The 121,896-nt window shown below is 40.6% G+C and overlaps 3 protein-coding genes across 6 annotated transcripts; 2 read left to right on the top strand and 1 right to left on the bottom strand.

Moving 5' to 3' along the window:
- The first annotated feature begins 23,973 nt into the window (after positions 1 to 23,973).
- LOC115597313 (uncharacterized) lies at positions 23,974 to 46,647 on the top strand. Of its 2 annotated transcripts, none has more exons than XM_030443130.1 (5): positions 23,974 to 24,575; positions 34,032 to 34,113; positions 34,249 to 34,763; positions 39,882 to 39,935; positions 42,683 to 42,920. In XM_030443130.1, the coding sequence occupies exons 1-5, from the start codon at positions 24,507 to 24,509 to the stop codon at positions 42,686 to 42,688; spliced, it is 726 nt and encodes a 241-aa protein (XP_030298990.1). In that variant the 5' UTR covers positions 23,974 to 24,506; the 3' UTR covers positions 42,689 to 42,920. The 2 variants fall into 2 exon arrangements, with proteins under 2 accessions (XP_030298990.1, XP_030298989.1); XM_030443129.1 differs by lacking the exon at positions 42,683 to 42,920 and adding an exon at positions 45,374 to 46,647 and having other exon boundaries at positions 23,975 to 24,575.
- A 957-nt stretch (positions 46,648 to 47,604) lies between these two features.
- slc4a1ap (solute carrier family 4 member 1 adaptor protein) lies at positions 47,605 to 58,244 on the bottom strand. The gene is made up of 14 exons (XM_030443124.1): positions 57,416 to 58,244; positions 55,401 to 55,626; positions 55,088 to 55,216; positions 54,920 to 54,980; positions 54,693 to 54,832; positions 54,439 to 54,599; positions 53,003 to 53,072; positions 52,720 to 52,909; positions 52,402 to 52,492; positions 52,011 to 52,266; positions 51,095 to 51,196; positions 50,911 to 50,996; positions 50,749 to 50,818; positions 47,605 to 48,581 (listed from the first exon to the last, which is right to left on the bottom strand). The coding sequence occupies exons 1-14, from the start codon at positions 58,220 to 58,222 to the stop codon at positions 48,532 to 48,534; spliced, it is 2,439 nt and encodes an 812-aa protein (XP_030298984.1). The 5' UTR covers positions 58,223 to 58,244; the 3' UTR covers positions 47,605 to 48,531.
- Positions 57,518 to 64,263, top strand: supt7l (SPT7 like, STAGA complex subunit gamma). 3 transcript variants are annotated; one of them, XM_030443128.1, is made up of 5 exons: positions 57,518 to 57,657; positions 59,216 to 59,674; positions 59,852 to 60,176; positions 62,109 to 62,346; positions 63,709 to 64,263. In XM_030443128.1, the coding sequence occupies exons 2-5, from the start codon at positions 59,238 to 59,240 to the stop codon at positions 64,017 to 64,019; spliced, it is 1,311 nt and encodes a 436-aa protein (XP_030298988.1). In that variant the 5' UTR covers positions 57,518 to 57,657; positions 59,216 to 59,237; the 3' UTR covers positions 64,020 to 64,263. The 3 variants fall into 3 exon arrangements, with proteins under 3 accessions (XP_030298988.1, XP_030298986.1, XP_030298987.1); XM_030443126.1 differs by lacking the exon at positions 57,518 to 57,657 and adding an exon at positions 58,435 to 58,534; XM_030443127.1 differs by lacking the exon at positions 57,518 to 57,657 and adding an exon at positions 58,453 to 58,564.
- Positions 64,264 to 121,896: the final 57,633 nt, after the last annotated feature.

Raw genomic sequence — 121,896 nt, 5'->3', positions numbered from 1 at the left:
CCAACAGGAAGTCAGAGACACGGAAACGGTTTAAAGTATCCAGCCAGTTTTCAAAATAAAACACTCTTGTGCAGACTCCCGACCGTATAAAAACGAAAAATTACCAGATCAGAAAAGTCTGGCAGGCAAAAGACTCCACTTCTGAAAAATTCCCGTTATGATGCCGTGCGGAGGGCGGAATAAAACCTGTAGCAGACGCACATATTTTCAGTAATGTTTAATTTTTTTCAGATTTGAGTTTTTTCTGACAGTTTAATATTAAGAGTAAGTTTGTTATTTATGTTCTAAAACTAAATGTTACTTTTCTGAGTGTTTTTAGTGTGTCTGTTAAGAACATGGTGGCTTATGTTATGTTGGTTATCATTTTTGTGCTGGTGTATAGTTTAGCCATTAGTGAGGTAGCTGTTTCCGAGCTGTTTTACCACCCGTCGAAACGCACCCTGCAGGAGTGACTTTCTCCATTCTGTATTTGTAGTTTTTAAATAACAATATATTCGCTGATACTGATATATCTGTGATAATATTGGATAAATAGATATAATAAATAGATAAAATCGGCCAACAAATAAGTTGGTCAGGCTCTACTATTATGCACAATGTTCAGTGAGTGTCCTTCAAGAAATTTAGATGGTAAAAAATTCCAAGTTTGAGAAACATGAGAAAACCCTGCCTGAATAAACTCAGTCCACTGCATACAATTTCAAGGTGTATTTACTCAATACTTTAATTCAGTTATAAAAAGACCATTGTAGTAGGTAGAGAAGGAAGATAACTGGATAAAATGGAATTGTTGAATTAGAAATGTCATAGTTATGGTTAAGAGTGTGTACATAGGTGTGTCGGGCAGGGTGATGCTCGCATTGGGCCATCCACCTTGTTAAAAATTAACAAATCACCCATTGGTAGCACCCCACTCACATCTCCACAGTGGCCTGCAAGTGATCCCAACAAGCTAATTATGAGCGGGAACACAAAATAACTGGTGAAGAGCTAACATGATGCAAAACTCTACTAATAAAACTACTTTGTCATTTGCTTTTGTAAATCCAAAGTGGCTTGGGAGAGTGGTCGCTTCGTCACTCAGCGTCACACACCAGTGGTTAGGGTTATGGTGCTCCCAAACTGTAGCCTACAGAGTGGGAAATGAGTCATAGCCCGAGTCAAGAGATAGGTGAAGTGATAAATGTAGTCAACCAAAGAAACCTCTAAATATTTTGTGTCAAGATGCAGTGAAAATATCACTTATCACTCCACATTAGGTTAGATAATGCTATAGAATTGTCCAATCTATAGTAACATTTTTAAGATAATTGAAGGTGTGGTGCGATTATACAATCATAAATCAATGGCGTAGCCTCATAGTGACCTCTGTCTATTTTCCGATCCCTCCCTCTCCTCCTGCCTTCTGGTCCTTATCTTTAGCAACTCGATACCCCTCATGATCCATCGGTGGCTATTTTACAATTTGGCTAAATCCAGCTCTGAGGTAACAAGTGACACCTTCTGTTTCCATGCTTCCGGTCGCTAGGCAACCTCAGCAATTATGCCACTGCCAAGAGAGGGATGGGAGGAAGTAGCACCCCGAGGCCCCCTGCCTCTGGCAATCTTGGTTGCGGCCGGTCAGGCTTCATGCTTTGTCTAAGTGTAGTGCCTCCATACCAAGGCAGTGACGAGGGCCGCTGAAGCACGCTGTGTTTCCTACTGCTCTCATTAAATCAGCTCTCTTTTCTGTGTTACACAGATACAGTTGTCTGCTAAGGATGTCTATGAGGGAGTCACTGCTTGTACAAAAACACTCTGCTGCCCTCTGTTGTTCGCTACTGATTAATAATGAATGACTGAATTGTTGAACAACAAAAGCCCAAAAATCCAGGCTCAAAGTACCAGCAATTTAAGACTTTTACAACTGAAGTAAAATCAGAAATGTTTAAATTATGTATAACAAATAAATGTAATAGTTGACACCGACTCAACTAGCCATATTTGTATCTGTAAAGGTTCTGGCCCCTCTAGTTGTAGGCTGGGACTCTGGAGCAAAAGACTTTACGGAGAGACTCTCCGGCCTGACAGCGCCTTGCTGGTTAGCTTTTCATTGCAATCTCATGCTGTTCATCCACACTTTGTACACACCCGCATTACTTCCCAAATATACAAAATATGGCTGAATATAGCTGAATATGGGGCAATAAGAACGTTTTTTTCAACAACAAAAAAAACATTTGATTTGGTCTTGTGATTTTATGTAAGTAAATATATAGCCGTAAAAAGTTATCCATTCAAAATTGTACTTAAGTTTACTGCAAGTGCTAAAATGTGATAAGCAAAATAAACTTAAAGTGTCAAAGTAAATGTATGTATTATGCAAAATTACACCTTAAGACTTTATTATTATTATTATCATTATTATTATTATTATTATTGTTATTATTATTATCATTATATACTGAGCTATTCCAGGGCTAATGACATTGACAAAAGTACTCATATCTTCACTTTCAACAGTCATCTGGAATCGATTTTTTATGTAAACTGGTCTTGTTTCCTATTTTATAGTGCAAAAAAAATTACGGCCTTTCTTATCACTCCTGTTCCTAAGATGTTATACTCATAGCAGTTGTTCGCGTGAATGGCTTATGCTATCTGTAAATAAATACTAGTCTTGGAAAGACAACCTTCAGATACTTTGCCACGTTACAATTTTTATTGATTGCTTTGACCTGCTTAAACAAACTGGGATCCACTTGGTTTTCATCATCACTGTCTCTGCAGAGCACACCTCTTGCAAATGTGTTAACCCTTTCTCATTGGATTGACACATTTTCCCCACCCTTTTGCAGACTAGTTAACACGGATGTCATTCAAGCAGTCCAAACTCCATGGTTTTAGCGATGGTAACCAAACAGAAACCATCTGTTCCTAACTATTACAAACAACCTACATCAGTATGAAATCACTAAAGCACCTGATTGCCACTCCTAAACACAAATCTTCAATGAGCAATCAGTCTACAGGCCTTAAAAAGTGCAGCGGCTGTGTTGTTCTTTGCCAACATGGATTGAAGAAGTCTAAGGCGGATGAGAGTGAGAAATAGGTGCAGAGGAATGTCAAGGTTGGATGGCATGCAAGAAGATTTTTCCCTTGGTTCATTGCAAGAGAGGATAATGAATGTGATATGGATGAGGCCATGTGGCCCCATCGTCAAGACAGAAGAACCTGAGTATCAATAGTGGCTATTTCTTATACTCTACAGTAATAGATTATACTTTACTGTGATATTTTATATCTTTAACTTCTTTTCTATGTTTTAAAACAGGTCAGTTGTTCAGGAAAATGCTTGCTGTGAAGCTGCAGAAATGTTTTGTGGACTATGAGACTACCAGCTTTCTTATTCTCTTATACTCTAATAGATTCTATTTTGGTTTCCATGTATTTTGTGTAATATTTACAGTATTTCAGTTTTCAGCCACAGTTCGAAAAAAAGAATCAATGGAATAAAAAAATGCATCAAAGCATTTCTGATTCTGGATTCAATTCTTTGCAAGACAGCAAATTTGACAACAAATGGCACTGGCATGAAAGCTACGTAGAGTAATAGGCCACAATGACAAGCAATGGTGCACCGATTCGCACTGAGTGCTGTATTTTGTATTTTGTTGTCCACTGTGTAATGGTTGATTGGAAGAGCTCATACACTTGTTTGGAAGTTGTGTTGTTTGAAGGCAAAATTAGCTTTTGTTGCATATTTTAAATGTTTTGGCACGGTTAGAGCCTTTTGCAAACAAAATGAGTCATTTTGACCATGAGTGCCACTGTTTCGGCCTGTGTGTTAACTGTTTTGAAAATGTGGAGTTTGAGTTGACTGCTGCATCAAAGCAATCAATAAAAACTGTAATCCGGAATAATCTACAGAGAATTTGAAACTTTACAAGCTGATATGTATAAGGCAATTCAAACATTTGGTCAGAGGTTTTTATAGATGTTAGGTTTGACAGTTTCATATAACATGGTTGTATTTTTAGTTCTTTTTATACCTACTCCAAGGATTTTTCCGAATGCATTTATCTCTACTGCATTCTTTTTTATAATATCAGGCTGCTGTCTATATGAATATATATGCATATTTGCATATCTACATATATTTTTACAGAATATGCTTGTATTTTCATTCCATTTTACCTACACCAAGGATACTTTGGAATATATTTTGTCATGCTGTTGCCTAAATCAATGTATATTTATGTCTTTTCCTCATTTATCATTATATTTCTATGCCATTGTCTTTACCATTAAATCTATGTTTTTTTTTACAGTTTTTCTCGATTGTTTACACACATTTTCTGAAAGCATGCCTCATGCTCTCAGAACTCTACACACAAATCAAAAATCACACACACACAATGGGCAAAACCCCTCAATTCTCCTGCAAAATTAAACTTTACATTCAAAACAATATTATTTCTTCTCAAGATGGTATTTTGTTTTCAAATGACACACACAAACCATCATATGAATAGACATTTATAAGAACCAGTTGAACACTGATGTGCTCAGTGTAAAACACTATGATGAATGGAAAACACCTCTTCTTCATTCATCATAATGACTTAGGCCTTTTTTGTTCAGTTACACTTACTACAGTCAGTACTTACATAAGTGTGATGTAAAATATTTGTGAATATTGTTTTTATACTCAGAACACACAAATACACGGTAACAGATATATTTTATTTTTCCCACAAAAACAATGTACACAGTGTACATATCAACCAACACAAAGTGCATATACAACAATTTACGGTCTACCTACAAAACAACAGAAGAATTTACTGTACACAGTTACAGTAAAAAAAAACTAAAAAAAAAACTGTGCAGCATGCTCTCCTCTGTTTCGGTCTGGCCACAGCACCTCATCCACATCACAAGCAATGTTTTCCCTGGCCAAGCAGCAAGAGAAATATCACCTAGCATGGTGAATCCAGCCATGAAAAGCACCAACTGCTATATATCCACATGCATCTTCCATAGCTTGGAGAAGGGGTATACACATTTGTGGATTTGTGGATTTTGGTCATACACTTTACAAAAAATTCTCAATAGGATTGAGGAATGGAGAATATGGAGGGAGATAAAGCGTGGTTGGGCAGTGAACCAGTTACGAACCAGAGCAGCCCAGTGGAAACTTATGTTGTCCCAAATGACAACATACCTGAGCTGCTCTGGTGGAATGAGTGTGTTGTGTAGGGTGTCTAGGTGTTTGCCCATTTGATGAGTCAGTGTGCATAGTAGGGCAATTCACTTTAGAATTTTGAATGACAGAGTGTTCTTTGTGAAAGCAAGAGATTTTCTTCATGAAAATTGTGCCAAATGCAGAGAATTGTGTGTAGTGTTTTGAAAAGTGTGTTTTAGAACTGCAATTTGAGTGTAAAGCAGGAATTGTGCTTGTAGTTTAGCAGAATTGGTTCAGGGGGTTGGTGCATGACTTACATGTTGTGGTCATTGTGTCTCAAGTACCAGTTTTTGTGTGTAAACAATTGAGAAAAACTGTAAACTACACAGTCAGGACATGCATAGGAATGCCCTCAAGATATCTGAAAGGTGAAGACACAATGACATTTCTAACATGAAATGCAAGTGTACTGTTAAAAGGTTAATCTATGTAAAAAATACTGTATTCTAAACTGAGCACAGTAAAGAATTGCTTTACAGTGAATAGCATACCAACTGCAATGTTTTTTTCTTGTTTAAGTGGAATCTTAATTAAAAAAATTCCTGAGAGGAATAATGTTTGCAGCGAAATACTTAAATCAAAATGTGTCTGACTCCCCCTAATACCACACATCTTCATTCATATTACTGTTTATGTACAGATGAAATAAGATGGATACAATATGTTAATGTGTGCCCTTTTGAAATGCTTGTGACTATATTTCTTAACACTGTGCAGACCCAAGCTAGCTGCTCCTCCTGCTTTTATTTTCTGAGAATGGTCTTATTAACACCAAGAAAGCATATTTTCAAATATGTCCCACTACTCCTTGAAATACATCTTTGTTTCTGGCAATTATGTCTATGTCTTATGTATTCAAAATAATATATATTATATGTATCATATTTTAAACAATATATGAGTAAAACACCGCATTTGTTGTCATGGGCATATTAAGAAGCACCACAGTGTGTGTTGACCAAAGACAGACTCACAAATGTCAGTGATCATGCAAAGGCAACACATGCATTTTCCAGAGTAAATATCCATTCTACTGTAACACAGTGGGTTGCAGGGACAACATAATTGCATTAAGGTATCATATGATGATAAGAAATAACTATTTAAGACTTTGAATAGCTGAAGACTTCTGATGACTGTTGAGGAAAAAGGAGAAATGATGTATGTTGCAGGTTGAACAGCTGACACTGTTGCTAAAGATAACTTCTCTGACCACAAACTGGTCTTGTGATCTAGCCCATGTTATCTTTAACGTATGACATCACCAAGGAACAACAGATTATTGTTTCTCAGTTTTGAAACAGCAAAACCACAGCTATTCTTACTCTACAGCCCTCCATGTTTAAACTGAAACGTGTATGTTTATCCCCAGTGACACCTTGTCAGAAATCTCTCTCCAGGGTGGAGATTTAAATATACATGTGCAACATTTTCCACAAGATGTTGTATTGTTTTAGAATGTATGTACTTAGTATTTTTTTTTCTTACCTTGAGATGCTTGCTTTTGAATATATCTTTCAAGTTTCGTTTCTACTTTATGAAAAATTTAAATCAAAATTAAAAATTACAGTTTTCCTCAATTGTTTACACACAAAAACTGGTACTTGAGACACAATGACCACAACATGTAAGTCATGCACCAACCCCCTGAACCAATTCTGCTAAACTACAAGCACAATTCCTGCTTTACACTCAAATTGCAGTTCTGAAACACACTTTTTTCAAAACACTACACACAATTCTCTGCATTTGGCACAATTTTCATGAAGAAAATCTCTTGCTTTCACAAAGAACACTCTGTCATTCAAAATTCTAAAGTGAATTGCCCTACTATGCACACTGACTCATCAAATGGGCAAACACCTGGACACCCTACACAACACACTCATTCCACCAGAGCAGCTCAGGTACGTTGTCATTTGGGACAACGTAAGTTTCCACTGGGCTGCTCTGGTTCGTAACTGGTTCACTGCCCAACCACGCTTTATCTCCCTCCATATTCTCCATTCCTCAATCCTATTGAGAATTTTTTGTAAAGTGCATGACCGAAATCCACAAATCCACAAATGTGTATACCCCTTCTCCAAGCTATGGAAGATGCATGTGGATATATAGCAGTTGGTGCTTTTCATGGCTGGATTCACCATGCTAGGTGATATTTCTCTTGCTGCTTGGCCAGGGAAAACATTGCTTGTGATGTGGATGAGGTGCTGTGGCCAGACTGAAACAGAGGAGAGCATGCTGCACAGTTTTTTTATTTTTTTATTTTATTTTTTTACTGTAACTGTGTACAGTAAATTCTTCTGTTGTTTTGTAGGTAGACCGTATATTGTTGTATATGCACTTTGTGTTGGTTGGAATATACACTGTGTACATTGTTTTTGTGGGAAAAATAAAATATATCTGTTACGGTGTATTTGTGAGTATAAAAACAATATTCTCAAATATTTTACATCACACTTATGTATGTACTGACTGTAGTAAGTGTAACTGAACAAAAAAGGCCTAAGTCATTATGATGAATGAAGAAGAGGTGTTTTCCATTCATCATAGTGTTTTACACTGAGCACATCAGTGTTCAACTGGTTCTAATAAATGTCTATTCATATGATGGTTTGTGTGTGTCATTTGAAAACAAAATACCATTTTGAGAAGAAATAATATTGTTTTGAATGTAAAGTTTAATTTTGCAGGAGAATTGAGGGGTTTTGCCCATTGTGTGTGTGATTTTTGATTTGTGTGTAGAGTTCTGAGAGCATGAGGCATGCTTTCAGAAAATGTGTGTAAACAATCGAGAAAAACTGTAAGTGTGTCACAGATTATACAGTATGTTGTATCATTTACAATCTGTCGATGGAAAAACGTGCTGAATTACAAAAATGTAACTGATTAAAATCAACTAACCAACTATAATCAATATATTTTATTGGCCATGCAAGAGGCATGTCTCTGGAAAATATTTCAGCAAATCCAAGATGGATTGATGTAAAATTTGGTCATGGCATTTTTGGTCCCTTGAGGATGAGTTACTGTCTCGTGCCACCATAAGTCTCAACAATTATTCAAAGGATTAAAGCTGGCACAGATAACCACTGTGTCAGGAAGTCTTATGACTGTGGCCAGCTCCTGACCTATCATTTAGCACCACCAGTAGGTCATAGTTTTGACTTATTTACATTTAGCAGACGCTTTTGTCCAAAGCGACTTACAGAAACTCTTACATCGCATGGCCGTGGCAACCAGCACATCAGGAGCAGTTTTTTGGGGTTCAGTAGTTTGCCTGAGGACACTCCGACATGCAGACCAGGGGAATCGACCCACCGACCTGAGAAGCTGGCTCTACCCTTAACAGTGAGGTCTACTGGGAGCAGTGCTTATTGTAGGGTCTGACAGCAGCAGAAAGGTGGAACCTGTGATACCTCTCCTTCACACAATGTATCAGTCTATTGCTGAAGGAGCATTCAGTCATGGTTCTCATGCAATGTGACTTGTGACCCCCTGACATTCAGTGTAGTGCCTCACTTTTACTTTTGGTTTCGTTCGAATTAGCAAATGTTAGCTTGCTAACGTGTTAAAATAAGATGGTAAACATTATACCTGCTAAACATCAGCATGTTAGCATTATCAGTGTGAGCGTATTAGTGCACTGAAACTAGCCTTTAGCTCAAGTACAGTTTCAGAGCTGTGGAAGACTGTTAGTCTTGTTCTAATATTTTGAGGGTGTTTTGTATGCAGAAAAACCCTAACCCTTAATTGAATGAAAGTATCAATCAATCAATCAATCAACTTTATTTATAGAGCACTTTTCATACACGAGTATGTAGCACAAAGTGCTTTACACAGGAAACATAAAACAATAATAAAGAAAGCCCCTCCCTCCCACCCTCCGTACTACATACATGCACACATACGTACACACACATACATGCACACATACGTACACACACACACACACACACACACACACACACACACACACACACACATATACACACACACACACACACACACCTGCACACTCTTACTACTGGCAATAGGGAGACATGGCAAGGCACTGAGGATTGAGGAAACGGCACCTTTGGGGCCGTCCACACTGGGAGGAGTCACAGGCTGTGCCAGGGGGGGCACCAGTGCCCAGGCCCCCCGACCCTGACAGTCAACAGCTGGCCGGGCTGAAGGGACCCAAGGACAGCACCCCCAGCAGCATCCCAGACACAGCTCCCAGTGTGGAGGACCCCCCTGAGGAAACTCTGGAGTTAACCCTTAAAAACTAAAAACATAAGATAGGATAAAAACCCTGACAAAAGATAATTAAATGGAGTGAACAGTTAAAAGGATAAAATACATAAGATAATAATAAATAAAATAAAATAGTATCGAAAATAAATAAAAATCTTCTTGGTTTTGGTATGGATAAAAGGCCAGAGCCGGAGGACCTCAGGGTCCGCGAGGGTTGATATGGTAAAAGCAGGTCAGATAAGTAGGAGGGCGCAAGGCCGTTAAGACATTTAAAAACCAGTAAAAGAACCTTAAAATAGATCCTGAAGCGCACAGGGAGCCAATGCAGTGACTCTAAAACTGGTGTAATGTGCTCCCGCCCTCTGGTCCTCGTCAGCACTCGTGCGGCTGAGTTTTGTAATAATTGGAGATTTAGAGTACAATTTTTGGGAAGACCAGAGAGCAGGGCATTACAATAATCTAAGCGACAGGAAATAAAGCATGCATTAGCACCTCCGTACTGGCCTGGGAGAGAAACGGGCGGACTCTGGCTATGTTCTTAAGATGATAAAAACCTATTTTTGTCATATTTCTGATATGTGGAATAAAATTCAGCTCAGAATCAAAAATCACGCCCAGATTTTTTACTGATTGTGTTGGTTTAAGATCTTGTAGTTTTGTAAAAAGTTTCTCTGTCTGGCCTTCAGGACCTATAACTAAAACCTCAGTTTTGTCCTGGTTGAGCTGTAGGAAATTCACTGCCATCCATGACTTGATGTCTACAATGCAGTTAAGAAGGGCATCAATTTGCTCTGTGTCATCAGGAGACACGGCAATGTACAGTTGTGTATCATCAGCGTAGCTATGGAAGCTGATGCCGTGTCTCCTTATGACATCCCCAAGAGGAAGCATGTAAAGATTAAAAAGAAGTGGACCTAAAATTGACCCTTGGGGAACCCCACATCCAATTTAATGGTTCAGTGGCAATTGTGTGTCAGGCATTTTATTTCCTCAAAACTCTGCACACACGTCATTCTACACAGTGATGCTTAAACATCCAATTGCAGGAATAAGAAGGAAACCAAATTTGTTTTACTGGAGGTGGGCTTATTAGTCCAGTTGGTTAGCGCACAAATTACATATTACCGATACCGAGGTGATAAAAGCACCAAATTTTACATGAAGCTTCTTTAGGATCTCCTGAATGATTTCAGCCTAGGAGCCCGGCTGCAATATTGAAATTTAGTGTCAAATCACTCACAAAACAATATCCAAGAAAAACGTTTTTTTGTTTTTTCCTCTTGAGTAAAACTTTCATGGTAATGGCCATTTAAGACCACTAAAAAAGCTTCCTTTTGTTAATTTGTGCTCTGGCCAGTAGATCTTCCAAATTATAAGTGTAAAATAGAGTACCAAGACATCTTAGACCCCAAAAAACCTCAAAAGCCCTGTATAATATAGGCGAAGTTATAGAAAAAAGGCTGCAAAAATTGCTTAAATGTTAAGAGCTCTTGGGTTTTCTCTTTTATTTTTTAATTCAACTTTAGGTTATTCATTTAGCCATCTACTGAGTTCATAGTTTGGCCATTAGTTCTGCATCACATCACATTAAATCCTATTTGTGTGTGACAGTACATAGCTAGACGTACTGCTGTTGAATCTGGAGGGGGAAAGCCAATGAAATGATGAAATGCAACGACTGGATATTCACAAGTGCTTCTTCTGTGAGGGTGGCATAGATCAAGGTGCTCTCCATGAAGTATCAACATTTGATGCCGACAGGAATATCCAACATTTTCATTATTCAAAATGGCAGTTTAAACCATATTTCAACTCCCAGTTTTGATTAATTTTGAGTCAATTTAGATGTTTTAGAGGACACTGAATCTATAAAAATAAATTGCAGGATATTTATGAACACAATTATCCAAATGATGCAGAATATGTACATTTTAATTCACATAACATTACACTCTGAGGTGACATTGGAGGTAACAAAGGCAAGTACCATATCAAACTATGACTATGGCTAAATAATATAGAGAAAGGAGTATAATACAAGTTACAGGTAGAACACATAAGTCCTGGAACAGATTTTAAAACAGAAGTATACCCAAAATTATCACTGCAGAAAACTAGAAAACTTTCATCAAGCAATAGCACCTTGTACTTCTGCTACTCTGCACTATTTAACCATATATTCATCATCAACATCTTCTTCTTCGACTACATTTTTGTCGTCTTGCTCTTCTTGCTGTGAGTGTGTGAGCTGAGTGCAACATGTACTGTCATAGCCATTGCAGAAGCAGTAGCTGGTACAGGGGGCTTGCATCCAGGACAGGCATGATGATTTCCTTCCTTCTCACCTTCCTTCTTGTTCCATCCAAACTTGGTGATGTCCACAGCTGGTGGATCAGGGCGGTCTGCTGGTTTCCAAAGCAGCATCTGTAGATGGGCACGCCGTCCATGGAGGTGCACGTTGCGCTCTGTAGGCAGTGTCTTCAGTGCTGGGGGGGTTTTGCACTTTCGGTATAAGTCATATCTGGCGACATTCAGAGATGCAGACTTCCTGCGGCTGTACAGAGCCAGGAAAAAAAAAGCTCACTGTCTCTGTGATTTGCAAATCAGTGGCTCCCTCCTGTCCAATGAAGTGACGCAGGTCACCAGGTACTACTCTCATGGCCTTGAGCGCAGACACCTGCCCTTTGCCAACAGGATAGGAGTTGGTGTCACACCCTAGGGAGCATGCATAGCCACCTCTCCATCTGCAGGTGACATGTGATACCCACCCTCCAGCACCAACAGACCATGAGCACAAACACATCAGTGTTGTTGCTGAGAATGTAGACAGTTTTAGCACCACGCCTGGCTGCTTCGTCATGAGTGACAATACTGTCTGACCATCTTGATGTGATCTCCTATGTTGTGTGCAAAGGAGCTTGCCTAGCCTCCACTTAATTGTCTTGTCCTTCATCACTTTATTGCGGCTAGGTAGGGGGGTTTTCAGTGACAGTTGTACTCTATTGAGCTCCCCCCAGCTTTGCCTCTCGTGGTCTTTGGCAGAGACTTGCTCATACCGGTCTAAGATAACAAATGTTTGGGTGATGTTGTGATCAAGCCGGTGCCCCATTCTGGCTGCGAAATCAGCCACAGTGCCTTACAATGGCCACACCACGCGATAGATTAGCTGCGATGCATCAGCGAGTACAACGTCTGGTGGGTGGGGATTGAGAACAAGGATTTCAAGACGCTGAACAATCACAGACTTGTTACTGTTTCTGAGGCATCCATACTTACCGATGATGGATGCAGGGACCAGGCCAAGCTCGTAGATAAAGAGGGTAGAGAGCTCCATTCTTCTCTTGTTCCCCACCACCACATGCCTTTCACTCCCTTCCCTTGCTTGATGCATGTCTGCTCCCCAAACATATCTCCACTCACTGCAGCTGCACTATCTGAGTGGCAGCACACATGGCTTCCGGCGAGGAGGTCATCCTTGGCAGTAGCAGGAAGGTGCTGCATGTTGCGCAGATGCCATGTGATCCATCTTGAGTAGTTGTGATGACCAGCGGCAAAGAAATAGGGCAGCATCTCTTCAAGGCATGTTCTTTTTGCAGCAACCAGTCACCCTCTCTTTTTGCTCGCCAGAACTTGTGCGCTATTAGGTTTGGGGTGATGAAGCAAAGTAGTCTAACTTCTTTTGGTAGCTGTGGTAACATTAAAGTCCGTGTAAAGCAGAAATAAATTGGTGTTATGAGTTTGTCATACCACAGAAACATGTGTTATTGACCACTGAGCCAAATTTGAAAGATTAAAACAATTGCCAAGTATATAAAATTAGGTCTCAAAATCATGGAAAAACAAGCACTTCTCTCTGCTGTGAAACGCTGGGGGCGTGTCAGTTAGAGGCGCTGGAACCACGCCAACGCGCGGGAGGGGATCATCCTCCGTGTACTGTACAAGGACCTAACCTACAGTAACAATGGAAGCTAACAGCATCATCAGACGGACCCAGCCCGACCTGTTTGAGCCATCCGAGCCAGAAACTGACTCTGAGTCAGACACTGATAGTGCTCAGCCTTGTTCCTCACAGTCCATGTTTTACATTACACACCAACATAAAACCCTATATTGGTGCACATAAAATATTACCTGTAGATTATCACTGTGCTGTCAGATGGACTCTGCTCAGAGAATGAGGCCAAATCATGTCATGACTCAATGCAATAACATTTGCTAACATTACATGGGCATGACAGGATGCCTGATGTAACATCACTTTCAGGATTTGCACCTACAGCAAAATGCTTTTAGTTGCCCAAATGTACAATATTTATAACATACATAAGCACACACTTACACTTAGAGCTTAGATCTGGCCTAATAATCAAGCCCGACCCTACCTGACCTGAGCCCGTGCACGTTATGTCCGCGCTGGCCCGGGTTGTCAGCCTGACTGGTTGACTGGTTAGCTAGCTGCAAACTATTCTAAGAGATGCTATGACTCGAGAGTGAGCGGAAAAACCTCCGAAACTAATGCGCTGAATGTATTTATATGGCTTCCGCAGCAGGGCCAGGTTTGTGCAAATCATGTCCGTGTTACGTAATGCGGCCATGATTTCTGACCCGCCCATTAAATCCTGAACACAGAAATGTTGAAACACAGTTTGTGAGCCTAGCTCCAAAATTAAATTCTAAATGATTGAATGGCTTTTTACATGTTTTAAGGAAATACATTTATGACCTGTTTAATGTGTTCTGAAGAAAATGGCTAAATTTGCTTTACACAGACTTTATGTATGCACTACATACATACTGTAATCACTGTTATTTGCTTCTATTTGATCAACTTACTTGCACTGAGATGATATGATCCAAATATAAAAAGCTCTGTTTTGTCCATCTTTCCATCCAGCCAGTATTCTGCCTGATGCAGTTACCACAGTGACAATCACACAAAATTGAGCAGCCAAAAAACGCAAGCAGAACTGAAGCAATTTGAAGAAATATTAGGTCTCAACATTCACACCAGTGACATTGTGCTCTATTGATTCTGAAATGCAGGTCCAATGTATTAAGAATATAAACAACCTCAAAATCAACTCAAAATTAATAAAAATCGGTCCACCGGGAGTTGAAATATGGCCACTTTTGGTTTAAATTGTCATTTTGAATTTTGAAAATGTCAGAAATGGATTCAGCATCCTTAACAACCCCCAAAACCACTCCAATATTGTCCAAATCGGCCAAGCAGTTGTTGAAATATTGCCCATATAGGCTAATGCTAATTAATGCTAATAATGCTAATTATGCAAATTGCCCAACATATACAAGTTAGCAACCAGCAGTTTCTTAATACTGGGGACCCACACTGTACATTTCTAATATAAAACCTTGGTGTACTCAACATTTCCGGGTTCACAATGGGGCTCTATGGGCTGGCAAGACTGCTCACCTCTTTGCAAATGCACCTGTAACGACTCATAATTATTAATTACAGGGCCAATAAAGATGATACTTTTTCAATACTTGTCATGTATTGAAGCTTTAGTAATGTAAAAGTTCATACACATAAATAAAACTATAAAATGTTAACTTTGGGATTCATTTGAACACTTTATCTTGTGCAGGAACTTGAAAATCACTGTGTTTTAAGCATATTTCATTGATATTGATATACTGCTAATATGAAGTTTTTTTTCTGAGGGCTCCTAGGCCAAATTTACACTATAGACCCTAAGGAAACACCATGCAAAATTTGGTGCTAGTATCACCTCCGTAATGGTATTTTCATTATGCCACCGGACTATATATATATATGTCGCAAATGGATCAAATGGGCTGATTTGATTGTTTTCCTCAAAAGTGAATATATAAATATACACCCTCAGTGGAGAGACTGCAATCTTAAACCATTTATTCCTTCATTCAGCTGAGAAGAAAAAAAATCACCTCATGTCTGAATTTGACAGTCATTCTTCCTGTAAGGGTGTGTTGCCATGGGCCAAGTGCACTGTTGTGTAAACAAGACCTGTGAAGCAATGGGAGAGAGAACCAGAGAGTGAGACGAGTATTGCATAAGGCAGCCTGTGCTTTGTGATTTTAAAAAACACAGTGAGGAGAAAATAGCAGCCTGGGAGACTAAAAGTAACCTCTCCAGCACAGATGGTCCCCACGCTTTCCGCCAGTGGGTCAGTGGGTGAGGGAAGAATGGAAGGGAGGGGAGTGGAGGCGAGAGGAGAGGCTGTGGCTGTACGCCGCTATCCAGGGGAGAGCGTGGGCGACGCGGGCAGCAGGAAAGAGAAAGACAAGGACTTCCAAGGCCAAGTGGGCCGAGGTTTGCGGGATGCACTGCTAAAAACAGACATGATGACGCTCAGAGGTCAGCCGGCTGATTTGTCATCATCTATTTCAGCAATGTTAAACAACTGACGAGGGAGAGGGAAAAATGTTGACATCACTAGTGCATGCTCACATCACTTCGTGCCCCCACATTCTTCCGATTGTGCAATCATCAAGGCGGAGAGATCACGCACTGTTTCCTGGATTTAAGACTGTGCCATATTTGGTTAGGACCATGCGGCTCAGGACGGCTCAGGACTTGTGTCATAGCATCACCTTTAGGTCGTCTCTGGTCCTGCCTCTGATCAGTGTATCACCCAAGATCTCTTCTCTTCTCTTCTCTTCTCTTCTCTTCTCTTCTCTTCTCTTCTCTTCTCTTCTCTTCTCTTCTCTTCTCTTCTCTTCTCTTCTCCTCTCCTCTCTTCTCTTCTCTTCTCTTCTTCTCCTCTCCTCTCCTCTCCTCTCTTCTCTTCTCACCACTCATATATCGTAACATCTCCTACTACATTCAGTGCAAGTACTGATACAAAAATGTACAGTAAGAGACAAAACTTAAATTGTGGAAGAAAGAAACATGTCTGAATTCTGACCTTTAAAAACAAGAATGATTGCATCACCCTGTGATACTTATACTTAAGTAGTTTATGTACTTTTGTCTTAAAGTGTCACAGAAGAATGAACAAACACCTTCACACCCTTACACTCTGCAAACACTGTAACATGCAGAACTTGCTACACTCGAATACTGTGTGCAGTATTAGCGAGCTGCCAGCAGAGAGCAAACAAGACTGCTGCTGACTCTGGAGCTGTGTTTGCTGTGGTAGGAACAGTAGGCATAATGGAAATTCCAGTGAAAAATCTACAGAATAATCGCTGGATCAAAATGAACTTGTCACACTTATGATGAGTCAGTCACTCAACAAAGCCCAACTCCTCCAGTAGACCATTGCTATTTACGGTGCTGTGTAGGATGTGGATGAACTTGACTTAGATTTAATGCTGATGCCTCTATATGACCTACATAGCAAACAAGATCATCAGTGTCTATTTCTATATAGTTATTATTAATGCCTGTCATCAGATTTGACAAGTCATAGAAAGTAAAACTATTTTTATGGCATGCGCAAAGGATGAATGGACAAAGAAATTTCTTTTTGGGCAACTGAAACAAAGTTTGCTTTGCTTCAGCGTGGTCATATTGCAGTTTTTCTCAATTGCTAAAACACAATTTCTGAAACACCATTAAGCACTATTTTCTGAAAACATTAAACACAAATCCTCAGCTTCAAGCACTGTTTACAAAACCTCTGACTCCTCGTGCCAAATGAAACTTTCGCCTCAAAACAGATTTATCTGTGCTCGAAACCAAACACTGCTCTCAAATCATAAACAAAGCGATCAGAATGATATGCACTATCAAGCAGTCAGTAAACAATACACCAAAAAACAGAAAACACGTTGTTCAAAACATATAGTTCTCAGGGAGAAATACATTTTTAATCTCTAAAACAAATTTCATAATTTTCCGTCATTGTCTTTTGATGAATAAAAATGTTCTATCGTAGTAGCTCAAAATTGATCAGAAATTATACTCTGCTTTGCTCTTTGCAACTTTTTTTGTTCTTCCTCCTCCTTGTACCCCTATTTTTACAGTACTGTACCCTGCATCTCACAAACTTGTCCTTTGTTCCTGTGATACTGTAATTCTTGTTCTTTGTAGATATGAACCTGCAACTAGTCAAAATCTATTGAGCAGTCAGTACTGTAAACAAATGGAAAGCACAATGTTCAGGGCCAGACAATTTGTTTGTTGAACAGTATACAAAAAAAACTGCCCAAAAAATCATCAGCTGTCCCCTGCCCTCCCTGGAAGACATCGCCAGCGCACGGTGTCTCAGCAGGGCGAGGAAAATCGCCGCTGACCCCTCACACCCTGGACGACACCTGTTCAACATCCTGCCCTCTGGCAGGAGGTACAGGTGCCTAAAATGCAGGACAAATAGACTCAAGAACAGTTTCTATCCCTGGGCCCTCAGATCCCTCAACTCTAACTCCTAACACATAGCACTATCACCCGACACGTGTGACTGGATGACTGAATGTATGCCTGTATAGTGTCTTATTTATTTGCTATTTATTTATATCTCTTTTGTTTTTACCCTTTTATCGATGCACTGATAGGAGAAGCACTCCTAAATTTCGTTGTATACTCGATGTACAATGTCAATAAAGGCTTTCTATTCTATTCTATTCTATTCGATACAGCCTACAATGCACTGTACTACAGTATACAATACAAAAATCAAAGGAGTAAACATGTGATCAATGTGCTTCTTCTTGTCTTTGGGCTGGGTCAGGCCAGAGCACTTCGTCGACATCACAAGCAATATTTTCCCTTCTGAGGCAACCGGGGGAAGAAGCCTCTTGTGTGCCGTATCCAGCCCTGACATGGTTCCTCACCTATATTACCACAGGCTAAATCCATGGCTTGCAGAAGATTTACCTGTTTGCTCTCTGAACTGGCTTATATTGGTTGTGTCACATGATTTGAAACAAGTGAAATCAATTTTGAGTGGTTGTGTTTAATCAATGACATTGTGTTCATGTTCATGTGACATGTGCATTAGAGTGCAGAATGTGTTTTGAGAATGAGAATGTGTTTAGAGTTCTGCTGAAAAGTCTAAGTGAGATCTGCAAATTGTGTTTTACTATGTGAAGTATTTAAGGCAGTGGTCCCCAACCTTTTTTGCACCACGGACCGGTTTCATGTACGAGAAATTTTGCCGGACCGGGGCGGGCGCGTGTGATTCCGCGATAATACAATTATAGCAGTCACCGTAGCTGCAGTTCAGCCACTTTAACAGCCAACTTCAATACATTTGTCCATCTCCCTCTTCTTCCGTCTCATCTTTGGGCCGTTTCCTTTTTTCTTTGCAAAGTAGCTCTCCAAAGATGTTTGTTTTCCACTATTCTCAGCTAGCTTGATTTTTTAGGGTATAACGGTCAGTGACTGAAACACAGTGCCGGCCCTGAGTACTTTGGTGCCCTAGGCAAGATCTTAGGCGGCACCCTCTTGCATCGCAGTCAATTTCACAATCAGTGTTCATACACTCACACAGAAACTGCATGTATGTATTCAAGATTTTATCAAGTCAAAAATATCACACCAAATAAAAACTGAAGAAAGAAACAAGTGATGAAATACAATATAAATAAGGCATTGTGCAAACATATTATTTCTCAGCCTCAGAGTGCCGTCTCTCACTTATCTATTGTCAGCCGCTTTGCAAAACGACCTACAACTCCTTCCATGTTGCCATGTGGGTATTGTGCTCGCGGCTATCCTCGTGAACCTTAAGCAAGTGGCTTGCACCTTTAGTCCTTCCTTATTAAGTCTCTATTCTTTTGGAGAAAACATTTAGCAGCAGAAGCAGTGCAAGCTATCATTCTTGCTTGAGTACATCAGCCAGCTTCTTTAAATTGTTTCCCCATTGATTGAGTCTATGTTACAAAAGTCATGTTGACACTCTCCCATCTTTGTTTTTGGAAAATGTGTAACTGCTTTTTTATTTGAACTGGTCCTCTATGAACTAACTCGCATCTCACTTTGTCAGTTAGAAGATATGTCCAGTCAGCAGGTCTGTTGGTGCAGCCTTTAGTCTTGATGCTGTGTCACTCTGCTGTGCTGAGGTAGAGGGACAGGAGCACCTGATGCTGTGTTACTGGGCTGGTGGTGGTGAAATATGTTAAAAGTGCATCTGAAGAGAGAAGAGAAGTATATGTGACCATTGGACGTTACATTTTAATTAAAAAAGAACAACAGATGCTTGATGTGTGCTATACATAAGACTAATGTAGACTAATAATGAAAATGTGATGAGATTCATTCAACTTTATTGTCATTGAAAAGTAATATAGTCTAACCAGAGTACAAGTACAGTGTATATATTTCGCCTATGAATGATATGGGAAAGCTGAGGTGTGGAATATTAACAGTAATACACTTTTACTGCACTTTAACACTGATGTAAACTTTAACAAACATAAACTGTGACACAATAAACCAAAGGCTTACAACTACCCTGTTACAAAGGGGATGGAAAACTACTAGCATTTTAACTGACATACAAGCAGGAAAGACACCTGTAAAATAACACCTGAACAGGCCTAACGTTAACTTTCCCAACGTCCCTGATGAATTTAAGGTGGAGGACGACAGCGCCTCTAGCATTTGCCTGAAACAGGTACCTGTCAAGTGCGCCAAGAGGAAGAGACGGATGTTGTTAAAAGATAAATCGTTTTTCAAAATAAAACTTTCCGAGTATGATCGTCAAAATAACGTAAATAAAATAACGTATTTATTCTTTCTCTGCGGCCCGGTACCAAACTACCCACGGACCGGTACCGGTCCGTGGCCCGGTGGTTGGGGACCACTGGTTTAAGGTATTGACAAAAGACTGCACAATTAGCTAAATGAGTTCAGGCAACTGCGAACTTTGTTCAGCCAATGGATTTTAGTGTTTTAGCAAGTGAGAAAAACTGTAAAGTTAACACCTTACACAGTCACAAATAGATACATTACCTCATCACTTTGCATCCCCCAAACAGCTATATTTGAAAAAGAAAAAATTGTATTACAAATATCAAAAATATGCCTTTCTTTCCCTGGCTTCCAAAACAAATGTCAAAACAAATGCCAGATCAAGATCTCGGTGACATGAGGTGACGGTGCTAAACGTTTTTGTCCGCAGGTGGTGCCAGAATCAACAAAAAATAAAACTCCTTACAGCTGCACGAAAAGCACAATCTAACCTGGAATAAAAAAGGGCCCTAGGGTGACCCCTACCTAAACTAGAGGCTTTATGTCAATATCTAGTTTTACTATGTCATGTGATATTATGCTTGCATGCTGCATTATTTTTTCCAACTGCAAAACAAACCAAAAGCTGGTTGTTCACAAGGAGTAACACTGTTTTGTCTTTGGGGCGTCTAATGGGGCTCAACAGGGGCCCACAGCTCACTTTTGACCTTCAGAACCAGTGGGTCAATATATCGTCATAATAAATCACATAATACGTCACATAAATTTGGCATTTTTTGATATAGTTTAAAGGTTCACTGTGTAGTTTTAGAAAAATTGGAAAGGTAAAGCTACCACAATAATAAGATATTGTACAAACTACAATATCTATTTTATAAAATCATTTATTTGATATTTACTACTGCTGAATAAACAAGAGGGGAAACATTTCCCCAATGGAAACTTTTCGAAGCTAGGAATGTTGCTACTTAGTTAAACAGTATGAAACTGAGTTGTCCTTTGACGGTTTGTATATTCAGTTTATGAAGTCATAAAAATCAGTGAATGAAATACATTTCTCCTCCTTTAACTGACACATAATCCATTCATCAGTCAGACTTGTGATCTCTTTCTATACTGGAAGAATTATGCACTTTGGGTAGAGGTGAGGTTCTTGTTAGTTTGTAGTTGTTGAAAACACAAAAAACATGGGGGCTTTTGCAGATGAGGACATTTTATCACATTACACATATGAAATGAATTAAATAAATGTATCTTATTTTCTCATTAAATTATGAGATATTTTTTAAAGCATAAGCTAATGCCTAACAGTGTGTACTTCAGTGTGACTAACATCAAATTGGTCATCATTAGTACATGGTAATTTTATAGTTCATCAAACTTGTGACATTCTTTATAAGGTTACAGCTGATGGTAATGATAACTTGTAAATGGTTAACAAATGAATCTATAAACATTCAGATTGCCATTGTAAATGTGTTTATAAACCATTACTATTGTTTATAAAGCTGTGCATTGTTTGTTACCAGCTAAATGACGATTAACTGAAGTTGAATTAACTTTGATAATTACCATTTGTTAAAAATTGGTAATATAAAGTGTTCCTGTTAGAGGTAATGGCAGTCCCTTCACCTAAACCCCCCACCTCCACCACACATACCATGCAGTTCAAAGGATTTGTGAGTCTCTGTTCAATCTAGGATCTTTCCCTTGATCTAATCCATTTATTCCTTTCCTCTAAAAGAATAAAAGTGCTGCCCTCGTGTGGCCAAAAATGTCACGACAAGAAGACACAAAATAAGTCAAGCAACCTTTGAGGCACTACACATCATCATATGCACGTTTTCTTTTTTATCATGATTTTGGACAGCTTGTAATCGTCAGAAAAAAAACTCTTGTAACATTGAGTAACACAGGTTACACAGGACATGGGTATTGTTGGTATTGGCTTGTTGGCTATATTCAGTGGCAAATTGGATTTGCATTGAGCTTGACCTGGAGCCAAGCCACAGGTTCCTTGGAAAGTTTACCAGGTCATTGACCGGAGGTGTTAAGTGAGAAAGCCTCTCACACAGAAAACAAGAAACCCAGCAGCCTTTAAAGGCATAGCAGGCTGTTTGCATGTCCAACAGCAGCAGGGAGGCAGGTACTGGGTACTGGGAAAACCGTTTAAAACTAAAGTCACTATAATGAATCTAATACATTGATTACACACTTAGAACTCCAGGTTTTGGAATTAACAGTGCTGGATATGGTAGCATTAGGAGTGATAGGCACCATGGATGGAAAAGCATTGAATGTGCAGTAACTCAATGAACAATTATTGAACACGGTCATCTAAAAAAGATCTAGTTAGGTTTGGAAAATGTTAAATGATAAAATGATGGTGATTTTTTTCTTGTAGGGTGTTATTTAAATATAATGTAACACAGAATTTAGTTTGTGGAGCATAAACATATTCCTTTTTCTTGCAGAATGAAAAAAAGAGATGACAAATGCAGCTTCAGTGCAGGACATGCATGCAACACATGCACACATGCAACAACATCTTAGAGTAGACAGTGTTTGCAAAGAATGACATCATTGAAACTGGATGCCCCACTTACACATATTATACCTGACATGCTCTCCTTCTTCACATCTCCCTCTGTCTTTTTCTGTCTGTCTCTCTGGTTTCACGAGAAGCTCTGGTTGTTCTTGGCCACTGGAATAAAAGAAAAGTTAACCGCTGTGGAAAGAAGGACACCACATGATGGAACGCATCGCAAATGGAAATGTTGGTTCTAAATCAGATGTGGAAAGATTTTTCTGTCTTCGCACCTGCAGCTGCTTCAAGCATTTCACTGTGTTTGCATACTTCAGTGACAGGAATGATCCATTTGTTCTGCTGTATTATATCCTACATTACATTGGTTAATACAGTAAATATCGACCCAAATGAGCACATACTGTAAACACTATTGGTAGTTTTTGTTCTTTATGTTTTCATGTCACAGGTCCCAAATACACACACATAACCCTAATGTTGCCCTTATGACACCCACAACGTCTTTATCAGAGATTTGGACTCGAACCACTGTGACTTGGACTCGAGTCAACAAAAGTCAGTTTTTGATGACTTGCAACATGACGTGGAAGACAATAAACTACTTGAGAAATGAGACCTTCAATGACTTATATGTATATGTATTTGGTTTATGTTTTCAATTTGTTTTTTTGAGGGGTTTTTAGCTTGGCTGATAGCATTTTCCTGTTACAATGGGAGGAGGGAATATTTGTTGGATTGCGAGGAAATAAAGCTATTGTCATTCGGTTATTAGCTCTTTGTTTGATTGATTCAATTAATTGACTTGACTTGCCCGAGAAAAAAATGACTTGGGACTTGCTTGAGACTTGGACCAAATGATTTGAGACGTATGTCTGTCATTTAACAGTGTAGCCTCAGGTATCAGAACCAACGATATCCAGTTACAACAGTCATCTTAATGTCTTCACTTACTGGTATGATTACTCTGAATTGTCTGCATGTAGCAATCATGTATGATATTAATAGGATCTTCATCAACTGTAACACAAGTAAACAAGTTCTACTACCTTATTAGAAAGTTTAATCAAAGTATGTTTATATTGAGGCAGAGGCCGTGGCTGGTACATCAAGTCACATACGTTCTGCGGAAGACAGACGTGTCTTTAGCGCAAATAAATGATAATCCTGACGAAAAATAGGAAGTAAACAGACAAGATAATGTGGCTTTAACTCTCAGCCCTCCTCCTCAACAGAGAAATATGACATCACTCAGCGGCGCAACCAATCAGAGCGCAGTACGCTGAAGCTGGTGGAGCCCTCCCTGTGTTCGTGTAGCTGGTATGCATTTGGTTTTGTGTGTGTGTGTGTGTGTGTGTGTGAGTGAGTGTGCGTGTGTGCATGTCTGAATGCGAACAAGTTGATACTGTTTTTTGTTTTTTTTTTGTTAGTTTTTTTTCCAAACATCTTTGAATTAAGCTTTGCACGTTAGCCGGGGCTGCGGCGAGTGAGCCATCTTTCAGAGCCGCCCGACGAAAAGAAAAAGACTTTCCACAACAACAGAGACTGTGATGAACTCAAGTTTGCTACGTTGCAGCCTCTGAAAACAAGCCACATCTACGCAGTTTAACGAATGTCGGCGTATTATTCTGCTTTGACACCAGCTAACCTGAAGCTAGGGGGGACAGCTGCAAACGCTGCCGTTTGTAATTGTGTTGTGCAGTTTGCGGTCAAGTGATAGTGTCGCGTGCCTTCTTTTTAAATGTGTGAAGTCGCCCGTGTTAGCTGATTAATGAAGTTGCGGTGAACGTCACATAAGGCATAGTAATAAAGACGTAATTGTAGGTGATAAGCCATAAGCTACTCAGGCAAAAATGCTAAAGACGCTGACGAAGAAGCTAAGAAGACATTCACTCAATGAGATACATCCTTTCCACCTGAAGGTAAGTTTGACTGACTCAACTTGATATTGTAATACTATTACGCATTATTTTATGTTTTGTCTAAGCACATACATCGTCGTTGACAGCACTCACTGCACTTAAATACACAGCAGCCAACATTAGAAGAAGAAGAAATGTTCTGTAAAGAGCGTGGCTTTACTTTTGTCTTGTGACTTGTTCACTTGCAGGCCAGTTGACAACGCAGCTTTAACACTATGGGCTCTCACAGCCTGCTGTAACCTTGCTTCAACGCGGTTATACTGGGTTCATTAACACTCTCTCCCTTTCTCTTTCTCTTTCTCTCTCTCTCTCTCTCTCTCTCTCTCACTCACACACACACACACACACACACACACACACACACACACACTCACTCACTAATACACAGTCATACACCATGAGACCAACTGCACAGCTCCCCTGTGGAAATTACAAGCCTGTGTGTTCTGATATAAGTCTGTGTCGTTTGTATGTTCTGCTTCTAAGCACCTCAGCCCATTCATTAGCACGTTAGAAGGAATTTTTACTTCTCATGGCTTTACAGGAACGTGCCAGATGTTTATAAGAAGGAACTGGAGATCCAAACTACTACACCATCACATCAGCAAACATATGGCATGTCAATAACAACAGTCTCCCACTCACAGATGGCTCATGAGGTCAAATGTTTGCCATTTGGGAGAGTAAATCAAGAGAATGATGTGTCCACACTTACGTCCAGAGTTATCTTAGGTGTAAGAGAGGATGATATGTTTATGAGTTACATTCATAGCTGTGAAACTAGTCCACATTGTTTCATCTACAAAGAGACAGACTATAGTTCCCAGGTGGAAATAGCTGTGTACGCCAGTGGTAGATCATGTAGATCAGACAAGAAAAAAAACAAAAATTTCAGTGAACACCCGTATTTGTTTGGAGCTATTACTGTCCCCACATCTACCTCTTTACCCTCTAATTTTCCACAACAGAGTCGATGGAAGTGCTCCTCCATTGTTACTGCCTGCTCAGTTTGCATAATGCCTCTTTTTTGGTGAGGAGATGGGTGAATTGTATCCTGCATGGGTCACTAACTTACTCCATCCACAACAGTATTGTGCGTCAACCAACTGTATAGTTGCATGGCAGCCATTTTGTGCCAAAGTGCCCCTGTTCAGAGGCCTGGCTGAGAACACAGGAGGAAAGTGTGCCATCCCTGTTGTCTACTTTTGTTTGTTTTTGCTGCTCTGCTCAGTGGTACGGGCCCATCTGCTGAAAGGGGTTAATGAGATGGGAAAAAATGTATTGTGAGTAGGTGTGGCTTTCTTCCTGGCCTGATGCACAATATATCTTTTAGCTAAGCTTTGTCTCTTTAAAACTGAAACTTAAACTAACCATCTGAACTATTACATGTTTCAAAGAAGATATCCTGTATTTTATTGCTTAGAGCATTTAAACAATGTGTTGATAGCTATTTGAAAGTTGAAGCTTTAATATTACAAAGTGATTTTGTACCAGACTTGTTGCTGCACCAGTATACTCAGTATAGGCTGCTAATATAGTTGTTATTGCTCAACACTATTTTAACTAATCTAGGTCATTGTATATGGACAGAAACTAATGGCTACAACCTAATACTTAATACACACTATTAGATGCCAACCAATATAACAGCTGGACAATATTTTTAGCAGATATTGGCCTTTAACAGACATATCTGATTTGGCATAATATATAATTCATAAAAAGATGCTTGGAGTAATTTAAAATTGGTAAAATTTCCACTGAATTTTTTAAGTTTCAATAAACAGATGTTATTTTGACAATTATAGTAGTCAATAGTCAATTTTGACTGATGTAAATATTGGCCAATAAATCATAATTTCTTACTCTGTGATATCAGAATTGGCATCAGCACAAATATTGAGAATCATTCAGGTTTTACAAATGACATGTTGGCAAATGTGAATTAATAGACAACTTTCAAGTTGTTGTTCATCTTGAGGCAGCATCCACATAAAAATATTCCATTTGAGAACTAGAGCTGCTATGATTATTCAACTCAATAATTAGTTGATTATAAAAGCCAACTATTTTATCATTCAATTAATTAACCATTTCAGTTTTTCAAGCAAAAATTAAACACATTTGCTGGTTTATTGTAAGGATTTGTAATTTATGACAGCAAAATAGATTTAACGATTATTCGATTAACTGTAAAAATGATAGTCAGTGGCGGACCTCTTGGGAACTCATTTCGCAGATTATTCTTACCCCACATAACTGCACTATATTTATAAGGAAATTCCCTCTGTAAAAAACACTGATTGTTAATTCAAAAATATGAACACAACAGCACACACCTTTGTTCTTTGTGCCAGATAAATTTGCCGTAACTGTGGGTTTGTTAACAACCTGACTGCTCGCCTTATTTTTGGAAAGATGTTTGTATTCGCCACATTCCCAAATATTGCCAATTACTTTGCTGAGAACAAAGTTATTATTACTAAGGGGAATGACGGCCAAAGCTGTCATTATAAGACACAATTTGTACTATAATGGATGTTAGTTTATGGATTGCTAATTATGTTTTAAAAGCCTCATCCAGAGATTGAGCAGTTAACATCCACAAAGCTGGAGAACTATTTAGAGACGCACAAAAACAGGAATGCTCCAAATCAATGCAGCAGGGGCAGCGATAAACACGTCTCCAGTATGGGAGTTGCTCCACAAATGCTGGATGTCACATTTCCCATAATTCAACTCGACAGAATATTTTGTTAGAGACTCCCAAAATCATAAATGCCCATGTCTTTCAAACTCAGTCCTTCAGTTTCTCATGCAAGCTTTTTCATGTAGTCCTGTATGTATATAGCCCTACAGTGACATTATCGGGGCTATTTCCTCAGACTCACATTCCAGAAAGATATTTTGTAACTGTTTTATATGTGTCGTATCGATGGTGTGTCCTGTAAATATTGACCATCAGTGTTTTCATATGGTTAAAAGAATAGTGAAAACATTAGTGAAAACATGTAGGTTTAGTTCTTAATATGGTTGGTGGTTTTGCAGTTTTGCTGTTTTTGTGAATGTCAGCAAACCAAGGCTGGGTTGCATAGTGGTCTCATTCTCTGCCATCAGAGAACAGTCTGCATTTGATGGCCCAGGTGTCACATGAATTTCCCCTCTGTATAACAAGTTATTCAGATAACATTTGAGTTTAAGGCTGTTGCACTGCTTGCTGGTTTTGAGGGCTGAATGGCCATTTTAGGATAGTTGAAAAGAGGCTAAATGTCTCTTAGGTCCTGTTACGGTACATATCCCAGGAGCTTACACTAATCAAGACTACTTACTGTACACTACACTACGAGGAAGATCCACTGAAGTGTGAGCAAAGTGAATCAAGCATCTCTGACCCTCTCTGTGTTGTGTGTTTTCAGGAGAAGGGGAATGGAGTGTGACAATGTCCATGTCAGTGTGGAAGGACATAGCAAAGCTGATATGTGTGTGAACTGGGTGGTGTGTGTGTGTGTACGTTATGACATTGCCATTGATCCAGCTTAGCAAGCTGCTCAGCGATGCAAGGCACTGACAAGGATTTCATTCAACTGTTCTTGACACACAAACACACAACTCTTTGTCTGTCTTCGCACGTTCGCACAAAAACAGTTTTATTATGCTTCATTCATGCATTCCCACTTTTACCTTGCTTATGTGTCTCAGCTCTCTGAATGATATCAAGTAGTCTGAAATTACTGGAATAATTATAGGATGACTATAAAACAGATTTAAATGTCTGTATGTTGCACAAAGGAGAAAATCTGTAAATTCATGTAAACCTGCTGAATCGTAAGAATGTGTTTTTTTTTGTCTTCCTTTCACTTTTTATATGTCTTTTTGGAGAATTATCTATGAGGGTCATGCACAGCAAATCATATGGCAGTTGATGGTCTCTAATGCATGTGGAAATGTGCAGATATGTTAGAAATTGAATTCTGTATCACATTGCATCATGTAGATATGAGTAGCACATCAATTTTGAAGATTAGAAACATGAATATACTGTACAATTCATGGGTCATGTCCTAGACTTCTAAATGGAGTTCCTAAGTACTGCAGAACTTGGACAACTGGACAACAATGAACAATCTGCAATAGTGAAAAAAGCTGGAAATATCCTCCAGGCTAGTCTGGTGCCCCGCAGGCCCACATCTTCACCTCAAACATAATCTAGTCATGAAAAGTAGCAGTGGAGTCAAATTTAGTAGTTAGACAAGACAGTGGAAAACACCAGTGATTGATCGGATAAGAATATTACATAACATTTGAATGACATAGTCACAAAAGTTATTCTTTTTACAAGCTATTACAGAGATACTTCTGGTACACTAATGTGGAAGCTGCAGTAGAGGGTCATTTAGCTTTTTGAAAGTCAGTTTCACACTTGTTTTTACCTCAACACATCTCCTTTACCAAGGCATGTTTTCAGTGTTAATGCAGTGCTAGTGATAAGGGTGTGACTGTGGGTGGTCCTGATTGACTCAGACTCAACTTTATTAATCCCATTGAAGATCTCATTGGGATGCCTCATGTATACATTATGTGTTTCTCAATAGCATGTTGTTCCTTATCTAGCAACATGAAATACGTTGCTCATACTTCATTTTTCTCAGAGCTCATATGGTTCTGTTGCACTGACTTGTGGCAGAAATACTGTTTGTCTTGTGTGGTGGCAGCTTACAACAGTAAATGTTCTGGAAAAATTGTGGAAAGGCAGCATTGATGCTTAGCTGCAGGGATTATAGTAGGGGGCAGCCTGTCCAGGTTGGAGTGGTGCAATCCAGGCTTAACCATGGTATTACACAGCAGCCGAAAAAAAAAATAAAAATGGAAGTGACAAGAAATATAACAAGAGGAACTGTTTGTCCTACAGTATAAGTTATCATAAGGTCAGTGTCATTAAATACCTCAAGCATTTTCACATCCAGCTGCTGTATTCCATCCAGCTGCTGTATTTACTATTCAGTAGCAGTATATTTTGTCTATATCATGTTGAAATAGAACAAAACATCAACTTTACTCAAAACTTTGTAGCTGGAATGATGGTGATACATCAGAGTATGATGGTGAAACCCTGTTGCTGCTTCTCTTTGGAGAAAAGCCATTTTGTCTAACCATAAACTGAAAGTCAGTTAGTCAAAGTCTGCAATTTTTTTGCAGGTAGCTATGCCAAAATAACCATATCAGATGTGGTTCACTGAAAAATACATGCAAAGTTCTCTCTCTCTCTCCCTCTCTCTCTCTCTCTCTCTCTCTCAAACACACACACACACACACACACACACACATGCACACACACACTGTCACACTGCAGGAAATACACATGCTATTTGTAAAAACAATTTCTTTCATTCTGATGTCAGATAGCGAGTTTACTGAGGGTCTGAAACAGAACTAGGAATGAAACTTATTCAAATCCTTGTACTTGTCTTTGTTGGTTGTATTTTTATGCTGAGTTGTGATGGTGTGTTGATAGGACCTGCTATGTATAGTAATTTCTGACATAGTGGACTAACTGTTAAGGTGGTGGCTAACAGTATATCTGTCTGTCAGTGAAGTAAAGTGATCACTGATAGTAGAAGGCTGTTGTGTCTGCTGCTAAACATACAAAAATTGTGTGTCATGGTTTAACACACTATCGTCCCTTTTTAGATGGTCTATTGCACATGGTCTAAAGCACAGCATACTAGTGCGTTTAGGGCATGTCCAAGTCCATTTTGCTAGTTAAATGGGAGATAATCTGGGCACAAAAGTGAGGCGCACTGCGCAAAGAGGTGGTATTTTGACTCTGAATTAGTCATGGGTGTCATCATCTGTCCTATCAACAACTCTTTTTAACTGCATATGAAAAAAATAAACTGATATTAAACCATGGGGGAGGAGCGCTGCTGCACGTTCTTCTGTGTACGTGTGCGTGATACTCGGTGGATCGGACGGGACAGGTCTTAAAAAGTATTATCATGATCAGCAAGGGGTGGGATGAGAGTGGAGAAATACATCCTCAGTAAGGAACATTTTAATGACATTATGATTCCTATCATAAGCCTGTGAAGTTACCAAATGTGGGCCATAAAGTTGGGTACAAAATGACCGTAGAGTCAATACATTCAAAGGTTCATGTACAGTTGGCTACACACCTTCTGGAAAATACAACCAACATGCATACTCTCAGCAGAAAACACAGTTATGTAAATGCATTTCTTTTTAATGGCAGTAATCTTGTAATGTAATGAGTTACTTTTAAAGTAATGTTACCCAAAGCTGTACAGTAGTCACAAGTGAGAGACAAACAATGATATTGTTTGAATTGTGCCACGAATTCACATATGTTTGTCCATTCAAATGCTAATTTTTAATTAGACAGACTACACACACAATAGGTTGTGTGAGTGATGTTGTCTCGCTTAACACACAACAAAATCCTAAACCTTTAAAAGCCAGGCAATGAATGTATTTGAGACCTGGATGCGGCGGCACAGCTCGACCCCGCTTCCAATGTTGCTCAGTGGCTAGAATTCCCCTGTATAGAGCACCTTTATTAAAGAGGTCTGTAAAGCTGTTGACAAGTCAACTGGAACTAACAAAACCAAATCTGACTATTTCTGTTATCAAGTTTTGACCCATGGAGGTTTTATATTAGTAAAACTTTTTTTTCTCAAGCCTAGAAAAGTGATTCAGAACTCACATCATCACAAAGTCTTTTGGCAGAGCGGGGAACATGAAACTCTACTGCGCATAGTCATTCTCTGGCTGCGGAACCAGGAAGTAAACCTGGAACCTGGAAATTTCTCAAAACTTTTCCAATTCTCTTGGAACACAAACTTTCACAATTTTTGGACTGAATACGTGCTATCTTTGTTTTCACTCTCTAGTCATATTATATACATTTGTGAGCAAGCCATGCATAATAGCTAGGTCACAAATCTGAGAAACTATTCTTGCGTGTAGCTTCAATGTGGTCAGACTCGTAATTTTTACTTTTTTCAATCCTTTTACTGTGCAAAAGGTGATGGCCATGTTAGTGTTTGTGATGCATAATGTGTGAGATGATGTAGTTCTCTGAACAGTTTTATGCATAATTAAATGGTATTTTACTATCTTTATGAACACCGCAAATTTTGTTTAAATCTAAATTTGCCTTTTAAATTGACAAACATTTCATGTGTATTTCATAGTACAACTAAAAAAGGGAGGGACTTTGTCTCTCTACATCTTCCTCTAGTTGCACAGACAATGATTACTCTGTGGAGAAACTTCAGCGATGAAGTCAGAAGAAGAAACAGAAATCTAAGCTGCTAACTCATCATCACTCGTCATTTTATATATCCTGATGATCTCACTGAGCACTCATGCCTCTTCTGAGTACAAATAAGACATTATGTGTATGAACCAGCGGCATCATTTAATTCTCAGTATCCTGCAGCAGTAACTTTTGATAGGGGTTCAGCTGTTTCGTGAAGGCTGCCTAACAATAATTCCCTGGAGTGTGTACGGTGTAGCTGAAGCCCCAAGTCGGCTACTTGCCAAAATACATTTCCTTCCCCCAGTTATTCCTCTGTGTAATTTTTCCTATGGACTTCATGAAGTTATGCTGTTTAACTTAAGACTCCTCGAGAGCAGATTTCTTTTTGTCTTGTACACTGGCTCTGGGCCTGTTAATTGACAAACTGTCCCACAGCACTGAAAAGCAACAAGGTTGCACTTCTATCCTAATATCTTCAACAGTAGTGTCAGCATCATGATCCCTGAAACATTAGCCTACATGTACTGTATATCCTTTGCTATTTAATTTTGGTATATCCATTCTGATGTGAGAAGTCATGCCAAAGTACGGCATATGTTCTGTAGTTACAAATAAGTTGAATACATGATTAATATGAAAAAACAATACTCCAATAACAACAACACACAAAATGGGCTCACGAATTAGAATATTTTTTTGTTTTTAATTTATGAATTAAGTGCTAGTACAGTAAAAGTCAGTAAACACATACCAACATATTTGTAATAATGTATAAAACATATCTGTGCAGCCTTGGGTGCAAAATATTGAAACTTTTGTCAACACTAGTTAGAATTTAAATAATTTCCCAGTCTGGGATCATTAAAGTAATTCTATCTATCTATCTATCTATAATTCATAAAACCTACCTGTGCTGCATATCTATATTGAAGTACGGTACATACAGTATATGATCCTATGGAAATATTCAGTAAAATCTTTGGTCATTATGGGAAACTTGTAATTATTTATTTATTTATTTCACCAAAATACACAGTGAACACAGTCTGGGAAATTATATATTGGAATTCACACTTAGCATGAATTGAATAGTGTCTTCTCTTATTGGGCTCAGAGGCCCTAGCTCCTTTTTCCTTGTTGCCTCTTTTTGAAGAGCTCCAGAGAAGAGGAGGTGTGTGCTTGCTTGTGTGTGTGTGTATGCATGCGTGTGTGTTTGAGAGAGTGGAAGGGAGGACACTGTACGTTTGTGAGAATCTGTGTGTGTAAGAACACACACACACTCGCACACACACACTCGCACAAGCACAGATGGCAGCTGCTCAGCAAGGCCTCGGAGTGATAATTACTGAGTGTGAGGCGCATTACTCAACTCTTAGCGTTGCAGTCTGCAGGGTATCTGTATTGTTGCTACCGGTGCAGACGAGGAATTGATTTTAAAGAGACAGAGGGATTCAGGCTGTGGGAACAGAACGTAGTCTGAACTTAATTTAGACAGGGCTGTGTGACTCACCTAGTCCTTCCATCATACTGTATTTAAAGCAGATGTAGAAATGACCATGCCAAAATTGGTTTTAGAAAAATTCAGACAAATTTTTCCAGTAGAAGGCCAATAATAGGTGATGTCTGCGTTGCTGGTTATTAGTCTGTTTTTGTGGCCAACTAGGAAAACTGCAAAATTATATAGAGTCCTGAATTAGGAATTGGTTGACCCTGTTATGGCATAAATCATTTAAGTTTGTTTGTTTTTTTTTTTTTAACTTTATAAAAATGAAAGGAGTATATTTTTGGGAAATTCTGCACTGAAAGGCATGACTGAATCAAAAATACTATTTAAATCACAATATGGACAAGTGAAATATCCAAGATACAATTGGAAATTAAACATTGTGCTACAGAGGTGCCCGGCATACAAATCATACTCTCCAGAGATAAGGCAACATGCTTGTTTGGCACAGATCCCAGGAATAAATCACATCATCATCATCATCATCATCATCATCATTTTTTTTCCCCCAGTGAAAATAAAATGCAATTTACCATTCCCACTAGAATTGTGACTCATATCGCAATTGCAATATTTTTTTGCATGTCGTTCAGCCCTAATGTAAGGGTTAAATGTTTCAGGTTTTACCATATGGCATACTTGACCTACAGTATAGGTTCAATCATTTTTCTAGATTTCCTACCATGGCAGTGGAGAGGGAGGTGAGAGTGATGACTCGGAGGGGGAGAACCAGGAGCTTGCACAAATTGACAGAGGTATTTTTTATCTTGTAAATAGATGATGGTCTTCTTTCAAGTCAACAGATAAAATGCTTGTCAATAGGCATTTGCGCTCTTTCTCATTCTTCACCTTCCCCTTTGACTTGATTTCCTGTTTATTGACTCCTCCAGAGAGACGGAGGAATTGTGCCCTCACCCCCTTGGCCACCAGCCAGCAGCACAACCAGGGTCCGCTCTCTCCAGCCCGATTACGACGCCTACGGCTCCTTTTAGATGCCAATCTGGATCGCCACTCCTCAGAGGAAGAGCTTGAGCGTATCAGCTGTGGCGACAACAGGAAGTGGGTGTCTGCACTTCCCCAGCGCCACATTGATCACCACAGCAGCGCCTCCAGTGATGAGGAGGTGCGGGACCTATGTGGCTGCGGGTCACCCGCTGCCTCCACCAGGCCGCTGGTCGAGTCGGGCACTTGCTTGGCTGCCTCCCCAAGCCCTGTTCTCTTCAGCGCCAGTCCACCACGTAGCCTCAAGCCTCCCCCCATGCGCTTTCAGCTGCAGGTGGTGCAGCCAGTTGCACGGCCCATCATTTTGACCCACTTTGACCAGTCAGCACCTTACAGAAAGTATCGGCACAGTTTTGGTGGGGAGCCTGGGAGGCCCAGTCTGGACCTAGAGAAAATGCAACAGGTTAGTAGTCAAAACTAAAGTTAAACACTTATTTTAACAGCACTAAGATAGCTGACAATGTAATAAGTTGTACTAAACACTGCCTGTGTAGCTGCAACTAGCAAAATACATTTAGTCCTTTCTATCATTTACACATTATTAACTTAACATACTAAAGAGGCAGGGTGTAGAATTAAGGAGGATCTATAGGCAGAAAGAGAATAATATTGGATATGGATAATATTCATAATTATTATTGTGTTTTCATTAGTGTATAATCACCTGAAAAAGGGTTTCTTTACTTAAGAATTAGCCTTTCATATTTACAGAGGAAGCAGGCCCTTTTCCAAGAGTCCACCATGTTTCCCCTTCTAATTTATTATCAAAATATAGAATCACTGTTGATCCCAGACTGGGAAATTATTATATATATACATGTTATTAATATACTTAAAGAAGTAGCAGAACTACCATTACTGACTCTAAAAAAATGAGAAATCTGGTGGTGGTAAACTGTCTATACGTTCAAATTATTGGATTTTTATATACTGATTAATTTATGTGTAACAAACATTTTCATATTGTGGCTGACAGAGTTGGAGCTTATTTGAACAAGTTTATAGACTATTGGTAGTTTAATCTGTATTGATGCGTTATATTTTACAAGCTCAACTTATCCACAAGTTTACTGGGGAGGTTACTGGGAAAACGGTTATGGATGATTCTTCTGGTGCTCAGTGGGACTAGTGTAAGTAACGATTTATCGTAATAACTGATGCACCCACAGCTAGTTCTAGGCTTCAGAAGCATTAGCCAATTGGGCTAGGCAATTATAATAGTGTGAGTAATATTCACTTGATAAAGTCACCAAACTAGATCGTTAAGAATGGATCACACACTGAACCAGTGGCTCTTAGAAAGAGGATAAGCGTCTTGTTCACACAAGGTATCATGGGTGCTAGTATTAAGGTGGATGAGCTCATATTTTTGGTATCTTAATGTTAGGTGACTATAGCTGTTAAATAAATGTAGTGAGAAGTACAATAAGTCTGTCTGAATGGTAGTGAAATATAAAGTAGCATAAAAGAAACTACTCAAGTAGATACAAGTATTTCGAATTGTCTGAAGGTACAGTACTTGCATACAGCAACTAAACACAGTTACCTTAATCCACTGTAAAAACAAAGACCATAGTCCCAATCTCAGGGCCATATTAAATTGTTTATCTTGGAAACACCTTCATTTTGGAAAACGGGTTGTGGTATGGTGATGTCTTCCTCTCACAGGATGTTTTTATGTCTAAAACCCATTTCACCTTTAGCTGAACTATATTTTTTTTAGCAACCTCAATACAATTGTTGCATGTGATAAGATATATAACTTTCCATTGTATGTTTGTATTCCACTAAAATTTTTGAAAGTACCAAACAGCAGATAAGCATTCGATTACCCCCTTTGACAACTCCAACAGTTATGTCGGGCTGAGGAATTATTCCAAGAATACAATTACGTCCCTGCAGTCTAACTGGCTACCCTACACACACACACACACGTCCACACTAACGCGCACGCTCACACAAGCAAACAAAGTCTTCCCTTTCCATAGCCGGACGCTCGGCTCCACGGTGGTCTGGTTGGAGTGGGATGAAGGAGAGAGAGGCACGGACGGCAGATGTCCGCCCTTGTTTCTCACAAAGGCTGGCAAGCGAGGGGAAACGATGGAGGGGTGGAGGCAGAAGGAGAGGATTAAATAAACAACAGAAAAACGACAGCCACTAATGAGTCATGGAGAAGCTGGTCCACTAATCATTAAAATCCAATAGACTTGTTGGCCCACAGCGTGGATGGGAAAGGGTGTGTGTGTTAGTGTGTGTGTGCATTTGCAGAGAGAGAAACTGCAGGTTTCAGGGGTCCATATGTCCATGGGGCTTTTAGAGGGAAAGAACAGATGATGAGAGACAGCGGGCAGCAATGAGAGGGGTGAAGAGAAAAAAGTGTGTGTGTGTGTCTGGGAGCTGGGGTACTCGTCTATCATCCTGCCTGTCTTTTTGTGTCTGTATGTGCACATCCTCCTGTCTGTGAGTTTGTTGCTGTATCAGTGTGTATCTGTTGTCACAGTGTGAGTGTGTCTGTATGTGTGAGTGTGCACACTCAGTCAAGTGGAATGGGAGGTGCTGCAGAGAAATACAATAGGGGGCCTACGGAGGTAGCAAGCAGACACAGCTCCAGTCTCCCATTAACCCTTTAGCTGGACAACTTCCATTTACGTCTGCCTCAACCCCACCATGGTCACCATGTCATATCTTTCACATGTGCTGTTCTGGAGTTTAAACCTATGAAGGAAAGATTACTGTGCTGGGAAACATTTTAAATAGACAACAGACTCCAATTATTTTGATTACTTCCTTCCATATGAGAAGTATTTGGTTATATATGAATTGGTTTAAAGAACTGGGGAGTTAAACCTGTGAGCAAAGTGAAATTGTTGCACAATATATCAATGTGCCAACAAACAAGCAGAGAAATCATTCTCAGATTTACTTATTCCCAATTTATGTTGGGAAATATCCTATTGTAGTTCTCAAACTCCTCTTAGGATATCACCAAACCATGACCATCAAAGGCCATTCATTGGCAAGAAAGGCTACCATACCCCAATGTAACCAGCATTAACTTGAGCCTAAATCACACATTTATTTATCTTCAAATTTTCTTAAAGGGGAAACCTGAGACCTATATATTCAAACGATATGGTGTGCAAATGATTCATACAAACCAAAAGTTTCTGACAACATTACAGACATGATTCCTACAGAAAGTGAACTTCTTGTTAAATAATACGATCCTGATGATTTTGACAATCTAGATGAGACAACAACTCACAACTCACTCAAAGTGAAACAATCGCGGCCTGTCACTGGCACCAACAAGCACTTTTAGTGGACCTAACCTCAACTGATATGTCACAGCTGCCACCTGATAAGATCTACTGAACCAAATCCCAAACTTTTGGTAATCATTTACACACTAAAACATGTAAATACAGGGCCAAGGTTTATTCAGGTTTACAGAATTCCCCTGTAAAGGTGGGGTAAAAAGGTCAGTGGCTTGTTTTCCTTTCCTCTCCCTCATGCATTCAAATCCATGTCCAGTTGCTCAAATGTAGCAGCGCTATTGTATGTTAGCCTGATTTTCAATAAGAATCACAGTTTGTGTGGCAGATTCTGGTCATTTGAAAATTATGTTAGACCCCTAGACACAAATAGTGTAACTCCACCACCTATTTGCTAGCTTACCAGTTTCCTAGTCAAGACACTGTTTTTAAAAATGTCCAACATACTAAACGGCCATTGGCTTCTATTCATTTCATACATAAAATCAGACATCAAATCAGATCAGACATAAAACTCTTGCGATGAGTCATCTGTCATATTGAACATCATGTTAAGTTGTATTTGTGGCACTTAATGTTTGAAGATAACAGTTGTGTATAAATGCAATTTTTTTAAAAATCAGCTAGTGTGTTGTTTCATTGAATAGCTTCACCATCTGAAAGGAATGAATGATATGACACACATTTTTGAAACACATAACTCAATTATTTGTTTTACACAAGTTTTTGAAACAGCAGAATGAATAGGACAGGTCCAACCATCAGGCACACTGACAGAATATTTTAAATAAACCTCTTAAAAAACAATCTTCCATCCCCAAAACAATAATACAGAAAATTTACTCTTTGTATATTTCTTCAGTGACAACAGCACAGAGACAAAATGGTCAGCTAGTTTGCAAGTCACGACCTGTTGGAGGGTGGTGAGGGTTGGTGGTGGTTTGAATGATACTGCTGCAGTCTGAGTGGAAAATGTGTTGGATGAAAAGATACGCATGACAAAATGATGCATCATGATAGTTTTGATATGATGTAGGCTCATTGAAATGTTCAAAACAAAATGGCTAAACCTTTTTAAATTGACCCAGTTTGGAAAGATTGTACAAAAATAAGTAACTATATCACATGTCACAGTATGAAGAATATACAGTATCTGCATAAATACAACTTCCAAATTCACGTTTTCAGTTCAAGCAGCTTGCACCCACATGGACTGTTGTGTCATTGATAAAAAAAGAAAAGAAAAATAAGATAAGGGCTGGCAGGAGGTGAGCATGAGGGCAAGTGCACAGCAGCTCTCTCCCACCACAACAGCAGGAGTCTTGTTTCCATTCTTCCCTGTGCTCCCTTCCCCCTTAGAAGCTACCTCCCCGACTCCAGACAATTCGATGATTGTGTGGTCCCTCCACCCCCACGTTTTTTTTGAGAATAGTGGAGCTGCGTGGACATGAAGGGGAGTGGGAGACAGGATATTGCATAAGCTTCATTGACTGACTGTTTAGTTTCGTGAGACAGCTGGATTTGCCTCACTTCCTTGATCCTCCTGATTTAATGTTAATTGTCTGCCAGTTCACAGTTCTTTTCACATCAAATCTTGCTGTTTTTTTATAAAAACATTCTTTTGGATAGATTCTATTAATATTACTCAATATACAATATCCATATGAACAAAACAAGACCAACAATCTAAACATCAAAGCAAAACTAGACCATTAGACAAAACAAAAAAAACACACATTTATCCCGCTCGTCAAACAAAACAAGTTCAACTTAATCTCAGTATTTCATATCCATTATATTCATATCCATTTACATTACATTTACATTTACATTAAATTTACATTTACATTTAGGGCATTAAGCAGACGCTTTTGTCCAAAGCGACTTACAGTAAATATATTTGTCACAACAAAAAAACATACATATCACTGTCGATAAAGTAAGAATGAAAAAATATAGACAATGTTCTAGCCCTCGTCTGAGCATGTTATTTATCAAGGAATATCTATCCATTAGATTCTGACCACTCAAGCATGGCTTTATGCAGACCATTTTAATACAGTTTACAGTACAAAAAGTTTGTTTTGCACAAAACAAAGTTGTACAGGCAGGCAACTTTAACACTGTTTTAGATCGTCATGGACATACATTAAAGGTTCAGCTGAAGTTTTTTTTTTTTTTTTTTCATGGAGTTAAGAACTGAATGCACTTCCATAGCTGTCATTTTGAATTCTTGTCCTCCACAGAAAATGCTGCTGAAAAAGAACTGTGGAGGGAAGACGCGGACTATAAAGATCCGGGTAAGTTTATTTTTATTCAACTTTGTTTCCCACATTTAATAAACTAAACCATCTTGTATCTTGACTATTTTCTCAGTTCGAATGCAAAACCTAGTTATGTTATGTTTAAAAACCCTGTTGTTTATAGCTGTCACTAAGATAACTTGTTCATACAAGTGCTTTTGATTATATATACACACACGCACTTGCATCCACAGCCTCTTTCTTTAATGTAGATCCATAATAGGCAGTCTAGATCAGGGCGTCCATTACAGCAGTGATAAGGTTGCAAGGTTGCTCGGCCACGTTAACAGCCAGGCCTGTCTTGTCGCCAACACCTTGATGTCCATCCAACTGCATACTGGGACAGCATCTGGCAACAGCGTTTGTTCCCATGCCCTGCTTCCAAACAGAGACGTACATGAGACATCTGAAAATCTGTTATCACTGTCAGATTCCTTCTGCAAACAGCACTCAGCTAAACACTGTTTACTGCAGTGATACTTGGGAGAAAGAAACAAGGCACATTGCCTTTGTAAAGACAAAGGTATTTCCCAGGTTGGTGTCCCAACCAATCTTCTAGTAAAATTGGTTTCCCAAACACACTCCAGTAATCATCCACAAACTCAGCACTGCAACTGTGTATGGGCTGATTTTGTTTGAAGTGAGTAAGGACAGCGTGTTGGACAGTCGATTGGAACAAGCTTGGGCATCTTGGCACAGAGCTGGGTACTCCAGAAGGATGCACAGTGTGGTGAGAAAAGTGACGTTATTATCACGTTGTGTGGGATAGTGTCAATGGAACCTTATCGCACACTTGTTTATGTATGCACACTTATACCAACTGTAACAGCACCTGGGTTGCTCTGATCATCTATATAGGTATGTATCATCAGTACAAATATATTGAAAAAAACAAACATTTTGAGTGGTTTAGGAAGAACAAGTGAGTGGTGATGAGAGATGGAGCTGAGGAAGAGGTGGTGGAGTGTTGTGCGGTTCCCTTGTGGTGTATTTCCAGGGATGAAGTCATTTTCCATTTATAGCCTGGCCGGCTGCTATCTGTTTAGCTCCACTGATACATAGAGATATTGCTCATTATTCTCTGTTCTTGCTGGCGTCGTCGGTTGTGTTGTTGTTCCTGTCAGTGACGTCTGTGGGCACTGGGTATGTTCCAGTTCATAGATTTTTCTTGAAGTGAGTACACAGGGAGTCTTTGGATTGATGAGCCATTTGGACGATTGTGTTGACTCTGTCTACAGTTTGTGCCACTAAGCACCGTGATCCACCCCATCTCTCTGTCTTTTCTCTCTTTTTCTATCCTTCTTTCCTTTTTTGTCTGTCAACCCTGGGTTTCCTGGCTTGGATCCAGAAGAGACACTGTATCTGGATGGGGCCCCTGCTTTGCGACTGGTTTTAAGCGTTCAAGCATGGGGGTTGTTATAGGAGTTGAGGAGGTCGGTGGTGGTGGTTGTGTGTGTGTGTTTTAAGGAGGGGGGGTCATGTGGAAGCAGTAGGAAAACACAGATTCAGCCGCTGCTGTTGCTGCTGCTGAGGCCTTCCCATCTAGGGGTTGGAGGTGAATAGGAGAGTGGGCCTATGAGGGCTTCCCAGGCTGCAGCACGCAAGAGTGATGGCATCTGGTTTCAGCCACCATAATGAATGAGCGGCGAGGAAGATGAAGATTGATTGAGTGGAGAGAAATGATGGAGATATGGAGAGTAGAGGCAAAAATACTTGGAGGGATAATGTACTGCAAACCCATTTGGTTTCTATTAATGAGACATGTTTGTAACATCACCTCATGCATAGGCTCTTGTTCAGGGCTCCTGTGAACACTTGGACCCCTGGTCCAATTCCCAGTGTGTAAGCTTTTCATATGTGCAGATTGCAACCTAAATGAATGATCAAAGTTAGAAGCCAAAGTAGCACATACTTTGTTTTTTTTTTTGTTTTTTTTCAGATCAGAAATCAGATTTAAAGTTAGACTGATCAGGATAAATGCTGGTGATCAGATCTAATCCTAAAACCTGGAAATCATTTGCCATTTTTGAACTTCTGATTCCCTCATCTCAGTTATTGGGTTTTCAGGAAAACGCTTAAATAAAGTCTGTGGTGAAGACAGTATGACAGGCTTTTCAGAGATTTTTTTTCATATTTTGTTGTATGACATGAAATACATCAGTAAATACCCCACACAAAACTTATAGAGCTTTTACGTGTCTTAAAAGAGGCGGTTGCTTATAAGTAGCTAAATGAGACATGAAACGTCATTACAGCAAACGCAGTGACTCATCTACTCACTAGTCTTTCTTTACAGGTGACCTTAGTTTCAAACTGAAGTGTACAGTAAATATGTATAGTATAGTTTAGTAAGACACTTAGTGGTGGTGAAGTTGAAGTAATTCTACTACGATGTACTTTGTTTATTGCCTTACATTAGTTCAAAAATCATAAAAAAAATGGTTCATTTGTGAAGATTATTTTTTGAACAGAACTTATAAGTATCATAACTTGTGCTTGCCTCAGAGCTGATTTTCTGCAATAATCCAAAATCCAATTGAAAAGTTCTATAAGCTTTTTGTTGAGGGAACCAGGGAAAGGGTACTTTCTGGGTTAGCCCACAAAAATATGTTCTCCCTAAAACACTTAAACAAATTCTGACAACTGAGACGATTGCTCAGCGTTCTGCACAACATAGAGCCTTGTGCTTTTAGGCCCTGTACTTTGTTTGACCCTCTGGACTCTAAATGTCCGTCATATTGCAGATGTGACCACAGGACTACTCTGTGGGGATGGCTAACATGGACAGGGAGCCATCCTGATCTACGACTCTCCCCCACAATTGGACTGACTCGAGCTACCATATGGAGAACATCTCAGCACTGAACATCCATCAAGTTTACTTTAACTTGTTCTTGGGCTATGATTTGTTTTTGTACCGCTCAATTTTTGCCTGTTTATATTAACACTGGTTGATAAACCAACTCTAAGTGGTTTTGGGAATTGTTGCCTTGTTACTGTAGCTCAGTTGTCAGTACTGAATCCCTTAAGATGTTGGCTGAAGTCATAGCAACACCTGTAGTCTCACATGCACCGTTAATGGGGCCTTATTTTATATGCACTGATGTCACTGGGTACTTTTCCAGCAGCAGTGGGCACTTTCTCAGCATCTCAGTGGAATCAGTCACTTACAGGATTGCATCAATCTCAGTTATCGGAGAGGTGTTCGTTAATGGTTGAAAGTGAGAAAATACAGCTCTCCATATACGTACACCCTCAGGTTTTCCCTATGGGATCAGCTCTTAATTACTGTGAATCTGTCTCAGGGTCTTAATCTTTCTCAGTCCACCTTCTAAGAAACCTCACTCCCCCTCAGCAGGCTCTGGAGAAAGTGCTGCCTCACTGCCAAAAACAAAGTCATTTCCTGTCGTTTCCTGTAGGGAGGAAAATGACCAGGGCTAATTTTAGACAGAGGGCTTGTAGAGCCACGAGAAGCGAGGTGGGTGGAAATGTTCAAACAAGGCACAGTAATTTTCCCACCACTGCTAGTTCAGTTTTCAGTACTATCACACAGTAGGGCTGCACGATGTATCAAGATTTTATAGTTATCCTAATATGAGACAATATAGCGTATTGGATTTTTAATATTGTTATGGTGTATGATGGCATAAGTGTTGTCTTTTACTATTGAAAATGTATTTGGGAAGAATAGAGATCCTCTGAGGGACGCTTCCAGGGCGAAAATGATGCATGTCTGTCGCAAATGACAAACTTAAGTGAGTGCTACATCATAAGACTTTGACAGACATCTTCTCATGACGTTACTTATACTGTACTTACTATCACTGCTAGGCTACTCAGCCCAGGAACTGTTGAAATTTGAAAGGCCACAGTAAACTCACCACTGACAGGGATGTTTCTTCTTTTTTCTCTGATTGTCAGGGACCAAGCAGTAAGGAACAGAACACAGGAACAATTTCTCAGAAGTGGGGTTTTATTTTACCCAAAAAAAACAGCAAAATCAAACTTACAACTTAACTCAACAGGTGGGCCCCTAAAAGAGGTCAACCTAATATAACTACAAATAAACTGGCAAACAATAAGGTGCAAATGAATCAACAGACCTTCCAACAGACAGGGAACTTAAATACTGGCTTGGGCCAACCAAATAAACCACAAGGGGATGAACAAAATGGGCAACACACTAAACTAATACGATACACAAGTAACTAAACCCCAAATCCCCCCTTGACATCACATCAGGTGGTTTGGTCCAGTTCAGCTGATGGCAGTATAGAGGTGCTGCTTGCCCTTGGCCACGCCTTTTGTTCTCCGAGTCACCACCCCACCAGGCAGGTAACTCAGAAAGAAGAAATCATTATTAACACAATGTTTAAATCATACAGTATTAATGTGCGCACTTAATTCAAACAATGTAAGATTTAACAAAATAAACTATTACAAATCTCAATGATACAAATTGTTTAACTGAAACTAAATCAACTTATAGAGAATGATTAAATGACTGAGGGTGTGGGCAGACATTACCCTTGTGTGGCTGCAGCCATAAAACTGATAATGAGTACAAATCCATGTTGGCTGTCAGTGGGCAGCATAATCCTGCTATGTGCTTGATAACACAAAAATAAGCAGCCGTGCAATCCATTCTGGTAGCGCTGTTTTGTTTTGAGAGGTGGGGTGTTGCGGTCCCCACTCTGCATGTTTCATAAAGTTGAGGTCTAGGTCTCAACTACATGCTGTTGAGTTAAAATGAAGACAGATTTAAATGCATGGCTTATTTCTGTCTAAAATGTCTTCAGAAACACATTTGAGTGAACTATTTTTGTAATGTAAGAGAACCTTTTTAAACAAGATGGAGTTCTTGCTGTCAGGTACAGTAAGGGAGTGTTGTGCGAGGGTGTAGCCTGTGTTGCTGAAGCGGCCAACGCTGGGAAGCGTGAACCTTGGCGCATAAAAATGCACCTGATTTCCACATTACTGAGGATTACGTAAATCTCTTTGTGTTAATATTTTTCAAAGTCACTATTGTCAATTGTAATCTACACTATTGTCGCAATATCAGTATCGAGGTATCTGGTCAAAAATATTGTGATATTTAGATTTTTTCACACAGTCCTAGCATTTATGGGGAGAAAATACTGAGAAATAAATTATGTATATTACAATACAGCCTAAGAATATTATTTTAAAGCCATATTTCCCCGCTGTATGACACAGCCACACATTTCTTCTGTTAAGGGGAAAAAACTGCAGTTGCTACTGACATGAAGTGCCATACTGTAACTGACCAATAATACCATAACTCACAGGCAGCAGGTAATCCTTGCCATTTTCGAACCCATAAAGCTTGAAAGCTGGATTAACCCAAACACCTACATGTGACAGGCCTGTCACTCACCACCTCACTGACCTCTTCTCTCTTTATGTGTTCCCAGAATCTGACTGGCAGTCGCCCTCCGCCCAGGTACACCTACGACCCATCCATCTTCGCCTTCCGCTCCTTGAGCACAGTGCCCCCCTGCAGCCCCCTGACCCCGTCTGAGGATCCTCCCTGCTCATAAGAAAATGAATCCACTGCCAGATAATCCTCTCTTCATTTCCAGACGGCTGCTTTTTTTGTGGCTTCTGCAGCGAGACCATGGAGTGACTGTTCTGAAACTGACTGCTTAAAAGACATTTGTTTGATGGTCGAATTATTGCACACTCAGGTAACCCCACCCTGTAACGCAGTCACTTTGATTACTTTTCTCCACATGAAATCAGCAGAAACATGTGGAGAATAAAATGGCCTCAATACAACACGTGTAAGGATACTTCAGGTTTGGCTTATGTCTGTGAAAAGATCCTGTGGTTGGAGAGAGACTGATCAAGAAACAAACATGGATTGCGGACCAGAGGTGGTGCAAAGGGACAAGGCCAACTGTTTTAAAACCGGGATCTATTTCTGGGTTGGATCAATATTAAAGGGAAATAATGCATGTAAGACAATCAAATGGTTCCAAGGTTTCTTCCTTTGATGTCATTACTGGACATCTTGTAAGGTTCTTAGTAACGTTATATACTAAACACGGCAAGCTGAGTCATCTGATATCTTGTTACTGTTGAGATGAACATGGACAGAGGTCACATTCATCTGTCTGAAAAACTACTTCTTTGGATGTGTCATTGAATATGACGGTCATGACCAGCTATAACAAACATGTATGACATGTATGTAGTTGAATAGTTGACCTTTTGATGATGTACGTTTCTTAATGAATTTGTCACTTTTAGTCCAGGTCAAAGTTAAGTACTTGTATCCTCTTTACTTGCATGAATTCCGCTGTTTTGCAGAAAGAGAGGTATGTGGAAGGAAGTATGACAATAGTTTGCTGCGCATTTGGCAAGTGTAACTGGTGCTATGTTAAGCATAGCCCTCTTGTAGTGTTCCATTTTATTTTATTTTTTCAAATATTGTACCTCATTACTTTCTAGGTAGAAGAGGACCGCTGGTATATCTAAGACATCCCAGTGTTTTCTTAAGATCTCTTAATGCCTTGAAATCACATTCCTGTTGCATTGAATGAAATTTGAGGTAGTTCTCAGCTCCTGCAATGAGCTGATCAATTGATTCCACTGTAACTAAGATTTTGCCGAAGTGAATGTAACATTGTGACATGTTTGTGTCCATTGTTGCACAAAATTAATAAATGCCCTGTGGCCTCTTGTTCAGGAGGTGATTTTTTTTAAATCAGTAAATAATATATATTATTATTATTGACAGTGGTCTCCAATAAGGGTCATTCTGATTACCAGGATTAGTAATGCCTCTGACAGAGCCGAAAGGGCTGTAATTGGCATCAGTGAGTATTCAGTACAAAGTATTTCTGGACTTTCACAGCAATACATTCTCCTATATAACTGAAGAAGATGGTGACTCGTTTAGGAGAATGCTACAAGCTGTTTTGCCGTGAAGCTCCAGAAATGTTTTGTGGACCTCAAACCTTCATCTAACTTTCTATCGACATTCGTTGTTGGGTGAGTAAATAGTGACTGAATTGCTATTTTTTGAGTAAAATTAAACTTGTTGAAAAACAAACTATTATGACTGTAATAACCATATTCCAACATAACCTACATATTCACAAAACCTATACTACTTGGCTTCATACTTAACTGCAATGCTAAAATAAAAAGAACATTTGCCCTAAAGGCAGTCTTAAATATGGGTAAAATGGTCTTGAAAAGCATTACATTTAAGTGTCTGCTACCTGTAGACACCTTGTGCATCTTTGGAGCTGAGCTAATCTGAGTGACAGAGTGCACAGGTTTATATTTTATCATTGGAACATCATCTGGAGAATTTGCCAGGTGGAGAGACAGAGGACTCCTCTCATGTGTTTGGGGGGGATGCTTTCCATCACTGATTAGTAGGTCACAGCACAGAACATCTCGGCAAAGATCTAGAGCCAAGACTACAAGCCTCTTTGTGCCAGATCATACCCTGAGAAATGCTCTTTGTGTGTGTGAGAGGGCATGAAAGAGTCGGAAAGAAACTCTGACGTCAAAGCTGAGCACTGGGTGTGAAGAAGGCCCAGAAGTGAACACAAGAGAGGACGGGTTTGGGGAAGAGTGAAAATAACAGGGTGAATGTGAAGTGTGTAAAAAGCTCAGAGCAACTCCTGAGTTATGTACGGACAATTTTATTACACATTTATATAACAAAATACAGTTTACATTTCTTTACTTTGTGTTATGAGAAAAGGCGACAGGAAAGAGGGTGGAAAGTATGGCTGTAACCCAACAGAACAGCACTGAGTGGGATTTCACAGAATGAGGAATCCTGCTTTAGGCAAACACACAGCAATAGCTTACTCGCTCATAAAGACAATCTTGTTAAAAAGGGAACTTTGAGAAGGTTGGGCTGTGTGTGTGTGTGTGTGTGTTGGTGTAGACAGACACACACTCCACTTAGCTTGAGTCATTATCAGCTTGCGTTTCATCCAGTAAGCCATCCAAGTGTCCAGATGGTCAGAAAAGCTGCTTCAATGCTCTCTCTCTCTTTCTCCCTTCTTGCTACACACTCTCGTTTGGAAAAAACAGAAAGGTTATGCCAGTGATCGACTGAAGCCAAATAGGAGAGGGATACAGATGGGATATCAGGTGGATCTGGACTGAAAGAGAAACTTCCAAAGACCAGAAAGCTGATCAGTTACCACTACTGTTCGGTCTCTTTCTATTTTCTGCTTGGATGATATAGAATTCAAATTTAAAAAAAGGGACAAATTTGAAGTTTGACCCATCTCTATTATTGTCCTTGGTGAAAGAGCCAGCAGGCTGACTGCCCAGTGTCTGCTCAGAGGGGGGCAGATCCCTAAGCACACCAGTTTAATGTGAATTGGAATGGTTTGCCTTTTGTTCACGGCAGTCGTAGAATGCAAATATCCCCCAAAGATGAAAAAAACAGCGCAGTCTGTTACAGGCACCCATTTCTTCAGGCTCCTGGAACTGGGATGGGTGGAGAGGGCTAATGGTCGGGGTTAAGGAGGCCAGAGGCTTTGTGCTGTAGGTATTATCTGCCGTATAAAAGTTGTTGGAGCAGAGACACAGGAACTCAGTAGCCATACTTGTCATTTAGGGATGTGCGGCCATCTCCAGTCTGACCTACAGGTAAGAAAGAAGAAGATGAAGCATCATAAGGGTTTCCAGTTACATACCAAATCTCAAAAAACTAAATTCTGAATAAAGGGCTTCAAGGAGACCCATTAGGCTTTTTTTATGTCTTGTTCCAGTGCATGCAAAACAACATTTGGGTCTACTATAATGCATTTATTCTGTTCATTTTGCATTATTATAGTTGAGCGTTGCTTTCAGTAAACTTTATAAGATAATGTAAAGAGCCAGAGACATTGCTGATCAAAGCAAACATAGCTGCTAACACTGTTCCATTTCTGATTCAAATAGTTTGAATGGTCGCTGGTATATAGATGTCTGGAGGAGATGGTAATGTGACGTTGATTCACTCTGTACTTGAGTGGGAATGGTCTGCTGGCAATACCATACTTAAACATTTGTTTAGTAGGCAGTATGTGGTATATGCTGATTGAGTTTGGAGTAAGCAGAACATTAGTATATCATTTTGAACACATGCCATGTCACAAATTTGCTTAATGTATACCTTAGCACCTATTTTGGCAGGTAAGAATTGATTTAGCATAGCTGTGCTATTGTGCAGTGCTGGTTCAGGTGTGTGTGAGCTGACCAATCAGAGCAGACTGGCTTTTCGGGAGGGCTTTAAATAGACAAGAGCTTCAAATGAGAGTGTAACTAGTGATTCCACTGGATCCATGTCTGCTGCATTCCGGCTCTGGTCTGGTTTTGCTGCAGCATCCATTGTCCGGCAACCCCTTCTGGTTGCGTTTTGCCAGCACTGCCGGATGGCTGGAGTTGTGAGACGGAGGAGTTCACGCGATAATTTTAATGGCATCCGCAGTTACGTGTATGTGTTGTAAACACAACAACATGAACTGTTCCCAACTGAAGGATGGGAAGAAGAGCTTGTATTTGATGTATTTGTATTTGCTTGATTTTGTTGATAGTGTCAACATGGAGTGTTTTACTTTTAAAATGAACCGGATGTTATGTTGTTGTTTCGGTGTGTGACTTCCTGTCTGCTCTTTGCTGAAATTGGCTGAATTGCTGCATCGTGGATTAACCAAAACAGAAGTCCTCCGTATCTGCTGGAGCTAGGATGGAGCAGATACGCAGCGCAGGCCCGGTGGAAGTTAACACATAGACTAGAGTGAAACCTATCAGCCGGACCACACACGTGTCTGGTGGAACCGAGGCGTCAGACAGGGGAGAATACAGTGTTGCAGCACTGGACAGTATGAGAAAAAAGACGATGTACACCTATTCTAGTAGTGACCCAAAAGAAAATGATGAACCTGAAAATGAACATAGTGTCTTTAGTCTCTTTAAAATCCTTTGAACATTTTTACCCATTGGAGCGGGAGTACAGTACAGCTCCCTGACCTCCTTTCTGTAATCAAACTTTCATCATCCTAACATGATGTAGCACAAATAGTTCAGACCTTGAATCAAAGCTCGATCTGGCACCGGTTTCAAGGGTGTATTTTTATTCAAGCTTATTGATTTGAACTTCCTGAGTGAAATAGTAAATGGTAAATATATAAACTTGCATTTATAAAGCACTTTTCCAGTCTACTGACTGCTCAAAGTGCTTAACAATACTTGCCACATTCACACACACATTCATACACTGATGGCAGAGGCTGCCATGCAAGGTGTCAACTGCACATCAGGAGCAATTTGGGCTTCAGTATCTTGCTCAAAGGCACTTCGACATGCAGCTCAGCTCAGCCAGGGGGAGCTGGGATTCGAACCAACGACCTTTCGATCACAACCTGCTCTACCCCCTGAGCTACAGCTGCCCCAAATAAGTCAGTAAAAAAGAAAATGTTGCGGGGGGCCCTATAGTAAATGTGTTGATTATGCTTTTATTAACACCTATATTGTGTTAGGAATGGCAACTAGAATCTTATGAGGACTTAAAAGAGCCATATTACATATTTTACAAGGACCTTAATCAAGTTTTCATATCTGGCTCCCAGATATTGCCTCCATTAACAAGGTTTGAAAACTTGTTCAGACAAGGGGTTAAAGACTTAGACAAAGTATTCCTATCTCACTGGTCATAATGAGAAGCAATAGGTTAAGGATAAACTGTGACCTAAGGACATAGTCAATTGGTCAATAAGTCAGTCTTGGGAAACCAATGCAAATAGTCTGATGAGGTCAGGTGTTTTACCTGCAGGGGGCATCCACACACAGTAATCAGGGTCGTCCTCTGGATACCGTTCTGAGAGCTGCACTGGTGGCTGTGGACATACAATTTATTTGGTCAGACTTTTCTGTATGATAGAATTAAATGTGTTTTCTCATATATGTGTGTGTGTGTGTGTGTGTCTACCCTGCTGGGGCCCATCACTTTCTTCTTCAAATTCTTTCTGGGGCCAGGCTGTGCTGCTGGTTCCCCGTCGCCTTCTGCTTTGGGCTCTATGCAGATGTAGGTAGAGTACATTACAGATGATCACTAATAACCAACACTGGAGAAAGCACTGATTAAGATGGAAACAATAAAACATAGGACCCACCTGGCCTGGATGGGGCAGCAGCCTTGCTGTTGCTGCTGCACTGAGGAACCTGCTCCATTGCTTTAGCAGCCTCTTCAACTCTCCTCTGTTTGTGGCTTTGCTCTAATATGAAGTCAAACAAACAAAAATATAGTGTAATGATAGCATATACACTCATCTACAAGTTTAAAATAAATCAACCTTTCCATTGATAATCTACTTTGCATGTGAAACTATTCTGTAATTTTCAATCCAACAAGATTAGTACCTCTAAATGTAACATTACAGATGTTAGTGACATACAGATATTAGCTGACTGCTATATAGTACTGGAAAAAATAATTATACCCGTTTGAAAAACTACTACTACTTATATGAAAACATGGACAACAGAATGCTTTTTGTATGCATTACATATCTACTGCCACCCAGTGGCAGATTAAATTGATATTAAAACATGCTTAGAACAAATCAGAAAACCAAAATACAGAGGGTACACTTCCTCCTGTTATTCTGCATTAAAAGATAAGATCATACAAAATGACAATCCAGTCATTATCTACTCGACCCCATGCTAATGGAAAGCACCTACAGTGAAGATTTTGTTGCTTTAAAAAGAGTGTACCTGATGACATGATGTCTTTTCAAGGGCTGATCTTGGGGCTTCTGGAGACTTGGATTACACCAGATAAGCTTTATGGAGCCATTTTATGCTTTTTATTCCAGGTTTTAAACACTTTAAACAGTTCGATATCTACTTCAGCTGTGTAGAGAATGCTGCAACACTGCTGTGAGCTCAAGAAATGTTTTGTGAACTATGACACTTCACTTTCCATTCGCATGGGGCAGTCCATACAATGATTACGTTTTCTTTTTTGGGTGAACTATCCCTTTAACGTCTAAAACCCTTCCTCCTTCAGTGGGTTCAGTCTTTTACCTGTCGGCTCTTGGGACGGTGCTGCTGGTTGCCGTCTCCGCTGCCCTGCAGCCTGAGAGTTCTCTTGAGACATAGATGGACTACACTCTGAGTCAACATTTATCTCTGTGATCATTGCACACTCTTCATCATTATCCTCATTTTTCTCTTCCCCCGCCTCCTCTTCTTCCTCCTCCTCCTCCTCTTCTCCACCTGATGGAAGTGCTTTCATGTTGAAGAGCTCTGCAGGCAAGTTTGGGCGCTTAGGAGGCAACTTCTACAAGAGATAAGAAAACATCAATAGTGAAAATAGAAGGATGAGCAAAAGACAGAAAAGAAATGCAATATTTTCAGAGGAATGAAGGAGTCGGATGATTCAACTGAGTTACCAAACATGAGAAACAATACATACTCCAATGGTGCCAGTCTTCAGTTTGAATTTGCTTCCTCCTTTCATGGCACCAAACAGCGGTAAGGTCTTTTTAGGCTTTTCTTGCTCTGAGCTACCACAGTCACACCAACACACACATAAATAAGTGTTTAAATGTGGATGTTCTCAAAGGTTTCATCACTCAAGAGAATGTCTCTCAGAAGATAAAAAAAAACACTTCACAAGTCTTGTACTTCATCAACACAGAAATGTGCTGATATTTAAGGACTTTGGGTAATTGTTTTAAATAACATTTCTCAGGTATTCTTACAAACAAGTGATTGCAGCACCATCTCTAACCTGGGCAGCAGTGACGGCATCTGGGCAGGCCGTGTGAGTTCTACCAGCTTGCGCAGCCTCCGGGCATCTTTGCACAAGTCAGCTACATGCACATGAAGCTTCCTGCGCTCCACTGCATCCATCGCTGCCTCACTTCGCACTGCAGTCATAAAGGCATCCAGCGGGTCCTCGGTAGAAGAGCCGGAGGAGTCTAAGATGAAAGGGATGAAACATACAATAACAAAGAGCACATGTATCTATAGGTAGTGTGGCATCTGACTACATGCAGGCGATCATGACTCACCTCCCCTATTAGCACTGAGCTTCTTTTGTGTCTCTGCCAGCTCCTTCTCCACCTCTGACAGTTTGGCCACCTACATGAAAATCAAATACATGAATGTTACCACAGAAGCATACAGTATGCCTAACAATATAGTGCGGCTTACATAAATACACCTCGCAGGATGGAGTTTTTCCCAAAGCCACGTGAAGTTGATTCTTATATTATTTTCAGAACACACAGCAGCTGCATTTACACCTTTTTTAAGGAGATGACACATGGGCACCTCTGGGAGATTTATGAGACTGTGGTTACCACATGGGAGCGAGCTAGGCCTTCTAAAGAATAGAATAGAATAGTTACTTTATTGATCCCAGACTGGGAAATTATTTAAAAGGTTAACAATGTCGTGTTTATTCGCTAGTCGAATTACATTTGCAACAGAAGGTGAAATCTTCTGACTTTGCTTACTCCCCTGTTGTTTCTTCTGGCGTCTCCACAGTTTGACATTTGTGATTGTGAATGAAATGTCTCAAAATCCTACTGAATGGACTTCCATGAAATCTTCAATTACTGCCATCACCAGGGCAAGTTTGGTTTATGACCAGACTTTCCCATCAGCATCTGCTGTATTTTGGTTTAGTGTTGATTTGAAGATGTTCGCATGCCAACATGCTTAACTAAGATCGTGGAGATGGTCACTCTCTACATGTAACATGCTGATTTTAGAGTTTAGCTCAGGGTACAGTCTCACTAACATGGTTGTAGACTCTTGGTTGTAGAGTATGTTTATCGTTAGGTATCATTACACAGATGATGTAAGCAGTTTCAATCATGCTGATCACAAAGTATAAATAAGACAAACATGATCAATATAAGGTGGTGTTGCATAACAATATATATATATTTGAAAGGGTTTCAATACATATTAACTCATTAAGACTCACCAACACAAAATTAGTGATGCACCTCAAATGCCAACAGGCCAACCTCTGTCAAGAATTTTGAGAGGTTGGTGACAGTTCCCATTTCACATCACTTCAAACAAGGTGGCACAGTAAACTGGGTTGATAAATGTGAGGTCATGTCTCATTGCTGTTATTTGCAATTGTCAAAGCTAATCCCCCTCAGAGCTATCAGGCCTGAGATAACTCAGGCAGCAGATTTTAGTTGATAGAAAATACTTGACTATGGTCAAAGGTAAACTACCTTGGATGCAGTTGTCCTTAACACATATTACACAAGCCTTGATAAATGTATCTTTTTATAACAATCAGAAATGTTATGCAATGCAATCTTAAGTACATTTTTCCCTGTGCTATCAATGGTGTCTAATATCAATATTTTTCAAGGCATTATCTAAAAGTTATCCAGCAAGGACATTATTATAAGGAGCAGACTGAACATGTACTAAATAATGTGATTCTCCACAGTCGTGTATACACAAAAGCAGATTTTACCAGTGATTCGTAGGTTTCAGGCCGCTCCTCAATCTTTCCAGCCTTTTTCATTCTCTCCTGCCTCTTCTTCTCCACAGTGCCGGTTCGATCCAGGAAGGTGTCATCGTCACTGTCGTAGTAGTCCTCATCTTCCCAGTTCTTTTTCTTGCGCTTACGCGACACTAGAAATGAGACGTATGACAGGAAAAATTCATTGCAATACTCGCCTACCAAGAAGCTTCAAGATCTCCAGATAGTGGGATCATAATTCACACCTGCTTCCTGGCGCAGCAGCCCTCTGGCTTCTAAAATTCGACAAGCCTCCAGACAGCACTGGATGGCTGCGTCTTTCTTCTTTCCTGTGTGGGTCACCTCAGCAACCAGCTGCCGCCCCATGGCATCGTCCACAGGAAGCCTGACAGAAACATCGGCATCAACTGTGACTGTGAAACTTCTTTTGTAATCTTTAAAATCATAATATCAGGGGTTTCATGTCACTTACTTTATTCTGCACAGCCAGCTGCCATGGCTTTTATCCTCATACTCAAACTCCAGCTCCTCACCTAAAATAAAGGATGTCAAAGTTGAGGTCAAGAAATTAAATTGACATAAGAACATAACATTAACAAGAGAAGAACTAGACATGTGTGGATTAAAACAGTCTTCACACCTTCCCGGTCATAGAAGCCCTGCAAAGCCTTCTTTGGGTCTTTCAGGTAGGCAGCTTCCTGGTCCTCTTGGAACTCTGTTGAAAAAGGGTTTTCCTCATTTTCGTCTTCCTCTGGAACAGCCTCCTCAGCTGGAGGGGGATTTATGGAGACAGATGAAATGAAAGCAAAGGAGAGAACAGAAGGATTAAAGTGCGTCTGTAGTTACTAGTCTTCAGAGAAAGTTGACACCGACACACTCAGTATGACAACACAGCACTAAGTCAACACAGATAACACATAACATGCTGCGGCATAATCCTCCAAACAGCTCACCAATTCCCCAGGAACAGCCTGAGTCTTCATTTGACAGTTTGCTCCTACTCTTGTTGCTTTCCCCTTCCCTGCCTTGCTCCCTGTTCTCCTCCTCCTCTTTCTCATCGTCGTCATCAGAACCATCTCCCATCATCCTCCTCTCCAGCTCTGCCTTCTGTTTTCGGGTTTGCTCTCTCAGCTCTGTCACTGTTAGATCAGACTCCTCCTCCTCATCAAACTCTGGACCCTGTGGAAGGAGGAACGGGGAAGAGTAATGGAAATTATTAGGTAATTCATTGCAAAACATCAACTAATTCTGTGTCTCTGAAACAGACTGTATAGCAATTTATTTTTAGATCAGTTTTAGATCATTCCCAGGTAAGCCCTTTTCACAGCAGATAATAAATAATGCCAACAATTGTCCCATTCCAACAAGCATTGTGCTGTGCAGAAGAAAAGTACATTATTAGTGATAACTGTGTCTGACAAGTCAAAATATCTGCTGTGACAAAGGTCGTTTCAACCCTAGTTCTGCTCCAGATTTTTGCTCTGAGCCCAACCAGGGGGTGCTGCCACACAGTCTGAATGAATCACTGCTTTAGTCTAAAAAATACACAAAAGTACAAAATGGCCATCAATGTTTAATGTCTACAAAAGTCTTGTTTGGTCTGCCTAACCGTCCAAAATGATGTAAACCACTGAACTGGAACCAGAGAATGATTTCTTTATAGATTACTGCTCTTTGTCTATTCATGTGCTTGCACTGCACAGATAACTGCAGGCAATAATGCAAGTCCTCAAACACAATGTTTTCAAAATAATGAATCAAGTCTATGGTGTCGTATGATGCGTTGCTGTCTACAGATGAATAATCCATGCTTTGTATATAAAAAAAATATGATTTTGATTATTGATTGATCAATGGATTTTAATAAAATGAATTAACTTTAACTAGCCATAAATAAATGTTGTGAAAAATGCCCATTACAATTTTTCAGAGGCCAAGATGATGTCATTAAATGTCTTGCTTTGTACATAACAAGTCCAAATCTTTGAGACATCTGATTTAAAATGAAAAAATAAATAAATATAACATTATTATTATTATTATTATAATAATAATAATAATAATAATAATAATAATAATAATAATAATGTCATATTTATTTATTTAATAATAATAATAATAATAATAATAATAATAATAATAATAATTATTATTATTATTATTATTATTATTATTATTATTATTATTATTATTACTACTATAGTATAGCGATTTTAAGGCTTTCCATTGTATGAAAATTGATGTATATATGCTTATCTATGTTAGTGAATAAATTGTCTTAGTGTTATATAATTATTAATAATTCTACATCAAGTTTTTATCAAGTTCAATGTCTGTCAGGAGACTTTTGTGAAATTATAACACAGCATTTGTTCAAACAAAAAACACAACCTCTCTGTGTTCATTGGTTTAAGGGTCATTGCAACTGATAATAATAATAATAATAACAATAATAATACATTGGGGTATTATTATTTACAATGATGCCATGATGACAATGGTATGGGCTTAGTAACATATTTGTTTCTCTTGGGCTTGTGTATACTTTTTTATCTTTGCGTATGTAGTAAGTTCACTGCCTGTAGTTTAAGAACATCTGAGGGTAACAAAGGTTAAAATGTAGTAAGCAGAGATGGATGGTTTCATATTAACAGTTAGAATTAGATTTGCTGTGTTGAAACGGACTTTTCCCCTCCTCTCTCCTTTTGGAACACGTGTTACATGTTTCAGTCATGTTGTCTTCCTCTTAAAGTGTAAGAATAAAAAAAGAAACGTCCTAAAGAAATAAAATTGCCCTTAATTAGCAGCTCTATTTATCGGCAGGTATACGTAATAACAGCCGATGATATAAAATTCCCAATATCCGGTCAATAATCACCGTGCATCCCTAATACAGTGGCATATTCCTACACTGATGTGCACTGATGAAAGCGGTCCTGTTCTCCTCAGTGTCCTCATCATCACTTACCTGCAGGATAAAAAGCCTCGTGCTCCCACCAAACTTCAAGACATGTCCCACACGTAGTCTGATGTAGGTCTTCGGGGGGATCTTGTTCTTGTTCACCACGGTGCCGTGCGTGCTGCCCAGGTCGTGGATGTAAAACCCTGTCTCCTCTCCGACAGACTCTCCCTCTCCAGCGTGTCCGCGGTACTGAATCACTGCGTGGTACCTGGAGATGGAGGGATGCTCCAAGGAGACGTCGCACACAGGTAAACGTCCAACCACGAAATAACTGCTCTGTGTGAGGGGCACCGTGTCCACTATGGTGCCGTTTTTAAGAATTTCCAGGGCATAGGGGATATCTGGAGCTTTGCCGCCCCAGGAAGGCTCTGTATACGGGATAGGGGAGAATTTACCAGCCGGGGGGCCTTTAGGAGGAAGCACCCTGGGCTTAGCTTCGGGCTTGTCTTTGGCGTCTTTTTGCTCCTCCTCTTTACCTTTTTCGGTGGTTTGGTTTTCATCTACAGGAACTGAAGAATTCTTTCTGGTAGTGTCTGAAACTTCAGCTTTGTTGTTTTCTGTCACAGTTTTTGTGTCGGCTGCTGGTGCTTTGGACGGAGCAGCGACATTGCTGCGCTTGCTAGTGAGTGACGGTGCGGCGAAAAGAGCTGGTTTCTTAAAAGTATCCGCTGTGTGTGGTTCCGTGTTGTGTACGTCTTTGTTTTTAAGTTCACCTCCATTGTCAGCGGCTGAACAATTGTCCGTTTCCATCGCAGAATTCAATTCTTCGTCCGTATTTTTGACACACACGTCTGACGGCGGGGAGGTGGCCATGTTTATTTGGTGTGACTGTGCATTTCGTCCGGGTTTTCTAAGCCTCGGTGAAAACTCTTTCAAACAGTTAATAAAGAATATATATCACAAGTACTTAAGTATTTAAAAACTGATTGAAACCCGACTGCACGGCGTGTTTATAGATTCCATAACTGTATCACAGTAGAAATAAATGGTTTGTCTCGGAACACCTTTGTTCAGAAGGTGTTCGCCCGGTTTTTTTGCGACAAGGACGAGAAAGTGTGTTTCCTGTTCAACTTCCTTCGAAGATGTTTCAATTATCAACAGACGTTTTACCCAACTCTGTATAATGTGAGTCACAGTCGAATTCTTATTATACAGGTAATTTGAATAGCCTAACAAGCATGCTGCGTACTTTGCAATCTTACTTGTAGCTGAGCCGTTGCTTTTCACGAGTTGTTTTCATATGCGTTCTCCCTTGCGCGCTCCTGCAGCGTAACTTTCCAAACACCATTAAGACATCTGACATTCTGTGTTGTCTTGCTATTCGGCAAACAAATATATATTGACTTCATAGCTTACACAAACCGTTGATATTCACCTACCAATTCGGCTTACAATAATCACAGCTAGTTCTGTTTTTAAAAAACTTTTTTAACCATTCAAATCGCATCACTTGCTATTCCCACAGTCTAAAGGCAGTGTGATCCGATTATAACGTCTAATATTTTCTCTAAAACATGGTAGTGGTTAGTCAGATGTGTGCCGATATGATCGCAAGACACGTACGTTGTTGTAACAGGTGCTCTAGCGTTGTCTGGGTTGTGCATGTTTGTCACCGTGCAGTTGGTAATTAACTAATAAATGGCGTGATTTTCATCAGCGCTTAGTTGCCACTCTGTATCAACAGAAAATTCACATTTTAAGCTATTTGTAAATACGGTTTTCTTTTTAATTCGATGTTGTTTATACCCACTTCAACCTTGATTATGATGGTCACTCCAACCTCCTCTCCACTTTTTCAATTTTCAGATTTTGACTCGGATCACTCATCATGATGCGTTACTGGGGTGAGATCCCTGGACCTGCAGGCGCCCCTCCCAGCCGCAGCTCCTTCGACTTGCTCCAGCGTGAGTTTCGCTCAGTGGAAATGCAGGACCCTCCCCTGCACCAGCCCTCAGCCCAGCGTCCGAGGCCCACCACAATGCTGGACATCCCCTCAGAGCCTTGCAGCCTAACCATTCACACAGTGCAGCTGTGTCAGCATACCCGCCGCCTCCGTGGTCTCCTGGCAGCAGCCCAAGCCCAGGCTCAGGGTCAGAGCTCTGCATCCTCAGAGGGTGGCAGCAGGCTGGAGGAGACTGATACCAACCTGCCTCTACGTCCTCCCACCCCACCTGTCATGCCAGATGACCTGCTACCTGCGGACAGCAAAGCCCCGCGGCAGCCCTTCCAGCTCCGCCACAGTGACCCCGAAAGTGACTTTTATAAGTAAGTTAATCTCACTGTACACCTGAGCCAATATACTGCACTCCTTTCTTTTTGATTTGAATATTTTACACAGCCAGTAAAGCATCTCAATTTAGAGTTTAAAATTTTAGATATTAAATATGAGTCAAATCAAGCAACTGGTCATAATTTATCTCCTTTCATCTCCTCTGTCATAAGGGGTAAAGGCGAGCCTGTCACAGAGCTGAGTTGGCCCTCCTGCAGGCAGCTCCTTTATCAGTCAGTGGCCACCGTCTTGGCCCATTCTGGCTTTGAGTCAGCCCAGGAGAGCGTGCTGGAGACCTTGACGGATCTGGTACACGAGCATTACATGCGTGTCACCCGCCTGCTGCGAGTGGCGGTGGACCGGGAGGCTCGGCTCGGAGCCAGTCCCTTCCCAGACGTAGTGGAGCAAGTGTTCCATGAGGTGGGCATCGGCAGCGTGCTGGCCCTGCAGCGCTTCTGGCAAGTGCGGATCAAGGACTATCACAACTACATGCTGCAGGTGAGGTTGGAGTGAGTCGTAACTGATCATAGAGTGGAAAATATTTTCTGTAAAATGATATACATCTGTCAACCATCCAAGATTTGGTCACGTATGTAGACTTTGAGAAAGGATTTTATCTATATTGCCCATTCATATTTATTTAGAGAGCTCAACAACATTTTTTGTAATTTGGATAATACTTTTGAAAATTCAGATCCATCAGGTTTGCTGCTGTGTAGTGTCAGATGGCTGATGAAGTTTTTAGATAAATTCTCAACCATTTTAATCATCAATTAAGAGCAAAGACACTGAACACTCTATTGTTCCATCTTCTCCAATGTGAAGATTTGCTACTTTTCCTCAGATATTTTTTTAAATTATTATTCTTATTATTTGAAATTGAATATCTTTGGGTTCTGGTCTCACAAAATAAGCCAGCGTTTCCAGCAGCAGTTTGTAGCAGAGATACCCCACCTCTTGAAATAAAGAGTGCTCCTGCAAAAGTCAGAAAAAACGACAATTACATTATTATGTTATATTATTTATTTATTTATTTATTTATGTTGTTTATTTCGGGCATGTCAATTCATAAACATCACATTTCATCATTGTTCAAATAATACAATACACATGGCCGAAAGGGAAAAGCGGGAGAAGCCAAAGCTTATCAAGTCCCGCCCCCATTACCCACAGGATAAAATCTTCATCCTGATCTTTTCTTGTCATTTGCATTTTACATTTTCTTTTCTCTCTTTTTTTTTTTTTTTTTTCAACTTCTTTTGTTATGACCTTTGACAAAACATATTACAGCAGTAGCATACAGAGCTGAATTCAAGCTCTAGACAGTACATACAGATTACATGTGTGTCTACTGTTGTGTGCCGATTTACAGGGCTAGTTGAGTTCTTCACAGCTCAGAAGAACTTCTGATAACTCACAGTAGTGTCACAGTGTTCGTACCTAAGTTATCTCACATTGTTGATACACATTATAACAACATCCTGCTATGTACAACTGGCATTGGCCTTGGACCATACAATTTTCTCAGGTTCAACTTATTGTTTGGGTACAAATGGTATTTGTTATGCTCACATGCCGCCTCAACACATTATATTAACTATAATTAGTGTGTAGGATTTAGTGGATTCCAGCAACGTGCTGCTAGTTTGCAATCACTTGAACACCCCTCGTCTCATCCTCCCCTTTGGTGGCCACTAAAAATGCAAAAAAAAAGTCCCTCTCTACGGCAAGTTTATTCTGGGCTACTTTAGAAACATGACAGTTTAACATAGCGGACTTCCTTGGAGAGGATGTGCTCCCTCTGTAGATATGAAGGCTGATTCTAAGGTGACGAAATGCAGAGATTCTTAGTGTTAGCTGATTAAATGCCAGTGAAAACCTAATTGCGAACATGAAGATCCTCCTAAATCCTACACACGGCACCTCTAAATTTCGGGGGGAAAATGGGCAATAACACAACATTGTGCTGCAAAGGCGACATTCAGTACTTCATGTTTAAGGTGACTACGCTGATAATGAAACTGATTACACACATTAGTCCAATCAGTTTACTAGCCTATTTTGGAAAGGTAAAACGCATTGACCATTAATCCCAATAAATGTTAATGAAAATGATCAAATTTGGCTTTACCACCACAACAGTTAAACATTTTAGAAAGCATAAAGAACTGTGTATAAGTAATAACAATGGAGCGTATGGAAACTTGAGGGCAAGCTGCTTGGAAGTGAGACAGAAACTAAACCGAGAGATTCCCTGTCTTTAGTGCCAACATGACTTCTAAAGAGATACAAGTGATCAGCTGATCCTTTGTGTCTGTACCTGGTGAATCACAGACCACTGCTTTCACAGTGTGTTGGATCCTGGGCATGCTCTATATCGTCAAGCTGTCACCATTCAAATGGGACTAAGAAAAGATACTTCTCTTCCAGGTGAGTAAGGATCTGTCGGAGGAATATGAGCGACTAGTAAATCCAGAGAAGGCTCTGGAGGACTCCAAACCACCTAGGATCAAGGAGGAGCCCATGAGTGACATCTCCTTCCCTGTTAGTGAGGAGCCCGAGGCTGACCTGGCCTCTGGGGACCAAGCTCTGCCCATGGGGGTCCTTGGGGCCCACGGCGAAAGGCTAGCTTCTGGCCTGGATGGTGACCATTCTCCTCACACCTCAGGTGAGACAAGCATTTCTGTCCAAGGGGTAATGATTAAACCTTCAGTGTTCAACGTGCACCAGTGTGGAGAAGTTAAAGGTGCTGCTTCGAGTGTTTTAGTATAAGGGAAATCATTTGGTGTTCCAGTCAATAGGAAGCTTCCAGCCTTCTCGATACAGAACTAGGTGGCCTCCAGTAAGGTCTCTGTCACTGCTTCTGATGAGGGTGCTCACATTATGCAGGAGATATCAACAATATGATTATAATGCAAAAAGAATATTAATAGGCTGAGTGTACTTGGTCCTCATTAAACATTATCTATATCATGTTTATTGATACACTCAGACCATAAAACAGAGTCTGAAAGTGGATTTGTAGTTGACGTTTGTACTTGCTGTGATAGAAATCGAGCTGTAAATAACTATGTGTGAGGTTCTGAGCTCTGATTCTCCCACTGATAGGACTGTATTTGTACATGATGCAAGTTCTGGGGGGGAAGGTCGATTTCGCTTCATCACTGATTACAAGACTCTTTTTTTTCACATCTGTTTATTGATTTTGAAGAGTGGTACAAAAATACAGAGGAGGAAAATAACCCAAAACAAATTGTGGTAACACAAAAGATGAGAAGTTAATACATAACTTATCACAGAAGTTACAACATCCCTGTGCGTATTCACCTATGATACTTTTATGCAATTGTTTTGTATTTGACCAGTAATCATTCACTTTAATTTCAGACTACTGACAGGTTGCCAGATTTTCTGAAAGTGTCCGTCTCTGCTTGACATAGTGAACCCAAGCAGTGTGGATAGAAAGCTTCCCACCTGTAAAAGAATCAAATAAAATGCATACTCTGAAATTACAAGAATACAGGAGTTCCTTGATCTTTTGAACATTCACCCAAAGTGGTGAAGTGTCTTTGAATATTTGATGTAATCAAGTGGTACAGAAGTAGCCTGATGCACCAGATGGTTTGTTACACAGAGCCATCAGGGAAGCACCAGTAGAAACTGTTTGGAAAAGGGAAGGAACTTTAAAAAAATCTGTGGCGGGTGACTGGATGAACTGTCTGTCTTATCACTGTTTATCACAGGTTAACTTCATCCAATCAGATGGAAGCTGCTTATAAATCAAAACAGTTAGTCTGGAGAAGAGAAAAACATCTATTGATTCGAGAAAAGTCTTTAGTGTTGTTCTTTGATCTTCCTTTAATTAAAAATCTACTCTCCACTTGTTATATAACTGATTCTATGATTGTTTAATAGTCAAGACGCTATCCAAGGCAGCATGATAAGGTTTTGCTAATACAGTGGGACACAAGCCCTTTAAATAGTTATGGTGGAGAGTCACCTATGCTGAACTTGCTCTCTTCTTTATAAGGAGGGGGCGGGGCCAACAACTCGCCACTGTGGCCACAGGTCAAAATGGAGCCACAAGATGGCGAGGAAGGCCAGGGAGCCGTCCATCACCACCACCACCATCACCACCACCATCACCACAGTGTCCTGGGTGGAGACGTGTTTGAGGAGGCTGGGCCCATGTCCACCATGAGCGAGTCCGGAGGAGCCATGGCACCCTCTCCTGGAGGCGCAGTATCAGACGGTAGCTACGCTTCACATTCGCCCGACTCCTTGATGGGGAGCTCGCCCGTTTTTAACCAAAGACCCAAGAAACGAGCGAAGAAGATGTAAGGCCATATTTGTGGACTTGCAGCTGTTCCTAGTAGGGCTCATCTCCAGCTGTTGAGATCAATGCCACTTGCGTAAAGACTGAGACATTAATATCATGAACAAACTGAACTGATGTGGAAAGGATGATTTTTGTAGTTTTTCATTTGTTTGTATGAGTGTAGTTTCTCTCCCAATAGCTAAAAGTGTTGCCATTAAACATATTAAAGGGTTTTTTTTGTCAAAAGAATAAACAGCTTTTGAAGAATCAGTTGTTTTCATTTGAGATGTTAAAAGAACGGGGGGGTCTCAATAAGCCGATTCAATTCAAGAAAAGGAAAAACTAAGGTCCCAAAGCAAATCATTTAGTTGAACAGCTTAATAATTCAGCAGAATGGGTTGTTTTTTAGAGCTATTAAGTCTCTTTCACCTCACACACCAATTACAGCCTGTGCCGTTCATTAAGATTAAAAGATGCTCCACTGAAAAGGAAAAAAATTGTATCCTCGCGATGAACATGCTGTTGCTTATTATGATGTATTTTCAACTCCTTGTTTCCCTTCTGCAGCACTTTACATGTGAACTGATGCAGCGGAACGATCCACTTGGAGACACACACACTTGCACTTCACACACACCTGTCAACCTGAAGCTGCTCTGCTAAATTAGCATCTGTTTCAGTAATGAGGCAAAGCTGTGAATGCAACACCAGAGGCAATTATTGCTTGGTTGTGTGCATCATGAAGGCGACATCAATCCAGTCTTAATGGCAAATTAATTATGGCATGCATAATTTTGCATGCTGAATGAGCAGGCCTGTGCGAATACATGCATTTTCTTTTTCACAGTTAGGCAGGTAACTGTCTATGCCAATGAGGTCATATTGGTCATGTATTGATGACCAATTAACTGCATTGATAGAGTTATTATTGTTTATTGCACTGCACCTTAAAACGGTCTGATTTGCAGTGCTGTGTGACCCTGGGGGGAGTCTGAGCAGCTGGAAAAATCCAAAACAAAATCAGTATTCCAGACTCCTGATTGAAAAGACTCCCCTTGTTGATGCTAAAAACTATAAGCAATCTCACCTGGATCTTGTACAAGTCTGCAGTCACTGCATAAAAGGAAATCCTGTGGCAGATAACAGGTCCAGTCCTGAGCCTTTGACAAAACAAAATTACTAACACAGCCATCTAAAACCGAAACTTTTCATTTTAAAAGTAATTTTTTTTTGAGAATTTTAGTTGAAAACAAAAATTTGAATAACAGTTCTGACATTATACTGAGGTTAGAATGTAACCAGCCAGCTAGTAGTGTAGACTAACACTTCCCCGATTCTGTGAACTCCCAGTTTCCAGACTGCTAGCTGCTCAGCTTACTGAGCTGACTAGCCAAAGGCAGCTACAGCAGCGATAAACAGTTACTCCAGCGAAATGCTATCCCCTATTTGTTTTGAGTGTGAACTTGACAGGTAATTTTTTAAATATTGCGCCATTAGTGGCCAAAGGTCATTTCCATCAAAAAGGAACCCAATATGAGCATTTTCTGATCTGTACATAAATAAAAAGTTTATGATAGAAATAGTCATAATTGATGATGTTCAAAGTGTGCTGTCAACAGATTTTACAGACATGTCTTTTATCATAGCAGTCTGTGGGAGTAGTTTTTGCTAAAATAGTGCAAGTGGCTACTACGCAAAACTGGAAGTAAGTCTGACCACCTCCTATATATCCAGGTCTAGAATACATTCACGGTATGTTTGTGCTTCATAACTGGTAATTAGCATGCACCAGGGGCAGTCATAGTACCCTGCATTGGGCTCTTCATAACTATCTTACAAAAGTGACTGGTGAACTCTTGGAAAGTATGTCCACAGCCTGAGAAATTGAAAGTTTTTTAATGGTCACTGTTGTGACCAGTGGGATTAAATGGGTTAACACACAGCCTTATTATGTTTGTGCTAGGGCAGTGTGACCCCTCAGTTTGTCAACAGCTGCTGTGTCGCCTTATGCTGGGGAGAAAAGGTGTAATTACAAAAATGTCAAGATGTTTTTTGAGCCGGGGTCTCTGAGTGGGCCAGAGAGTACTCTGAGCCAAAGAAAGGACCCGACAAATGATTAATTACTCTCCTACGTGCAGAGTCATTAATTTAGCATGGAATTTAATCTCTCCAGACGGATTTTGGGGTTTGTAAGCAAAATGAAGTTTCATTTTTACACAATGAGCTCGGATGGTCCTTCAAGGGCGCTCATTTGTTTGCTTTTGAACAAATCACATGTAAAGTGGAGAGGAAACACTCAGCCGAAAGCAATGTCATCAGAGGAAACCTCCAAATTCCATTTATTGTATTCACTTAAGAGATACTGTACATCTGCAGTGGAGACAAATAATGAATTATGAGACGAGATGATTGTATCAACAGAAAGATGAATTGCGAGACATATGTGATGTGACAGGTACAAAGTGCCCCATGCTATACATGCCACTCTTACAGCCATCACTGCACCCCAGAGATAAGATAATTGATTACATGGTGTCAGAGACTCACTCTGAATCTATCAATGGAAATTCTCTCTTGAGTTATCTCAGAAAAAATTTCAAATCAAGCAAGAATTCTCGTCACCCGGGAATTCAGTCATCGTTTGTTTCATTTTTGGGTTGGAGAATGGCCAAAAGCAGAATTGAAAGTTACAAATGAAACCTACAACACTGAGTAAACCACAGGACATGCTGCAGCTCACTGAAAAATGAGGATCTATCAGAGTCAACATCACATCACAGCACAGCACAGTTGCAACCATAATCTGCAAATGGCAGATACGTTAAATGTTTTCATTTCATTTGAATCATGTCAATGTTTCTACAATCTGATTTTTTCATTTTTTAGTTATTCATTCAGATTACAGGGGGAGGGAGGAGGAGGGGATGGTGGTGCTGTGACACCGATATGAGACGGTCGGCAAGTGAAAGACATCTGTTCACTTCCTGCCTTTTTGAAGCCACGTCTGTGACGACAAAATAAGGTATTTTAAGTCAAAACAAGACATTAACCTAACGCTAAGCAAGTTGTTTTTTCATGCCTGAAACAAACTGAAAGACAGGATAAGTTTCAGCGTATATGTGGTTTGGAGGAACATATGATATACTCTGGTGATTGCACTGCACATCAAGCATGCAGAAAAAGTGCAATGCAATTAAGGGAAATAACAGTGAGAACATTTACTCAAGTGCAAATCTGAGGCACTTGTAATCTACTTGAGTGTTTCTTTTTACAGTACTTCATGATTCAACTTAGGGACATAAAGTTACTTTTTTACATTTTTTGACAGATGTAGCTACTTTTCACTTTCAGATTAACTGTTCAAAGTCAAACGTTCAAAGATAAAACAGTATTTCCCCAGATTGGAGAGAAAATGGAATATAAATTATGTATAGTGCCACTATAATCCATTAATTAGATGTTCAAACTGCTTTGGAAAACCCCTCTCGTCAAACCTCAGGATTTTATGACTGTGTTGAACCATGTCTATAGCTCTCTTAAACTGATATAGAAATGGAAATTCATACACAGTCCACAGTTTGATCTTCCAACTGTGGAGGTGACAAAGAAAGCAGTGTTTGAACCTCTTTTGCTGTTTCTTTTCATTGTTGACACAACTGTTTCTGTCATTTTTTGTGTGAACGATTCAGAGCAGCTATAAATGCCTTTCAGGGAAGATTGTTGTACAGATTTCATTAGCATAACCTGGCACTATTTTGTGAACGTATGAAGTGGCGCAACTCCTAGGTTGGGGGGGGACTACTGGGCTAAGTTAAAATTCACCCAGAAAGGAAAATCCAGTCATTATCTAGTCATCCCCAGGCCAATAGAAAGTTGGGTCTTCTGGGTATTTCTCCATTGTTGTATTGGTACTTTTACTTGAGAGAACAGATCTGAATACTTCTTCTGTGTAACACAATATTTTATTCATAGTGTGCACATTAGGGTCCGCTGGAGTTTTAAGATGATAAACTGAAAGCAAAGCAGAGCAAATGTACAACCTTTTTTATGCATATTATATTATGTTCAGATCATACAATCCAAATTAAACCTCACAGACAGGCCTTGAAGTGCCAAAGGGACTGGCAGTTCAACCTGTAACCTACATACCTCAAAGCATTTTATTAGAGCTCAGCAGGGAGACATTGGTAGTCAGTGTGTGATGCCCAGGGCCAAATTGTCCATTTCCACGTAGCCCTCTGCAGTGTGTGTTCATAGCATAACTCCCATCTTTGTAGAATATAGCAATCTGTTTTACTGGAAACAATACTGGCCTTTTGAAATGATTTTAGTCTGTTTTAGTGGCAGTTCATCAATCCTCCATTGGAGGGCAGTCTTGTGCCACATTCAAACTGCAGCTGGACCATGGCTTCCTCCCCAGATTTAGGATTTAGCATTCTCCAAGTTGCCACAGAGACCTGGGCACTCCCAAACCTTCAGAGCAAGCAATAGTTTTATGGCATCAGATTGCTGTGGAGTAGTGAAGAAGAGAAGTTACCAAATTAATACATTTCCTCACCACATGGCAGTAATTAGCTGCCACATGCTCATGTCCCTGAATGTTAGGATTGGGGATGTATCTAAGAAACCAAACCTGTAATGTCATACCAAACCAATTAGCATATGCTGATATGTTCCTCATCAAGATATGAATATTTCTGCAGACCTGTCATGTTTCAGGATTTTCCCCACTGTGTCAATCCACTGTTGCCACTGTTTCAAGCCTTAATTGCTATTCAGGTGTTGCCAGCCTGTTGTTGAGATAGGTGCCTACTCACTGGCTTTGCAGCACCAGAGTAACCAGTTAGGGGGATTGTGCATGCACATGGCTGGCAGCAAATCCACGAAAATAGCAACACCATTTTCTCATTCCATTCTACCACAACTGATACGGCTGCCAGTAATGTATTTACATCAGGCACAGGAAGCACTTTAGATGATGCCACTGATATTGTAAAGAAGCCTTAGATCTCTCCCCGCACAGTCTACTGTACAGTGCAAGCCCTTAGTGTTTGTATTAATAAAAACTAGCTTAAATTTGGACGTGCCTCAAATGGCCTTTTTTATGGCTAAGATGGTTAAAATGCTGCTGTGGGCTTTTGCATTTATCTTCATACAAAAAGACAAAGATTGTTTTTGTACTTTTTTCAGCATTTTTCAATGTGACATGACTTTGACTGTGTTATGACTCTAGGAAGGGGTACAATTTTTGACACAAATTGCAGCAATCAGACGCTAATGGTTTTAAAGTACCTAAATTGCCTCCATGAGCTGTGTGTCACACGCACTGCTGCTGCTGTAACTGCTGCCTGTGTTAATAAGCGGGCCAAGTCAGAGCACCTGCATGCACCTGTCACTTTCACCTCACTCAGTATCTTTCCCTCACGCCTGTCCTTCCGTGCCCCTCCCCGAAACTCTTCCATGCCCCCCAGGGGAGGCTTTCTTCACAGTTTTAAAAGCACAGGAGGAAGTCAGGTGATGCAGCATAATGAGCAACAAAGTCAGCATAGGGAGAAGGATGTTAGGGTGGACAAATTACTTACACACAGGGCACTGCTGTTCTTGTTCTGTGTGAAACCCAAAGTCAGTGGTGACAAACGAAGGTATGTATTTAACTAATGTCATGCATTGTACATAATGTGAGTTAGGTTGCACACATGACGTATGTATTATTAAGTAATAACTTGTTTGAACCCAAACCGAAACCTTTGCTAAGCTAGCTAGCTATGGGCTAAATCTTGTTTCTGAAAACTCTCCTGTCCTGACAGCTGTCATTTCACCAGATCCTTGTGCTATCTTTTGGTCACTAGTCAGCTTCTCTAGCCTCTGAGTGTCAGGCAGGTGCTGGAAAGAGGACTCAGAAGCAGAAGGGCGAACGGTTCAGACAAGCTTTATTTCAGGACTAACTGTCCCCTTGTCAAAAAGGAGCGACAAATCAAACAGGCTATAAACACTTTCTGAATCCATGGCAGGCAAACAAGAACAAAAGAAAAGAAGAAAAATCACTCTCACGAGGAAAACTAGGACTAATATATACACTGATCTAAATAGCAAAACTTCTTATGAAACATTAAACAACAAAAATTCACTCACCATGAGGAAAACCAAAAGGCTATAAAAATTAACTAAACTGCACTGAGGCTGAAAAGGGTACAAAGAAAAGGCACTCCAACGGAGGCAAGCAAGGCTACAAACAGAAATCTAGCTCAAAAGGCTGACCAAAAAATTACAAACAAAAGATCACTCTTTCTCAGAGGCAAACAGGAAATCGAGATCAAACTTGGAACTTAGCGTGGCGCTGGCAAGACTATGAAGGAAGGCTGGATGTACACGGACAGTGACGAACGAAATACTCTGGTGACGAGGACAGGGGAAGACAAAGACTATATACACATGAGGAGGGATGACACAGGTGGAAACAATCAGGGATCAGGGGAGACGCCAGACCGGTGACACAGGAGGTAGGGCAAGTGACCTGAAACGAGAGGAGGGTTACTTTTCAAAATAAAACCGGAAATTCACAAGACAAAAACCCAAGACAAGACATCCCTCACCGCGGTGTGACACTGAGCTATCAACCCCCTAAGTCTCCCATCTATACTTTCTATCAGCCCACCCTAATCCCCTGTATCCACTGGTCAAAAATTTGTGTAAGATGAACATATGCTACGTCTGCAATGCTGTTTTGGGAATGCAGATAAATGTCATTTAGGGAGTCATTGAGAGTCGACCTACTCATTTGTTTAGGTATGGGAATGTGTGGCAAATAGCACATATCACAGCTATACGATGCCACGGTGTACTTACACTGTATTAGCTTGACATGCTGGAATGTTGTTGTCAAGTGTTTTGTTTTTTTTATGAGCCATGTACTATATCCTCAAACCACAACTGTCCAGGAACTGAAAACCAAGAATCACTGGGTCATTTCACCTTCTGCCTCATGGCCCGTTCTTGGAAAGCAGATGTGTAAAGTCTGACACACTGTTATAAGCCTGCATTGGTTTGTCACACCGTGGTTGTAAAGCTGTGACACTTTGATAAGTCCTCAGTGTCAGCTTGTTGATGCCAAGTATATGACACCATCCCATCCCCGTCTGTTATTCGTTGGCACATTCTCCGAAACTGTCAAAACACTTTCGAGGTCATGCAAAACTGAGTGTGTGCTGCAACGGCTGACAGGAGGATGCTATTCCCTCCAAAACTGCTGAATTTAGACATGCTGAGGAATACCTGGCAGAGAGTGGGGGGTTGTTTACTTGCTTGAGGTGATGCTGCAATGGAGATGAAGTGCTGAACTAACCTTTTAGCAAAATCCCTGCAGAGCACCATTCAACGTAAGCCATCAGGTTTATCTCAAATCAAAAGGGGAAAGAGCAAGCAAACCCTATACTGTATATACTTTCGTTTGAAAATGCAGTATGTTTAATATGCCAACTTAACAGTGTACCTGCTAGCGACACTCTTCCTCCTCATACTCGTTCTAGGTCTACTTATTATTCGTCTCCCACTCAGACTCCATCAAGTTACTTTTCATATTGAGAGTCACACATTCAGGTCCAATTACACAGATTCTTTGGAGCATGTGTTATTTTTATTTTCACTACTTTTCATGCTTCTTTAGATGTATCCCTCCAACTATTGATTATCACACACACAAATGGAGGATTGAAGTGAGTTCATGCTGAGAGCTCGTGTTGTTATAGTTCACTTTGTCAGGTGTAATAAAGTATGTAAGGTAGTACTTCATAGGCCTCTGTTGTAGTTTGTTGTTAAGTTGAAGCTGAGTTCTTTTTCTCTCCACATCATTATTTCATGCAGTGCTCTCTGTGTTTTCTCTTCCTGAACTTGACTTTTGTCCTCTGATCTCACTGATTCGTGATAGACTGTTTCTTGACAGTGGTAAACTGCAGCGAATGGCCTGCACTTTGACTAGTTAACCCTGCTGTATTTCCTCTCCTTTTGTAGATAGAATACACTTCAAAAGTTTCACTCTTTTCACTGTTTCCTCCCATTGCTGATGCTGAGAAAAACTCCATTGTATGACAAGTGCTCCCAGGACACATGCTGCAGCAGCCACTTGGTGATGAGAAACTCATTTGAAAGAAGCTGACGTATGGTGGTTAAAGAAATAGTCAGACATTGTGGAAAATAGACTAATTGCTTCCTTGCAAAGAGTTACATAGGACGATGAATACCGGTCTCGTACATTTATGAACAGTGTGAACATTACTGTCAAAGGGTTTGTTACTCAAGAGGTATTTGCCGACTATCAGCAGCTATGTGACATTAGCCTAAGTAACAGAAGCCATTTGGAAGTCCTGTCCTTATAATGAAGCCTTCAGCTCCGAGACACAACAAGTAGCCTAAATCAGCAAACTGTGATGTTACCGAAAGTTGTTTCTCCTCATTTGGTAAAAGGTCCCCCCACCCCCAAAATCCAGTTAAAACAGCGAACATTGTTGCATAATGTTAATGTTAATTTCATATGTGGAATATTATTGGGACTGTGCTTACTGAACATCTCCCTGACACTACTCATATCTGAAAAATAGTAATCAAAATGACTGGGGCGGCTGCAGCTCAGCGGGTAGAGCAGGTCAGCTAGTGATCGGAAGGTCCTCGCCCAGATTGGCTCCAGCAAAAATGCCCGCAACCCCATAAAAGGATAAAGCGGTTACAGACAATGGATGGATGGATGGATGGATGTAAGTAATGCATTTCTGCCCAAAACTGCGTAGGCTACACAGCTAGGCTACTGCTAGCAGCTGGCTAGTTTAGGTTAGCTTAAACAGCCAACCCACAATCTGTAAAACTATATTTTGGTTTTTGTACCCAGCTAAGATATATAAGGTGATATTGAACTTAAGATGCTTAAGAAGCTTTGTCACCCTTTTTCCAGCCATGCTAAACTGTGATAACCGGCTGCTGGCTGTCCTTTCATATTTGTAATACATGTCTTGAGAAAGGTCCTTGAGACTGAAATGCTATTAATACCGAAAATTTATTTCTAAATCAATCCAGAGATGATAAGTGTGCGTGAGAATTAACTTTGCCTTTATTGAAGTGTCCCTTCATATTTATTATTGTCCAAAATGTCAAGGTATTCTTTTAACGTCGCTAAACATGCTTGAAACCACTTCAAGAGCAGCTTCCAGTCTTTAGTCTGAAGTAGGCCACCTTAAATCTGACAGCAGAAGAGACACATCACAGGTTTAAGGTGGCTTTATGATTTTGGGAGTGTCAAACATGACGACCAGCAGTAAGACTAGGATGATCAGCTTTGAACTTTACCGTGGTACAATTTGATACTCCTGACTGCAGGACCAGAGGGATTTTCTTTTATTACCTGAGATGATCTAAGATGAGTTGCTTCATTGTCTGAGAGTCTATTTAACCCCAGACTAGTCTTTTGGTATCACAGTCACTCAGTCAGATTGCTCCCAGAGAGGAAGGAGAGAATGAAATTAACCTCAGCTAACTCCCTATGCCCCCGACACTTGTATTATGATTTTCTATTAAAACGCTATCTTTCTTATAATGAATTAATTTCCTCTACATGGGAAGAGTCCTAGCATTTGCACAAACTAATTTTTGTTTGTGTTCAGGTGAACACTAAAACGAGAGACCTGCTGACAATGCAGCACTGAATTCTGTAAATACATGTTCAAATATTTGGACTAGAATAGAGGTTTGTACACCAGTCATTTGAGCCAATGACGTGACAATTACTAATACACTGAAAGCCTTTTTGTTGTGAAGAAGAAGAAGGACAAATAAACACATCTGTGTAATGGGTTATTGCTGAGGGACATAGACATTTGATTAAATCAACATGTCATATACAGTACGTATATTTAAAATTTACAATTTACAATATTTCCTCATTCTGTTAATAGATACACCCAATCTGGTCGCATTTTGTTTCTTTCAAAACACTTCTGTTGCCAGTTAGTGAGATATAAACCTTTTCTAGGAGACAGGGTTGTCCATCTATAAGCTGACTGCAGAAGACATGCCTCAATATTTATTCCATTTCAATTGGGAGTACTTGAAAAGTTAAATGGTTGAAACACCAGGCTTCTGCTTCTCCAAGTCACCGTAGTACAAATGCAAACTTGACCTTATAATGAGCCCAATAATAAACAACCCAACACATTTTGTATGGATTAACATGAGAGGCCAATTATCCACCACAGCCACTCAGTGTTCTCTGCAGTGAAATAGTTTTGAACAGTTCCATAATGACAGGGTACCTGAGTGTATTGGGCCTTTTCCATTGACAATATTTGCGGCACCGAGTCAAGCTGTGCCACACTGATTAACATTTCCATGTCCAGTTCTACCACTGAATTGAGCTGAGCTGCATCTCCAGAGTGGGGCCAAAGCATGCCCGGGGCGGGGCGCCTTCAAACAGACTGTAGACTCTAGTGACTGCGTCCAGCCTGTGATGACTGCCCTTCTCCCCTGAAACAAGCTACGAGACCATGAGTAGACTAGATAGAATAATGAACTGTCTTTAGCTCTCAGTACTTAGAATGTAGAATCTAACTCATTCTCTGATTTTTTTATGTTGTGTGTGTTTCCTGTGTCTGTGGTTGTATTTCCAGATATCTGCTTTATGTCAATGTTTCATCATGTTGTCTTTAAAAGTATCTTAGAATATCTAAGAATTGGTCACCTGTCAAATTTCATACTCGAAACAAAAAGGGGGCAACATATAACCAGAGTAACCACCCACTGCTGCTTACTGTAGCTGCCTTTACCTAGTTAGCTCAGTTAGTTGGCATGCTCGTTTTGGTCCAAAACTGGGGCTAGCTGGTTAGCATGCTAACTTTAGTTGTGTCCCTGCAATGCAATACACAGACATCATAAATTCAAAACTGCTATTTATTTACCTTCTGTTAATTATGTCTTGTTAATTTCTGACTTTATAACTTTTTCACATATTGCCCCTTTAAGTTGTTCCAGTTGCGTGTTCACACACAACATTTTGGGATCAGCTTTTTATGACAATAATGTGCTTTTGACTTCCAGGCGGCCGTTGAGGGAAGACCCTCTCCTGTTTCTCCTTTGGTTTTCCCAGTTTGGTGTGGAAGAATTTTACTTGCCAGTAAAGAGCCTCAACCTTAACCCCATCAAACCTCAGGGATGAACAACAGCGAACCAGGTCTTATCATCCCACATCAGTGCTTGACCTCACTTGTGGCTCAATGGGAGCAAATCCCTGCAGCTAGGTTGCTAAATCTTGTGTAAAGCCTTTCTAGAGAAGTAGAGGCTATTACAGTATGGCATAAGAATGTGCATGGCCTTACAATGACATGTTCAGCAAGCACAAATGGGTGTATTGTTCAAATATCCTCATGTATGTTATACATCACTTAAGTACGTCTGACATGACATGGATACTGTTATTTAACTCATTATTATATTATTAGAATTGATCTTAGAACTCACACAAGACTGACTTCAGAGTATGTGGCCTGAGGCAGAGGAGGTGGCTATTGCTGGGCGGGTTAATGGTGCTTAGCAAAATAATTACCCTTTCTGCACTGCAAGACAGGAAAAAGAGTAAAAAACAGTAAAACACTACTTTAACCATTAGGCATTGCATGAGAAAGCCTGTGTGACATCACAATGGGTACAGGGCCACACAGACTCTACAAATGAACGGCTGATTAACACTGGCTGGAGTTTCTTAGGGATCCTTAAGAAGCTGAATTTTTATTCCTTTTGTGATCATTTCTATTCAGATCTGACGCTGCTCTCCTTTGCCCTCGAGGCATCAAGGCCTGTTTCCATGCAGCTGCTCCAACGAGAAGAAGAACACGATAAACAAGATCAGATTGCACAGACGGGGGATGAGCTGTTGCCATGGCAACCCCCCCTACTGAATGTCGCCCATGCAGGAGAGTCTGATCTGGCAAGACTTTGGTAGTGACAGACATTCAACACAGTCGTCACTGTGGGTAATCCAGAGTGGTAGTCATGACCTGATGGCATCTGTACTGTACATGTCCTTCTAGAGAGCTGTCACAGAAGGATCTAACGGGGAGAAAAGCAGAAGGAAGTACCAGCATGTTGATGCAAAGGCACATTTCATGTATGACAGGTACGTTTGAATTCATAGCAACACATCAGAAATATGTAGATGACCTCTTTCCAAGTCTCTGTCAGGCGGTTGTATCGCATTTCTCCAGTTCTCTGTGTAGGGTAAGCTTCTGTGATTGTGACACATGCTTCCCTTAGATTTGGGCTGGCACATGCAACCATTTTTAAGCCCAGACACTTTCTGTAGTTATAATGAGCCGCGTGCACCCCCAACTTCATTATTGTCCCCTCTCATTTGGTTTTACAGTAAAGAATAAAATAAAATATTAGCTGTACAAGTCTTGATTTATTTATGGATACTTCAGTCATTATGCATGACTCTGAGAAAAAAAAAAAACTCCTTCAAAAGAAGCCTAGAGGACATTACACAAACTAATTGGAAGGTACCTGCTGCATTATGGGTAATGCTCGATAATCAAAGCCATATTTACATCAAAATAGAGAATGGGGAATGTAATAAAGGTTGAATATCTCCAAGTGGGGGTGATGAAAAACATGCATCACGCTCCCTATCGACATCCGTCACTTGAATTCCGTTGAAAGCAGACATGTGCAACTGCACAGCATTAAGAGTGGGAGCAGGCAAGCTCGTGCCTGCTCGCTATAGTGTAGATTGAATGGCTGTGAGACTGAATCCATTTATACACTGACAACCAACTGTGTAGCAGGGATGGATCATCAGTCAACACTCCTCCCTCCTACAGGGCACTAGCTTTCCTTCTCTTCCTCCTCGACTTGCTCTCTTTAAGGGGAAGGGATGTGCTTGGGATGCGCAAGTGGGGGAGAAAAGAACTGGGAGCCAAAATAAATGCTGATCCCACTGCCAAATCATGTGCTGGATGGTGGATGGCGGAGACAGAAGCACACACACATAAGTCGGAACAGAAGAGCCGAGTGTATCACAATAAATACCCAGAGGAAAGTTACCTGAGCAAACTGAAAAGGCAGGAGCACTGGAAATGTGAGAAAGAAGGTGGGAAAGCAAGCTGAGGAGATGGAGACCATTCTTAAAAAAATTCCTTTCAAATGTAATTACTTTTGTTGAATGTTTGCTAAGTGTTGCCCCCTCAGTTACTCTACCTGTCAAGGTTTCTGCTCTCACACATAGTGTACTTTACAGTGATAACTGGGGCAGAGTTACCACTCCACTTTCTTTAATTAAATGTTTGAAAGGATTTGTCCTTGAATGCTGACCAAAGCAGCCTTCTCCTGTCTAGCCAATGACTGTCCCCAGCAGAATTTAGCTAATTAAGCTGGTAAAGCATTGGTTTCTTGATACATATGTTTACATATGTAAAGGGCATAATCGACAGGAAATTAGCAGCACAGCGAGAGGGAGGCATATAGTTCTCACCAGACAAGGAACGTGACACTAAAACTTGCAAACCGGTGGTACAGTGGTGAGTGGTACACTATCCAACTACTTCCATAACCAAGAAAATTATGTCAAACTAAAATGATAAAAGAAAATGTGAGATCAGCTTCTGCTTTAAACTTCCACACTTGGGTAAGACAAGTCAGTATTATGATTTACTGTTTGCATTGTTCGGCTCTAATGTTAAAACAGTAAAGGCTTTTAAGATTACGTAAACAATTTTTTATGGCCAATAGATTTGGGTGGATCGATCTCAAAATGTTGATACTACTCTTTTGAAGATCAATCCGAGCATCAAATAGATTGATACAAATGGATCAGTTTCACTCTCTCTCTTCTGCGTTGTACCCACACATTTGTATTTCATCAATGAATAGAGCTGTCTGTAAACATTCCATTGCCTTGAACACATGTAAGCCCTCTCTTTGCTCCTCCGCTGCTGTGCTGTTGTCGCGCACACAGCTCGCTCCAGCGTGCTCCCCGTCCTCTAGTTTAATCCGACACGCAGTGGCGGCTGAGGGAAAGAGGAGCATTGTTTGGAGCTATTTCACAGCTGTAAATGAAAACGTTGCACACTGTGATGCGTGTATAAGGCTGATCACTACTGTGGCAGCACCGCAAACCTGTTAAACACAAGCTTAAAAATGCATTTAATCTTAAAGGATAAAGTACATCGCAACAAAGCTCAAAACAGGCCGTTCCTCTGACTTTTTACAAATGTGTAGTTCTCACAGGACAACACACTACCAACACACAGAATATGATGATCTTATTAAATAGGATTCATTGCTGCGGATTAATCTACCCAAACATTACACAAATTTGTTGTGAGCTCACAAAAAATTAGCAATGAACAATATTTTAGTGGAGACATTTATCAACATGTTGTTCAAACAGTTTCAGCAATAAAATAGAACAACATCCGTGGAGATTATTTCCAGGAAAAATACAGTGAAATTAAAATTTCAGTTAAACTGACTAAATGTAGGATACTATATTCAGATAATATATTCAGTACATTTAAACCTTTTATTTACATGAATTATTTTAATGAAACGAAAAATAATGTACCTCAAATGGGAAATATGTAAATAAAATAAGGCTGTCATGTAGCTGTGTAAGGTTTAGGAATGCTATATTGAGGCTACATGTAGTCTATCATTGGCTTTAATGCCAGTTAATTGAGTATTTCACCAAAGTGATTCCCTCAATATTTTTATTTGCGTTTGAAAACTGTCCTGTGTTCTATCTCTCTATAAAAGCAAGAAATCTTTGTCTGTCTGTCTGTCTGTCTGTCTGTGTGTGTGTGTATTAGGGCTGAACGATATGGACAAAATTTCATATCTCAATATTCATGCCAGATATCTCGATATCGATACGATATGACTACGGGTTCGGTGAAAACCAAGCATTTTTCAGAAAAATAAAGAGATTATTTTAAGCCATATATAAATGGTTGATAGAGAAATCTTTACCAAATAATCACAAACTCACTACAGAGACAAATATATTTGAGGTAACAACAGTAAAGGGAGGGAGAAGATCAAACAAACTATGTGCATTTTTACAAGATGAACGATGACATCCTAATCTGGAGAGAGAGTGAGAGTGAAGATCGAGACTCAGCAGCTTCAGGTTATCGCTGGTAAAGTACCAGTGGAATTTAGAAAGACTAAGAAGTCAGAGAATTAACGGATCGAAACAGAGTGAGCGGCAGCTATACGGTCTCAAATCCACAGAGCGAGCGGCCGCAGCGTCCGCTCCTGCTGCCCCAGCCAGCCCCCACACATACACACACCTGCCGCCTGCAGCCGTGTGAGAGGACAGAGAGCCGGCGCTGCTGCAGGGGAGCCGCAGACTGTGATGACTCTGAGCAGCAGGAGAATTACAATATAATATATTTCTCGCCTTTTCCCTGATGATCTGAATAAGTCGCTAAATTTGTTGCTACTCGCTTTTTAGAAATAAAGTCGCTAAGAGGGTCTGAAAAGTCGCTAAACTAGCTAGAAAGTCGCCAAGTTGTGTGTGCGTCTCAGTCTCCGTCTCCCTCACGCCCGCCCTCGTATGTTTGTCATTGGTTGGCTTCAGCTGTCGATCCACAGCAAGCATGAAATAAGGTTTGTGGTTGGCTGGCCTTAGCGGTGCATTCAAGGGCAATCGTAAAAAGGATGTTTGTTGTGACTGCCAGAGCTATACGTGCAGGGCGAGCGGGGTAATCTATATCGTTTATATCGTTGCTTTTTCGATATGAATATCTTAAATGTTCATATCTAGATATAGATATGATAACGATGTATCGTTCAGCCCTAGTGTGTATGTATTTGTTCCTCAAATATCTCTGCGGATCAGGATCAGACTGACCTGAGAGTTTCCACATGGCTGCTGTGTGGTTCAATGGTGTGCAACGTCGCATTTGTTTGGACTACAATGATAACTATGGAGCCAGAACGGTGACTTTAAAATTTGGCATCCAAAAAAAAAATTGGCATTGAAAACAAAACCAGTACTGAAAAAAGAAACATTGTCATTGATACATTTGTATTGAAAACAGTTGTATTGGCATTGAAACAAGTATTGGCACTGAAAAAAGAAAGTAATTCAAATAATTCAAATCCGAAAATCTTATCATTTTATTTTATTTGGATTCTTTTGTATTTTTCAATGACAATCTTCAGATTTTTTCTTCATGTCACTTTTTTTTCAGTGACAGATTTTTTTACAATGTCAGTTTTTTTTCAGTGTCACTGATTTTGAGTTTCAACTTTCTGTCACTGTTTTGGCGTCGAGAGGGAGGGGCCTGAGGGGAGGGGCAAGTAGAGCGTGGTTTGCATATCATTTGAGAAGGTAATGGCAGCAGCCTGCGGGAAGGCGGGGCTGGACGGTCCAGCCACAATACACCATGTTAGGGCCCGTGTGCCGGCCGTCTCTGGGCAACACAGAGTCCAACTACCTCGCGGACTTTTCTTCAAGCTCTCTCCTGATGTGTCCAAGTCTCTGTGTATCTGGTTCTGTCCCGGAGCTCCTGAGCTCCGGTCTCTATATGCGTATGGAGTGTGGTGGTAGTACCGGGGCGCCGAGCACAGAGCATTAGCCACAGTTAGCACAACAGTAGAACAGCCTGTTGCTCCGAGCTGGGGCTGCAGCGCGGACAGCAGCGCTCTGGTCTGCTCCCCGAGCTCTGTGCCACCGCACCGCTACCGGAGACCAGAGCTCCCCTATAAACTCAGTTCATGTGAATAATATCACTATTCCTACAATGACTCCTTTGAGTCGAAGAGAATAAACTCAACAAGTCAGTGTGCGGGGAAAGTCAGCTGTGATTGTGCTACTGTGGTTCATAGTAAAGTACAACAGACGGCTGTAATCAAGTAACAGACACATATTTTCATAACTGACTGACTTTTCTCCAAGCACTCTCTTTTATTGTCCGGTCTCTGTATGCGTGTACAGCGGTGCAGTTGCACAGAGCTCGGGGAGCAGACGGAGCGCTGCTGTCGGCGAGGCAGCCCCGGCTCGGAGCGACGCAGCTGGGGCTAATGCTCGTTAGCTCCGTACTACTACCACACTCCATACGCATATAGATACCGGAGCTCGGGAGCTCCGGTCTCCGGTAGCGGTGCGGTGGCACAGAGCTCGGAGAGCAGACCAGAGCGCTGCTGTCGGCGCTGCAGCCCCGGCTCGGAGCAACAGGCTGTTCTACTGTTGTGCTAACTGTGGCTAATGCTCCGTGCTCGGCGCCCCAGTACTACCACCACACACTATACACATATAGAGACCGGAGCTCCGGGACAGAACCAGATACACAGAGACTTGGACACATCAGGAGAGAGCTTGAAGAAAAGTCTGCGAGGTAGTTGGACTCTGTGTTGCCCAGAGACGGCCGGCACACGGGCCCTAACATGGTGTATTATGGCTGGACCGTCCAGCCCCGCCTTCTCACAGGCTGCTTCCATTACCTTCTCAAATGATATGCAAACCACGCTCTACTTGCCCCTCCCCTCAGGCCCCTCCCTTTCGACGCCAAAACAGTGGCAGAAAGTTGAAACTGAAAATCAGTGACACTGAAAAAAAACTGACATTGTAAAAAAAATCTGTCACTGAAAAAAAAGTGACATGAAGAAAAAATCTGAAGATTGTCATTGAAAAATAGATAGATAGATAGATAGATAGATAGATAGATAGATAGATAGATAGAATTACTTTAATGATCCCAGACTGGGAAATTATTTTGTTACAGCAGTAGTGGGTCAGCAAATAAAACACTTCATACATAACATAAATAGAATCCAATATACACATAGTGTATATATACAGTGCACAGTGTGCTATAAACAATAAACAATAATAATATATACAACAAAATCAAATATGCAAAATATACTATAACAATAATAATATATACAACAAAACAGTAGAGAGACCAGAGTTCTCTGTCAGGCAGAGGTGAGAGAGTTGTTGTATAAAATGATGGATTGTGGCAGGAAAGATTTCCTGTATCTGTTGCTACGACAGCGAAGCTGAAGCAGCCTTCCGGAGAAGGTGCTCCACTGTCTGACCAGTGTGAGTTGGAGAGGGTGGAGAGGATTATCCATGATGGATAACAGTTTTTTCAGTGTCCTCCTCTCCACCACAGCCTCCAGAGTGTCCTGTTTGCAGCCAATCACAGAGCCAGCCTTCCTGATCAGTTTGTTGAGTCTGTTGGTGTCGCTGGCTCTGATGCTGCTTCCCCAACAAACCACAGCAAAGAAAAGTACACTGGCCACCACAGACTGATAAAAGATCTCCAACATCTTGCTGCACACGTTGAAGGATCTCAGCTTCCTCAGGAAGTAACGTCTGCTCATCCCCTTCTTGTAAACAGCTTCAGTGTTAGATCTCCAGTCCAGTCTGTGGTTGATGGTAACACCCAGGAACTTGTAATCCTCCACCGCCTCCACATCCCTTCCCAGAATGCACAGAGGTTGGAAAGCCGTCTTCCTCTTCTTGCTGAAATCTATCACCATCTCTCTGGTCTTGCTGATGTTCAGCCGCAGGTGATTCTGTCCAGTCCACTCCACAAAGTTGTCTACCAGTGCCCTGTACTCCTCCTCCTGTCCCTCACTTATACACCCAACAACAGTCGAGTCGTCAGAAAACTTTTGCAGGTGACACGACCAGGTGTTGTACTGAAAGTCAGTGGTGTATAAGGTGAACAGGAAAGGAGACAGTACAGTCCCCTGTGGAGCTCCTGTATCACTAACCACCGCATCAGACAGAACACTGCCCATACGGACAAACTGTGGCCTGCCTGTCAGGTAGACAGTAATCCAGGAGATCATTGTGTCGTCTACACCCATCACCCGCAGCTTCTCCCCCAGTAGCAGTGGCTGAATGGTGTTAAAAGCACTAGAGAAATCAAAGAATTTGATTCTCACAGTGCCTCCTCCACCATCCAGGTGCGAATGGGCTCGTTGCAGCAGGTAGGTGACAGCGTCATCAACTCCCAAGTGGGGCTGGTAAGCAAATTGCAGAGGGTCTAGCAGGGCTCTCACCTGCGGCCTCAGGTTGGCCAAAACCAGTCTCTCCAGCACCTTCATGACGTAAGATGTGAGGGCCACTGGTTGATAGTCATTGAGGTCTGATGGTGTTGACTTCTTTGGAACAGGAACCAGGCAGGAAGTCTTCCAAAGCACCGATATTCTCTCCTGACCCAGGCTCAGGTTGTAGAGGTGTTGTAGGACAGAAGACAGCTGGCTGGCACATGTCTTCAGGATCCTGGGGCTGATACCGTCAGGGCCTGCAGCCTTCTGCTGGTGGAGTCTCTCCAGCTGTCTCCTAACCTGGCCTGCAGTCACAGTCATGTGGGGGAGCCTGCTGGTGGAGGAGGAGGAGGAGGAGGTGGAGGAAGAAGAGGTGGAGGAAGAGAAGGAGGAGAGGTGCTGCACAGGAGAGCTCACATCAGAGGAGTGAGGGGGGAGGGGAGGAAGCATTTGGGGCAGTGAGGGTGTGTGGGGGTCTGCAGGTGTCATGGAGACGACAGAAGGCTGTGAGCTGAACCTATTGAAGAATCTGTTCAGCTCGTTTGCCCTCTCCAGGCTGCCCGATGACTGTCGCCCGCTCACCTTACACCCAGTGATCTGCTTCATACCAGTCCACACATCCCTCACATTGTTCTGCTGGAGTTTGACCTCCAGGTTCCTCCTGTAGGCGTCTTTACAGGCCCTCAGCATATCCCTGAGTTCATGCTGCACTCTCCTCAGTTCTTCTCCGTCTCCAGACCTGAACGCCCTCTTCTTCTTGTTAAGAAGAGCTTTCAGGTCATTGGTGATCCACGGCTTATTATTAGGGAAGCAGCGTACAGTCCGGGTTGGCATGGTGGTGTGTTCACAGAACCTGATGTATTCTGTGATGCAGTCGGTCATGCTGTCGAGATCCTCTCCATGTGGCTCAACAAGTGCATCCCAGTCTGTCGACTCAAAGCAGTCCTGTAGTGCGTCAGCAGCCTCCTGAGTCCACCTCCTCACGCTCCTAGTGTGGACAGGCTGCCGCTGAACAAGGGGGATATACTTAGGGGTCAGCAGAACCAGGTTGTGGTCAGATCTTCCAAGAGGGGGGAGGGCTGTGGGACTGTATGCATCCTTAGCATTTGCATACAACAGATCCAGTGTGTTACAGTCTCTGGTGGGGCAGTCAACATACTGGTGAAATGTTGGGAGGGTTTTGTCCAGTGAGACATGATTAAAATCCCCAGTGATGACAATAAATGCGCTAGGATGCTGCGTCTGTATCTGGGTAACAGCGGAGTGGATGACGTCACAGGCCAGCGCTGCATCAGCTGAAGGAGGAACGTACACACCGATAATGATGGCGGACGTGAATTCCCGGGGCAAATAATAAGGCCTCATCCCCACAGTCAACAGTTCAATGTCCGAGGTACAGAGACGTTTCTTCACGTGAACATGTCCGGGATTACACCACCTCTCACTCACGTACAGTGCAATCCCTCCTCCTTTCTTCTTTCCACTGCTTGACACGTCCCTGTCCGCCCGAACAGTGCTGAAGCCGGGAATCGCCACGCTGTGGTCTGGGATGTGCGAGTGAAGCCATGTCTCCGTGAAACACACCACACTGCACTCACGATATTCACTCTGAGCCTTTATCAGCGCGGCGAGCTCGTCCGTCTTGTTCCCCAGAGACCTCACGTTTCCCATGACGATCGCCGGTACAGCCGGTCTGTGTCTCCTCCTCTTCACCCTCCACCTCACTCCGGCTCTGCAGCCATGGCGTCTCCTCTGCAGCTCCTTCAGGACCTCAGGCCTGGCTCCGGGTAGCAGTGCAGGTTTACACAGCGCAATCAGCTGGTCGCGTGTGTAAACAATGCGCTCAGTGATGCGCTCCTGACCCTCCGTTGCTAGGGTTAGCAAAAACATCACAAAAAAGTGCCGCGAAAGTGCCACAAAAGTTCAAAAAAGGAAAGTGTCCATCCTCTCACGCTCACCGGAGAAGAGTTGTCATAACTCACAACAAAAATCTGAACAGAAATAGAAAAAACTACTAAAAAAACTACGAAAAGCTTGGAAACCCACAGGAGCTGCTGCAACAGGCTGCCACCTCGTACGGCGCCAAAAAATACAAAAAAATCAAAATAAAATAAAATGATAAGATTTTCGGATTTGAATTATTTGAATTACTTTCTTTTTTCAGTGCCAATACTTGTTTCAATGCCAGTACAACTGTTTTCAATACAAATGTTTCAATGACAATGTTTCTTTTTTCAGTACTGGTTTTGTTTTCAATGCCAATTTTTCTTTTGGATGCCAAATTTTAAAGTCACCGTTCTGGCTCCATAGATAACTTAATAAATGATTTCATAAATGCTTTACAAATTCTGCGAGCATTGTCCACCAGAGCCACCACAGTCACGTGCGCACCAGAGCCAATCACTGCACACCGTAGCCACGTGCGCACCAGAGCCAATCTCTGCAGAGCTCAAACCCACGACATACCTTAAGAAACAAGCAGATTTATACTTGCAGCGGCGCCAGCTGGACCAGGATTTTGCCGGCGGTTCGGTCCCGTTCTGTGCATCTAAACTGACTGTTGTGGATTAATGAGACTAAACGAGTCTGGACCGCGGACAACAAAGTGGAATCGGAATCTGTGGATGTTCGTGTGTAGCTAGCTGCTAGCCCACCCACACAGCCCATCTCCCAAGTCGATGGACCGGCACGTCCAAAACCGGACTTAGGGTAAATAATGTCCGCCACGCTTTTTCAGGAACATTGCCGTCACGTTTGCTTTGTGTCTGGTGCAGGAAGAAATGGTAAAAACGAGCTTTTGTCACGAAAGTGTCCAAGCAGCAAGTTTGGTTGTTGAGGAACGGGAAGTTGTGGGAGGGATGGAGGCGGATGAATGACAGGCATCGACGGTTGGTGTAGAGACAGCGATAGAGACAGCGATATTGAGAGTTTAGAGATTTGTAACATTTAGCGTGTTTGGAGTGTATAGTTAGTGTGTTATGTAGTGTTTTGTGTAGTGTGTTTAGTGTGTAGTGGAGTCTGTTTTTTGTTTAATGAGTCAAAACAATGAGGAGACTGATGAGCATTGCCTGCATTTAAATGTAAATAGTTACATATAACTTTTAAAAATTATGCATATATTTAGCAAACAACCATTTATATTTCCATTATAAGTAATAAAAAATGGTTTGTTAAACAAATTTGTGGTTTTCACAGTAAAAAAATCGTACTTTTTCTACTCAGATTTTATGTTTTTTTTGTGATTTTAGGTCAATTGTGTTAATACAGTATGAAAATAATAACACCAAGTAAATAGTTTTTAAGGTGAAATATAATGGCAAAATCAAAAATAGTCAAAAACGGCCAGTTATACCCTGGGATTTGGATTTCACAACAAACCTAAATATCCCTGACGTCCCACCTTCAAACACAGCCTCATTTGGCCATCCATGAAAAAGCTACTTAACCTCCCACTTTTCTATAGGAATCCATTTTTCTTACAGGCACTGCACTAGTTACTGAAATGATCGGTATTGACATCGATATCGGCAGTATTGGCTTTGTATTGCTTGGTATCAGATCTAGGCCAAACTTTGCAGTGTCACCCACACTTATAGCCGATGTAACACTATCTGGGTAGCACTAGAGTTATAGAAGTGTCAGTATTTGACTAGTTGGGAATGAGACTCGTTATCACCATTCTTACAAGTTGGAGCTATAAACTTGGACCCCACAAAATAGTGTAGTACAAAAGGCATGGCCAGGCCAGGCCGGGCAAACTAACATCAGATTCTTTATTTAGAGCACACTGTCACATGAGACAGAATCAAAGAAACAGAAGCTTAGATATCAAGATATGCAATCAGTAATTCAATTAGTTTATATTCCTTCATTCAGAACACATTACATTGCATCGTCACATTATAGTGACTAATCAAACAATTACCTTGTTACAACTCGACTGTGCCTTTTCACATAAATGGCACAAAAAAAGGATTACTCAAAAAAGCCACGGTTTGGTGAGCTAGTTGACTCCAGTGGCGTTGTTCGAGTGTGTTTGGCCCGCTAAATGCAGTTCATATGCCATTTTAAGAGCATTAAAAGAAGAGGAAGCGCGTATCCTCCTTTGGATAGGGATTTATGCTGATATATGGACGTGTAAGATAGTAGAATTATTTTGTTAAAGCTGCTGTAAGTGATATATCTATATCGAAATAAGTGTTAAATTGTTGTTAACTGTACTGTTTCGTCAGTAACCCATGTGTCCTCATGCATTAAAAATGAAAAGATATTGTCTGGTGTCCCTGCCCACTTTATCCAGTCCGTAAAGAGAAGTCCATCATGAGTCCTGTCTGCTCGGTGAAGACTGAGAGCAGGATCCTCCTGTTCTGGTACTGACACTGGCAATGGCAGAACAGGGAAACCCACCAATTCCAGCACTGCTACGAAACAGGCCAAGCAAAATGAAAAATGCTTGATGAAAAGAAAGAGTAAAAAGAGAGTACTTAAAATATACAAAGGATTTGTGTATGTGTGGTGATGTAGAGAGGAGGGAGGGGATTGTTATGGGAACAACTTACAGCTTTAGCTAGTAATTACATGACACTGCATCTCAGTTAACGTTGCAGATTAATGCAAATGTAATGTAATGAGCAGAGTCACAAATTACTTTCAACAGAGACTAAATAAATAGAGTAATGCATTACTTTCACAAAAATAAATAAATAAGTAAATAAATAAAAAACATAAGATGTCTAATACATTACTTTTTTAGCAACAACTCCAACTTTTGTCCTGACCTACTATGGGTCAAGCTACAAATGCACTGTACTCTGCGCTTACCATAATACAACTCAATAGCATCTTTCATCTGACCCATCATGCCAAAGTAAAGACATACATCTTTTACACTCCTCACCACTACATTATAATGCTTTCTTACAAATCCACTATACTAAAATCAACCTAACTACAAACTAGTGATGACCCTGTTGGCGACACACTGACACAATAACTTCTGTTGAGGCAGCATATATAAATTGTCACACTAAACCTACAGGCTGTCTATGGTTAATGTTTTCTAGCAGATACATTAATTATGAAGTAAGCTAAATTTCTTTTTACAAATAGGAGAATAATCATTTGCCTCATCAATATTCAACCCATGGCGAGCATTAAAACCCTGAATCAATGTAGTGACTGTGTAGAAACTGATACAACGCAGAGAAAATCAAGATTTATGATAATGCAGTCATGGGTGAAAGGAAAATAGTAAACAGGTCTGTTATTTCAAAAGTTTTTGATTAACTGCTTTGCCTTTTTTATCAGGCTGGCTGAGGCAGAGGTAACATACTGTACGACTTACGGTTTAGAAATCATGTTAATTAAAGATCTGTATTTCTTTTGTTACATTATTTTAGTATTCAGCTGAACATTAGACATTTATGTTCATTGTGTCATTTCTGTACAAAGAGAGGCCAGTTAATGTACTTTATGCTCTATAATTCAAGATTGAAAATATCACTGCTCAGCATAACCATATATATTTATACTGACATTAAACATTAATCACGTTCAAGGTGGAAAAACTATTTTGAAACCCTTATGCATCAAACTGTACTAAATTTCAGCCTACGTTTTCCTGCTGTCATTTGCAATAAAAATAATCACTTCTTGGCATTTGGAAATGTGAATCTTAACTCCCTGCCTGGATCTGCTGTGGGAGAAATGCGCCGCAAATGTTTTTCTATCCTCTTTTGGCTCGGGCAGCCTGACACTGAACGTCTGAGTGACTAAACTGAAGCAGCCACTGCAGCATGCACACCCTCTACAGAAGCAGAGTTGTAAACTTAAATTATATCTGATTTCCTGTTTGTATTGATATGATTATTGTATTTTACCAAGAATTTAAATGAACTTGTCCTGTCCATGCAGAAATTATGATAAAAAAAAGAGTTGGGATAACCACAACATTAAAGGTTTTTTGACTTTTATCTGTTCCATTCCAACGTTATGTTATTCCAATAACCATTCTTCTTTTTGGTCTTTTTTTGGATGGCTGACAAACTCCTGAGGGAAATGTCCTGCAGCATAGCGGCTAACTACTCCTTTATATTCACAAGCCAGTTATTGATTTTTTTTGTCTGTCTGCTGCTCGGTGCTGGGTATGTAGTGTACCGTAGGTTCATCATGGCTTTTTCACTTAAAACAACTGCCTGCTGTGTCTGGGATTGTGGTCGATGAGGGTGCGTTTTGGAGGCTGGTCATTCATACCAAGAACGATAACAGTAGCAATACCTACAATTATAAAATATCAAACAGACCCATTCTTGTGATGTGATAACACCAACCACAACACCCTTCAACATGATGACAATTCACTGATACATGAGTACGCAATCTTCAAGCTCAGCTTTCCAGTGTTTTGGTGCTGGTGGGGCCTCGGAAGTTTTTTCTATTTTTTTTGTCCTCTGACAATTTCCAGATGTTGACTCATTTAAGTACTGAGTTCTCCTAACTCCTCTTGACTTTGCATAATTTCCTGAACCCACATCCTTCTAGTTTTCTTTTATCTGCACACAGCATGTTGGCGCCACTGTTGATAAAACAATATCATCCACAGCAGTGTGCAAATTCACACTTTAACTCAAGCATTAACTCAGCTTACACAGATTAAAATTAACTAGATTTTAGAATTTTTAAGTTTACGTCCCAAAAATGAACAAATTCACATTAATTTCTTCCATATTCTTCTATGTAACTTTTAGCGGTAACAAAGTAATACAAGGCATTACTAATAACATTTAATCTGGTTTCTGGTTTATTACATTTACAGTGTCAACTTATAATATTCTCATATAAATACAACTAGTTAAATGAAAGCTGCCTGTGTGTGACTTACTTTTTCTTTTAGTCTCGAAAAAACTCATTGTGCTAACGAGGGCTCCAGAGCATTCCTTTGAACAGCTTTTTAATGCAGCCTTAAAGTGCGGTGTCTTTTTGGAGACTGGAAAATGAATCCAAGTAAATAAATCCAACACTGAATGTCTTCTGTGATTATTTATCCAGTGTCTGGGTTGAAAAAAGTTTTTTATTGTTATTAGCAAGATTGGGTTACCTTGGGTTGATTCTGTCAACTTAAAACAGTTCTTGAGCGATAATAATTCCCATAGTAAATAATTATTTGATCCATTATTCATACAAGTATGTAGTAGTTGCAACAAAAAGTTGTACATACAACTATTAATTAAGCACTGGTTATAGTGCCCGCAGACTCTCCAGTGTGTTTGGATTGAATCTTGGATACAAATGTGTGCAAATGTTATACAATCTCCAGTGGCACACATCTCCATATTTATACCTCCCAAAATGCATCTTTCATTCTGTTTCACAGTTGAGCTCAGTTCAGTTTATGACGGTTTACTTAAAAGCGAGGACCCATGAAGAATGCAGCACAGACAGTATCTTTAGCTTTTCTTATCATAGAGGTAAACAGTATCATTTGCTTTCAAATAGCATCAAGTGGATTCCTGACATCCTTACTGCAATGAAGGAGCGCTTCAGCTGGAGAGAGGACCGTCCTCAAGCCATCATTAAAGGCATAGTTCTGTTTTACAAATGTAGAAAAAGATGCTGAATGGGGGCTACAGGATTAGAATGCATTCAGCAGGATTGTTTCTCCTCCCTAAAGCTGTGTTGCTGCATCATTTAGCAGCTAGCAAGCTGCACGGAGATTTGCGTTTCTAAACTGCTAAGAGAAGTGCATGCTCTGCATCTAAAGCCACTCACCTGGCCTGAACCCCTCAAAAGCCCATTTTTGGGACAGTGACATGCATTTAAAGCATCAGGCCAAGTGCTACAGTGTTTTCACTTAGTCCACACTGTTCTCAAGAGTCTCTCCCAGGAGCTCCTGTTTCCTTCCTGTTCCTCTTTGCTGTGACTTCAGTGAGGGAGCTGTGATACACGGAAGTGCAGCAGCAGCCAAACTTGTCATGAAAGCCAGTCAGAGATGTGTCTTACAGGAAGAGGAGCAGTAGCTTCAGCTATCTATCTATCTTTTTTTTTTTTTTTACTGGCATCTACCAATAAAAAAGGCACAACACACACACCGGCTCTAAATCTGTCTTTGGTATTCCAAGCAGTCATTTGAACAAAAGACAACAACTCACAGCCTCTGCCTCCCTGCTTTCATTCGCAGAATTTTACAGGGAACTTCTGTACTCGAGTAAAGTTTTTGCCTCTTTTTCCCATCTTGGAGGCAGAGTTAACTTTGCACAAGTTTTCTTTTTAGCTTGCCAATATAGAACAAGCTTATTTGAAGAAGCTGGGATTACAGGGGCCTTGGAGAAAACACATTGTGAGGCAAATTAATTGTATGTTTGCAGTTTTTAATCTCTAAGGGAAGACACTACACACAATTTCCTTTCCTATACTGGTCCAGTTTGAGATTTTGGGCTATTTTGCTTGCATAACATTTAATTTGCATTCTTTCAGACTAGCCGAATGAAAACATCTAGAATACATATTTAAAGTTTCCATGAAATGGTTATTGGTATATAATTAGTTAAATGCTATTTGATTTAGCATAGTTTATGTGTTCCCTGTGAAAACAGAAATAGAACCAAATGTGCGTTATGTTTTCTGTCAAAAGATTTATGATAACTATGGCCAGTGCATGTGACTCACATCATTGTCATACTCTTCAAACCATTCAGTGAGCCCCCATGCCCTGTGGATGGGGGCTTTGTCATTCTGGAAGCAACCACTCCAATCACAACAGAAATGTTTCATCGCAGAGAATAAGTTTGTTTTGACTTTCAGTGACCTTTCCCTCTAAGACAAGTAGACCCAATCTATGCTGGTATGCCCCCACAAAAGAGCAGAGCCATCAAACGCACTCACTGTGAACGGTCAAGTTCAGGCCACTACCTCTCCTGGGGTACACCACACATGTAGTCACCCACTTAAAATATCATGAAAAGTAACTTATCCTGTAAAATGTGTAGTTGCCATTGCAGGTTGCATTGAGTGCTACTTTAGTGTACCAGATGTGCAACAGGCACAATACACTGTTCACCGTGCTGACTATTACAGAGTCTTTGGTATCTTTCTTTCATATCTACTAGTCTTGCAGCATTTCCCACACAAACCCAGAAAACGTAAAAGTGTGCGGAACAATAGCAACAAGTGTGTTATGTTTTTTTGGTAGCGATTTGCCAAATCGTTTCACTAAAATCACAAAAGAACACAGAAATAATGGGAGAAAAACTTGGAAATGAGCTCAAGCCCACGTCTCCTAAGGGCCTTGTTACCATGCCATATATTAACACAGGCAAATGATTTAAAGTTGAAATGGGTCGCCACACACACACATACACACACGCAAGCGTTCATATGCACCTTTACATTGGTGCTTTTTGCATTATGATTTAATGTGGCAAGCTATCTTTGCTTTTGAAATGCTCTTCCTACCTCTTTATGCACAGATGCATGATGAATGATGTTTGTTTTTTGGCTGCTTGGGGCAGTGGGACAGGCTAAACATGTAACATTGACTTACATGCCTTTTAAAACTGATATAATTAACATGCTGTACAGTCTGCAGATACAGAGCAACATTATAATTCACTTGAATTTGTGTTACTGGCTGCCTGACGACATTCCCTCTCAGTTTATCTCCGTTTGGAATGGTATATTTAGAATCATGTTTACATTTCTGTATAATCACCTGAAACTAATAACAGTTGTGTTTCCATTACCTTAGACTGAGCCTTTTATATCTACAGTTGAAGCAGGTCCTCTTCCATGTCTCCATGTTGTTCTGCCACATTGCTGCTGTAGCCCAGATGAGACAAAGCAAACAAAGCTCTACAGACAGCCTTTTGTGTTTTTAGTGGCCACTGCAGGGGAGGATGAGAAAAGGGGTGTTCAGTTGGTTGCAATCTGCAACCTCACCACTGGATGCCACTAAATCCCACACAATGTATTTAAAGGAAAAAAGAAAAAGAGCATTTAATTATTAAGACATATCAAAACACATACTTCAGTGTATAGAATACAGGGTAGAAAATACCACATTATATAAGTATTGAGTCTTTACGGAGCCCCAGACATGACATGGTCAAAAAAAAATTTAATCGTGGCAAAATATAGCTATAGCATGCAATTAAACTTTTTTTTAACCATGTCATGTCTGGGGCTCCGCAAGTGTTAGAAGTCCACATTTATTATTTTTTAAATGGTCACTGCTAAAACAGCTGTCTGCACAACTACAGGTGCAGAGGGTGCTAGTCACACATGGTGTACTGTGGAAGTTAATGTTGTCAGCCAGTGTCCTCTTCAACACAACAACGTATGCTTGTGTGCAGTGATGTGCACAAGGGGGGGGCCCTCCTGGGAGCCAAAACGTGCGCTAAAGTGCACTCCTGGGAGCCAAAACGTGTGCTAAAGTGCCCTCCTGGGAGCCAAAACGCGCACTAAAGTGCCCTCCTGGGAGCCAAAAAAGCGTGCCAAAGTGCCCTCTTGGTTGGCAAAACACACTAAACTGCCCCCTTGGCTGGTTAAAACATGATAAACTGCCCTCTTTGGAGCCAAAACACGCGCTAAAGTACCCTCTTGCGAGCCTTCTTTTCGCCCCTGCCCTTCAAAAAGTCTGCGCACGCCACTGCTTGTGGGTGTTGGTGTGTACTGTATCCATCAACATTCGTCAGTGTGCATTCCGCCGAGCTTGAAAAACCAGGCAGCAGCACTGACCACGCTAAGGTCACAGCCCCGAAAGAGACAGACCCTCGCTCTCTTCAGGGACCGCTGTCACAGCTGGTGCGGCTCCATTGCCGTTCACACACTGATGATTATCCACTCGGGGGTCATTGTGCTCCACATCTCTCCCCTGGCCCGGCGGTCTGTCACGGTTGCAGCTGGTCACACATGGGTGATTCAGGGCTCTGCAGTGTTGATAAGCATGCTGTGTTGGAGGTGCTGATGAGGTGAAGGGTACTTGTGAGTTTCAAGCTTTAAATAGAAAATAAGTTTGCAATGTGTGATTATGCCACATAAGCTGCAAATGCTTAGAGTGATTATGTCAAGTATTTATCACCTCAATAATATATCTGATGGCGTTCAAACACCTGTTGACCAATCCAGTGACAAAGAGATTAGTGTGAAATGTTTTCATACTTCTATACTCCATGATTTTAAGTAATGTAGCCATTAAAGACATGACATGACGGATTAATAAATACAAAAAACTCTCTTGAACACACACCCAGAGACCATGCTTGCTCCTCTGTCTCATTAACTTCAAGGAAGAGATTTTCAGGTTTCCAGCTGGGTGTGGTGACCACCTGCTCCTTTCAGTTTAATTGTTGAATTCATTCCTTTACTGGTATAATTGGATGGTTTCTATGACTCTCTGAAGGAATTCCAACCACGTGAAGTGCCAATGTTGATGGTTGATAGCCCATTTTTCTGTAGGCTGGGGGAGGATTATTGTTTACACATAATGTTGGTTCATTTAGGTGTGGTGGCAGTACTAATTAGAAATAGGTCAAATTAGGATAAAAGATAGTAAGGATCTACATAATCCAGGCCTAAAACATATCAGACATCAGCTAGTTAAAATGTCATGTAAGGTGTTATAAATAAGGCATTCTACAAAGTGACTGTTATGGGTCCTGCTTCAAATACTGCAGTTTCTTGCTCGATAAGTTCGCAAATGAACACCATTTATTGTTATTTTTTTTTCTTTTAGCTGGCTTTAGCTCTACATTGTTTTGGGTCCAACAGACCCCACCGCTGTTCATGTAAAGATAAAGTAATCTTTTCTCATATATTTATGTCTTTCCTGTACAAATGTGTTGAGTTCTCATAAGCTTGTGCATTTGATGATGACAAAATATGGAAATGGCCATAAAGCATTGTTAGTACACCAAATAAATACATATTCTATGCTTAATATGTTGTATACATGTACCCTTAAATGTAAGATGTTTCTATTTGGGCTTTAGGACATTAGTGCTGAATAAGAAGTACTGTCAGCAGCAATCACGGATACAGGAAAAATGAAAATCCACTGTATTCACCAGGTTTTACAGCTTGTGTCTTGCACTCAGTCCAAAATCATGTTTGTGTGAAACCCTGGTTTCACACAAACAGTGTCTAACAGCTTGATTGTTGATCACGTAGCCTCCTGGATCTAATAAAAATTATTAGAAATACATTTTTGATCTGACACCAACTAATCCCAGTGCCACATTTTCCAATCTCACCACTGATAGAGTGACATTTTAATAATTAAAAGCAGCTGCTTTTCTAACGTAGTATAATGCATCGCTACATAATAATTATAGTTATATTAATAAATATGTTTATTATGAACAAGGTGTGTCTGCACACAACACAACAGTAGAAACAATATATAGCACATGGTGTTCATAGTGATGTGAAATGGATGCATTTTTGGTGGTATCAATCCGACACCTCTTTTGAAACAAGGCTTACTGTACCTGCGCTTGAGTTATTCATCCTAACATGCTCTCTATCAATACTTTATATGTTACTCAGATTGTAGGTTCACTGCATTCCTGGCCATAACTAGCTATGAGGTACCCGAGGTAAATACCTTGGTTACTATTTCCTGGGATTTTTTATAAAAATATACATTTTACAAAAAATATATGAAAATCGAATTCATAGAAAGATCACAAATTATATTAACCGTTACAGCCGACAATCAGGAGTTGTGTTTCTAAAAAAAAAAAAAAAAAAGGAGTTGTGTTTCTGCATATGAGGTCTCGTAACCTTTAGCCTTACACGTCACGCCGCAGAGCGTGACGTGTACCGGCACTGACTGGACATGTTTTGGTTTTGGGGTGAAGATGAGACCCAAATGAGAGGTCAGGAACGAACATACTCGCCAGTTCGCGCATCTGTCATGATAATAGTTTTGTTGAAACAAAAAGAAAACACTATTTTGCAGCAGCTGCATGTACTTGCCCAAGACAAATTTAAACTCGGGGGACAATAAAGTTTATCTCATCTCATCGTCATCTCATCTCACTAGCTAACGTTAGCGAGTGTAATGCAACGAGAAGGAGGGGGACAGCTCTCCATTCCGAAACACCTCCATTCCGACACACACCGTTGTTCCGAAACCCCCCCACTCAGAAACACAGCTGTTTTGACCCCCCGACCCTGCAGCTGTCCATGGTGCTGAACCGGGTGACGTTGTTTACACTCTGCATTGTGGCTTGTCTGTGAAACGCGTGCTGCTCAGGGACTGATGCCCTTCTCTCCTAACATACATTGTATGCTTAAATCCTTTTTGACTCTTTCCGTTACAACATGTGCTTGTGAGAGATCATTTTCTGTCATGAGAAGACTAAAAACATGGCTCAGAGCCTCATGTCTGATGACCGTCTCTCAGGACTAGCTCTCATGCATGTTCACAACAACATCAAGATCAACAAGTAAAGCGTACTCAGGCGGTGGGATACCTCTGGACACAGGAGGATCCGCCTGGCCTTTCCGAAAGGTAATACTGTGAAGATTAGACAGCCTTTGTAAATAAGAATTTGTTCTCAAATGCTTACCCGGTTAAAATTGAGATGAAAAAAAAAAGCAGTATTATTTGTCACATTTGCATTAACTGATCATAAGTCTGTCTGCCTGTCTTTTTTATGTACTTTCAGTGAGTTGAACCCTCTGGAGACAGGATCCAGCCAGCCCTCCAAAAGGTCAATAATATATACAGTATCTGAGAGTGCCAAAAGTTAATAAAAATCCAGTCAACAACATTATGTGATTGTGTATTTGTGTAATTGCACAGTTTAAAACACTATTTATTTTACTTTTTATTCATAAATAAGTGCTCAAAATGTCTTTGCTAGCGCGCTCGCATGGTTTGTACTTCACTAGTTTCATAACCCTGGTTACGGCCCTGACTGCATTACTTTGAGTCAAGCATACAGGGGGACCATGTTTTATGTTTTTAACCCCAAAAATCCATACAGGGACCCTTAAGTGCACGCACCCTAGTGTTTCCATTAAGATGGGGGAAAATAATTGAGTGTCAACACATGTCAACACCATGGACAACATGAACTCAGCATTTTCGTTGCCTACTTTACAAAAGAAGGAGTAAGTCTCCTGTAGAACTTTAGAAAAAATTTATTTTTACTCTTTAGCATGACACAGAAGCACATTTATGTCAGTGCTGAAAACAAATAAAATATGAGAATTTTTATTTTAATTGTGGTGAAGAAGATTTGATAGTTACTGTTGAAAAACGTGACATTTTGGTCATGGGGTTGTCTGAAAGCCTTACTTTGCACAGCAGTTTTCCAGCTGATAGATTTACTGTATATATTGCTGATATGAAGTGTTTTTCTTTTTTATTTGTGTTTCTGTTCCATAGCACAATGTTAAAATATTTCGTTTTTTCTTCTTCTGGTTGGAAAATAATGTAAAAAATAATGTGAGAGCCAAGCCAAGAGTGTGACATGTTTATTATAACAATTGCAGTGTCATTGTTACAATATGAAATATATGCTGTTGTTTCACAGCACCTGGCTGCAAGAAAAAACTGAAGGAAGAAATAATTGAAGTAATTGTGAAGAAACAACAAAAGTCACACATTTCATCTATCATCTGTCCATCATTTGTTTGTTTGGTTATTTATCTTCCCAAAAGAACTGATCTTATTTTTTCTGTTGCTACAAACATAATAGAGTCTGTGACTGATCCTCTTAAACAAGCATGAACAATGCCTGAGAAAGTCAAGCAATTTACATGTGTGACTAGAGGGTAATATTCTAAGATGAGCGCATTGTTAGTCAGGATCATTTCGAGGGGAAAAAACGGCCTGTCAACATTTTTAAGTGAAAGCGATAAACCGGAGACCGGAGAGCTTATTCACAAAGCAACGTTATCAGAAAACACAAGCTTATTTCAGTAGGACAGGTTTATTTTCAGGAAATGTGCTTCCAGGAGGCATTTTAAATAAATTGAAGCTGATTAGATTCAGCTTCGAGTCCTCCTAAATCTGTGTTGCTGTTGTTTGACACAGCTGGAGAGAAGCATTTTGTCCACATTGCTTCCTGTGATACTGTAGATGGATCCCAAAGCGTCAAAATAGTCTATCAATCCGCCTTCTCCCCTTTCCCCCCTCTACTAAAGGCAGGAAAGAGAGTACAGCCGCTCCTAAACTCACAGTTGATATTACCTATGTGTTCAGCATAAGTGTATTAGTGCTCGTAGGTTCAAGGACTGAAAACTGTTAAATGAGAATCGTCTGAACTATGGGGAGCATGCTAATGAGTTATAGATTTAAACATGTTTACTTTTGTTTAGTTTTCATGTATTTCACAAAAAACAGAGAAATAGATTCCTATGTTCCTAGAGTCAGAATCAAGGTTTTCAACAGATCACACTTGTAAGTTTAACATAATTTTGAACTGGGAAATACAAGACCCTGGGAACATTCTTATATGTGTTCCCTAAATGTCTAGATCTATTGATAGTATCCCTCCCTATGTCCATACGTCCAAAGACAAAGCAAGTTTCTGTTTCATACCAGTTTTTAAACATATTTAGGTTGAGGATGAATCATATAAAATAATAAATAAGGTGATAACTTCAAATGACAGGAAAATGTTGAACTTATTCACACGTCTGTGCCCATACAGTCTCTTTGAATTTGTTCTTATTGTAGAAAATAACTGGTTGTTCCCTCAGAGATTGCAGACACAGAAAACGTGTATCATGTCCTCAAGTACTTCACGGGAAAGCACTTGTGTACAACAAAGACTGTGAAAAAGTGAAAAGTGGGGTGGTAGAAGGGAAATACCTGGTTTTATAAACATGATTGTGGCTGGGCTGGATTACCAAATGGGCATGGCAGCCGACTGTCCTATGGCTCCACATCCCAAATCATGCAGCGTCTTTGAAGAGGACGGATTTCCAGCAGTCAGTGCAGGAGATGACAGGCGCCTTGATAAGCACCCATCTTACACGTCATATAAATAAAATTTAAGGAGTGGAACCACTGAGAAAATCTACATTTTGTGGAAGCTGTAAGCTAGAAGAGGCTTAATACTACTGTAGTCTGAAAGACATTTATCCCACAGCATTTCCATTATGTGAATGCTATTACAGCATGTCCCTTGGACACATCAAGTATTATATTCCCGAAATGGAAGCACTGATTGAGTTCTTTCTTATCTCACATAATAGAAATGGAAATTGTCTCACAAAACACATAAGCTACTTTAGAAGGGGTCTGTCATATCTCAAATGTGTATAATATAGCGTGTCAGTCTATACTTATAATTTTTAGAAAGGATTTCATATTAATATCATTAGGGGGAAGTAAAGATTATATTAATGCATTTATGATGCATTAGTCAGTTCACTGTGAAGAGAAATTTAACAAGCCAAAAAAAGGAAGAACACAAACAGTGGATTCAACCTCTGTAACAATTAGTTTGTGGGCCTCCTTGCTGACTGAGCTCATAGGACAACTTTCTATGTATGTCTATGCCCTGCTTTCTCTGGTCAGAGGCTAAAAAATATTTCATGATTTCTGTGTGCATATCCATGACTAGTTTTTCAAAACTGAGCTGCACCTGGGATGGAACTTCTCTGTTGTGGGGCCAAACTGCTTTGAAGTGGGCTGGGGTGATGATTTAGACCACAATTAAGAAATTGTTTACTGATGTAACAAATCAGGTCTTTTTCTCATACATTTACATGCAATTGGACTTTGCAACCAGTAGAGATACCACCTGCTGGTCATAAGAGAGATTACAGGTTTCAGGCTTCACTTTCCAGACCCATAACAGTCCATGATGTTACCATAGTGCTATGCTTGACATTGCTGAAAATTATTCACACATAATCAAGACGTTTAGAAGTTGTAATACTTAGCCTGTTGCATAGGTGCCCAGTTATGGTATTAATGAACCACTACTGAATAGTCAGTGATAGTTTGATATCTGACATGATCGCTGACAGCTTAAAGGTTACACTATGCTGCTTAGGCTAACATAATGTTATCAGCCGCAAATACTGTGCCCGACTCTTTAAGAAGAAGCTTGAAAAGCTGATAAAATGGGCTTTATATTTATTAACAAAACAATTTAACAACTCTGTCCCTTGTCTGTCATTTACACTTGACAGCTGCCGACCAAGCGACAAACTAGCTACCAGTCTATGACTGACAGAGTACCACATTGTTTTTTCATTTTTTTTTTCAGACAACAACATTATACAGTCTGGTATAGCCTCTTGACAAAACCATATTTACAAGGTCATTAGTACAGATGATGGATGGAGGACTCACATATTGTGCAGAGTTAAAATTGCATGTAACCTCTCAGCTCAGAAACACTGGGATAAGGTCACATGATTTTCTGGGCTTTGGGAACGATTTTCAAATATTATTTGACCACAGTATAGCCAGAGAAATCCGTGGTTGATGGCATAAACTTGTTTCAGCTTATCAAAACCCTTTTCATTATGTTAGTTATAATTTAAATTGTGGCTCTTGTAATTTGAAAATTTCATGCATTAACTTTTCAGCAAGAATTTAGAGAGTTATCTTAATCAGCAGAATATTGTTATCAAATGCTGCATGAACCTGAACAAATGGTGCTGCTTCTCCTGTCCCTGTGAGATTCAAGACACTTGCTGTTTTGTTGCAGAGCTTTTTGTTTTAGCTGGTTTTCAAAATTTGCTATATTTTTCTACCCTCAAAAAATGAGTAATCACAGTTTCTGTGAGAATAAGATCTAAGTGAAAGATACACCTGGTGTTAAAAACCCTCAAGCTATTTCACATGGCGATTTTTTCTGTGAAATTAAAGAATATTCCTTATTTTAAACCACAGCTGAAGGCACAGATCTCCCATGGGTTATCTCCTCATTTGACTCTTTGATGAAAGGCAAATGAGGTGTCATTAGTAAGTCAACAAATTGTAGCACAAAGCCCATGCATGACTTTCTGCAAAGCAAACCCCTCCTCTGTTAATACCTCAACAACACTAAACCACAGCCAGGATTATGGATATCAGTTTTTCCTTTCAACTCCACTGAATCCCTAATGCAAGATCTCCTTTGGGAAATGCAAGGCTTTGTGCGTCCCGGATTGTTGATGAATACTGTACAAAAGCTGGAAATGTGCCTTGCACATAAAGGGTTGTCAGTTTTAATACTGTGCTGCATGCCAGCAGGTTGAGGCTATAGGGGATAAGCCTTTAGAGAAGCATGTGTTTTACTGCTCCTATTTATCCTAATGGATTGAACCCTCAAGGGAGAAATATACAGGGCTTCCCTGCAGCCGCTATGGGGAGGATGTGAGCCATGACACCAATGCAGTGACATATTCAGTGCTTGGAACACGATAGACGGGCGGTTAACACCAGGTCGGGTGGCATGGTGCCAGAGTGTTGCTCCATGTGCTAATGGAGAAACAGTTTGAAATGAGTTGTTGAGTGTATGCTTCCTGGCTGTGTGTGAAATATTCCCAGGCCATCATGGGCCAGGGTGGTGTATCCACAGAATGCAAGCAGCCAGATACCTATTATCAGATACATTTATGGACAAATTTTTATATGTTTATATTAGGGCTGTCAAAGTTAACGCGTTAATTTTTTTAACGCGCAATTAACGCTCAGTATTAAAAAAAAGAAAAACACGCATATTTTGATTTACGGCCGTCGGTGGCACCTGTAGTCTTGATCCAGAGGGTGGCAGAATAATAAGAAAGGGAATCAGAAGAAGAAGAAGCAGGGTTGGCGTTCGGGAAAAACACAGCGGACTGAAAAGCGAAAGTGAAAGGAAAAGGAGAAAGGACTTATGAACGGCAAATTCATTTTCAAAACACTGCCAGATGGTTCGGTCGATAGGACAAAAGTTATCTGCATGTACTGTCGACATGAAATGAGTTACCACTGAAGTACGTTGAGTCTCAAATATCATTTGCAAGCCAAACACATGGCAGATGCAGAGAGACACACACACACACACACGCACACACACACACACACGCACGCACACACACACTACTGCTCGATGCTCCTTTGTATTGCAGCACTCACTTTGGTGTTGAAAGTAGGAAGCCTGAAATATGTTTAATGCCACGTTAAACAAATTTGGTGGATTTGGTTGTTTTAGGTCAATAACTTAATATTTTTTTTAGCTATCTCCAAGATTTCAATTACATTATTTTTTATTCTTTACAGACAGCCAATGGTTTCACTTTTTTCTTGGTATTGTTATCTTGTGAGGTCAGATTGCAGGCATTTGAAACCTGATCGATATGACCACCTTGTGTCACACAAAATTGTGTGATAAAACCTGCCAGTCCACCAAAATGGTCCTTTTCCATGTCCAGGTTAGCAATTACTAACATACAATGTCCACTACGCTGTCAAAATAAAATTACCCACAATGACTTGGTTAGGTTTAGGAAATGATTAGGATTTTAGCTCACAATAACTGCTTCCTAAATGACTGACTAGATGCTACTTACTAGTTATCTCATGCTCTTGTCAGTATTATCACCTGCTAGTGTTGTACCTTTATACACTTTTTTTCCACAACTAGACGAGGCAAACTGTCACACACACTCATTGTCCTCTAGTGGATTTACAGGTCTATCACACACATTGCTGTGATATTAGCCTCATTATTTGGTGTTGGATCAAAAACGTGTTGCTAGGCCCCCTCTACCTTTGTGACAAGTTATTGTTGTTGTGCTGGAACACTACCTTTGTTAGTTTAGTTTGATACATGTACACCATGTGAACACAATGGTGCATCCTTGGACGCCAGAAAGAAGGGCAACTTAAAAGAAAGGTACTTCTTGCTTCCTCCTTGAAAAAATCCAAAGCAAATACTCAATCTTACCAAGTATCATTTCTAGTCAAAAACATCTCGTAAAACAGTAACTTAAGACACAATTACCTAGAAACTCATAAGCTATGGGTATGGGGGTAGTATGGGGGGTAGTAATGTAGAATGAAAAGCATATGATAATATGAACATGATGCATATGATTTCCCTGCATTTAAAATCTGCTTGCTGAATCTTATTATTTGGCACTTATGGCAATTTCAGCTGTTAGGGGAGTAAGGGGGAGTTGTCATTGCCTCATGATAACAATGTAACAGACGGAATAAATAAAAGTGGCAAATTGTACTCATCGAACTAACTCAAGCTAGTTTTTATAATGAATAAATAAGAGTTCAGTCGTTCAGTAGTAATCCAAAAACCTAAAGGATGCTTAGGATGGTCGTTTGTGATGTAAAATATACAAAATTTGCCAAAACAAGCTCAGTGTTGTTATGACCAGGTGAACAAAACAGTTTTTTTTTTGTTTTTTTTCTTTTATTCATTTTGAATCCATGTGAAATTTGTGAGGGCAGAGATTCGAGTACACAATTTGGATGACAGACTTCGGCTGCTGATAGCTGCAGTCTTAATGAAGACATGCCAAAAATAAGACTCATCATCTTTAATTCAATTCTGCCATGAGCTGGACAGCTGGAGGCACAATCTACACTTTGCCTATGTGCCTCTCTCTGCTTGAAATGATTCTCCCTGCCCCCGCACAGCCCCCACCCACACACACACACTCCAGGGTCTGAAAACCTTGAAGTGAGCATAATTCAGAAAAACATCCACCAACCACGCTCACATGAATACCTAAAACCAAAAGAATAAAAATAATTCCTTTCCTTTAAGTACGCCACAGAATGAAAGGCAAAGCAGAATTGTTAACCCATTGGTCAACAAACAATAGACTTGGATATCATGACAATGGTGTAATTAGTCTTTTACCTCTGCACCAAGGATAGGATTGTTTTGCCAAAATCAATATAATTATGGTGATACAACACTCCTTTCCCTGCAGCAGAAAGAATGGATTTATAAAGGATACATTTCTCTTATTTCCCATACTGCAGGGAAACAAAGACCAGAACAGAAGGTCGATAGAAAATTCATGATAGTTTAAATGTGTTCCAGCAGTGAGAGTTACACAACTGTTAGGAAGTCCATGCATCACATACAGCTACAAAAACAAGCCCCAAGGCTGGTAAACATATTAACCCATAATAGATCACTTATAGAGAATGATAACCCACTTAATGGTCCTCACTTCCCTTGGCATGCGCTCCGTGAGCTAAAAACAGACTTTGTCTTGTTGATGGCAGCTAAGTTGTTTACAGCCAAGCAAAAACAATTATTAAAACATATGTCATGTTCATGCCTATCTGGCTTGGTTTAATAATATGGAACAATGTGTAGCTGAGAGCAAAGTTCATAAAAGTAAACATTTGTCTCTCATATTAACTTAGTTTTCTGTGTACTTTGATTAAGTGGCAGTTTCATTCCTCTATGCTCAGCTGACTTTATCTTAAACTTCAAAATCTATTTGGGTGGCCATGGCAAACTTATTTATGGGGCCTCCCTTATGCCTCATTTTTATCATGACTCTAACCTGAGAATGATAGTACAGTCATTGGTAGAAGAAGAGTGTTTAATCAAGTAAAACTACTAAGTCCTGAATTTGAAATTATATTTAAGTAAAAGTAGAAAAGTATTACCAGCCAGATGTACTTAAAAGGACTAGACCTTTGTTAAATTACGGTATTTTGTTGACTTGTGTTATTATATTATTGGAAATGTTTCCAACAATGTTCAAACCTGCTGGCTAGTTAAATCTATAATAATTCATCATTATACTATATATGTTATATAATAATATTATAATATAACATAATATATTACATTATATATGTTATCATGATAAATAAAAAAAATCCAGTGTACCCTCTGAAATTTAGTAGAAGAGGAGCATAAATATTAGAGTTGCGTAACATGGAAATATCTGTCAGGCCTAGGCTGGAAGGAGGACTCAGAAGCAGAGCGAGAACAGTTAAACCAAGACTTTATTCTGGAAATCCTGAGTTTCTCCTGAGAGATGAGCGATAACACAATAGGCTATGAAACACTACATAGACTAGACGCATGAAAAGGGGAAAGGGGATGGGGACAAGGCAAGGAGAACACAAAAAAACAAAACAGAGGGCGCTCCGAATGGAGGGGAAAATAAAAGGCAGAAAACTGGTCTACTCTGTCGAGGACTTACTATGAAACAAAAGACTCTCCAAAAGGGTGGATGCAAGGGCTACAAAATATTATTCTACACTGATCTATCTAATAACAAAGAACAGAAAACGCTCCAAAGGAGGGATAACCAAACTACAAACAAAATACTAATAACAGAAAACACTCCAAGGGAGGAAAATCAACAACAAACAAAACCTAGCTTCAATCTGAGCTGAAAACGTTACAAACAAAGTATCACTCTTCTGAGGAAAAAACAAAGGAATCGAGAATACAAACGAGATCTTGGGCTTGGAAACAATGGCTGTGGGCAAGGGCTTGAGGTACACGCGGGACGAAATACTCTGGCAACAAGACAGGGGAAGACACAGACTATATACAAATCAGGGAAGGGAGCACAGATGAGAACAATCAGGGATTAGGGGAGACGTCAGACCGGTGACACAGAAGGAAGGGCAAGTGACCTGAAACGAGAGGAGAGTTATATAGTTATATAGTTAGACAGAAAACCGAAGACAGGACGACCTTCACTGCGGTGTGACAGTACCCCCCCCCCCCCCCCCATGGCTGACAGCTGACGGCTCAGGCTGTCCGGGGTTATCCCTATGAAAGTCATCGATGAGGGTGGAGTCCACAATGTGGCGGGAAGGGATCCACTGCCTCTCTTCAGGTCCGTACCCCTCCCAGTCCACTAGATACTGTCTGCCCCGGCCCCGGTTGCGTACCGCCAACAACTGTTTCACCTTGTACACCGGACCCCCCTCAATTACCTCGGGTGGTGGAGGGGACATGGTGGCCGGGACCATTTGGCTTTCTTTGGCAGGTTTAATTTGGCTGACGTGGAATATTGGATGCACGCAAAGGGAACGGGGTAGACGAAGGCGTACAGCTGCGGGTCCGATGATCTTGGTGATGGGGAACGGTCCCACGAACTGAGGTGCTAGCTTCTTGGAGGGAACCTTCAGGTGCAGGTAGGGCTGGGCGATGTATCGATATAAAACTTATATCGATATATTTTTGAAATGTGATATGGAATTAGACCATATCGCATACAACGATATAGTTCAAATTTGCGCTGTGGTCCTTGCTCCGGGCAAACCGCTGACCCGGAGCTCTCTGCACTGCTCCCCCCGCCCCTCCTCCTTCATGCACAGAGAGGGGAGGGGCTGGAACAGACACTCCGGCACTCCTCAACAAACACTTTGGTGGCCGCCGTTGCCCCGCACTTTGGCCTTGAGACCCCGTGAAAAAATATCATCGCACGGCCACCGGACAGCGTAGCGAGCTTGTCTTGAATTTCAGCCACCTGAGTGCACAGTAGTCACTCACAGTAACTTCAGCGAGTCCGCGGTTCGCGCAGGTGGAGTCTCATCATCACGATGATCTCACGTGAAAGCCTCTCAAACAGCAGCAGCGTCTCAAAACAGAAGAACGAAACTTACAGCACAGCAAGCGAGCTCAGCCGGTTTTGACATGATACGTAACTGACGTATGTAGTAGGATTTAGTCCGGTAAAGTTGGAAATATATTCACAGATTCGAACTTCCCGGATCAATAACTCATAAGTGAAACCTTGTTAAAACACAAACGACGGCTCTTTCCTACCGTAGTACGGTAGACAACGAGGTACAACCGTATTTTCATCAAAACGAGCGTCTGGACATTAACTCTGGTCTGTATGATCAGCCAGCTGTGAGACGAGGGCACAGGGACCGTCTACAAAGTGCAACACTGAAAAAGAAACTACAAAAAATATTCAATAACTTCACTATTATTCAGAGTGTAGTGCCACCAAAATCATTCCACACATCAGTGGTCTCCTGCTGGTTATTCTAAAATTTTTTGTTTAGAAAAAATATGCTTTGCCATAATTTTGGGGAATTTCTATTTGGGAGAAATATTCAGTAACACTAATATTCAGTGTAGTGTTACAAAACTCACCTCACTCTAACCCTACTTAAAAAACTGTTTTGTAATGTAACATTAACTTGATATTGGTATTTAAAAAATGTTTTAATACATAATCCATGTCTTATTATAAATTAGGATGTTATGGTATCAGTCTGAAAGGTAAATCAACAATTTTTACTCTGTGGCCTTTGTGCCCCTGACAAAAAAAAAAAGTGAAGGCCAAATGGACTTGCCCCTAAAATGACGAAATTCCCACCCACATGTCATATTTGGCTTTGATTTTGACTGAACATTTGCTCTCACTTTGCATAAAAATATCGGGATATATATCGTATATCGATATTCAGCCTAAATATATCGGGATATGACTATTAGTCCATATCGCCCAGCCCTAGGTGCAGGTCCTTGGCTGAGAGCCACACTCTCTGGCCCAGCTGATAATCTGGGGCAGGACGCCTCTTGCGGTCTGCCGCCTTCTTAACCCGATCCCCCTGCCGGATTAGCACCTGGCGGGCAGCTGTCCAGATGCGGTGGCAGCGTCGAACCATGGCATGGGCAGAGGGGACCGAAACCTCCCGTTCGTTCTCTGGAAAGACTGGGGGTTGATAACTGTAGGATATTTAAATGGTGAGAAACCTGTAACAGATGTGGGTAATGAATTGTGGGCATACTCAACCCAGACCAGGTTTTTGCTCCATGTCGAGGGATTCTGGGAGACTAGGCACCGGAGGCTGGTTTCCAATTGTTGGTTGAGGCGCTCGGTCTGGCCGTTGGCCTCCGGGTGATATCCTGAGGTCAGGCTGGCCTTGGCGTCGATGAGTCGACAGAACTCCCTCCAGAACCGTGATACGAACTGGGGCCCCAGTCAGAAACGATGTCCTTGGGGAAACCATGAATCCTGAAAACCTTGTTCATCATGACCTTCGCCATTTCTTTGGCGGAGGGTAATTTAGGCAGAGCAATAAATCTGACCATTTTGAAAAAACGGTCCACCACTGTGAGGACAGTGGTGTTATCTTGGGATACCGGGAGGCCCGTGACGAAGTCCATGGAGATGTCCGACCACGGTCTGGAGGGGATAGGAAGTGGCTGCAGGAGACCCATTCGGGACCCGGAGGACGTCTTGTTGTAGGCGCAGACCGAACATGCCTCCACGTACCTCGAACCTCCGGCTCCATGGAAGGCCACAAGAACCGCAGAGAGATGGCGAACATCGTTCTCCGAACTCCCGGGTTGCATGAAAGCAGCGAGGTATGAGCCCAATGAATCACCTGTGGGCGCAGCTCGACAGGCACAAACAACCGATTACCTGGGCACCCACGAGGTGACGGAACTCCACCATTAGCCTGCTTCACCTCTTCTTCTATCTGCCAGGACACCGCTCCTACCACACGGGTCAGTGGCAGGATGGTTTCAGGTTCCTTGGCAACAGGCTCGGGTTCGAATAATCGAGAAAGCATGTCTGGCTTGACGTTCCAGGACCCCGGCCAGTAGGAGAGAGAGAAAGAGAAGCGGTTAAAAAAGAGTGCCCACCTGGCCTGGCGAGAGTTTAGTTTTTTAGCTTTTCTGATGTATTTTAAATTTCGGTGATCTGTCCAGACTATGAACGGTTGTTTGGCCCCCTCTAGCCAATGCCTCCATTCTTCGAGGGCAAGTTTGACTGCCAGTAGTTCATGGTTGCCCACATCAAAGTTTCTTTCTGCTCTGGACAGCCGCCGCGACAGGAAAGCGCATGGGTGCATCTTGCCATCATTTTCAGATCGTTGTGAGAGGATGGCTCCAACCCCTTCATTGGACGCGTCTACTTCGACCACAAACTGCCACTGTGGGTCCGGCATGGTGAGGATGGGGGCCGACGTGAAGCGGTGCTTGAGGTCCTAGAATGCCTTCTCTGCTGCTGGCGACCAATGGAACTGCACCTGAGTGGAGGTGAGAGCATGGAAGGGAGCAGCTATTGCGCTAAAGCCTCTGATGAACCACCTGTAAAAGTTAGCAAACCCCAAGAATTGCTGAACATTCTTGCGCTAATCAGGTGTGGCCCACTCGGCTACAGCGCTAATTTTAGCCGGGTCCATCTGAACTCTTCCAGGGACTACGATGAAGCCCAGGAAGGAGACAGTGTCGGCATGAAATACACTTTTCTCGGCCTTGACATACAAATGATTCTCTAAGAGTCTCTTAAGAACCTTGGTCACATGAACTTGGTGAGTATCAATGTCAGGTGAGTAAATCAAAATGTCGTCCAAATACACATAGACAAAAAGATCCAGGAAATCCCTCAACACATCATTGATCATAGCTTGGAAAACAGCGGGGGCGTTGGTGAGTCCGAATGGCATGACCAGATACTCATAGTGGCCACTTGGGGTGTTGAAGCCTTTCTTCCACTCATCCCCCTCTCTTATTCGGACCAAGAGACAGGCGTTGCGCAGGTCGAGCTTTGTGAACACCTTAGCCTGTTGGATTTGATCAAACACAGATGACATGAGTTGGAGAGAATAACGATTTTTTATTGTAATGTCATTGAGTGGGCTATAGTCTATGCAGGGTCTCAGGTATCCATCCTTCTTGTCTACAAAAAAGAACCCCGCCCCTGCTTGTGATGATGAAGGGCGGATGAGGCCCAGTTTCAGTGACGTGGGGAGGTAATCCCTCATGGCCTCTTTTTCTAGTCCGGAAACAGAATACAGGCGACCCTTAGGTATGGGGGATCCTGGGATCAGGTCTATGGTGCAGTCGTACGGGCGGTGTGGAGGAAGAGACAGAGCTTTGGATTTGCTAAAAACTTCGCGGAGCTGGTGGTAACAGGGGGGCACTGTGTTCAGGTCCGGGTATTCGGGTTCTGTAGTTGGATTGACAGAGAACAGGTTAATTTCTGCTTCGTTCTTGCCCCGTGCTGAACCCATAAAACAGTTTTCAACACAGTCTTTCCCCCATCTGCTGATGTCTCCGGACCTCCAATCTACCTGGGGGTTGTGGCGAAACAGCCATGGTTGACCCAAAATGAGAGAGTGTGAGGAAGATCTGAATAAGTAGAAGCGAATTTGTTCTTCATGGTCCTTAATGTGCAGGTGAACAGGTTCACTGATGTGAGTGATGGTAAATAGCTCTTTACCATTGAGCAATCGGGCCCTGATGGGCTTAGCTAGAGGTTCAGATTTAATGCCTAAATCCTCTGCTAAACCCCAGTCCATCAGACTCTCGTCTACCCCTGAGTCAATAAGTGCATTGAGATTCGTGTCCGTGTGGTGCGTTACCTTTACTTTTGTCAGTGTGCGTGAGACCGGGCCTGTGGCTGCGACCTGACTCACCGTCAGTGATCGCTTGGTTGGGCAGGTGATTACAAGGTGAAGCGGAAGGTTTTTCTTCTCCGGTGTCGTCTGAGCTGCCGGACTCGATTATCTGTTCGGATGGTGAGCACGATGAGATCGTCCAATCCTGCGGGCAAATCGAGAGGGACAAGCAGATCCTGGATCGGGGCTGCCAGCCCCTTCAAAAACACATCATACAGAGCTGTGGAGTTCCACCCACTCTCAGCTTGCGAAAACGAATAGCATAATCACACACACAGTCTCTGCCTTGCTTCAATCCACTTAACTCTTGAGCTTTCTCCCGGTTGTCAGCCACCGGATCGAAGGTCCTCTGTAGCGCCGCCTGAAAGTCATCGAGAGAGTTACAGACAGCCGATCCTCTGCCCCATTCGGTGGACGCCCAGGCTTTGGCTCTCCCGGTTAGGTGCAAGATCATGAAGGCGATCTTAGCTCGGTCAGTGGAGAATGCGTGGGGGGTTAATTCAAAATGAATTGAACAGTCTATGGTAAAGGTCTTACATAGTCCTGGTTCCCCGGAGTATTGTGCCGGTGGAGCCAACTTGCTTCCGGCTCCAAAGTGAAGAGTAGGTGGAGTAGGAGGAGTCGGTACGGGAGCCGGGACGGCGGGTCGAGGAAGCTGCGCGAGCAGCTCCCTGTAGTTGAAACGTGAGCTGACCCATCTGCGCCGCCATGGCACTCTGGAATTCCTCCTGGTGTGAGATGCGGGCTTCTTGGGCATGCAGGACCCCCGATAACTGTTCTGCCTCCGCTGGGTCCATTTCTGGTCAGAGTATAATGTCAGGCCTAGGCTGGAAGGAGGACTCAGAAGCAGAGCGAGAACAGTTAAACCAAGACTTTATTCTGGAAATCCTGAATTTCTCCTGAGAGATAAGCGATAACACAATAGGCTATGAAACACTACATAGACTAGACGCATGAAAAGAGGAAAGGGGATGGGGACAAGGCAAGGAGAACACAAAAAAACAAAACAGAGGTCTCTCCGAATGGAGGGGAAAATAAAAGGCAGAAAACTGGTCTACTCTGTCGAGGACTTACTATGAAATTTAGGCAACAAAAGATGTTCCAAAAGGGAGGATGCAAGGGCTACAAAATATTATTCTACACTGATCTATCTAATAACAAAGAACAGAAAACCCCAATCCATCCATAACACAAAATTTTATTGTAAAGTCTACGCAAATGTTCAGGACTGTCAAAGTGACATAAAAACGTTATGTTCACTTGACACAAACACTCATCCCTTGTGAACACAACATAATTTTTTTATGTTAAGACAGCAATTTTTGATTTTTGAGTTAATTTCACTTACATCTATAAAGCCGAAGTAGCCTATTTAGTTCAAGGCCAATAACCAACACATACTTTGTGCACTTAGCATATATTTTGATAGTTGAATGAACTAAAAAAATGGTTGTAAAAAATATGCACTCAATGTTTTTATGTTCATATGACAAGCAGTCACTTTCTTGATCAATAAAATGAAAAATGTGTGTTCACTTTACATAACAAAAACATGTTATATCAACAAGAGTTGCACAATTATGCTGAACACAAAAATGTTTTGCTGTCTTAACATAAAACTGACACCATTTTCTGTGTTTTTACCAACGTATTATTTTCTAGTACACATAATTTAGTAAAAATTAGTCAAAGCAACATTAAATTTAAAGGTTGAGTACAACTTCCATTTCTTTGTTTGTGTAACTTAAAATCTTTGAGTCGAAACAAAACCTAAATTTGTGTTATACTGTTTACATCAATACAACTTAGATATGTAATGCTGAAATGGCATATATTGTTAAGGTCAATGGATAGCATAGAAATTGTGCACTATGTAGACATTAATAGTTGTTTGAACTTACAAATTGGTGTAAAAATATACTCAGTTGTTTGTTTCTTTGACAAGTAGTCACTTTCTTGACTACATAATTACAACAAGAGTTGCACAGTTACGCTGAACACAAAAATGTTTTTCTGTGTTAACATAAAACTGCCACAATTTTCTGTTTTTACCGACTTATTATTTTCTCACAAACAAAACCTAAATTTGTGTTACAGTGTTTATGGCAACATGACCTAAATATTTAATGTCAAAATAACGTATATTGTAAACAACAAATTATGCACAGACCATACACTTTAATGTATCCACTGAATGTATTTAGGTTGACTGTCACTTACATTCCTATATTAATGTAAAAAAAAATACTTAAGTGGCAATAAATACTAAACTCATTTTAAGCATTCGGTATCTTTAAAGTGTTATTTTAAAGATCACCATTAGAATAAGATATTAGTATTTCGGATTTGTATTGTCATAACTGACAACTTTTTGGTACACAACATTAGCAAAAATGAGCTGAATACATTTAATGATTAGCACTTCTCATTTCAGTTAACATACGTTGTTGTAAGTTTTAGTTAAATTTAGTTTGGATAATATTTTTTAGCGTAATCTATAGAGAGTGTGAAGTTGACATCACTCAGTGCTAAATTTTGGGTGATAATTGTTAGGATTTATACATTTTCATTATGCCTCTTTATGCCCCATGTCCCCCTATGACCCCGGCCTACTAAATACTGCCCATGACTGCCCGTGACTCCCCTTAACAAACACACTGCTCATGAACCTACACGCACATCGTTCATTGCTCATTACATTATGACGTCTGCCACACTTAGATGCTATAATGTTGCACAACGCAAATAGATTGTCTTTTTCCATCTTTTCCTATTATCTCACATTATTAAAAGAGTTGCACATATCCTGTTGACAAATGAGATGGTCAGAAGCATTAGTCTCTTTTATGAGGGGCTAATACATGGAAAGCAAAGCCAGGGTGTGAGAGAGAACACATTCACCTTTCACTTATCCCTTTCACACATGAACAGCGATATCACCTCCCAAATCCCTTGTGCGTATGCGACAGTGAAGGCGCCATAAACAAAGGCAGATATGGAGGACAGGCAGATGAGGCCAGGGACATTTTGTTTTCTTCCACAGGGTGACGTCTCCAGGAATCATGGTTCGTGTGCCAAGAAACTGGGACCAGTTTGTGCACCACCAATGGGAGGGCTTAAGTCTAAACCACGGATTCTCCCCACCTTATTTACTTGATTGTCCAATAATAGTATTCATCCTATCTATATGATTGACCGATGACAATTCAACACATACATTGTGACAGCAATATATAATGTATTACATGCTGAAATTCTGCATCTTTTTCTGGGCGATTGGTTGCAGTTAACCGCGTTGCTGCTCAGGGCTCTGCTGCCTGCGATTTTTCAAACAGAGAAAGTCCTTGATCAAGCTTTTTGCTTTTGCTTAATGATACAATTCTTCTTATTAAATAGTTAACAGTACGTCGTACGTCGCTCTATTAGTCTGTCTACTTTCACCTCTCAAACAAACGAACACGCCTGACATATGCACCATGTTGTGAGGACCCGCTGCCTTTCTGTTGGTGAGTTGGAGGCTGTGTTTCAGTTTTCTGTCATGATTCTGAAAAACATCGAATAGTACTAACCTGTAAAATCAAATTCAAATTCAAATTGATTTATTTCATGAAAGTATGCTAGATTAATTACTGCGTATGTTGTTAGCAATGGCCAATGTTGTGTAAAAAAGATACACATTATTTTTTTTTTCTCTCCTGGGAACAAGTTAAGGATAAAACGCCAGTTGTTAAGAAGTAAAAATTTGCATGAAATATTTTGAGATAAATAAAATATTAAAATGTATAAATAATTTCTGTTTAAAAATGTGTGACTTTGAAATATAATTTCATGGGTTCTGAATGTTTTAAAAGAAGTTGCAAAGTAATTCTTATTACGTGTGAGAGTTCATGACCTTTAAGAGACTTTACACTTCCGGGTAGACCGGAGCGTGAGTGACGAGGAAGAAGGATCCGAGAGTTAATGGCACGGAGCAGCTAACAGTGGACTGTGTGTGTCTTCAGTGTCGTGTTTTATCACTAACGGACTGTGAACTGTTGTCGGACGACGTGCTGTGGGTGTGTGAGTTGGACTCTCCATCGCAGTCGAAGTGTTTGTGTTTTATTGGACACGAAGCAAGTTCGGCTAAGCTAGCTAGCAGGAGCTAAGCTAGCAGCCCAGCCATTGTCGAGAGGAGGCCTTCGCTGACGGGAGGAGCTTTGCCGGGTCGCCACTGAGAGTGTCACCGACGGACGGCGCTTCGCTGCCGCAGAGAGACACGGAGGTTTATCGCTGCGAGCATTTTGTTTTCACAGACTAACCTCGCCTAATAACAAGGCCGTGACAACCTATTTGCTTCGGAGCTATGTCTGCAAGTCCAGATGTGCATGATACTGATAATGGCGTCATTGTGTGTAAGTAACTTCTACTGTTTTCTCCTTCCTTGTTTAATTTTATTGTGACTTACATTTTTACGTTTTTTTTTTTTTTTTTACCACTCTCATTTAATTGTTTTACAGCTGCCTGTAAGACATTACGAGACAGTACGCAGGAGCTTCAGGTGCAAACGACCAGATCTTGCATCGCAGGCGGAAGCTGTGAGGAGTCAATCAAGAGGAAAGAGGGTAAGACTAATTAGATTAGATCCGTTTTTGGTTATTTTCCAGGTGCATTAATAGATGTGATGTGTCCATACTCAGTCCATCGTGCAGTATTGATTGTCTTTATTGATTATTTATAAAGCTGCTGGAAGCAAGTCAGAGTTGTGCGACCTCTGTCCTTTCGCAGCCAGGAGCTGACCGAGCTCTGTGCCACACTGCAGTCGACATTAGAGGTGATACCAAAGTACAGGGCAGCGCACCACAGACGTCTGCAAAACGGGCCGAATTCATACAGAACGCCGCCACTTCACGGTGCTGTTGGATGTTTCTCGTGAGCTTCCCATTTGTTGTGTGGACAGATCTCCTTTGCTTTGTGTGTTTGCGTTTGTGCTAATAAAGCTCTTTCCAGGCATGAAAATCACTCACCTTTCAGCGAAATTCGCCGTTTTGAAACCGAAATAGGTGACCTACGTGAATCGTGTAGATCCGATGAGAAAATATTTTTTGGGGGGGTGGGTATGGACGGGACATGGCGGTATACCAGAGATTATCAGTGAACTGTGAACATGTGCACGCCTGAAGGGAGCCTTGAATTTGATAAAAACAACTCTTCTAAAATCTCTACAACTCATTTTCAAGACGTGTGGATGATGCTGAGGTGAGGCGACTGACTGGAGGATGAAGGTAAAGTACGTTGCATTCTCTGTCAGAAAGACAACAAATTTGTCTTCAAAATAAGAGCTTTACATTGCACCACATCAGAGTTTAGAACTGGGTTCTTAGCGGGGGGCTTTTAATTTGAAAGCATTGACCGTGACTCTATTAGCACCGTGCTGCTACAACAACAAGCGGACAACGAAGACAGCTTCAGAGACCGGGGAGACGCTAGCATCTCCTGGATCTCAGCGGCTGTCTAGTTGCTCATCTTAATGTCCGTGGATGAAATGATGGACTGACTGCTGTGATCAGCTGTTTCCTGGTTTTAAAACTCCCCGGCTGTGGGTCGCACAACAGTGCAGGTCATTGACACCTCCGGCCATCTCACACAATAGCCGGCACATCAACACCTCGGATTTAGATGGCCTCCGAGGTGTACCACCGAGGCAGCAAATTGGCGGACCAGAAGAGACCTCCAATTTACCTCCTTCTGTCTAAATCCACGGACATGGCCGCAAAAAGGACGGCCACATTGGTGGCTAGCTGCCCAGTATAAAAATGGCTATTAACTATGCAAACAAGGGCAGCCATGCACTGCAGGCACACTGTCAAACAGAAGTGCACAGGAAGAAGGTGCAGGTGATAGTATCAACATATGTTCTTCCAAGCAACTTTTTCAAAACCCATGTTGGTCTTGTCAGAACACACTCTCTAAGGCAGGGGTGTCAAACTCATTTTCAGCCCGGGCCACATCAACATTATGGTTGCCCGTAAAGGGCCGGTTGTAACTGTAAGACTGTATGAATGTAACTACTCCGTAAAATATTGTAACAAATAAGTGTCTCTGCATTTAATTATTATTTATTCAACTGTACAAATATTGAACAAGCATTTACATAAATGTAAAAATATATTTAAGCACATTGCTCTGTAATTATAACTAGTCCCTTTAATTTATCAGGTTAAGAATCCCATCATTACTCCATCAATCACAGATAAAACTTTTCAAATTAATAACAAGGATAAGCCAAATATGATCACACACAAGTTATTACATCAACTTTGTTCAAAACGTTTTTGTCACTGTTGAGTTTGGCAGAACTATGGCACACAAATAATTCTGAGCTGCTAAAACATGTGTCACATGTGTGGCATTTTAGAAAAACAAATAGCAGAGAGCCTTGCAGAGGGTAATGAGAGATGGTTTTGATTACAGTAAACATTTGAACACATACACCTGTAAACACACTGAATATGTGGCATTACTTTGGCAGCCAACAGAGCACATGAAAAAGCACCAGGAACTGAGGCTGAGATGCTTTGACAGACAGGAAAGTGGGCAACATTGTCCTGTTCCAACTGGGACTTCCACAGGTGCAGTTTTCGCTGGAAAGGTGTGACCATGTCGGACATCTGTGTGATGACTTCACTAATCCAACCAAGCCCGTTTTTCCTCCACACATTGCAGATGCACCATCGGTAGTTACCCCATCAACTTGTCCAACGGTAATTTATTTTTACTCATAGACCTTTCCACCGCATCAAAAATGTTCCTGCCCGTCGTCGTCGTCCCATGCATGGCAGCTACATCCAAGAGCTCGTCGCTGACAGTGAAGTCTGCCTTCACGCCTCTTATGAAAGTGGACAGGTGCGCTTTATCCATGTTGTCAGTGCTTTCATCACCAGCTAATGAAAAAGCAGGTAACTGCGTGACTCTTCGGCCAGCTGTGTTGTCGGATTGTCTGCTAGTTCCTTAACTCGGTCTCCAATGGTGTTTCTTGACAAACTGACATTGTTAAAAGTCTGATTCTGGTCGGGGCACATCTGCTCACACACCTGCTCACACACCTTTAGCATGCACCGCTTCACAAATGCGCCCTCTGAAAAACACTTGGACGCTCTGGTGATTTCTTCAGCCACAATAAAGCTAGCTTTCACTGCTGCATCACTTTTAGCGGTAGCTTTGGTGAACACATTCTGCTGCAGCTGCAGTCTGTCTTTTAATTCTTGGACAACTTCTCCATCACTTGTTAGAAATCCGCTTTAGTCAAAGGCTGATATGGAACACTGCGATCTCGTGGCAGGATGCGGTCTTTTCGCGGGTCACACAATGCATGTCGGGTTATCGGGTCATCGACATGCATTGTGGGAGATGTAGTTTATAGTCACTGTACACTGTAAAGCAGTGTAGACTTTTATTTTAAGACAATTGTATACCTTTTAAGCTCTCGCGGGCCACATAAAATGACGTAGCGGGCCGGATTCGGTCCGCGGGCCTTGAGTTTGACACATATGCTCTAAGGGCTTGCTTTTTTCATTCTGTGGCAGATTGCACTATGAAAGTTGTGCTGTTGCGCATTTCATGAGAGAAGTTGTCAGTCTCATTTCTTATATAGCATAATGTGACCATGTATAGATAGATACTTTATCATACATTCATACTGTCTTGTAATTCTGCTTGAATTTTTCATTCATGTCCTTGATGATATAAACATTGATTTATTTATTACTGGGGTTTACATTTATAATGACCCAGGGTGACCAATAGTGACAGATCTGCCAACCAATCACGAGTGAGTTTTCTTGTTTATAAGTAGTGGTTTCATCCAATGCTGAGTGAGAAAATTCAAGACAGCCCACACGCTCTCTGGCCAGGCGTGGTTTTGCTGCTATTCCTATGCTAATTAGAGCATGGGCATGGTTCGTTTCCGTCAATATGTGGCACAGACGAACTTGACGTTCGCAGGCTGTAAATTGTCGTTAAAACCTAAATATTTTATTTTTAATGCACACAGTGAAAGACGTTTTTTTCAAAGGAAAATTAATTGGTTTAAACAACAGAATATATAGTTCAAATGTACAATTACAAATGTGTCACCGTATTTTATAAGGTTTTCGTTAATTGCACTAAAAAAAGACTAAAAAGCACTAAAAAGGTTGGAAAATGAATAACTTTATGTTGAGTTGACTATAAGACTTTAATATGTATTAGTTGCTGTACAAAAAATGATTTAGTTAAGTCACATCATTGTGTTTGTGTTGAAAAACCATTGATATATACATTTAACAACTCATTAATTTTGTGTTATGTATACCAGATATTGCCACTTAATATGACATACAGAGTAGTGTATGCCCTGGGCATAGGCAGTATAGGCAAATGCTAGAGGTGCTGTCATCCGTGGGGGGCGCCGAAAACGGGGGGAGGGAGAAAAAAAAAAAGTGCCATTACTACTATTATTTCAAAATATCATATAAGCCCACAGTGACATAACGTCATAGCAAAGACTATTAAATAACGGAGAGGCCTTTTTTCTGGGTTCTGGTTCCTGCTCACTGTTGTCCTCTTTGAGGGGGGCGGGTCGAGAGGCGAGCTGCCTGAATCTGACCGGACCGAGACCCGAAGACCAAGAGAGAGATTTAGGCTACTGATACTGTAGCGGAACCACAAGGTCCAAAAGACTGAAACCATCCGGCACCCAGTGAAGGAAAAGAAGAAAAGAAGGGGAAGAAAAACGTGAAGAAGATACAGGTACAGTAACATCAATGTGATGAAGTGAATGAAATTAATAGTTTAATGATCGTTGTTGGAGCAGAGTGTGAGCTTGCTTGCTTACCTCGGACGATAGCAGTATTGTTTAATAATCAATAAATAGCTGAATCGACATGTGTTAATGTTACTCCACCTTAAATTCATCAGGGACGTTGGGAAAGTTAACGTTAGGCCTGTTCAGGTGTTATTTTACAGGTGTCTTTCCTGCTTGTATGTCAGTTAAAATGCTAGTAGTTTTCCATCCCCTTTGTAACAGGGTAGTTGTAAGCCTTTGGTTTATTGTGTCACAGTTTATGTTTGTTAAAGTTTACATCAGTGTTAAAGTGCAGTTAAAGTGTATTACTATTAATATTCCACACCTAAGCTTTCCCATATCATTCATAGGCGAAATATATACACTGTACTTGGTACTCTGGTTAGACTATATTGCTTTTCAATGACAATAAAGTTGAATGAATCTCATCACATTTTCATTATTAGTTTACATTAGTCTTATGTATAGCACACATCAAGCATCTGTTGTTGTTTTTTAAATTAACATCCAATGGTCACATATACTCCTGTCCCTCTACCTCAGCACAGCAGAGTGACACAGCATCAGGACTAAAGGCTGCACCAACAGACCTGCTGACTGAACATCTCTTCTAACTGACAAAGTGAGATGCGAGTTAGTTCACAGAGGACCAGTTCAAATAAAAAAGCAGTTATACATTTTCCAAAAACAAAGATGGGAGAGTGTCAACATGACTTTTGTAACATAGACTCAATCAATGGGGACACAATTTAAAGAAGCTGGCTGATGTACTCAAGCAAGAATGATAGCTTGCACTGCTTCTGCTGCTAAATGTTTTCTCCAAAAGAATAGAGACTTAATAAGGAAGGACTGAAGGTGCAAGCCACTTGCTGAAGGTTCACGAGGATAGCCGCGAGCACAATACCCACATGGCAACATGGAAGGAGTTGTAGGTGGTTTTGCAAAGCGGCTGACAATAGATAAGTGAGAGACGGCACTCTGAGGCTGAGAAATAATATGTTTGCACAATGCCTTATTTATATTGTATTTTATCACTTGTTTCTTTCTTCAGTTTTTATTTGGTGTGATATTTTTGACTTAAAAGAAATAAAATCTTGAATACATACATGCAGTTTCTGTGTGAGTGTATGAACACTGATTGTGAAATTGACTGCAATGCAAGAGGGTGCCGCCTAAGATCTTGCCTAGGGCACCAAATTACTCAGGGCCGGCACTGATGACATACACTTCTATGTTACCAAAACACAAATTATTTTATTAGTTGATTGAAAATATTATGTTAAACTGACAGAAATCTCAGGTCAGACAAGGGTCATGTGACACAGTTATTTTGTGTCTGGTGTACTCAAAACGTTCATGTTACTGCACTGTACTAAACTAAAAGTTTTGAGTGCAAGCTGTCTCCACAAAATTTTTCAGTTGAGTGAGCGAATTGGGGTTTACAGTGATACATTTTTATGACTCAGGCCAAGCTAGTTGCTTTAGGGGAGCAATAAAAAAGAAAGATTAGCATCATGAGTTTTACAATGAAGGCACTGTGGGGACAGTTGCACACACTCAAAAAAATAACTCATTGGATGAGCACAAATACATTTTGGGCAGGTTTTCCACCCATTAAATTAATGTAGCTCCAACTAAATTTAAGTATCTCCCGGTAACATGATAAAATTGAGTTGGTCAACTCATTTTTATCAAATACAGTCAAAATAAAATAATTACATTAACTGACCTAAACTGATTTACATTTGTTCAACTCAAATTAATATAATTAGTCTAAAATAAAATAGGGCAAAACACTTCCATTCTTTCATTTGACCCCCATTTCAGACACAAATAACACCAAATCTGGTTGATGTGTTTTTATTTAAAAATGATACACATCCAAATGTACACACACACACATATATATATATATATATATATATATATATATATACATACATATATATATATATATATATATATATATATATATATATATATATATATATGTATATATATATATATACATACATACATATATATATATATATATATATATATATATATATATATATATATATATATACATACATACATATATATATATATATATATATATATATATATATATATATATATATATGTTGAACTTCCACATGAAACTCATTAACGGATGGATGACAGTGATCTATAAACTCAACAACATCATGACTTGTGTTGATACACAGAAAAACTGCCTTTACAAGCACAGATATCTTTTTCAGGTAGCAAAGCTAAGGCAAGTTGTGACAAGTTGGGATCAACCATGAACTTTTTTACCATTAACTGTAATATGTGATGCCTAAAACTGGTATGAAATATACATATAACACATTCACACATAGAAGCAGTTCAAAAAATGGAAATATTTCCACCAAGCTCAAACTAAACTGATAAATCAAAGGACATTAAACTTGACTGAGAGCTTGGATTTATTCTCTTCTCTCAAGTTTTTTCTCTGTGATGAACACAGGGCATTGTCTATCACATTTAAGAAAAGAAAAGAAATTACTCTGCTGACTTTAAAACTAGTTACCAGTACTTGGAACACAACAATACAATTTCAAAATTTACAAAGGCTAAGGCAAGATATTACCAGTTCAGACTACATTGGTTTTACCATAAATTGCAAAGTGGAAAGTCTGAGTCCCTTATGAAAAGAGCTTTATTTTCAGCTGCTGTATTTTTAAATTCAGCTTGTGTC

This window comes from Sparus aurata, chromosome 16, assembly GCF_900880675.1.
Source record: "Sparus aurata chromosome 16, fSpaAur1.1, whole genome shotgun sequence".
Taxonomy (NCBI): domain Eukaryota; kingdom Metazoa; phylum Chordata; class Actinopteri; order Spariformes; family Sparidae; genus Sparus; species Sparus aurata.
This window is presented reverse-complemented; position numbering and strand designations above follow the sequence as displayed.

Coding starts and splice junctions, on each gene's coding strand:
- LOC115597313 (XM_030443129.1), top strand. CDS start 24,507: ATGCTAAAGACGCTGACGAAGAAGCTAAGAAGACATTCACTCAATGAG. Junction 24,576..34,031: donor TACATCCTTTCCACCTGAAG/GTAAGTTTGACT, acceptor TCATTTTTCTAG/ATTTCCTACCATGGCAGTGG. Junction 34,114..34,248: donor GCTTGCACAAATTGACAGAG/GTATTTTTTATC, acceptor TGACTCCTCCAG/AGAGACGGAGGAATTGTGCC.
- slc4a1ap (XM_030443124.1), bottom strand. CDS start 58,222: ATGGCCACCTCCCCGCCGTCAGACGTGTGTGTCAAAAATACGGACGAA. Junction 54,833..54,919: donor AGCTGGCTGTGCAGAATAAA/GTAAGTGACATG, acceptor TGTTTCTGTCAG/GCTTCCTGTGGACGATGCCA. Junction 50,997..51,094: donor TGCTGCCCCATCCAGGCCAG/GTGGGTCCTATG, acceptor ACATCTGCATAG/AGCCCAAAGCAGAAGGCGAC.
- supt7l (XM_030443128.1), top strand. CDS start 59,238: ATGATGCGTTACTGGGGTGAGATCCCTGGACCTGCAGGCGCCCCTCCC. Junction 59,675..59,851: donor CCCGAAAGTGACTTTTATAA/GTAAGTTAATCT, acceptor CTCTGTCATAAG/GGGTAAAGGCGAGCCTGTCA. Junction 60,177..62,108: donor ATCACAACTACATGCTGCAG/GTGAGGTTGGAG, acceptor CTTCTCTTCCAG/GTGAGTAAGGATCTGTCGGA.